At 40.4% G+C, this 119,417-nt stretch overlaps 3 protein-coding genes across 17 annotated transcripts; 1 reads left to right on the top strand and 2 right to left on the bottom strand.

Moving 5' to 3' along the window:
- Window positions 1–3,284: 3,284 nt before the first annotated feature.
- Window positions 3,285–6,700, bottom strand: ZBTB2 (zinc finger and BTB domain containing 2). The gene is made up of 2 exons (XM_035538956.1): window positions 6,528–6,700; window positions 3,285–4,647 (listed from the first exon to the last, which is right to left on the bottom strand). Exons 1-2 carry the CDS (start codon window positions 6,698–6,700, stop codon window positions 3,285–3,287), a joined length of 1,536 nt encoding a protein of 511 aa, XP_035394849.1.
- A 9,404-nt stretch (window positions 6,701–16,104) lies between these two features.
- On the bottom strand, window positions 16,105–37,349 carry RMND1 (required for meiotic nuclear division 1 homolog). 2 transcript variants are annotated; one of them, XM_050709529.1, is made up of 12 exons: window positions 37,270–37,349; window positions 34,999–35,498; window positions 30,131–30,239; window positions 27,149–27,224; window positions 26,918–26,957; window positions 23,334–23,434; window positions 22,270–22,376; window positions 20,120–20,184; window positions 19,143–19,219; window positions 17,847–17,967; window positions 16,961–17,077; window positions 16,105–16,707 (listed from the first exon to the last, which is right to left on the bottom strand). In XM_050709529.1, exons 2-12 carry the CDS (start codon window positions 35,482–35,484, stop codon window positions 16,675–16,677), a joined length of 1,332 nt encoding a protein of 443 aa, XP_050565486.1. In that variant the 5' UTR covers window positions 35,485–35,498; window positions 37,270–37,349; the 3' UTR covers window positions 16,105–16,674. The 2 variants fall into 2 exon arrangements, with proteins under 2 accessions (XP_050565486.1, XP_035394848.1); XM_035538955.2 differs by lacking the exon at window positions 37,270–37,349 and adding an exon at window positions 35,949–36,110.
- On the top strand, window positions 36,886–97,914 carry LOC118244146 (coiled-coil domain-containing protein 170-like). 14 transcript variants are annotated; one of them, XM_035538944.2, is made up of 17 exons: window positions 36,886–36,957; window positions 38,678–38,783; window positions 39,327–39,568; window positions 41,005–41,170; window positions 42,166–42,258; window positions 54,206–54,282; window positions 55,694–55,721; window positions 61,611–61,742; window positions 64,678–64,934; window positions 69,902–70,046; window positions 71,893–72,078; window positions 83,152–83,469; window positions 88,945–89,145; window positions 90,888–91,061; window positions 92,163–92,405; window positions 93,292–93,528; window positions 96,789–97,908. In XM_035538944.2, exons 3-17 carry the CDS (start codon window positions 39,534–39,536, stop codon window positions 96,987–96,989), a joined length of 2,493 nt encoding a protein of 830 aa, XP_035394837.1. In that variant the 5' UTR covers window positions 36,886–36,957; window positions 38,678–38,783; window positions 39,327–39,533; the 3' UTR covers window positions 96,990–97,908. The 14 variants fall into 14 exon arrangements, with proteins under 14 accessions (XP_035394837.1, XP_035394833.1, XP_035394835.1 ...); XM_035538940.2 differs by lacking the exon at window positions 36,886–36,957 and adding an exon at window positions 37,399–37,536 and having other exon boundaries at window positions 96,789–97,914; XM_050709527.1 differs by lacking the exon at window positions 36,886–36,957 and adding an exon at window positions 37,537–37,556.
- Window positions 97,915–119,417: the final 21,503 nt, after the last annotated feature.

Here is a 119,417-nt window from a genome sequence, read left to right as displayed (position 1 = left end):
AGCAGACCGAATGAGTAATGAGCAAGTCGGTCATAAGTTTGTGTGTCAAAAAATTAAAGATAAAACCTGAAGTTATCTCTAACTGTACTAATTCAGGCAGGATTTAACAAAGAAGCTGGGACAAAAATGCAATTGTGCTGTAAATACCCAAATTCTCATTTCAGCTGTTAATAACTTAAAAAGTATATATATGTTTTTAATCAGAATATTGTGATCCTGCCTTTTGTAACGTTCCTAACTCATGAGTAGAGGTATGCTGCCCAAGCAGTGGGAAGCAAGGATTTAAACACCACTCTGGAGCACCACGCAATAAGGAGTATTCGCAATAAACCATTCTAACAGCTGAACAGATAGAAAAATAATCATCTCTTTATTGCGATTTTTTTTTCTCTTTACCAGACAGCGTTGTTTCTTAAGAACAGATAGTAACAGGTGAAAGCTCTCTGCTGAGCCTGCAGCTTCCCGCGGCTTGCAGCAGCAGGGCTGTCACTGCCAGCTTCTTGCCCTGGCAGCTCCCTGCCCCACGTCACCCTTCTTTCTGGCAGGGCCCCGGCTGGTGGGGACACTGCCCACCCTGTCCTCCTCACCCCGCACATTGCCAGCAGCACCGCTGGTTTTGGTGCTCCTCCTCCCTGCTCATTTCTGCCCTTGCACAACCCACGAGCCATCTGAAACCCTCTGCAGAGCTCAAATGGGATTTGACAGAAAAAACAGCCTTTTTTTTTTTTTTTTCAGACTCAGTATTTCCAGACCAGTTCGTTGGGGCCATTTGACATGTAACCAAGCAAACGTCATGTTCTCCAAATGACAGAAAAAGAGAGGCGAGAGCAGGAATAAGCTAAGGACCGGGGGCTGATGAACGTCTCAAAAAATGGTGTGGCCGTGCATCTATTCCTGCTACAACTTGCCCTTGGGGGAGTTGAGCTAAACCCTTGTACTTTGCATAGGAGCTGACCTGGAGCTCTTGAAAGATCATCTGAATATGTATTAACTAACAGCTGAGGTGGCAACACTCAGCAGTAGTAGTCATTTTGGAAATGAACTTGTGACTATCCCATAAACCACAGCTACCTCAAAACCCTGACCATATCCTCAATAAGGAAAGATTTACTTCCCCCCCCCCCCTCCCCGAGAGCATTTCAGAGTAAGTGAGATGAAATAAAGAACACATTTAAAGAAATTACATTGGTAGATAAAGATCCTAAAAAAAGTTTTAAAATGGGCAACACTAAAATAATTCTGTAAGATGTTGTATTTTTACCTCAAAATACTTTTATACCTTGATGTAAAATCAAATGATTTTAGACCTACTAGGCTAATAGAAGACATAATAAACTCAACGCCACTTACAATAAACTTTACAATGATTGTCACATTATAATAAAATACTTGAGATATGAATAGGTAGGGACCCTTTGTGCTAAATTCACTGTTTTAGGCTTTAGTAAGCTATTTGTTCATATGCATGAAGGAAGTTTTAGTCTGATATACAGAATACATTGCTTGGCTTTTAAACCGATTCAGTACGAATTCTTTCAGCAAGATCGAAAGAACCAACAACCTTTCACCTGCAACTCAATAAATCATATCCCATTTAATTCAGTTTTTATTCAATGAAATGATGTATAAAAACTTACAAATCTGAGAACTTAACTATACACAAAAAGATGATATTCAGTTTAAATGCATACACAGAGAAGAGCTGTGGTTTGTGACTTGCCCTCTCCCACCCCTCCCCCCCGAACACCCAGTGTCTCCATTTACGATGGGGCACTTAATTCTGTCCTTTACGCCAGAAGGCTGCCCAGTAATTGCTAGGCGGGCTTCCTTCTTGCTGTCAGTTTAGGTTTTGAGGCTACCAGCAAAAAATCCGGGCACTTTAATATAAAATAATAAGAATCAACAACTTGATTTTTAACACAAAGATGCAGTGCTATCATCAGCAGTAACTAAAACTACAGAATTCATCCTTTCAGTTTTTGCAGACTTTGTCTTGGCTTTGAAAATAAAGGGACTCTCAAAGAGCAGAATTTGCCAGTCGACACTACAGATTCGCTTTAAAACAACCATGATCCCCTGTTTCTAGAATGGCTCTGCACCACTTTTTCTTCATCTTAACTCATGCAATTAGACCAAATGAAACCACGGGCATTCCTTGCCTGAGTAAGGCAATAAATACAGTTTTTCCCTCTCCTTTCATCCAGAATGACTCGAAACTATAGCTAACAACACATGCACGTGCTGCACCGATGATGGTACTGTGCTCACCAGGATGTCACTTCTCCAGTTTCCTTTGCATCTTGGGTGACAACACTTACCTAACAGCTTCTGTTCTACAGGCGAATAAAAATGCACACAGCTGAGGACATTTTAAATTTGATTCAAAATAACCTGTGCAATAACTAGTTTTGTCAAACAACTAAAATACTTTCTGGGCTGAATCTGAGAGCAGACGGCCAGTTGCTTAAAAAGGATGTGTGCATTTATTTACCTGTATCAAATATACACACAAACACTTTCCATATATATATAAATCTTTATACATATACAGTACTTTTATATATATATATATATAAAGATTGCCATCACATTATTATTTCAGCTACTTAAGTCAAAACGTGACTTCGTAACTCCTTTGCTTGAATCAATCATGCTACCTGAAACAGATACCCAAAGGCATACTTGAAGGAAAACGTAAGGCTAAAAGAAACCCAGTACCTGCAGCGATTTTTAACTCAATGAACAATTTTTGCATTCATCGAGAAAAAAGTCTGAGGGTTTCAAGTTATAATCTTAATCAACTTGCATGTGGAGTTCTAGAAAGCATGGTGTTAAATTTGCCAGATTTTCTCAAAATGCCTTTTACCAGGGAAACTATATATATATACTCTTTGCTTACCAAACTGATACTCTGTTTCTCATTACGTTCATCATCGTATCTAAATACACTTTTAAGCAATCTAAATTTTGTTTAAAATCTATTAAATTTGGATTAACTAATACTATCGACTTAGTTAGCTGGATTATTTTTCACATGTTCCTTTGTATTAAAATCAATTATGTTGCGGTTCGACGCGAGAGCTTTTTGTTTGTTTCGGTGGGAGAGGCAACGTCCCATTTCCTAATGTGCCAGTACAGTTCTGGTTGCTGAAGACAAAGGGTGGGAAGGAGGCTGGTGGAAAAGATGGCAGGGGTAAGTGAGGTGGAGGGGTGGGGGGGGGAGGGAGGGTTGATTTAATAAAAATGAGTAAAGAAACTTTAAAAAATTGATATAGGTTTCACATTCAGTCTAACAACACTGCTTCCTGCTCCTTTTTGATGGAGGCTAACACTGCGTTATCAGTCTCTGTGGCTTCTGTGTCCCCACCACCTAGCAGAATGGAGCGATCTTCTTCTAGCGTAAAGACAGAGTTTTGATTTTGGCACGAATGTTTGACTACTTCATTGGGAGTTGAAAATGTTTTGTCACACAAGTTACATTTGTAGGGCTTGTTGGTCTGTACTAGCATGTTGTCCATTTGACTGCCTTCCTCAAAAGTACAGAGTTCCAGAGTCTGTTTGTCCACCATCGTGTACGTGTCCATGCTCTGGTTTAGGCACACATGTCTGGCAGCCTGGTTAGCCCTACAAAAGCTTTTGTCACAAGTGCTGCACTTGAAGGGTTTGCCAGTGTGTATGTACATGTGCTCCCTCCAGTGGCTTTTCTGAATAAATTTGCGCCCACAGATGGAACATTCATATTTCCGTCTTTTTACTTCCCGCTCTTGATCTGCCTGCTCCAAGTTGTCTATGTCTGCAATATCCGAGGGGGGCGGTGTCTCTGATTGCTGCTGCCCATCAATTATTGGAGAGTCTGAGATCTGCTGCAGCTCACTGTCACTAATCATCCCGGCTTCAGGCACTTCCATGGCATCTTTTTCAGCTGTGTTGTTACAGAGAGACAAAGAAATATTACTTTCTCCCTGCTGGCTCGATGTGAAGGGAACTCCTGTGTGGATCTGCAGGTGCTCACGCAAACTACTGCGCAAGTTGAACCGTCGACCGCAGAGGTGGCAGGCATAGTATTTTGGGAAGCTCCCGTTCCTTTTCATAATGCTCGGCTTGACGTGTGCTATTGTGAGCGAAGTAGGCTGTTCATCTGAAGAAGATGCTTCCATGTTGGCCTCTTCTCCTGCAGGTGAATTATTACCGGCAGCGGATACCAATTCCGGGGATAAAGATGATGGCAAGGGGTCAGAAGTGGTCATATTTGTCCGGGTCACTTGTGGCATAGTTGTAGCTAACTGCGAGAGCTGTGAGCCTTCCGAAACCTGCTCTTGGGTCATCCGTGAAGTCTGTGGCCTTGGTTCTCGCCCGAGTTTGTCAGTTGCTGATGTAACCTTAGTGGGATGTCTTATCTGGTGATCTGCAATCTGAATGCCATATAATGAAGATGCTAATGGAAAAACTTGATCCGGGTGAGAAAAAGTTCCCTGACTCGCAAGGCTGGCCTCCTGAATGAGCGGATACGCATGCAGAAACTTTATTCCTTGTTCTAGTCGAACTGGGTCAATGAGTTGTGGTGCCATCTTCCCGGTGTACATCAGATGCAAGAGATAACTGAAGATATCTGGCTGTATGTCAGTCGCTTTCAAACGGACACATTCACTGAAAGGTGAAACAAAATGATCAGTAACAGATAAGGGAAATGTTTTCAACCAGATCTAGATAAAGATAAAGCTGTCCCAAAGCAACATGCACCTTTCTAAACTGCTGTTGGATGATAGACTTGATGTCACAGACATCAATATATTTCATAAATTCTGAAGATACTTCCCCCCCTTTTTTTAATTGGATTCAAACATGTCTGCAGCCAAATTAAGACTTGCTAGCACTGGAGTATAAATTCACAGCCCTTTAAACTCTTCTCAGTTTTTGGCCCTGAAAACACCTAAAACTCATCTGGCACTTACCTGTTTGGCTTCTACGTCTTACTAGTGTTTACAGCAACAGTTCTGCAAACGCGTGGTATCACCTCCTCTAAGCTGCACTATGACCCAGAAACACGCAGGACAGGGTGTGAATTCCCTGAGGACCTGATGAAAAAGGTGTAGCCCGAGCACATCCAACCCGTGAAGGCCAGGCTCTTTATCAAGAGAACAGCAGCTTCTTTCCCTGAACAGGGAGGAAGGAAAGGCAGCACCAGCAGTATGCTCGGTCAGCACTAACAGTCCCTCGGTTAGTGTTCAATTAAGTGAGGCACATTGGTTGCGATGCCCTCTTCAGCCTAACGGGATTGAAACCAACACCAATGGGATTGAAACCAACATCCTCCAGCTGGATCACGCTCTCTGCGTCCATCACCCATTAGGATGCTCTGAGGACTGAAACACCCCCTAGCCCTCCACCTGGATCTCTGTGAAGACGGAAAGGTGAGGTTCACAGAACAAGAAAGAAAGTCAGGAACACCTCGGTTAGGCTGCTTTGCAAAAGGAGAGGATCTGGGATTCTAATTGTTTTTCCAGAGTTATTCGCAGCTCTCACATTAAGCACACGTTAAATAAAAGACAAATCCAGAAGTGGACATGACTGCACTGCTGTCTGAATGCTCTGACCACGGTAGGCTACCAACCTGAGGAGGAAATTATAGCCATTTCTTCCTTTTCTTGATGTGTACCCTTCTTGAGCTCCCTCTGACTGCATCTGAACTCAGCTATATTACTCAAAATAAACTGTGCAGTGCTGTCCTCCAGAGATGACTGTATGCTCCTGACAGAGCATCAAGACTGATACACCTGCTACAGTTCTGTCTCAGAAGTACTTCTCTCCTTGATGTTTATTTACCTTTGGACAAAGACTGTTAGCCAGAGCCAAGAGTTTTGCTCACATAAACTTTTTGATACAGTTCAAATAATTGGGAAAAAGAGAATTCCTCAAAAATCTTTAAAACAGTCTCATAACTTATCTTGTTAATGCCTTCTCTGTTCAGCTGTCCCCTCCCCCCCAAAAAGAAAGAAACAAACGAGCCAACAAAACAGCCCTTCCTGCCCCCAAAACTCAACTCAACCCTTATTTTATATTTATTTATTATTTAACTGATTTAAAGAAAACAATGAAACATACTACCCTATTTTACATGTCCATTTCTCAAAATCTCCTAGTAGATACTTACTGGGTTGCTTATAATGTTATGGCAATGTCAAGAATACTGCCAAGACTGTGTAGAATATAGGGAGTGGAGGAAGGGAAGTGCAACGGTGAAGACAGAAGCCTTTAAATACTCTATTCCAGGCGTCCTATACTTTTTAAGGATGAAGAATATTCACTGAATTAATTAACATTAACATTAACATTAATGTTAATGGACTTCATGTTCAACTTTGACACTTTCAAACTGAGATTCTAGTCTGCAAATATGATCAGATACCATTCACAAAGTCGCAGCAAGAAGCAAAAAGAACATTTCAGGTTTCAAGATGTCGCTAGACCTCCCTACCACAGCTAACTGAACAACATTTTAACAGTCAAGTCAGTCTTTCTGTAGTTACCTGGTTTGATGAACAAAGAGCATCTTGAAGTAGTTGGAGAAAGAAGCAAGGACTGACTTGTGTGCCTTGAAGTAGACATCACCGATTGCAACCGTGCAGTCACACAGGAAACCAAACTCTCTCTGAGCATTTAGTTGCTGCAGCAGAATAAGTCCATGGTTGGCCAAATCCATTTTTTTACACTCTGAAAAGCAAACGACTTTCATGTAAAACTTAACAGTAGATATACAGATGCAACAGTAGATCCCTCTCCACAGTTATTTTCCTCTAATATCTGTATGCCTTGCATCCGTAACACCTCTTAACCCCAAACTACGACAGCAATGACACCTTGCACGCAGGCAAGGACCGCTGTTTCATGACACGCAATGCGATTCACAAAGGTGCAAGTGATTTGCTCTCTCCTGGGAAATTCCTACTTTGTCCCCCAAAGCAGGAATGCCGGGGGGTGATGCGTATGGCTCCATCCATCAATGGGAACCCGTGCAACATCAGGCAAGCACCAGTGAAACGTGGCACCAACCTCAGCCAGCCTAAACCAGGACTTGTGCAGCCTCACCTGCTGCATTCTCCTACAAGCTGCGTGCGGCAGGGCAATTATACTGAGAGTGGCAACCTTCTCTCAAGGGTTTGAGGGCAGCTTTGGAAGCAAGAATTGACAACTTTGGGAAAAAAATAGCCAGGGAAACACATTAGGAGAGTTACATATGGTTGGACGGATGCATATATGGCCGCTACAATCAACAAGTGGATATAAACTTAACCAAAACAAACAGAGCTGTGGGCAGAAGTGACAGCACGCAGTAACTAACGCAGCTCTGTGCACAGCCAGGTGAAACAGCACAGCATGGGTCAACGCAAACACTGGGCACAGGGCACGGAGCATGTGCCCCGAACAGTGGAGATGCTCTACAAACACAAAATAAAGACGTGGTGGAAAATGGATCAACAGCAGCAGAATTACAGAAAGTTTTTTTTCCCTTGTGTTTAAGAGGAAGTTACCAAGATTTTGGGTGAAGTACAAACTGATTGTTTCTTTAATATGTTAGGAATGATTCTTTTTTTATTTTTCTTGTTAGCAAAGAGGACAAAGGTGTATTGCACATAGGGTAGTACGTTTAGAAGTATTTCTGCCTGCTGGAGGGCGAAAGAAGGGCTGCCCCTTCTGGGTAGCGATGATTATTTTCTTGGTTAATACACTTGATAGGGAAAAAAAAATCGGGTTCTAGCTTCCTTCAGGTCCTCCCTCATCGATGCCTGGACAGCTATGTTTAACGACTATGTAAAGTAACGTGCCAGAACCCTGCCTGCCCCCCGCCAGAGGGGCACGCCGGCTCCGTCAGCGGTACCAGAAGCCCCGTTTATCGGCGTTTAACCCCGCGGGGGGCTCCATGCAGACCCTCGCGGGCCGTTTGCGGCCGTTGGGCTCAGCCCCGTCCCGCCGTGACGCTCCGCGGCCGTTGCAGGCGCGGGGCCGAGGGCAAATGGCCCCCGCCCCGCCCGCTCCCTCCCGCTCCCGCCGTGCGCGCGCGCGCTGCGGGGCAGCCTCCGGCGGCCGCGTGGGCGTGGCCTGCGGGCCGCCCTCTCCCCCCCCCCCCCCCCCCCGCTCCCGTCTCCGTGCCGCCCGCGCCCTGTGGCACACAGTGGGCGGCGCGCTCCCATTGGCCGGCGGGGCGGAAGGCCGGGCGGCCGCGCGGCGCTCTCACTGGCTGAGCCCCGCCCCTCTCCTCCACCTCCCCCCCCCCCCCTCCCTTCACTCCCCCCCCCTTCCCGCGCACGCCACGCGCACGGACGGACGGCGACGGCGCGAGACGCAGCGCGCGCGAGACGGGAACCGCCGCGGCAGCCGCCGCCGCTGGGGCCGGGCCCGCCCCTGCCGAGGAGCCGGAGACAGGCGGGGCCGCCCCCTCCCCCCTCCCTCCCTCCCTCCCCTCCCCCGCCCTTCCTTCCCCGCGCCGGATGCCGCCGGCCGGGGGGGGCCGCCCCGCGCGGGGCGGGAGGGCGGGCGCGTGCGAGCGGGCCCCAACCGGCCGGGCCCGGCCCTGCGGCGGGAGGCACCGGCACCCCCCTCCCCCACCTCACCCCCGTTACCCCCCCCCCCTCCCCTCACCCCTCACCCTCCCCTCGGGCACATCCCGGGGCCGTGTCCCGGATGGAGCCGCCCGGCCCGGCCCGGTTCGTCAGGCGGCGGCGCCAGGCGCGGCCCGTTCCCCCTCAGCGCCCCCCCTCCCCCCGCCACCCGCACAGCGCTCGGTAGGGCCCCGCCGCCTCCCCCCCCCCTCCTCATCCCTCCGCCGCCGTCGGTGCGGGCCCGGTGCGGCGGGGCCGGGCCCCACGTGCGGGCGGGCGGCGCTCACCTGCGGGTGCGGGGCGCGGGCGGCCGAGGCGCCTGGTGCCGCCGCCGTGGTCTCGGCGCCCGGCGGCGGCGGCGGCAGCAGCGGCGGCGGCGGCGGCGGCGGCAACAACGGAGTCAGCGCGGCGGCGGCGGCGGCGGCGGCTTTTCCTGTCCGGTTACGTTAGGGTCACATGACCGAGAGCGGAGCACAGAGGCTGCAGCGAGGAGCCCCCGCCGGGGGGGAGGGGAGGCGGCGAGCGCTGTGGCGGCAGCACCAGCAGCGGCAGCAGCAGCCGCCACCCAGCCCCCTCCCGCCCCGCCCTCCTCCCCGCCGGGACCGGCCCCGCCGCCGCCCGCCCCGGCTCGCCGGGCCCCGCCGGGGGTGGCGGGGAGGGAGGGGGGGGGTGCGCACCCCCCCCCCCCCCCCCCAGCTCCGCCTGCGGGACGAGGAGGAGGAGGAGAGGAGGCCGCGCTCCCTCCCCGGTTCGAGTGGCGGCCGCAGGTGCGTCCCCGCCGCCTCACCGGGGCTCGCAGCGCCGGTGGGGGGCGCGCCCGGGGCTTGCACGGGGAGGGAGGGAGCGCGGCGGGGCCTCGCTCCGTCGACGGTGCGCGGGCGGTGCGCGGCCAGCGCCTGCCGGGAGCCCCCCAGGATGGGGAGGCCGAAGGGTTCCCTCCTGCGCCTCGCTGCCGGACGCGGGTCCGACGGGGACGCTTGGCGGGTGGCGGTGAGAAACACGGCGGGGGGCGTTCAGCCAGCAGCGGGAGTGTTGCTCCGTGCCCCTGGACGCGCTCCTGCTGTCGTGAAGTATAGTTTTCTTAAGTGGGAACGGTATCCGCTGCAATGCCAGCCGTCCGAATCGGTCTGGGTCATTGTCACGTTTTATTTATTTATTTAAAGCTGCTTAGCAAGTTCTTGAATTAAGCCAGCTCGTTCAGGGCACTTCTCTGACCGAGCTTGCGGGGCACTAGCTGGAGCTGGGCTGATATCTCCGCAGTCAATACATCAGGTGTCCCGCAAGAGGGACAGGATGGGAAGCACAAACCAAAGCCCAAACCCTTCCAGTTTAGTGTCCTGGCGGCAACTGTGCTGAGAGTGGGCAGAGGAGTTCTGTATCTCGTCTGGTCTGTAAATCAACAGGCGACTGCAGTCATCTGAGGCTATTGTTATTTTTACAGGATCTAAACTGAGCAAGGACTGGGAGAGCCTTACGCGAGCCTGACTCTGCTGTCTGCTGCTGAAGCCGGTGGAGGTCTTGATAGATACAGCTTGAGTGTGTTTGCAGCAGATAGCTCATCAATATTTATTTATTTATCCTTGTTAAGCAGCACCCGAAAACTAACCAGCTAAGTCCTTAAACAAAAATCCCCAATTTTCTTGGAGTACAAAACCAGTGGTGTGTTTGCTGCTGTTGTAGTATTTGGAATAAAGAAGCCGAGCAGCGCTGTATCCTTCGAACCCCCCTCAGATATCTGTGCTGAACTACAGGAGACACGCTTTTAACAGCACTCACGGTTCTGTTGTGCTGAGGGCATGATAAAAGTTTGCGTAAAAGTATTTCACCAGCAGACTGAAAGGCTTTTAGTCTACTTGGCAGGTTTTATCCCCTTAGGTTTCACTTGTATTTCAGCTCTGCAAACTAAATACAAAGTAAAGAGAGTAGGTGGATGTTTGAACTTGTGTTGCTTAGTGGTGGCCGATTTGTCTCATTCTTGGGGAGTATGGTGAGAGTGATACAGTTTTCAATTAAATTTGAGTGGGCTACTTGGGAAAATCATGTTGTTTCTGGCAGGTACCTATCTGATGATTTTGCTTTGCGTCCTGTTTTTTCTCGTCTTTGTTGCCCTTGAGTTTTTCTGTGTCAGAATTCATGTGAGGTTCTCCTCTGTGTTCTCTCTGAAACTGGAAAAATATTAACTTTGTGTTTGTTATAAAAACTCACAATTCAGCTTTAAAGCCCCTTGTTTGGACTGCAATACCTTAATCCAGCAATAACGCGATTCTTAATTAAAAAGCATCCTGTCAGATTCAGAGCCCGCTGGAATTGGTAGAAAGATTTCTGTGCTGAGTTTAATACTGCCTAATGTTACATCTTCAGTGCTGACTGGCACCTGAGATGCGTCATCTGTGTCACAGGGAGCCACAAACGGTTCACCTGTTGCAATGGTTGACACCTGGCTGAAGATGTGAATCTAAAATTTTCAATCTAAAATCAATCTGAATTCTTATGGTATTTTTTTAACATGCAATCAATACAGCTGAAATTATAATTTAAAATGTATCTTTCTCATTAAGTGGTATTATTGTGCTCTCAGTTTTTATACATTGACTCTTTTCTCCAGTTTCTTGAGGTGCTTATTCAGGATTTATTTCCTAGTTCTAAGAGTTTTTGAAAGGAATGTTCAAACTGCTCCAAATATTGCTACACGCTCAAGAGCATTTTTAGTTGTGTTGCTGTTGATGATAGGATCAGTCCCTGTGTCTTTGGTTTTGTTTTGATCTACGCATAACCCAGATTAAAGGCAGAACTTTGGTAGGGTAACATTTTGCATTGTAAATGAGCACACTGCTGATGATTTAAGTGCTAATAGGATGATGAAGATGTTTGCTAATCTGAGGAAAAATGCACTAGAGTAGTAGGAGGAACTTGAGTTAGGTGGCCACAAGTCTGTCAGTGTGTCTCCGGTGGAGTTCAGCTGAAGTTGGTTTGGGGGAGCAGTTTTCTGTTGTTCTAGTCAAAACCTTAACAGCTCTGTTGACATCAGTCGGGTTCAGACTTAAGTTTTTCAGCGAGTCTTCACATTTTGTAGTGTTTTTGGAAAGCAGGAGAGTAGAGTCCCCATTCCGTTGAGCAATTTGCTCGTTCCTTCCTGCAGAGCTCCTTACCCGCTGCCCCAGGGCAGCTTCTGGAGTCGCCAAAGCTGTTGGGGGCTTCCCATCAGTGCGTGTCCTGGGCACTGTTTCCACACGGTTACATCTGTAGTAAAACGTGAGTTTATATCAACACTGTAAATCCATTTTATTAGCACAGCTGATGCTTCTAACGCTTTGGCTTCTGATTTATCTTGGTGACAAGGCTTGGTGGGAAGCGCGACAGCTGCGGCAGCTTCTTGCTGGATGAATAAACGTTGTTCATCTGATAGTCGCCAGTCTCTTCATCCAGGGCTATCAGCCCTCCTAGAATTTGTCACACGCTCGGTCCAAACCTCGCTCATCTTCAGAGCAAGGAAAAGTGGTCCCCAGGAAAAGCCCTCACGTTAGGGCTGTTCTGGTATCCTGATGTTGGTTACGAATGTGGAAACTTCTTGTTTTTACACCTAGTGAGCAAAGCTTTATCGTCGGCTACTGAGTAGCTGCAATTTACAGCAGCAAAACAAACAGAACAAAAACCCTAAATCCTTTTGCTTGTAGAATGCGTGTCCTCAGAGGAAATGGTTTAACTGTAGGTAGAAAACATTTCTTGTTAGGAGTCCCATTTCCATCAGGAGTTGTTGGCGTAACCGAACTGACACAGCTCCTGCCGTGCAGATTAGCCTGCTTCCTGCTGCCTTTGCCTTCATCCCAGATTGGCCTGGTGCATCAGCCCTGCCTGCTTTTAACTGGGAAAGTTGAAAAGGGACCGTGCATTCTTGGCTGGAGTGACATTTTTAGTGCAGCACAACTATAAAGTGACAGTAATATGTGTACTTGCGTATTTTGTTTTCCCTGGGGGGGGGGGAAGACTGAAACTGCAACTGCACAGAGTGCATTTTTCAAGCTTATGCAGTTGAGGTTTCTGTCGAGAGCGGTCGCGATACTAGCATTGACTCAAGTGCAGTTGGCAGAGTGTTAAAAAGTATTTGGGGGTGCAACAGTAATTGGCAGCTACCATCGGTTGGTGCTCCTGTTTCACCTGTCTGGAAAACATATTTCTTGCGTGGAGCTTGAAGACTGGCATATATGGCACCAGCTGGGAGAAAAGGTGATACTGTCAACATGGTGCCTTTGACATCTCAAAGTAGACTTAAGGAAAAAAATGTATCGTTTTGTTTTAAATTTGTTTAGGTTTGGTTGAAAGAATCAGAAATGGGGGGGGGGTGGGACCTTGTGCTGTGGGTGTGAGGAGAGGGGTTTGCTTGCTCTGCTTTCTGAGTGTCTAGGTCTGTTCTGTTCTTGTTCTGTCAAAACCTGTGGAGGACCCCAAACTGTTGGAATTGCTTTGTTTTCTGAGATTCAGCCTCCTGGTTTTATGTGTAGCAGAGAATATGTGCGTGATGCCAAGAAATGCGTCATGGGTGGGCACTGGGGGGATCAGAAGTGGGCTACCTGGTGGAGCATTTGGCTATGGCAAAATAATTGTCTAAGGCTAGCACAGATCTTTGTCTTCCCGCTGATTGTACAGAATTACAGTCTCTCAAGATTATTTCCTCAGCCGGGGCTGTATACTTTTCAAGACTCTTTCTGTTCCCCTTAGCTAGAACGCAGTTAAGCTTTCTTCCCCACCCCTCCACTGGAAGAAAGTGTTTCAGGGTGTGGCTTTTGCTTTTTACATCCCTCTATATTTTATTGTGTTCGAGTACCTCGAACTCTGTACCGTTGTCAGGCTGGTGCCATCACCTGTCTGCAGACAAGGATGAGACTCCCGGCAGAGGTGATCCACTGCCCCGCCGAGGCCGGCAGGACCTCCCGCAGCACTCGCCTCTGGTCCCGAGGGTGGCTGAGAAAAGTAGGTTGGCACACGCGGTACCTCGGTTCCTTTTTGCAATTTCTAAATGGATCCAGGTGTGAAGGGTCTTAAATTGGAAAAAGGTTTGCCACAACCATTATTACTGCCTAGGACAGGCGTCTCTGTCTTTTCTGTCCCTACTGGCTTTAGAAGGCAACTTTGTTACTTCGCTATGAGTAAATAAACTCATTTAGGTGGACACAGTATCTGTTTTTTTTTTTTCTCCCCTTTTGAGCTGAACTTTTAGTGGTTCTTACCATTAAGCTAGGATGGGGAAGGAAAGAGAATCTCACAGCATTTTATTAGTTCTGTTTCAGGCAGATGCTTGAAGTTGGCAAGAAAGTCATCCGTAAGCTCTTATGCGCTGGCTGGACTGAATAAAAGTTATCTTTGCAGAGATGTAGGGAGGTGTCATTTTATATGCTTTCATTTTTATATGTTTTCACGTGCGGGGCTGGTTTGCTGACAAAACAGGGACTGACCCTGGCCAGTAGAGAGAGGTTCCCCTGCAAAAACTGGACTGGACGTCAGGACTCCTGACTGTTGGTGCTCTTAGCAGTTTTACAACCAGCTAGTCTCATGACGACTCTGTCTAACAGATCCATCAAAGAAAAACACTTTCTACAAGTTGTCCTTCATCTCATCTGATGGAAAAAGCAGTTAGAAGCTGTCTGTACAGTTGGGGTTTTTATAAACGATAGTCTAATGAGGTTCCATCTGAACCATTTTTTTGCCATTTGGTCTTAATTTGATTTATGTTAATTTATTAAAAAAATACAATGTAAAGAATTTTAGTTATGATAGGATTGCTCTCTGGTTTTCCTCATGTATACTGTATTTCCATCACTTTTTTTTTCCCTTCGACCCTCACTGGCTAGAATAAACCCATTTTGGTGCTGAATGAGGTAGTGCAGAAGGCTCTCTACAGTTAAACTATGAAGGCGTGTGGTGGATGAGACAGATAAGGCAGATATGTTCTCACAGTTACGGCAGGCTTTATTTGCTTCTGGAACTGGATTCTAATCTCGCTTGTGCCATAAACTCCCTGCTGGCCAGGTCGTGCTGTGAACTTGCACGGGGCCCCTGTCGGCTGTCTGGCTTGAAGCAGAATGAAAGGTTGCTGGCGGGAGGAGTGTCCCAAGTCTTGCCCATCAGGGGTAGCTCTGCTGTATGTTGTGCTCTGAGAGCTCAAGTTAGGTTCTTGGTGCATTCAACTGCCTGGCTTGGTCTTGGGTCTCTGCCTGTAACACAGCAAGGCTGTTCTGTCAGGGGCTGTATAGTTCACCAATAAACAAACCCTGAGGTTTGCAGCTGCCACCAGGTACATTTTGAAAAAGATGGCTACAAAGTTTAACGTACAGTTAGGGCTTAACTGAAGCAGCACACTGAACAGCCATTCCACCCAGTAAAGGGGCTCTGGGTCTGTACAGAATGAGGCATTTCACAGCTGTAGTCATCTATGCAGACAGAAACTGATTTAAAGTTGCAAAAGTAACCACGTTCCTGTTGTTTCAGTGTGTTTGGCTTGATAACTCAGTCTGTGTGTTTGATAGGTGCATTTTGCCTGCCAATTTACATTTTAGCAGTTTAGTTGAAGTACCAAAACCATTAAGTGCGTGAGATGAATGGGAACTTACCTTCTCAGGCTTACTTATTGTATTCAAAGTGGGGGTGAAAAAGTCTGTTTTGATAAAGGAATGAAAAAATGTTTGCTAGAAGAGTGACAATTAAAATTTAACCTAATTCTCCTACTGTAATTATGTAGAAAAATGTACCCAGCACCTCTTCATGGATCTAATGTACTATTTCAGTGCTGAGGAACTGTTCCGCAGTTAATAGTAAACTTTGTCACCAAGCTCTTCTGCTGACTGGTTTGCTTCTGTGAATGGGGCTGACAGCTCAGACAGCCTCAGCAGTTCAGAGAACTTCTTGTTGATCTCCAGGTTTTGATTCTCTGAGGAGAAAAGGCTACTCTTTAAGAGGAGCTGCTGCTGCTTACAATGTCCCCCCCAGCCACTGGTAGCAATCTATGGCAAGATGATGGTTTTATAGTCGGATGTTTTTCCTAGCTCTGTGCAGTTCTATTCTCTTCCCCGTGTACATGCCTGATGTATTCAGAAGTCTAATGCCACACTCAGACTGTTTTCAGGTGAAGAGAGAACTAGCACGTAACCTCTTGCAAATGTAATCTCACTTCTAGCCTGAATCTAGCCATCACAGCTTGTTAATGATGCTTCATGGGCTTTTCAGAATTCCTAGGTTATGTTACTGAGACGTTATATTTCAGCTGACACTGAAGCAAGTCCAGTGGACTAACCTAATCTTGGAAAAAGTGACTACTAGCGGTTGCATAGTAGTTCCTGAAAATTCACGTAGAAAGAAGTTGAATGCTGAAAAAACCCAAACCTCATTCTCACATGTACAACTGACAGTGTTGTGGAGATGGTAATCTAGAGCACTCTAGGAAGAGATTAAAAACCATTGAAACATTTACCTAGAGTAAAATTAAGACACTTTAACCTACACTAATTCATTCTTTGTAATCTGTACTGTTAATAATCAGATAACATAAGGGGGATAGCACAGTTACAGCGAAACTTTGTGAGCTTTAGTTTCTTGTTCTGCTACAGCTTCCTGTGAGCTCAGATAAAGTCCAACTAGTTCCTAAACTGTATGTGCATGCAACTATACAAATACCTTGTAGCGACAGGGAAAGAACATAACATCATTAAAAAAAAAACAAACCACCCCAACCTGCCAGGTGTATTAAAGTCATGCCAGGTAGCTCAGCAAATTAATAAGGTCAGCACTGAAGTGATCCATCCTTTTGTCCCTGTTCAGTAAGGAGCAAAATGCTAGCTCCCTGCATCCAGCCTAACCACTAGAATGTGTCATTTGTATGTCAGCTTTACCTGAGCACATCCACAGATTGACTTCTTTAACACCACTATTACAGCAGTTGGGGATAATGTTCACAGATTTGTTTTTTATTTCAGCAGAATATGTACATATTTATCAAGAGGGACAACTCCACTATTTTCTAGAAGCATTTTCTTGGCCACATGGTCTTTATTGGTTTGTCAGTTTTCTTCCAGAGTTTCATCTGTGGTCAGAAAACTACCCTTGCAAGTTCAAACAAAACCTGTGGAATAACAAACACATTATTAAATCAAATAATACATATTAATCTTCAAAACAACAGTTTACACTGTAAGCCAGATAATCTGGAAAATAACTATAGCTGCAACTCTAAAGTTACTTGCAAAGAACTAAAGACTAATTCCATCGTACAGTACGTTACACAAATAAGGTAATGTTGATTTTCAAATTATGAAGTATATAAATTGCACTTTTTACTGAATTCTTCAGTGTAATAGTGGGGAAAAGGAACCAACCTCTATGGTGATGAGTATTACTATCATCCACTCAAGGCGCAGAGCATGTTTTTCATTCAGGTGATTTCGCATTAGGTCTGTCAACTCCATGCAGTGTTGAAGCTTTTCATTCATTACCTGAAACAGATCCCAAGCATGTGGCAAAGCTGGATTCCACAAATTGTATGACATAGCTAAAGAAACACAATCCACAGCGGGGCTTACTGAATGTAACTGCAGGAAGGTGTTAATGCTTCTGCAAAAGAACTGAAGGGGAAGTCTGTAAGGCAGCATGCACAAGCAAGGGGAGTGTTCATATAAATAACTTGTTTCAATGGGTTTTAGATAGGCATCTGCAGGTATTAAATAGCTACTAGGTGATTTCTTGTCATGAAAACAGATGCAAGAGACGATGACGCAGCTTATGGGAATGCCTCAAAGGTAACTAAGTCAATATTGAAGGTTGCTGTACCACTGGAAAAGGTTCACATGGTTCTTACTCTGAGCAGTAAGCATTATGTTGCCCTGCACTGAGCTGACCTGGATCATCATATCAGTAAGAAGACTGCTTCACATCTCATTTTTTTAAAACTTGTTTTCTTGCACGAGTTTCAGAACAAGAATTAAAGCTCCTCCTCTTATAACTATTTAAAGCCTAATTTAGTGGCTCGGAAATAAGCAATCAATCCATTCAATCAAGTCTAGATGGTTGAAACAAGGTCATTGACCTAAACTAGGTAAAATATGCGAGTGGGTTACAAACACACAGAAAAGGGAAGAGTGTATGCGATCCTACTGTGCTTTATTCACCTTCTACAGTTAAAACAAGACACTTATGAAGCAGTCTGTAGCTCTGCTAAGCCAAAGACGGCTGATTTGGGTATTCTTGCAACAATAAGACACCTACCTTGACTCTGCGATTAATGTTGAGAAACTGGCAAGTTTTGTCATAAAGCTCTTCCAGTTTTTCTCTATCCCAGTAGAAGTCAGGTGTTATTAGCAGGTCGGAACTCAGATTTATGCGGTGTCTAAAAAGAATGGTTACTGCAGTATTTCAAAGTTCTTTGGGTGCATATAGGAGTAAATATTTACATAGTGGATAGAAGAAAAAATATGGAAAGCTTTGCTTGTTAAATAAAATATGAAAACCTCTCCTTTCATAATAAAAATATTAACATAGTTATTGTTTAAAATTGGTAACATCCTCTGAAACTTTTCTGAGAATACTGTAATATGCATCAGTCTTTGCAGTGTTTTTGCCTTATGGCAACATTCCTCGACCAGAAGTTAAAGAAGGTGATGAACTGAGGACGTAGTCCTTCACTATGCTAGTAGCTCGCTGAAGTATGTGAATTAAAGTTACTGGGGAGGTCTGTAACAGCTTGTTTCTATTTCAGAGCTCTGAAGCATGAATGACACTGCATGCTGGGTATGTGACCATAGCTCAGAATCAGGCTCCTGGCTCAGCACTATAAAGGCAAGGAGCTATGATCTCCTGCCCTCAGCCTACTGCTCACATAAATCTTTGGACTTTTAGACCATCATTGTGCATTACAAAAGGGTCTTCCAAGTAGGATGATAAAATCTACTGTTTAAGATAGGGATTGATTTCTTCATTTACCTCTTTCTTCACTTTTTTAAAGTGCATAATATTGCGTATTCGTAATGGCCAAGTTACACTTGAGAAGAAAAAAAAAAAACAAACATTAAATCCTTGCAATGTAGCAGTGGTTTCTGAGTGAATCTAGGGAAAGAACATAACTTGTAGAAGAGGCCAAATCCCTGAAAAACTTTAACTGTAGACCATAGTTAATGGCTCTACTTAACCCCCATGCTTCCTCCTTGTATCCTTTTGCATACTGTACTCCCTGTTATAATTGCAGGTTATGAAACATGCATTGCTGTACCTAGAAAAGGAAAAGGGTGTGGAATTTGGCCATTTACAACATGCTGCCTAATGCCTGCCTATAGTTGAGATACCACAGTGAGAGTGGTGAGGCAGTGGGAAGCACAGTCCTCTGACCATGACAGCACAAACACTGCCTCAAGCCAGAGGGCGGCTGAGGGAATCCCACCAACAGGGCTTATGCCAGACTGTGAACTACTCCAAAGCTTCAAGTGCATCCCAGTCTTTGTACCACACACAAGGTGATTTTTAAGTTCCGTGTAATATAGTGTCTGTGGTGTAACAAAAAAATGTTACCTTAATGCAAAGAGTTCTCCAATTTTCTGCATCACATCTGCATGAGACAGTTTTACCTTCCTTCCTGATTTTAGTATCTGCAAAGTAACAGGTTTTTCACTGCTTGATCAAATAGCATGTACTGTACGTTAAGAAGTCTCACGTTCTCATACAGCCTGAAGTATGTATGAGCTAAAATCTGAATGCATATCATACTTGTTACAACACTTAAGTTTTGTTTGAATGGTGCCTTGCTTATCTAGGTTGATAAGAGTATCACCATTCAGCTGTTCTTCTGGGTTTTCAGCAAGCCACCAAGTAGGCTGTCAGTATCAATACAGGATCCTGGAATGTTTTCTATGAATGGTTTCCCGAACAAGAGATCATTTGTCCTCTCTTACTACTATTGCTATTTTTAAGTCATGACAGTGTTCTTTTACCTTGCTACTTATTTGTCCTTTCTATAGGGTTCTTCCTCACTTAAAACAAACAATGTATTTCCAATTATTTCTTTTATTAAAAATAAAGGAGGATTTGTCTTTTGAAGCCTATGAATCTAATTCTTAAATGCAACACGATATGGACTTTGTATTTTAATTAAGCCTTGTGGAAACACTAGTCTAAGTAACTCACTTGAACTCTTCATTACATTCAGGTTACAGCAGACTACTCTGAGGCCAAAGGTGCAACACACACCATTTGGCCAGGTTTTTAAATGCTGCTTGTCCTGTTACGCATGCATGTCCCACAGCAGCAGGTGACGGTGGCACAACATGGGAAACGTTATTCCAATGCACACCCCCATCCTCGCCCCCCAGCCCTTTAAAGACTGCTCGTTTCTTGTCCCACCCCTTTGCAGGTTTTCTGAGCTTGTGTGTTGATGGCTTTGCCATCAAACGTATTAAGCATGCGGTTGCTTTTTTCTATATCCTCAGCTATATCTGGTCTTTAACATAGCACAGGAAAAGAGGAGGGCAAAGGTACAAACAAGACCTCACCTCAGGAATTGACTGGATTGATTCCACAAAATTGTCCAATAATGATTCCCAGATAGCCAGTTTTACTGCAACACAGAGGTGACAAAGTGGAACGCTGTGAGAAGTAGGTATATATATATGCTTTCAAGTGATCTTAATTTACGTCTACCAACACGCTGTTTTGGGATGCTACAGATAGGTTTGTATCAACATGTAAGATACCACTAGTATTACACGATACATGTTCATACATCTACAGACAAATTTGGGTTTGTATTGAGACAGCTCTGCATGCAGAACCACCTCGAGCTCAGCTCTACTCTCCAATGGACTGGTTCAGATCCTGGAGAACTTTTGCTTCAGCTCAACAAGGTGTGTTTGAGTGCTATGTGCTGCGTACGAAGCCTTTGCAAACTGCATTCCAAGGAGGCGTGCTGGAGATAATTAGCCTTGCAGGAATCAGGCTGACTTCATCTGGTGCCCCTTGAGTCTCCACTTTTTCTACACATTTCTACAGCATTGTGTAGAACTTTTAACTTCCAATTTGTCCAGTGCTTGATGCAGCATGCTCAAACCATGGAGAATTAGCTTGTTTAGACACACCATCACCTGTATTTGTTGAAGCTAAATTCAAGCTTAGGCAATCTTACATTTTGTTTTGGTGAATATATCATTCACTGAAAAGATAATTTATCTTTAGTGGAAGTTGTTCAGCGCAGGCAATGCCAACACAAGTTCTACTCTGTCTCAGCTTGAGCCTTAAAGGATGATTTCTACAGGGAAACGATATAACTCAGGCTCTTTGTTCTTTTATCCTCAGATTCCCAGGCACGAATGAAGTAATAAGGACAGATCAGTTTCAAAAATTAACCCTGTTCACTCAGAAAAATTAAACAGATAAGGTTTATTTCTTAAAATGAATGCTTTTTGGTAGCAATCGTTCGCACCACTTAGTCAGGACACAGAGTAAACTCAATGCTGAGCATCTTTCATGGTCTTTTTTGAGTACAGAAGCCTAATCCAAGTCAGTGAGTTAAATGGCATTTAATTTAGCCCTTGAAAAGAGGCCAACAGGCATTTCAGCTATCGCTGATTATTTGACAGAGGTTGGTTTCTGCTGTGTTGTACATTTGACTTGGACTACGCTTGCATCCTCTATAATCACTGAACATTGCACTGTCTTCCCTTATGGTGTACATGTCTAACACTAATGTAAATTGGTACCAGTTATCTCCTGGGAATAAATCCCTTGCTCCGTTGTATGTGGCAGCACTCTTCCATGCAGTGATTTTATGAATAGCAAAACTGTAGAGAACTAGAGGCTTTTTTCCCCTCAATATTTCAATAGCTCTTTCTTCAACAGCCAAAAACCATTCAGTTATGCTGTGTGCCTTGATCAAGTGGTGGATCACTTCAAAAACACACATTCTGGTTTTTGATATCTGTTTAAAGGTGTTCTTCCTCACATACTACATGAATTTTGTCATTCACCCTAAAAGCAGTAGAGGTAGTAAGATTTTCTTCCTTAAAGGTCTTTTTGAGGATAGCCTTATTGCTGCTAGCTTCTATCCCCACTTCCTACCTCATTCTAGGTCTGAAGCAGCAGCATCACTGCTGAGCCTGACTTCTTTCCAGTGCCTCCTGATGGAAGTACTACCTATAGCACAGCCGTAGCTGATCAGCCTAATCAAACCATTATCTGGGACTCCAGTCCACGCACTTGATACTGGAATGCTTCCCACGCTAAGAATCACTGCTTTACATTACTACCTGCTTTAGCTGGTATCTATTTTTTTCTGGTAATGATTTCAGGATCAATTACCTAAGATTACTGACAGCTTTCTAATTCCAGACTCTACACTTGTTACTATCCTAGAATAATCTCAAAGATGGGCAACAGTATGCCCAGTGGAACATCTGTCTTTTGCAAAGTACATTTCTTAATTTGCTTTGCTCATCCTTAAGAAGATTTACAGTGAGCGAAGTAATTCCAATTTATGGAAAACAAAGCAAAAGCTTTGAAAACTAATCCTCCCACTGAAGCACAATCTTTACACAGTTCACCAAACCAGAGACGTAAGTCTTCTACCTCTCACTGTCCAAGTCCCACTTATAATGACATTTCACAAAATCTGTACCACAGGCGGATATTACAAACAGTATTAACTTACCAGAAAGACAAAGGGCATTTGAAAAGGCAAATTTCTGCAGAACAACTTCATCAATATCCAGCTCAGAATTTAACAAGATTTCTCCCTTATGAAGCTTTGACTGCCCTCTGTTAAAACAGGATTGAAGCATCTTCATTGACTAAGCCACCAGAAAAGGAACATTTAAAGAATAATCAACAATGCAAGTAAGGTTGGTCGTTTTATATAAATCATGATATATCTACATGGCTATCACCCCCATCCTTGCGTTTTACTTATGCTCAAACTAACAACAACCAAACAAATCACTGAAAATTAGTTCTTCAGTCTATGACTATGTCAGGAATCACAAACACCACATCTGGATAGTCCACAGTTTTCAAATGGCCAGGAAAAAAAAAATAAAAGACCCCTTGGCCTCTTACCAGGTTACCTTAAATAAGCTGAGCTGATATGGTTCAGCTTATGTTGTTACAGTGTCCTGTTTAGGAGCACAGGTTTTTTTGGCGCTGTTAGAAAAAATACAGGTAAATTACACAATCATTTACATTGAAAAGTATTTCCATAGGGATAATTTGCTCCACATGATGAAAAAAGTATTTAACAAGGCAAGACAGCTTGCCAGATACGTCCTCCCATAGTATTCAAGTTATACCTTTCCTAGGAAGCAAAGTACGCGCAGAATGCCTCTTTGTATATGAACCTAGAGGGCACTGAAGAAAGCTTACCCAGAGAAGTACTGTACCTTCTTTAAATCAGTTGGCTCAACAATGTGTATTTATTTTTCCTGTGAGGTACACAGGTTCTGTTTAGGATTGTTCTGTTGTTTGGCACGTTCGGTTGTGTAGACACAGACCTTCTTGATTTACAAAATCTAGTGTATAATCAAGTCCTAAAGGCCATTACTTGAAAGTTTAGCAGTTCAACAAAATTTGTGGATTTAGATGTACTGTTTTCTCCTTTCCCTATTTTTACTCATTTGAAACAAGAATAAAAAAGGTGTATTTCTACTAGTTACTTTCACGTGAATTTGTTGTAAATGTCTGTTAGCTTTTATATAAATAGGAGTGGCTGAAGATACTTACTCTCCTATTCTATAGTTCATCTCTTCATTCTCCCAATGGACTAGTGCAACTTCATATGGCTGAATTTCATGCTGTTCTAGCACTCGCATTATATTCTTCATCTAAGAAAAAGACAGTTGGACACAGGAGCAGTTACTACTGTAGTATATTATCACTCTACAAAGAGCTAGCATGTAATAGGCTGATGAAGGCAACTTCCATGCTTATTAAAGTTATTTAAATAAAAATGAATAGGTGTGCTAGTAATTTTTTGTATTCAAATGAAGCAACTATTAGCAGTTTATTTCTGAAGCCACATGGATGAATTTTGTGGCTGTGAACAACTGCAAAGAATCTATTAACACTAAAATGTCATTTAATATCTACATTTGTAAAACAAGGTAGGGATTAACCAGAGCAGCAGTAAAGACAATGCAGAAATATTCAGTATTATAACAATGAGCTGTACAAAACTTCAGCACGTCTGAGTGTGGGAATGAATCTTTAGGATAAAAACATCAGGTGGCTGCTTCTGCCAAAATTACTAGTTTGCTAAAATTAGTAGTTTTGTTTCAACTACCAGAGGTCAGGTCATGTTACAGAAGTCCTTTCACTATAGAAATAAAAAAAAAAATAGTTTCAGCTGCCTACAGTCAGCCCTGTAAGCAGTTGAATGTGCAGTTCCACTTGGAGGAGTAATCTCATTGTCATTTTATTCCCAAACACACTAAAACCTGATGCAGGAATAATGGGCTCTTCTCTCTCACAAAGCTTTTTCCTTTAACTTAGGATCTCTCACTCTTGTTCTTTTCTGTGCATTAAAGCCTCCTATCATATAAATTGTTCTGCAGTTAGAACAAATTCTGAATTAAAAAAACCCTCATCTATAGCATGCACATACAGGTATCTAAAAAGCATCTAACTACACAACAGCTACTAAAAAAAAAACCACAATATACTTTTGGTGCCTAAGTTCTTTAAAGAAATATTTTCTACTTAGTGATACTTAAAATACTCTCTTCAAAACAATGTAGAATAGTTAATCTTTCAGTGCATGTCAATAAATTGTCCCTGAAGCATTTCCTCCAGGTTAAGTACTTTGAAAATCTGTTGGATCACCTGCAAGAAACGTTTTTCTTTGCAGTCCTTGTTTTCTTCATTACTTTCAAGAATTTCAGTGACCCTATCTAAGGCACGACAACATTTTTCACTAAAAAACATACAAAAATACTCTTACATATGCAACTGCTTGTTTCGTACCCCTGAATGTAACACTAGCATGTCTAATGCCTGCCATATATTCCCAATATTGTGGTAAACAAGGGTATGAAAAAAAATATATATATTTTCCCCTCCAGTGAGGAAGTATATGCTGTTAGGCCAGTCAGCTTAGATACACAGCTTCGAGGGACAATTCAGCAATGCAAATCCTGCTAAAACAATGCCAGAGCTAAGAGCCAATCTGTAACATAGCATGCCAGATTTCAAGAGTGCACTCACTTGGATCCAGGCAGCCTAGCTGGCATTGTGGAGCCTATATCAATATAGTAATAGTTATGCTGTTAATACATTAATAGTCTCTTCCAGAGCTACAACCAGGTCAGGCTTCCCAGCACCAGCAGAGAGTAAGATTTAACAAAGCTTTACAGACCATAACTGATTCTGCAGAATTCATGTGTCTTGTATTACGCATATTTCCAAAGTTCTTCCATTGCTCTGAATAATAGGAAATTATGTTTTAGTGGCAGCTTTCTTTTAAAGTAATACGTTAGTTTCCATTGACTGATGTGAGTTTATTCTAGGCCCAGCCTAATTTTACAGAAGGGACTACCTGTGATACAATACATTTAATGAGAAGAGATGTTCTGGATTCACTCAATGCAGACTCTTCCTATTTGAGACAATCGCTTCACAGTTTCCTTTTAACGACACACATGAACTCCACCTAGTTTGGCTTTTTGTCCTTACTACTTCTGGTGAAACTAGTGCACTACCTTGCTGCACAGGTACTTGAGAACAGTATTTTACATCTTTAAGTCCTATTTATGATCAGCATGTAGTTATAATTTGTTCTCTTAAGTGTCCATTTGTTAAAATAGTTTTTCCTCCCACAACAATCATTCTGGAGTACCTTTAAAGAGCAGTTTTGTCCGTTCACATTGTCTCTACACACTGTTTTACTGAATTACTTTCAGTTTCAGTTCTACAGACCAGGTCTTTGTATTGTTTTGGTTCATTAAAACTTATGCATAAAAAATACCCTGTTTGAGCAAGTTGTTTGAAAGTTAAAACTTTGACTATGATTTCAAAAAGCAGAAAAAGGCAGTTTTCCTTTTTTATAAATCAGGCCAACAAAGGACCAACTAAAGTTACTTCTACTGACAAAAAGAACGTGGTGTCAAGTTTTCAAAGGTATTTAAGCATGTAAAAATGTACAAGAAAACGACATTTTTCAGAGTAACCCAGAGGGCAGAGGTGCCCAGTTCATAACTATCAACAGGAGTTAGTCAGCTAGTCTTCAGAAATACCTGTGACTCAGTAGCATAGTTACAGCCACTGCTTCCTAAATGTGCTACAGGCAAGGTTTGAAGGGAAAGCTAGTATATTTTGTAGGCCTGCTGATGTACTGAAACTCCCCCAGACAGACAGGAAATCGGGCACATTTCAGGTCTGAAATGGAAAAAGCAAACTTGAATCCAGAAGTTGTTCACATCTGGAAACAACAGCTCTGTATTTTCATTTACCTCAATTAAAATCCTTCTATGAATGTCTGTGCATCTCAGTATCGTGCTCAGTATGCCAACTACTTTCACAGACCCTGCCTACAGATAAGATCAATGCCTTTTCTTTATATATCTAGCACTCAGCTTTATTTAACCACAGTAAACAAAATGCATAGATATAAAATATTTTAAAAGAGACTATAAATATATTCATAAAAATAAGTATGTCTGGAGCATTCCCCTCCTGGTCAGCAAAGAGCACTGATTTATCACAAGGGATATGCACGTTATTTCGATATCAATATATTTTAACAATTATACCATCCTATAAAAGCTTTCCTTTAGGAAAATTGCTGTTAGAAACACACACAAAAGAAGGAAAAACAATTGTTTACAAATTTGGCATGTTTCAAGTTAACCAAATGTAAGCTTTGGATAGTAAGTTTTGCAGTTTTAAGATCTGACTTAAATGGCACTAGAATGATCCTTTTCTGCTGATTTATTTCCTGTTACGTTAACTCCTGTTAAACAACCATTCACACGTTGATTTTTCTGATCTACTTCTTCAGTACATAAAGCTGCAAGAATTTTCTTTTTGTCAGTCTCACAAGATTAAGGTTTCAGATTTTTGGCCTTAAGTAGAAAATTTCATCCCCTTTGTATGCTACACATCTATTTGCTTATTTTGTGCAGAAAGACAGGTTTCAAAGGTGATACAGCAGCGAGCCACACACTTGAGGGCAGCTGCACTCCTTAGGAGAAGAATCAGTCCTCTTCCTTTCTGGAGAGATGTGAACTCTCAAAACCAAAGCATGCTGGGCTTTGCGGGACTAACAAGACATCTCACTATGAAGCTTTAGCAAACAGTTGTGCTTTACTTACACTTTTCTCTTCCACATTCCAAAACACAACAGCCCCTTCCCTGTGAATTCAAGGAAAAAACTGAGGTGTAATTGCACTGTTTTAAGTATATGATCAATTTTGTATGATCAAGTGCATTATCATTTTTTTTTTGAATCATTCTGATTGAGCTACATGCAATGATCTAGTAAGCTGCACTTTCACAGGATTGCTATTAATAAAATAATGTTTCGGGCATAGTTTTTAACTTACCTGAAGAAAAAAATCATGCCAGCATCATCATCTTTTGCAGATTTCTCAGTACCAATCACCAAAACATTTGCAGCATCTAGTTGGAAACAAATAAGCAAAATAAAAGTTCAAAATGAAGAATTAATTACACTTCTAATCATGACAGCTATAAGCATATGATTCCAGCTCAACAGTTGCATGCTAACACTTTCAATGTCAGTCCCATATTCTATTTTTCTGATTGAAGTGTGACAATATAAAACTAAGCAGCTTTTCTAAAGTGTTGCATGCTAGACAGACTCAGATGCTATGTTAAACTTCACTATAAACTGTAGTTAATGAAATGTAACAGTTTTAAAGAACAAAAGACTTAGACAAAACCCATGCAGGGCATAGTAAATTAACCAGGAACAGAATATAGAAGGCAAAAGTGGACATGAACACAAGTGAACTATGGAAGTTAGCCCACAGTTGCAGAGCAATTACTGCTCAAGTTCTGCTTGCCCAGAAGACCAAAATCTCCCTTTTCTATACAGCGAGGGACTAATTTTGCTGACTTTGCTTTGACAGTCAGAAACCTGAAAGAGCATAGCCCCAAGGCAGCAGAGGAAACATCCATCCATGTTTTCCTCTGGATCTGAAGCATGCTTTTGAAATAAATCTTCCAGTCACCCTCGTTCACCACACTTCGGATTTGCACTGCAGAAGTGTCAGCGTGCGCAAACTGGATTTCTTTTGCATGAAATTAAACTGGAAGATGAGCTCCAGCACTGCACTTAAGGTACTCCAACCATGCTAATGGACATTCATTATATAGGACCAGACTCTTACACCAGCTGGTGCAAGCAGAAGGCCCCAAAGTTTGCTCCGTGTGGGTCCTGGGTGCTCAAAACAGTTCCACTCCCCCGCCCTTCCCCTGTAGCTGCTCCCCTGTACTGCTCTGCCAACGCAGGCGTAGCTTTAGAAGCCCAGCTGTGGGTATGCCAAGGAAAGTTCACTTTCCAGCGTGACTCATTTTACCATTGGTAGCCAGACCAGCAAAACCTCCCACCTCTGTTGTGAGCTGAGACTCCGCAAAGAGAAATTTGCAAGGCCTAACACCTAAGCATTAAAAAGCTCAAGCCCTTTGCATAAATATCACAAAGCAATCACCAGTGCACCAATTTAGGTCTGGGTATGAACTCCATCATTTGCTTTACTGCTGAAGTCACAGAGGCCACGTAGCCTAAGCAGGCAGGAAGAGATGACTGGATATTGGCCATACTTTTGCTAACACACAACTCGAGACCATGCAGTTAGTTGGTCTGTACGAACTCTTCAAAGATCTCTCTTTCACTTGCTATTCCAATTCAGAAACACATGACTCGATGAATCACTGGAGCAAGCTTTGGGTGTGAAGTGGGAGTTTACCACAGAAGAAACATTTGTCTGCGTTTTCTCATTTGCCTTTTCAAATATCACTCTTACTTTATCAATCCCCTCCAGCTAAAACATATACACTGAATGTGAATTTGGTCCCTTATAAATAGTCCCTATATAAATAGTCCCTCTAAAATGTTTTTAAAGGGGCCAAAAAAGAATAAAATTAAGCATAACACTACAAAACAACAAATCCACACAACGTTTTCTAATTTAGATTTCTATGTGCTAGTGCTTCTCAAGATGTAACATTCAGCTTGGTGACTGAGCACTGCTACATCCACGTGTCAACCACCACAAAACGTCACATCTGCTGGCACAATCAAACATCCTTTCATTACTTCCTCCAAACTTCTGGCAGAGTATCTGTTGTAAGGAGTCAAAAACACACCAGGAATAAATGAAAGAACTGGCAAACCCTACACTTTCAGGGTCAAGTACCAGCAACAGCACAATTTGCGTTACAGTAACTCAGTCATGCTGAGGTTTGTACAAAGTTTCTATCCTGAAGCAGTGAAACCAGTGTTGTTTTAATACAAAGGAACTAACTACAAAGGAACACGATGCCTATATTACATAGCACCTTCTCTTTCCATGTTCACCTTTCTGAGAAATATGGCCATTACTAAATCTTGCATTTAAAAAGATCCACTGGATTATTACCACGGCTGGTTTATTAGGTGTTTGAGAGTCAGCCAGGTATTTGATAACCTCTACTGAAACGCCCATAAACAATATTTGTCATTCCTCTTAGCTTTATATAATCTGTTCATTCACAAAAAATAAATAAATCTACTGCCAACATATAAAAATCGCAGCTGTTCTAGGGCATCGGGTTCGTTAAGCTACAAAAAGCTCCATTTGTTTTTCTCCTGGAGTCTCCTGCAGCTATTTCCACGCCATACTTTCCCAAGTCTTCAGAGATACTTTGGATAGAACCAGAACCAATTACTTTGCTGCAGGGACTCATCCGACTAGGGTATATTTGGCCAGTATGAAGTATCGACTGCATTCTCTTTACCAGAATTAAATTTGTATGTGCATCTCTTTTACGTTTCACTTAGTCAGCAAGACTCTCTCTTGTGTGCCTACAGCCCTCAGTGATTTACATTAATAGAAGTCTGGGTATGGAAAGAAGGTGCAACACTTCAAATTACAAAGTTGTTTGGCAGCTGAAGCGCTATGGCATCACATACCGAAACACTGATTAAAATAAACGTTCGTAAAATTTTCAGTTAGCAGATTTCTTGAAAAGTAGTATGGTATTAGAAAATTTCAAAAAATATTTTTATTGAATGCATTTCTAGGACTAATTTTTCAATAATTTAGTGTAACAGTAATTTGAGGAAAAATTATCATACGGTAATAGCAAGCGCTGGTTATACTGCTATTCTGGAAGGCTCATTTATTTATTTTTAAAGTAAATGGAACTTTTAAATAGAGCTACATGTATATTACAAGTACCATGATATATTCCAGGGTATTACCACAATAAGAATATGTTAAGTTATAAAAATTATATACCTCACCTGTATTTCATTTAACGAGATATAATATCGTTTTTAAGATGTTTTAAAAATCTACCTCTAGGCAAACTTGTTATTTCAACATATCCATGTGAAGTCAGGTCATGGCACAGATTACCAAGATGATACTCATCTGCTGTTGCAAAGGCTGTGCACTGCATCAGATTCTGTGCCAAAGGAATAAAGATTTGAGTTAGGGAAAGGCTGGAGCAAGATGTTCATAAGACACGTTCATGTTTGCCTCAAGTTGATCACGAGAGTGACACTTTTCATTTACTCACTCTTTTCTACTAATCATCATTGCTATGCTGTCCGCTTCGTGTACAACTACTAATGAGGTTACTCCCTGCTAAGTGGGGAAGAAAACCTATCCGAGGTTCACAGACGGAGACCAAACCACGTGGCGTGAGTCAGTCACACCGAAAACCTGTGTGACAGAGCCACAAACTGCGCCCTTCTGCCCTGAACGCCAGAGGAATGCTCTAACAGGAGAGCTACAGTTGCTCTCCCGTCCTAAACCCTATGAGGTACTTGGTCGACCACCAAAACCAAAAGCAAGACACCCTCAATACCAGCTTGAAGGCCTGTGAAGACACGTGGAGTTGAACCACCCCAGCCTGCCTATGAAGCACCACAAGCTCCCAGAGCAGCAGACCGGTCCCATCCTGCCCAGGACGGAGCTGGCTGTGCGGGTAGCTCCGGAGACAGCACAGAGCCACAGGTCGGGGCCAGCTGCGGGTGCTGCAGATCAGCGTCCTCTCTCCGAGGGAAACCCTGCACTAACAACACGGCCTCGGCTGAAACCGCGGTCGAGCTGTATGCAACAGCCAGTTTGTCTCAGTATCCCACAGCCGGAAATAAATAAAATGCCGTAGTGGAACAAATAACTGGTACAATGCAAGAACGTGAGGAAAAGGGATGCTGACTTGCAGCAGGACTGACTCATGCATGGCAAAGACATCAGGAAGTCATCTGTGTAAAAGCTTTCCTGATTAATCCGACAGGTCACCATAAACCGATCTACGAATTCTACTCCTCAATTTAAGGGGATTTCTTTGTTCTGATACCCTGTATTTCCCATGGTAACGTTCTTCAGTACACTGCAATGGAAGATATCCAGACAGCACTGCTCACTGCGGATCAGTCACTTTCCAGCTTTTTGTAACTAATACAAAGGGGGATGTAACTAACAACAAACGAACAAAAGAGCTGTTCTCATCTGCAAGCATTTAGACCCACAATACACTTCAAATCCCAATGACTTCCTCGCTGCACTCATACACCGAACTGCAACACCTGAAGAGGTGTTCTGCTCCTGAAGGGGGCCCACCACCAGTGATCAGGAGCGAGGTCACGCACTTAAACTTCATTTTCTTTTTTCATGTTAATGTTCTGTTATCATTTCTAAAATTTTGTTTACACGTCATCTTATTTCAGTGACCACTAACAGAAAATACACTTTAAAAGTAATTCAGTATTCAGACAGCAATTTTGTAGACGTATTTCCATGACTATGCTACGAGGCTGAGTCAACAGTCAAACAGAATTGTATTTTCAGTTTCCTTGCTGCAGTACCTTTGAAAAGTTGCATTATTACCGTATCATCTGTAAAAAAAACATTCTCAGTATCTATTCAGGAAATATACTGTAATCTTCTAGCTAGTAGCAATCCGAAAATCTTAATCCTGCTCTATACTTTCCATACTTGATTTTGTTATTGTTCATTTCAAGGCAGATGCGCTAGAGGACAGACTATCTGCTCCTGTGATTTTAGTTTCCAGGCGAAGACTGTGTAGTTAGCACCAGAAGTTGGCTGCCAAGACTACGTGCCTGAATCAGCAGTTCGAATATGCAGTATTATTGTTCTCTTCTTCTTCTTCTTCTTTTTTTTTTTTTTAATAACAGTGCAGTGTTCGCCCCTTAACTAAACTCTTGTTTGGTGAGGGACATTTGGAATGGGTATAGAGTTTAAGGCACCTAAAATTTGTGCATCCACACAAGTCTAGTCTCCCATGACAGTTGATGGAGACTGAACAGAGAAGTCTGTAGGCTAACGAGTGATTCAGCTAATCCTAACATACAGGTGTTAACTTGTTATCCATAGGTTCTGGCTGGTGAGCTAGGCCAGTAAACCTCCATCCTGTGCTGCCTGTTACACCCTCACTTGCACACTTGCCTGGAACAGCATGGAAGGTCTGTCCTGGTGACACGAACTCCAGCCACTTGCCACCCCCTGCTTCCTGGCTGCACCTGGGGATTCACTCAGGTTCAACTCAGAGCTCCACAGCAACTATCACAGACATCCTAACCACTTCAGCAACTCGTTTTCCGTATCATCATCCCCCCAACAACTGCACAGGAACCGTAATTCTCTGGTTAGTCCACCTCTTCCATTTTAAGTATACAGAAATTTTTAAGAAAGAAAACCTGCAAGATGAACTTAATCCTCGTACCACCACAGGAATCAGTCTTTACCTCCAGGATATGAGCAACCACATCTTCACTTGAATTTCAAGCTTTTTCTACAGTATATGGCTATAGTATTAAAAATCAGCTCAAAGGCTTCTCGTGCCTTCAGACCTTGCAGTATCAGTAACTAACCCGAGTCGTGGCACTAGTCACCGAGGGACTGACTAAACCAGTTACCACTTTAAAGCAACTCTTCCACCTACCCTGAAGAACTGGTCTCGGGACCATTTATCACTGCTGGTGCACGGCATCCCAGCTGCAGGCAGCACATAAAGAGAGAGGAGTGCAGGCAAGGGGTGGGAAGGAGCTTATTCACAGACAATTCGGCAGAAGAAAGGTGTTAATGGCCCTTCCCAACAGAAAAACCTCAGAGATCCTCAGGGTTCATCTAACTGAAAACCTTCAGAGTGGGTCTGGAGCTGCTGTCTCCAGAGGCAGACTATGAAGGAAGGGACACAGCTCCCAGGCAACTCAATTGGAAGTAGGGCCTGTGTTACTGGAGGGTTCTTGGTTCCCCCAACACATGCAGAGGAAGACACGATCAGCTTTTTCATGACAGCAGGATTTAGAGAATAATGACGGCATGTTGAAAAAAAAATAGGGCCTCTCTGTTTGCTGTACTTGTATTAGTCATATTACAGAAAACGGTTGCATCTTTAAGTTAACTCTTTATACTAAGTATCTATAAGGAAGTACAAAAACAGGTAAAAAAAAATGCTTGTTCCAAAATACTATCAGCCTGTGCACAGTCAGGGTGACAGCATGTCAAGTACCCCTGAAAATGCAGCTGTGTATTTGCCAAAACCACAAAGGGTTTATTCAAAAATAGAAAATGCTTTTGTTAGGCCTGAGTTTATGCGATTTCTGGCATACCATTTTACAGTGTGGAAGCTTCCTCGTAATGAAATAATAATAATCTTTCCTATCAGGCAGAATTTTCTCCATCTCTTCACAATGGAAAAAAGTAAAAATAGCAGTGCGTATTACTTGTACACATGTAAATGAAAATGTCAGACAAAAACTGTTAGCATTTCATACTGCCATTCAGAAACCTCAAAAATCTAATAAGAAATGTCACTTCAATCCACCCCGTAAAAAAAGGAAGCAACCTCTACATATAATGTCATAGTACAAATAACAAGCTTAAAACAGTATGTGGTGATTTAGGACTAAAATTCTTCACTTTCTGTTTTCAGAGTAATAGGAAAACTCAAGTGGGAACTAAGTTTTCTACAACGGAACCTTGATGTTACATTAAATCTCACTCCTGTTAATCATACAAAATATTAAACAAGAGCTTGCATGACTAGAAGGCAAGCATTAAGACCTCGCTGCTCACATTCAGCAGATCATGCAATAGGCACATTTTGCAATGCGGAAGCTGCTTCTGAAAGCACAGTGCTGGTCCCAGTCTCATCTATAGCACTATTTTGTTAACAGTACCCTGGAACTCAGCTGTTATTGTAGCTCGAGGAGAACAATAACATTTCTGGCACCAGGATTTTTTCATTGCATATCTTATAGTTGAGTACACTCACAGTCTGCTCTGGCTAGCAGCAAAGGCTTTCGAAGACCTATCTTAGGGATTAACAGCTACAAGCATGCACTGTTCCACTTACTCATCCTATAGATCTGATATTATCCCAAACAGTTTATTGTTGCAGTTACTCTGTAGATCTAGGAGTCTGGTGATCCAGGAATAATGTTCCTCGAGTAATGCAGGCTATGCCTGCACCTCAGTTCTGCCACTGACAGAAAAGAAACAATCTACTTCTCTGAAATACTGTGAGGCTTCTAATACTAAGTGTTGTGATCTCCATCCAGATGTTGCTACACAAGAACTTATTTTATCACTAAGAATAAAATTGAAATAATTTTGCTGTAGTATTAAAGCTATTTCACTATAGCTTGAAATGCTGTGACTGTTTATAAAAAACAAGCAGTGATACTTGAGAATACAGCCTAAATTGAAAGCTTCTGAAACCTAATCTGAATATTTATAAACTCTATTATTTACTTTCATCTTGATTTCTGTTAGAAATAGAATGAAGCCTTAAAACTGGATAGAACTGGGCAAGAAGGATGCCTGGGGAAAGCTGAGTTACACCAAAAGCTGGATTTTTCTCCTGAATATTAAACTAACTTAAAACATTTTAAAGGGATTTAATGTCTTTCCGTTTTAGTAACCAACTCTCTTCCTTCCACTTTTGTCACACATTGCTAGTAGGTCTCTTATTTTGTCTTCAAAATACCAGACACAATAGTTTCTATCAAGTTTGTTCCTGTTTGTAGAGTTCTGACCTCTCTATGTGGCCAGAGTCAGGTAAACAATAAAATCTTCTTCACCAAATAACTATGTTAATTGCATTAAAATTTTAAACTAAACCCAAATCTGAACATAAATTAGGTTGATGAAGTTCCCTTAATATTATATAGAATGCAAATTTTATTCTTTACCTCCATGTCTGACGGTAGTGGCTGGTTAGCTCTGGATGGCTGCTTGGTCCTCGGCGCCTTTGGTGGCCTCTTAACTGGCTGGTTACTGTGTTTTGGAATAATTTTAGAAGCTGCTACAATCGAGTAAAATCTTGGTGATATGTTCCGAAGCTTTTTAAAATGCTCCATATTGAGCCTGTAGTTTTCCATTGCTGCCATACCAAAACGTTTCCAGGGTGGAAAAAACATCTCCCTGCTCTGATAATGCACATTTTTTCCCAAAGCCGATACATTTCCTTGGATCAGTTGCCAATTCTTCACTTGCACACATCGACTTGTCAAACAAGAGGAAGCAGTTTTCAGAGCAAACGAATTCCTTGCTGTCCTGTCAATTTCGTTACGCAGCTTTAGCAGTGGAGGTCCAGTTTTATTAAAGGTTTGGTGTCGGCATATGGTTGTTAAAGAGTGGAAAGATCCAGCCTGAAGGCGCAGAAGTTTCAGTCTCATTGCTTCCCTCAGAACTGTATTTAAAAGACATAAACAAAATCCTCTATCAACCCTTTGGAAAGAAATATTATTATTTTTCCCTTAGCTAAAAGGTGACCCATACTCCTTTTGCATTCATTAGCGCTCCTAAACACATGAAGAGTGATGGCTCTAAAAAGCTTTTTCTCAATGCTATGGAGATACTGTAATTAAGATTAAAGCATGTTAACGAACTGTGTGCTTGCAATACACAGTGGTAGAGTTGGTTGCTATGTCAATATGAAACGAGGTATCTTTTCCCCTCTGTCGCTTGCTCTGTGTAGCGGTCTGTGCTCTCAGTAACCCCACTGATAAAACTACTCATGAGCAAGACTCACCTCAAAGAGGATATTAGACTGCGAGAATCATTTTATACATAACAGAAACAACAACTAGACTGCTGTGTGCTTGTATGGAAATGGCACCTACAGAACACACATACTGACCAACACCAGCTGAAATAACTACACTGCCAACAGCCCAGCATGGATCCAGCTCTGCTTGTCTGTCACGACTGAAGCGAGAGGCATATAAATGAGGTTATGGTCTTGATCCCGCTGTTACATAATGGTGCAGCACGGACTGCAAGGTCTGCCTGCGGATCTACCTGTGCTGACAGAAACACGCATTGTTAGGTTGTTAATCCAGAACAAAATCTAGTTCCTGAGCGTATTTATGCTATGCTGTATGTGTTAATCAAATGAACTTTGCAAGTGTTCACAGACTTGGCACCTACAGGGGCAGGTTTCGCTTGCTGAGGAATCGCAGCGCTGCGTCCCTGCCCCCATCTGCTTCTGTTAGCCAGGAGCGTTCCCCTGGTGACAGAGAATTCATTTTCAGGAAGATATTAACATAAAGAAAAGCCATGAAGCTGCACGGTTTGAAAAAAGAGGGTCAGCTTAAGGATATTTTTCCAAAACCAGCGTAAAGGACCTTTAATAGCACCGACACATTTAGCGTGACGGTTGAAACACCCATTTTCTTGTCAGAACAAGCTCTACGAGGAGGGACACAGAGCTCCTCCGGGCTACCACAGAATAAGTAATTGATGCTGGGCATAGATTTATGTGCTTTTTGCTCGGCACTTTATTGGGATTTGTAAGCCGGTTACGCGCACGCTGGCTGTAACCAGCGCGTTGCTGGCAGCAGGGAGCCAAGGCCCCAGCGAGCCCCGCCGCCATCACCCGGCCCGGCAGCGGCGCCCCGCCGCACTACGACGGAGCCCCGCTCCCATTGGCTGCCCGCCTCAGGGGGGGCGGGACGCAGCCCGCCAGGCAGCCAATCGGACGCCCCCCGTATCAGAACCGGCGGCGAGGCCCCGGCGCCCCCCTGAGGCGGCAGCAGCGCGGCCCCGCCCGGCGGCTGACGGGCGCCTCTGTCGGGGGCGCCCCGCCCAAGGCCGGGCGGGCGCGGGGCGAACGACGGCGGCCGGCCTCTGCTCCTGCAGCCGCCCCGGTGCGCGGGGAGCTGTGTGTGTGTGTGCGTGCGTGCGCTCACCCAGCCACGGGGGGGCAGCCGGGCAGCGAGCCGCGACCTTGCGGCTGCGACGCGGGGTGGGGGGGGTGGGGGGGGCAGGAAACGGCCCCGTCCGCCTTTCTCCCCTTTCCCCGTTGCCTCCCCCACCGACCCGTTCCCGCTCGGCAGCGCGGGGCGGCCGCCGCCAGCAACCGCCCGCCCGCCCGCTCCCTCCCTCCCTCCCTCCACCGCTGCCGCCGCCGCGGCGGGCGGGGAGGGGCGAGGCGGTTCCCGGCGCGCGCCAGCACTGACCTGAGGGGGGGGAGGAGGAGGAGGAGGGGGGGGGGGAGGGGTCGCGCCGCTCTCCGCCGCGCTCGCCGCGGCCCCGCCCACCGCCCGCCGGGCTCCGCCGCCAGGCCCCGCCCGCCGCCGCGCCGAGCGCCGCCGCCGGCCGCCGCCGCCGCGCCAATAACGTCCGGCTGCCGCGCCCGGCTTCCGGGAGGGGGCGGGGAGCGAGGGGCGGGGCAAGATGGCGGCGGTAACGGCCCTACCGGTGCCGCTGTCGGGCAGGTTCAAGGGGTGCGTCCGGGCGCGGCGCGGTGAGAGGAGGGGTGCGGGGGGTGGGGGTCAGAGCGGGGCTCGGCTGCGGCTCCCGGCCCGGGGAGAGGCGGTGAAGGGGCGGCGGGGCCGGGGGATGGCGCCGGGCGGGGCGAGGCGGAGCTGGGGGCGGCCCTCGGAGCGCTCCGGACGGGGCCTTGCGCTGAGGCGCCGGGAGGCGGCGCTGCGGGGCGGGCGAGGCGGTGCCGGGCCGTGCATGGCGGTGCTGGGCCGCCGCTGCGGGGTGCGGCCTGGCGTGCCCTGGGGTCGCTGCTGGGCTGCTGTGTGGGTCTCAGCCCCAACGTCACGGCTCCGGCGTGTACGCCTTAAAATAAAGGGTGTTCTGCAGGAGGTCCTTGTTAACGTCTTTCTCGGTGCCCTTCTCAACAAACAAAAGCACCGTAAAACCCTTCACGTAGAGGGAATGGCCTCAGTTTGTGCCAGGGGAGGTTGAGGTTGGAAATGAGGAGACATTTCTTCTCAGAAAGAGCAGTCAGGCATTGGGACGGGTTGCCCAGGGAGGTGGTGGAGTCACGGTCCCTGGGGGTGTTCAAGGAGAGGCTGGACGTGGTTTAGTGGGTGGCATTGGTGGTAGGGGGATGGTTCGACCAGATGGTCTTGGAGGTCTTTTCCAACCTTAGTTATTCTATAGTTCTCTCTATATAATTACATATATACACCTGTAAGTTCATTTATATCTATCTAAGTAGCTGTAAATCTATTTATATATGAATTCACATGTTGGGGAGCAAGTACTGTGGATTTGTTGTTATAAAATCAGTGCAATGTAGCATACCTAAACCTTACACGTTTCTCTGGGCTCTTAATTTTAAATTTACTTGTCTTTACATCTGGCTAACCACAGTCAGATCATGTGTTTTAGCCTGGACTCGACTACTGGAATTACCTCTGTCAGGGCTAGTCAGTTAATGTTTTTTCCCTGAAAAGATGTTTTTCTTCAAAAGTCAACCAAAGAACCCTACCAATTTGAGTTCTTTTTTTTTTTTTGGTGTTAACTGCTTTAAAAGCACACACACATTTTTAAGACCTTACGTTTATTTAAAAATAGAAGATACTTTATCATTTCTGCTCAGTAATAAAATTTTGATCCTTTCCTTTTTAGATCCTTTGCGTATTTTACAATTAAAGACAGACTGCCCCAGATCCTCACAAGAACTATTGATACTCTGCATAGACATAAAAATGAATTCTTTGAAGAACATGGTGAGGTAAGAGTAAGGTGTCTTTTTGCCCCAAATATTTTTCCCTAACTGCTGAGACCCCTTCTATGATGTGTTTTACTGGTTTCTTTCATTGCTTGGCTTTCTTATTCTTTTTATCTGTTCTTCTTCTTGGCCATCTTTCTTGTAGCTTTTTTCATTAGTTTCATAATTCGTCTTCCTGTCCTACCTTTTTTCTAACCTTTCTGTTCTGCAAGTGTCTCATTTTCTTTCTCTCTCTTTTTATTTTTTTAAACGATGCTATGTCTAATAGACTTACCGTCTTCTGAAGATGACAGTTTCACTTTTCTGTTGCCCTCTAATGACCAAAAGGTCCAATCTATAAAGAAGTCCAATGCGTGATTCACTTTAGGATGATATGCGTAAAATGAGTATCATTTACCCAGATGCGTTTGGTTGAATCAAGCTGATTTTTTGGGAACTTGTATGTAGCAGTTGAAGCTTATCGCTTATTTATGCCTGAAAACCACATCTGCATTTCTAGAGGATTAAATGTTCAGAATAGGAACTTTTGTTCTTCACTTATTTCAGAAGGGTGTTGAAGCAGAGAAGAGAGCTATATCTTTCCTTTCCAAATTACGGAATGAACTGCAAACAGACAAACCAGTGACTCCCTTAGAAGATGAACTGCCTGATGCCACGCTGTGGAACCAATACCTCGACTACCAACGAAATTTATCAAATGGAAATGGAGGACCAAGCTGGTTTCAGTCTCCTTGGTTATACGTAGAGTGTTACATGTATCGACGAATTCATGCAGCATTAGCACAGAAGTAGGTAGTAATAGTTTGGTGTATTACTCTGCAAAATTATTCTTCCCCCTTTTAATTTTAGGAGAAAGGAAGACATCTGGGGACTAAGATTTAAAAAAAAAATAAATTAAGCTTTTCCATATTCCTTTTCCTTTGTTTTGCAGCTCAGATTTAAAATTCTTCTTTCATTGAGTAGATTTTGAAGTTTATTGTTATTTGTTATGATTCAATTTCTGCAACTTAGTCTACATGAAAACTAAAGTTTGACTGTGTAGCTTGCCCTTGCAGACTAATGTAGAGCAGGGTCTCAAAGTGATTTAATGTATCTAAAAGGTTTGTTAGTTTAGAGTTGTCTCTTAAGGCGTACATTCATCTAAAATACATAATAGGAGTGCCACCACCATGTTGGGCATTCTAACTTGTTTGGCTGCTTGAAATCTGAAGTTTTTACTGCAACAGACCCGTTCATTCTACACCATCATCTTAGTTACAGCAGGGTTTGCAGGCCATGCATTGCATCAGACTTCGGGAGCTGATCCTGGTTAAAAATAACTTTGAAGGAAAAGTTTGTTGTGCTGGTACTGTGGAGAGGTGCCAGTACAACGTAATGGGGTAGGAATGAACAGTTTAATTGCCTGCTGCTGCCTAAAATGAAATAAAATGAGATATGTTATGCACAGTGGACTTGTCCGTATTATTACAGAGACGAAAACACAGTAATGGGTTTCCTTGTTTCTGCTGGTATATCAGGCCCTTGGAACTCTTGCAGCAGAAACTTCAAATATGACATGGATGTTTTGGATTGTACTAAAAAACCAGATGCTCTTCATTAGTAAGCTTTAAATTTCTCAGTCTTTATTATTTTGCTGCTCTTAAGCATATGGTTGGATAGAGGTTCAATCATTTGTTAAAACTTGTAACAGCAAATACGATTCTTATTACATAATGAGTTTCTAGTTCTTAGATATTACAAGAGCTGAATTATTTTGTCGTCTTTGTCATGTTAGTTTTCAAAAGTCCTAGTTAAAAGCTTTCATAAGAATGACATCGCATCACTGTAAGAGACTTTGGTATGGGAAATACACTTCAGTAGGCACAAATGCAATTTAGGCCAGCAATTCACTATGCTTGTTCACTTGCATTTTGTAGTTTTAGTCCTTTGTATACAAAGAATGGAGTTCAAAATTGTTACAATAGGGATTGAACACTTATTCGCTCTCAGAATTGCTAAAAATATGAAGGTGTCCTGTATGCTATTTGGTTTAGTAAGGTGCGTTACCAAGCTTTTATTCAGATGTCTAAGAATTCACTGTGACAAGTTAAAGCTGGAAAATCTAACCAGTCTAAAACACAGTCTAAAACCACTGAGCTCTGAGCTTGCGTTTTCATGTGTTTCAAGTGCTGTCTTGGAAAATGTGGACAGTATGTTAATATATTCTTTCTCTGCTTACTTTTAGCCCACCTATCGACAACTTCGATGTATTTAAAGAAGGAAAGGCTCAAAATTTCTTTGAATCCCAAGGGGCTATTATTGCCTTATGCACTTACTTTCAGGAGCTGCTTAAAAACATCAAAGATCTAGATGAGAAGCAACTTCAGGAGGAGTTTTTTAAGTTACTGCAGGTAAACTAGTAGTGCTTAACACAAGACTAAAGTATCCCCTCTCTGTAGCAAATGAAATCTTGAGAGTATAAAGAATCTGAATTTCATTGGGAAATTAAAAAAAAAAAAAAAAAAAAAAGGCTTTTTTGCTTGTAAGGGTGTGATGAAATCCTGACGGCCATACTGTATCACTGCACTGGAAATATTTAAGTTTGATGTTTTCCTTATACTGCTGGTCTTCATTGTGTATTTGAAAACCCGGCTTATTCTCCCTCAGAAAACTATCTCTAAAATAAATTTTATGTTGAGTTCCAGAGGGCCTTTCTGTTGTTTAACTGTAGAATTTTAAAACAGTTAATTTTACTGACACTTTAAAAGCTTTAGACTTTTGGAAATAAGCTAGATGTCACTTTGGGCCAGAAGTGGTTCAAAAGTTTACAACTGCACCATTCTTGGAAAAAAATGCCTTTGGGTAGAATACAGAATATCACAGGGTTACAGTAAGTTCGTTCACTGGCAGCAATGCACATGGACTATGTGACAAAACTTTATAAAAAGCTCATTAGAGTGTACTTAAAATACTTGATATTTTTATAAATGGGTATTAGTTATAGTTCTTACTTGGCTTCATGTAACAAACCAATCACATTTTATTACTCCTTTTTTTGTCTTCCCACTGCTGTTTCCTGGAGTTATAGTGTGGAGAACATATTTTTTAAAGCTTTCTGATCAGTGTGTTTACATTGATCTGACTCTTCCATTTTTGTCAGTTCCGATGCATGTTTCTGGTACCTGCATAAATACAGAGCCTTGTTCGGTTCCTTCCAAGATTTTTTTTTTCTGTGTTGAGATTTTTGCACAAGAAGTTGATTTCTGTTAAAGCTTGGAGGAAAATGTGGAGTCCGTGTCTTCATGTCCCTAAAATAGAAACAAACAAAAATCTTTAAGTACATGCGAAGCTTAGAATGTAGCTACAATGAAACTTACCAAATGTTTTTGTTTCTTCCTCATTCTAGGTGTCATTGTGGGGCAATAAGTGTGACCTTTCTTTTTCAGCTGGTGAGGACAGCTCTCAGAAATCTAGTCCTCTACAGTGCCTGGAAGATATGGTACCTTTTATCTTAGTGAATGATATGGAAAAACTTTGGTCACTACTTATAAATGCCAAAAATAGAAAAACAGATAAATGTAAAGTTAGAGTTGATATAATCCTGGATAATGCTGGATTTGAACTTGTAAGTGATTTTGTGTTGGCGGACTTCCTGCTATCATCAAAGCTAGCTGATGAAGTCCATTTCCGTGGAAAGAGTATTCCATGGTATGTGTCAGATACCACAAAGAATGATTTTAACTGGACTATAAAACAGCTTCAGGCAGCTAATCATATGTGGATGTCTAGATGTGGGATAAACTGGGAGGGCAATTTGAAAAAGGGCGTTTGGGTTTACCACGATCACATGTTTTGGACTTTGCCACATGACTTTTCCAGTATGGCTGAGGTTGCTCCTGATTTGTATGCTGATCTACAGAAGTCAAACTTGCTTCTTTTTAAAGGTGATCTAAACTATAGAAAATTAACAGGGGATAGAAAATGGGAGCACACGGTTCCTTTTCATCAGGCCTTGAACAAGTTTCATCCTGCACCTCTCTGTAGTTTGAGAACACTGAAATCTGACACGCAGGTTGGCCTGAAACCTGGACAAGGTGAAGAGATTCAGGCTTCTGAACCTGAATGGATGATAAGTGGGAAATACGGGGTGGTTCAGTTTGATGCTGCTCTCTGACTCCAGTTCTAATGTTCTGGCAGATAGATTTAGTCAAAGTTTTAACTCTGTTAAAAAGTTTAACTTTCTCTGTTCTATGCTTGGCTTCAGCAATTTTTTGTTCTTGTTTGCACTTTTTCTTCCAAACAATTTGTTGTTGTTGTTCCACAAAAGACTTTGGTGTTCTGTAAAAGGTCACAGTTTACATAAATCACTCTGCATTTCAACATATTTTGTGTTCCTATTGTCCAATGTCAGCAGAAGATATTTAAGGCGAATATTTGGTTGACCATAATTTTTTTCTTCATCTTTGGGTATGAGGGTTTATGCCTACCAAGTGAAAAATCTACTTTGGAAACAGTTTTTTCAACTGTATCTTTGCATGTATTTACTTACTTCAGGATATTTTGTTCTCCATGTGCCATGAATTGCATGAAAGTTAATGTTTTAGCAAGAGCACAAATGAATTATTTTGAATATGGTCATTGCAGGACCATATTTTAAAACTGCTTGAAAGAGTTTACTTCTACTTTTTACATCAATTGTTTTTTATGTGCTGCTTGTGTCAATTGACAAAGTACTTTCATTGTTTTTTAAATGGTTGTCTTTATTTGAAAATAGTTACCAGTACATTAAGAGATGAGTTTTTGGGTGATATCTGGTAAATGTTGACTTTAAATTTGAAAGTTAAATTTTGATTTTTAAAATAGAAGTGGATGTTGCTAGCCATTTTGCCTGTAGGAGGGGATTTACCCCATCTGGTAAGAAGATTAGTAGGAAAAAGGACAGTTTCATTTTAAGAGTGGGGAAGGTTTTATTTATCTAAGAATAATACCAAAAACAACAACAAAACACAGTTACCTTGCTAACTGGATTTTAGATTTAAAAAAACTTGAATTGAAGGTGGCCTGTCTACCACCGGTGTTGGTGGTTCAAGCATTGCTGCCTCTTTCAATTGTGAACATTTTTATTGTCAAATATAGTGCTTTGTATTTTTTTTAAGAAGGATGCCACATTTTTTATGGGGGAAATAAAACCCCAGTTGCACTGAGAAGTACAACATATGCTAAAAATACACGGGCTATACAGGTTGCTGCTAATTAGAGTTATGTCCCATTTTCTTTTCCTCCACCCCAGTCTCAGTTTACCTCACTCAGAAGTTGGGGGAAACTTTGGAATATTTTAGTGATTTTTTCATAGTGAAATGAAAGGGGAAATGCATTATCTGTTTCTAAAGGAAAAATTAAAAATAGATTCTATCGTCTTATTTTTGTTGTTTGAAATAGGGCCTTTTTGGAGGGCTGATATGATGGCAGTAATAACTGCAGGTTTGTTAGAAAATAGCAAAATTTCCCACAGCGTCTGTCTTTCTGTCTATGCTGCTGTCTGGAGCTGCTAAAATGAGCAGGGCTTGCTGCTGGTAACCGAGGTTGTTACGTTACAGAGAACAGGAGTAGACCGTAGGTAGAGAAACTTCACCTTCTATTTTATAGATACAGTGAAATCTTATACAACAAAAAGGAGGACACTGTAGTGTCCTTACTTGGCTACATTCTGGAACTGAAGAAACGTGTGCTCTGACAAAGGAATCAGAATGTCTCTGTGGTGGAAGGTGAACTAAAAGCGACTTATGCACTTATGGTTAACCTAAGACAAGGGTAAGCTTTGGTAGGTCTAAAGCTATTTTAGCCTTTGAAAATGAAGCTGGAATCCCTTCTGGTCAGTGAAATCACTGGCAAGAAATGTCTTGTTTCTCATTCTGACATGCAGAGAATCAGCTGGTGCTATGAGATACTGTGTTCCTATAATAAAGATCAATATAATGGATAAACGCACTCCAGTTGCTGATGACTTTGGTTATTTGCGTTTGTGGTGTTCTTTCTTCTCACATCTGAAAGTATGCTAATATTTTAAAGTTGCAAGGTCAATAGTCAAAAACTAACATGCTAGAAATTTCAGGTGGCAATATGATACTGAAGGTGGGGTTCTAGTTTTGGGACCTGAACTTGGTTATTTCCTTTGTATCTTTGGCTTACTGCTTCTAAAGGATGAATTCACATTCATCCTGAAGCATTTGAATAACTGTAAGTTAGAAATCCAGTCAAGAGAGCTAAAGGTCAGATGGCCTGTCTTTGTCTGGAGAGAGCTCAGGGAGGCTCCAGCTTTGGTGCTTTGATAAATACATAAATGACATGGTGAGTCTGGGCAGTGGAGCCCCAGTTTCTCATCTTTGAAAATGCTGTTAACTTGTTTCAAATGCACTCTGAAGCAACAACTTTGGGTCAAGAGCAGAGAGGTGGATGTTGTGGAATACGTGCAATGAAAACTCCCTGCCTTGTCCAAGGAAGCAAAATAATTAGCAGAAAGAACCTGATTGTCTCAGGACAGCTTATTTGTGAGGTGCTCACTTACTACTGGAGAGGTTTGAAAGTTGTAATGAACAAGAAGAGAAAGGGTTGTTTCACTGTTGAGGCAATGCCTCGAGGAATAGATTTGCCTCTTAGGCAGTCATTACAGATGGTGAGAAACTTGTTCACATTTTTCACTGGATGTTAATCTGTCTCTCTATCCCCAGGTTGCTTTCTGGCTCTTCCTTCTGGGAACTCAGTGCAAGTCAGTGAAAATTAATATTCTAAAGTCATGATAAATAGCCCTACAAAATGCTAAGTCATTTAGGAAATGCATCAGTAGTTTGTCAGTTTTACTGAATCTTCTCATTGCAGACTGTTGCATTAACGTTTGTGGGGAAGTAGGATATTGCTTTCATGATTGTTGTAAGATGTAATTCTTAGATTAGTACTTGATGTCACATAGACTGCAAAATGATTTTTTTTTCAATTAAGTGAGCGCATCTTTTACCCCTCACAAAGAAAAGTTTTGCAATTAATAGTGTGACAACATAATTACATCAAGAATGCACATCCATTAATTCCAGATACATAACTGCTTGGCTTCTATAGCTGTAACTGCAAAGTGTCATTTACAGACAGGATGGAATATGCATCACATGTTTCCATTTGTTGGTTGGCTGTTACAAAAAGTTTACAAAAAGTAAAATTCAGATTTCTCGTAAAGAAAAGAAGCTGGAATGCCAGTGTTATGTTCTCCAATGCTATAAGGTAGTAGCAGGACTGTTACTCTGAGGTGCTGTGCTCTGCTTTTGGGTTAGCTAAAGGTTAGTTGAAAATAGTGTATCCATTTAGGAAGTGCTTTCCTAGGTATTCAGCCTTAACTACTTGTGTAAGTGGAGCTTCATGAAAGGGAAACATGCCTACTGTGTTCAGGTGGAATATACTGTTATTAGGCAGTATAAAGAATATGTTATAATAATAGCATATGTTATAGCATAATTATTTTCTTGATTGTTCAGGAAAGTTGCTTCTGTACATCAGTTACAACTAATTGCCCAAAATGCTTCTACAACATACCTCAGGAGCTACTGATTTGTATACCCAAATGCTTGAGGTTTTCTTTTCATGTGCCATTTGAGTATTTATAGCAAAAATAAAGGCATTTTCAGTAATTCCAAGGACCACCACCGACCAATGTCTTTTGACTTATATATATATATATATATATATATATATATTATTTTTTTTGTTCTACCTCTTGAGAAACTGTATTTGTAAATCAGTCCTTGAGAGGTAATGATGAGTTCCATCTGTGATGAAACAGGGGAAAAGCAGGGTCACTGGCACAGCGAAAACCAGTATAAAAACTTAAAATACATGATAATTTGTTAGGTAAGATATATACAATAATTCTGTATGTATTTGAGGCTGTAAGATGAGTTGTGATAAACTGATCTAGAAAATAAGCTGATGGTATGACTGGAAACTGATTTAAGAATATTGAAATAAATGATATACTTCTGTGCAAAAGTCAAACGTCATACTGTTTCAATGGGTGAAAAAGCCAACTTAAAGTAATTCAGGTCGAAGTTCCTGGTGTTTTTCCTCTGAAGTGGATTTTATATAAATGTCAATAAAGCTTATCGAGGTTTTGAAAGAAATAGATGCAAGAGTACCAAATTTTTCCCTAATGCTGCCATGTCTCAATAAAGTTCTTACCTTGTTACAATACTGATATTCTTGTCAATTTCAAAACCTTAAATTTCAAAACCTTAAGAAGCATTGAGAGTCTGTTGAAATACACGACAGCTTCTTACTAAGCCTAGTGCAGCTGGTGGATCATTTCCCAAACCACTAGGTGCTCCATATGTTCTCAGCAAAAATGGAAATATTTTAGTGTTTAGCTCAGTGTAACTAAAATATTTCAAAGCCACTTTGTTTTACATGCACTACTAATGTTCTATAAACCTTAACTGTTGCTGTTGAAATAGTTTTTAAAGTTCATAGTGTATTTGCATTCATGGTTGAACTACTTAATTCCTTCTTTGATGTGAAGCATATTTATCTCCAGTACTCTGTCAGCATAGGAAAATGTTCACTCTGTTGCCCATAGTGTATGACCATTAAATGTTTTTATTCTAAGAAGTTAAACTGTATATAAAATAAGAATTCCAAAGTGGAATTTTGTACAGAATTGCTAGTTTTCATTAAATGTTTTGTTTGCTTAGAAGCCTTTTGTTTATCTAAAATACAGAGAAAAAGTATAGAATTATTTTCATTTAAGGCAAAAATATAAGTTGAAAATCACCTCTGACTTACCTAAGGAGTTTAAAAATAAAACTGTGAAAATCTGTTGTTTAAAATGTTTATTTTATTTCTTTACAATATGGCAGCAAGCAGAGTGTAGAAGTTCTTCCTACACCATGGGCAGTTTATATTTCTTGGTTGTGAAAATAAATGGAGTACATTTATGTCATAAATATGTATATACAAGTTAATCCAAATTCTGGCTCAGCTTTATAGTTTTGAATTCCAAACATAAATTGTGAGGAGGGGTTTTATTTATATGTCAGGCATTGGAATAGGTTGCCCAGGGAAGTAGTGGAGTCACTATCCCTGGGGGTGTTTAAGGAAAGGTTGGACCTGGTGCTTAGGGACATGGTTTAGTGGGTGGCATTGGTGGTAGGGGGATGGTTGGACCAGATGATCTTAAGGTCTCTTCCAACCTTAGTGATTTTATGATTCTTATTTGAGTTTGCGGTCTTTTATTTTTATCTCTTCCACTTCCATTGGGAAAGATGTCATATTATGATCGTATAAATTAAATAAGCATTCATTGTTTGTATGCTGCTTTTATTACTTTTCAGTAAACTAAATGATCATAATCTTTCAAACTTGTGCTTGAAATGTGAATTTCATTTTTTTTCAACTTTGAAATGTGAATTTTCAAAAAAAAAAAAAAAAGACATTTCCATGCTTGTAGGATTTTTTTCATCTTCCTTGGGATCCTACCTATTTCTTCCAAGTCTTTAATGATGTCAAAGATTTGGAACTGAGCAGACTAAGGTAAGATATAGGGTTTAAGATTAAGGGTTTAAGATAAGGGTTTAATGATCCCACACAATGTCTCCATCAGTGTGGCAGAGTTGTGCAGGTTCACATGGGCTGAGGACAGTTAAGCTCAGTATTTCACAAAAAAAGCACTGCCATTTTGTTTAGGCAGAGGAACAACTAGTCTTTATCAGGTTAGTTAATCTTCAAGTTTGTCCACTGTCAGATTTCCGATAGTAACTGGTATCAGACACAATTGACACACACAGACATATGCCCATAATCCTCTTAGTTTGTGATATTGTCTCCTTTTCCCACGAGTCTGATTTTTCCTTATAGTTGTATTTATATCTTTTTCACCTTAAAGTCTGTAAATGTGTTATGAAATTGCCTCCAGTGAGGCAGTAATCTTCCTTTAATAAAAGTCATACTTTCAAGCATTTGCTCTCTACATCACATTGTCTGCCACTAGTTGTGACTTCTGTGTCAACTGACAGAAGAGAGATGGAAATAAGTCCTGTCTTGATTTCTTGATTATTTTTTGAAGTAGGTAAGTTGAAGATCAGGCATTCCAAGAAAACTTCTGTGCCACAGGATGTAATACTAGTGATCTTGGGTATGTGTGTGTGAGGCGAGGGGGACAGTGCAGCTTGGTGTTGGGACACACTGCGCTTCTGGAATTGATACCTTTGGGAAGGCAAGCATGAACCTTGGCATGTCATGCTCATGACTTTTGTGCCCAGTATTTGTAAAAATGTGACTGTTTCAGTTATTCTAGCTGAATTTGAAGACCATTAGGTCCTAGAGACTAAATTTACCCCGAGTCTCTTTTGGGGAAATAACATTTCATTTTCCTTTTTAATGTTGCTAGCATAATAGTCTCTTCTACCTCAGCGATAGTTGCCTTTACATGAGTGTCTGAAGTGTGTATATGTATTCAAGTCATGTTACCTTCTCAATGTGGTATTGATGTCAATGGCTTGAGGTCAAAACCACTTTTTTTTATACAGTATTAATCAAAAAATGTTTCTTTCAAAACTAAAATATTTTGATTCAATCTTTTAATCAGTTATGTATTTTTAAATGATGATCTGCGAATAGAATTAATAAAACTTTCTGCTTAGAGAGTAGAGCAACTTTAGTAGGTACATGAATTCAAGAGATTCTGTATGGTTATTTTCTCAGGCTGAGGCTCTCCCTGTAATTTCTGTAACACAACATGAAGAATTCCATTCATGTAAATGATTCCTTGAAATTATTTTTAATTAAAAATTCAGAATTAATCTTTCCTAAGTTTTTATGTCCTCACTGTTAAAGAAACATTTGAATCCTTTTGAGAGCTCTACCTGTAGTATTTAGCAAACAAGCCTAAAACATTTTAAAGTGTTATCATGCTGTACTAGGATACCTTTTGTGGTTGAATGTCTTGAAGAGTGGGTACTGTACTCCCTCAAATTACCACACTTTTCCAGTGTTAAATGAAATTTCTGCTTTTTTTCATCCTCTTTCTTGCCCCTCCTGTTACTCTTGCTACAGTTCAGCATTTTTTTTATTTTTTTAAAGCTGAATAATTTTGTAGCCCTACTCTAAGGTGCAGTTTCATAAGTATCACATTTCATAAGTATCACATTTCATAAGTATCACAAAGGGCATAGAAGTAGCTGAAGTTTGGCTCTTGAACCAGCTGTGGCGCTGCAGGATTAGTGATGGGGAAATGCACTCAAGCACGTACTTAGTGTTAGGACAAGGTTTCACAGACATTTAATCATGCGTCTTCACACTGCCCTGGTAGTGGGACAGTTTGGGCTACTGTCAAGATGCTGAACTAGAGATTTTCAATTTAGGAGAAGATGTTAAAACTTACACCAGATATATACTGGTGTTTATGCAAGACAATCAGTACAAATTTAACCTGTCAAAAATATCGAATATTTTGAATTGCAGAATGAGTTCCTGCGGGCTCAGCACTTTGCACCATGTGGCCGTAGCACCTTTGAGCCAGTACAGTGAGTCCTGCACTGCTGGAGCACGGGGCGAGACTGACCCACGGCTGGCTGTGCTTCCTGGCAGTCGCTGACCACAGTGAGGTCCTGCCACTCCTTTGTGCTGGCTGCAGTGTGTACCTGACACTGCGCCGAGCTCTTCCATGCATCCTGTTAGTAAAAGCTGCTCTCTGTTTCACTGAGACAGTAAGGATGAAGTGAAACACATCAGAGGGAGCAGTTGTCATCTTGGCCACTGATGGTCACTGTGGCTTTTCCCAGGTGCTTGCTGAGGTGGAGGCTTAAGGGTCCCTCCACCCTGTGCTGCCCAGACAGAGCCACAGCATGGCTCGGCCCCATGCCACTCTCAGCTCTGTTTCCTCTGCTCTATTCCCAGCTTTATTTTGTTCCAGTTAATCTTTTTTTTTTCCTCCTTTAATCAGTTTAGTGCACATTGCTCCCTCCACATGGCAGATTCCATCTGAGGGATGGCATTGCCTAGCTCTGTGCTTCAAGGGATGTAGCATTTTAAAATATGGTATCTACACTGGCACTCCTAGGCATGGATGGTGGGGAGATTCTCTGTTACTGGCAGAAACAGTGCAATTGCATCAGGTACACAGAGCGGAGGAGAAAAAAGGTAGTGTGGACATGCATGTTTAGGTAACAGCAAACAGTCCTTAGCACAATTTTCCTTTATATTGAGCTTGCAGCCTGAGTGTGGCAGTCTCTAAATAATGAATTGATCACTCACAGGTGTATTCTTAATACACAAAAATAATAATAAAAAAAAAACAGTACTAACCCTAGTTTCTCAATTTTATTCTCTGGGAAACACAAACACATCAGTATTCAAAGAAACAGAAGGAAAGCTGTCATACTTTTTGATTTGAGTATAGAAATCACATAAGATGGCACTGTTCCTTGCAATTGTTGTGACAGGCCTGATTAAGCAGCTCCAAAGTAAGTGATATACACAGCGCCAATATGCCTGCACATCTGAAGGTTTCTTTTCCTTCCTTTTTTTCCCTTCTTCTTTTCCTTCCCTTTTATTAATGTTAGCTGCAATTCCTCTGTTTCCATGTTTATCTATTTTATTTGGAAGGGAGGTAAGGAGGCTTCCCCTGTCTGCTGGAGTTATTTTTGCTGTAATGAAGGCAGCCTGCTCTCCCCATGCTGTGTGGGCTGCTCATTTCCCAGTCTCTTGAAGAAGAGAAGGAAACTCTGCCTGAGCAAGAGCATGGTGTCGTTTGGTCTGTGGGCCTCTACCTTGATTTCTTGAGAAAAAGGGTAATTTTCTCGTATCTGTGAAGTGCTCTTGTTCGGAGTATTTGAAGTGGAAAAAAGCTTCTGTGAACATCCCTTCAAAAAGATGGGTCACTTCCAGGCACTTCCCAAATCAGAGGACATCTTGTGTTGTCCATCTCCCAGTGGTGCGACCAATTGCTGTTGCTGCAGTTCTGGGTATGTGGCTTGGCCCTCTTGTCTGGCAGAAAAGGACCTGGGGGTGCTGGTCAACAGCCAGCTGACCATGTGTCCAGGTGGCCAAGAAGGCCAACGGCATCCTGGCTTGTGTCAGGAGTAGTGCAGCCAGCAGGACCAGGGAGGTGATCGTCCCCCTGTACTCAGCTCTGGTGAGGCTGCACCTCGAGTACTGTGTTCAGCTTTGGGCCCCTCACTACAAGAAGGACATGGAGGCCCTGGAATGTGTCCAGAGAAGGGCTACGAAGCTGGTGAAGGGCCTGAAGCACAAGTCCTGTGAGGAGCGGCTGAGGGAACTGGGGTTGTTTGGTCTGGAGAAGAGGAGGCTCAGGGGAGACCTCATTGCTCTCTACAACCACCTGAAAGGAAGTTGTAGTGAGGCGGGTGTTGGTCTCTTTTCTCAGGGGGCAAGTGATAGCATGTGAGAAAAGGGCCTCAAGTTGTGCGAGGAGAGTTTTAGAGTGGGTATCAGGAAGAATTTCTTCACACGAAGGGGGGTTAACCATTGGAACAGGCTGCCAAGGGAGTTGCCATCCCTGAAGGTATTTAAGAGATGTGTGGATGCAGTGCCTAGGGACGTGGTTTTGTGGTGGGACTCAATAGATCAGATGGATGGTTGGGCTTGATGATCCCAACCGCTTCTTTCCCAACCTCAAACATTATATGCTTCAGTGGAAGTGGCTTTGTGGCGCAGTTTGCTGCTGTCCTGTTTACAGGAAAAAAGAGGTTGTGACTGTAAGGTCAACACGCATGCACCCACTCCCGTTAACTTAATCTTCAGATCTAATGTTTGTGCTGCTGACCGGCTGTTCTCACTACTGCTCCACGGCCAGTGGAAACTAACCCCCGAAGAGGGGCGAGGCGTCATTTACATAAGAATGGCCCCAGGGTATGCGCTGTCTCCATACCCAACGAGCCGGGCCCGCCCGCGTTGCCTTGGGGACGGAGCCAGCGCAGCGGCCGCCATGAGCGGCCCGAGGGCCGGCAGCCGGGAGCCCCGGGCCCCGCGCAGCCCCGGCCGCTCCTCGGCTGCCCAGGTACCGGCTGCCGGCAGGGCCGGGCCGTGCTCCGGGGCTGGGAGCAGCCCCGCCGGCACGTCTGAGCCCTCCGAGGCCGGGCCGTGCTCGGGGCAGTTTTGGAAAAACGCTTTCCCGGTCTCCAGGAGTTTTCTGTTGGCTGTTTCTGCGGAGGGCGACCGACAGTACGGCTGGCTGGAAACCGCTCTCACCAGTTATCTTTTCGATTTTAAATTTATTGTTATTATTTTTTAACAATTTCTGCAGCTGCAGAGCTTTACTTGGTGGTGGGCGTGTGCTTCGATCCCACCTCAGTAAGCTTGAGCCGATCGTTAGAGCTTATCTGTACAAACTCAAGGACAAAATCTCTCCTTGTTAAGTATTGCAGAAGGGAGGGTCTGTCATGTAGCAGGAATTTATGGTTATCTAAGAATTTCTTCTTCGCCTTTCTTACTGCTTTGAAACCGGTTCGCTGGCTTTGATGTGAATTTAGAGGAGACACCCAAGGATAATGCTTGGAAGAATCGAGCTCGTTTCTGCTGAAGATAGAGCAGAAAATTTGTAACAGTTTCTTTTTCTGAAGGGAAAACTATTCGTTAGTGCACGAACAGCTTGGTATGCCCCTCATAGTTGAATGCCAGTTGTGTAATTACGCTACATAACAAAAAATACAGAGGTTCTGTGTGTTGCAAGATTGATTGCCATTATATTAACCATGCTTGTTTTTACCTGATTACAGAGTTTTCGTTAGCACAGCTTAGTTAGGGAACTGATAGCAGCTCCATCCCACTGACCTGGAGTCATCAGGCTGTGAGCAGTTCTGCGGAGGCTCAGGAGAACATTAAGAAAATTGTGTTTATAAATTGTGGCCAGAAACGGCAAATCAGTCTAGAGCAAGTCGGTCTTAACTGTGTTTATACTCACACATTCAAATATATCACAAATATCTGGCTTGTATTGCCTGTAGGTAAAACACAGTAGGCGTTGTAGAAGTGCAAGAGTGTTGGCATTCCGTGGTAGTCTGTTTTCAAATCTTTCTTTTAAACAAATCTCTTACAAAAGTCATATAATGCTATTCAACACCAATGAAGTAAAACCATAGAACAAGTAAGCTGCAAAAATGCCCGCATAAGCACTTAATTTTGTTATATTTTACTCCTAATTCTTGTCTTGGCAATTACCATTTTTATTTTTTTGGCATTAAACACATCAGCTCTTCCTCATTATTCATTTTGGAAAATTAATGATATAAAGTGTTTTGGGGGATCCAAATTCCTTAATTTAGCCCTGCTGCCAAAGGGTGAAGTGGAAAAAAAAAACATTAAATAATATTTATAGTAATTGATGCTTCTACCTCTGCCTTGAGAAGACTGCTGTCTTTTGTCATACTAAATTTATTATTTACATTTAGATGCAAAGTCACCTCTTCCTAACAGAGAGGAAAATGAAAGATGATACTGCTTTAACTGCTGCTTGTAGTAGTAGAGGGTAAGATTAAAATTTTGATTGTTGTGCAACTTTCATCTGGGCCCATTAATCAAGCCTCTTCAGTAGATAAACAACACCAGACAGTGATTTTTATCTTTTAGTAATACCTTTTTAATGATTACTGCAAAGGGAGGAGGATAGGGCTAAGCAATACCCTCCTGAAAGGAATTTAGAAAATCTCTTTGCTAATTATTTGGGCTTTTGGGAATGTGTTACTTATTTTTGTGTGTTTCCAGAACTATGCTAAGGCATAAAAAAGACCCTCCACAGGCATATAACTCCCCCGCCACCCAACCCAACATCTTTAATATTACATGCAACTTTTAAGGTTGATATTCATAAAGCAGTATTAATACAAATATTTTGAGATCTCTGATGGCAGGCAAATTGTGCAAAGCATTACTGAGAAAGAAGTTAAGCTTACCCAAAACATACATACAGGCTGGTTAATTTATGAACTTTTTTTTTTTTTTCCTCTAAGAGACTGGTTCATTGTGGTCTATTTTCATCTGATTTAACAAAATCTGACTTACTGTGTAATAGTGGCTCACCTTTCTTGCATGGGTGTGTTTAGCTGCTGTGGCTATTCTGAAGCTATGTGCGTGCTGGCTGGCTAGCTGCTGTTGCCAAGCTAATTCTGCACTGGCCAAGGGCTATCTGCTTTCCCTTCATTCACTACTGAGTCTCTGAAAACTGCCCACTGCCTGATTTTCATGAAACTTGCAGATATTTACATAAGATCGGCTTTTTATCGTGCAGATTTTATGAAATTTATATATTCTAAAACTTGAAGTTTTTTTTATATATATATTAGGATAGATTCTTTTGCAAAATACAATAAAAGTTGAATGATCCCTGAATGCTGAAGTAGATTTCTTTCCTTTAAAATCAATTTATACAAGAAAGTTTTAAAAGTGGCCTTGTTAGAACATATTTTGATTGTTTTGTCAGAACATTAAGCTAATCAGGTTCTAGATGACAACAAACTTTTAATATTACATTTCTGACTGTAGTTAGAATAGTTACAATCAAAACATGGTGTTTAAGCTCCCTTTTCTGGTTGTTGAGCCCATGCAAAATGATTTCCTATTGTTCTCCATTGTCCTGGGACTAAAATTTCCCTGTGATTTCTGAGATGAATTCTGTATAGAATTTTTTCTATAAAAAACGTTCATCTCAGTATTTTATATTGGATGTCATCTTCATGCTGGTTGCAACAAATAATAATCATCTGTGCTGCTGCGTTAGGAAAATGCATTGAGTTTTCAGAAATTAGAACAATTTTTATGCATATATACACCTGTAAGCATAAAGTTGCGTTAGGAAGAAAAATAGGTTCAGGATTTTGTTTGTTTTCAGAATGCAAACTATTATCAACTGTTTTCAACCTCTATTTTTTTTTTCCATTTAGAAACAAAGGAAGAATGGAGCCAACAAAGGTTCGTGAGTCATTATTTATTTTTGGTCTGCCAATCCATATGTGCCTAAGTGCTTCCCTGCCCTGAGTAGTGTCCATCTGCTATGGGCAAGAGGCAAGGAAAGACTGTACCGGCAGTCACTCAGTGTAGTGGTCAGTGATTACTTTTTGAGGACTTTCTATTTTTGTAGAGATTTAAAAAAAAGTATATATCTTTTGGGAAAGGGGGAGAGGGGGGCAGAGTTAGCAGTGTTTGCCAGGGTCGAAATTAGAAGTGTGGCAGGAAAGGACATTGTTAATAAAGGAAAAGCTGATAAAAGCAGAATGGGAGTGGCTGACTTGAACAGCTGATGGATTTTGAAGTGTATGGGAAGGTATAAATCTAGTGAATATTGTTGATGTTCTGTCAATTCTGAATTAAGTGAAGTTTGCCAATTACAGGCCAGATTCTAAAATGGTAGAAGTAGTTATCTGGTAAAAAATGAAAAAAAACACACCACATAATAACAATGATGACCTTATGTTGTTCATCCTCTGAAGAATGTCTATTGCTAACGAAGCCAAAGGTTTAAGTAAATATTACTCTTAAATATTGTAAATATAGATTTATCTTCTGTTTGGCATTGGAAGTGAAATGAAAGCTTAATTTTCTTGCTGGTAAATGGGAAGAGAGAGAAATTTCATAATGTGAATGGGTGAAACCCAGACTGCTCTAGAGGTCATTGAATTATAATATATGAGGGTTTCTTCTGTGTACTGCCTCTTATTCTTTTAGCACGTTATTCATTTTATTCACATGACTGTAATCAGTATAAACTATGTAGTACTCATGAGACATTACAAATCTGATTTTTTCCAGGGAGTGACAAAATCCCCACATGTACATTGTAAATCTTACTCCTGTAGTAGAGTCATGCCCAGTTAATGGAGTTGTTATATGAATGACTAATGACCAGACTTGTGAATAGCTGCTGGCAAAACGTGGAAAGCTATTTACTTAAATATTAAGACATGTATGTTCCCTCCCCTCCTCCCCCAAATGTTATAATTATAGCAGCTTTCCTAGTGTGGTGTCGCAGTGATTAGCTTCATATTTGCTAAAGCACTTGAGAACTGCTTCTATAAATCTCACTAAAACCATAAATGAGTGAATGGTAATTCCTGTTGACTTTTGCACCTGGCTTATTTTAAATCCTTCTGGATGTGTATCTTTACCTCTTTAAAATACTCACCATTTAAAAGTCTACCTTTGTATAACAAATGTAGGTTTTAGAAATTCCATCTGTAAAGGGCTTTCTTATATTGATTGTTGCTGAGGAACAGGGGCCTTCTTCAGCTGTGATCTGTAATTTTATTATTTCATCAGTTTCAAGATGTGTTCCCTCTTTCTGTAGAGTCAGAAGCAGTTGTCTTTGTCTAGGGAAGAAAAAGAAAATGTACATCAATACCGTAATATAAATATAATAACATATAAATAATGTAAACAGTGTTACTATTTGCTAGCAGTGGCTGTGGTTTTGGAGCCGTGCTGTACTACAGGATGAAACAAAGCTCTCTACCTCAAAGAATTCCGTGTGGTTGTACAATATGAAACAAGTGGAATAAAGCAAAAAGAAGACAAAGTAGCAAAGAGACGGCCCATGCCTTGCCTTACTCCCTTAGAATGATGATAAAGTGTTGAGAAAATTGGCAGCCCTTTTATCTCAGAGGCTGTGCTCTGCTGTACATGACCGTGAGCTGTGCTGCGTGTATCAGTCTGGCTTGATGAGAGTGGCAACTCCTCTGAGAAAGAGCACTGCTGAGTGTCTTTGAGGAGATGAATGTGATTAAACTTGATGGATATAATCCAGTCTCTACTAGGGAACTGAAGAAAGATTAAAGAGTCGACAATATTATAAAAACTAATCCAAAGTAATTTAACTTCTGCCACAGTCCAAACCAGTAGTTTTGCCTTATTCCTCAAGGATTTCTGTATGTGTTTCTTGATAGAGGGTTATTTTACTAGATATTCACCTGTTTAGAAAACTGTGCATTTTTTTCCTGTTTAGACTGGATAGGAGCTGAACTTCTAATTTATCTCAGCCTGGAAACCAGTGCTGATGTAGAATGAAGTAGAAGGGCTACATGTCACACTCTAACTTCAAAATAATATGTGCAAGAGTCTCTATTAACCTCTTGTAAACTCTGGATGCTCCTTTAACATCATGGTTTCTGGCTTAAGGAAACCTTAAAGAACTTGGAACTTTCTTATCAAACCATCAGATGGCTGTCTCCGTGCAACGCGTAGCCAAAGGAAAGGCATCTGAGACACACCCTTCGTGCTCTAAAAGAGGAAGCTGCTGACAGGGAGTTCTTAGGTTCAGCACTGCAACCCCATAAGAGACCCTGAAGCTGAAATAGCTTTTGCTGGCAGTGGTGTGTGTAAGCTCTCACTTAAGACTGCTGTTGTACCTGAGGACTGGAGGAAAGCAAACATGATGCTATTTTTTTTTATTAGGAGGACATTTCATTTATTTGTCTCATTGAGAAAGCTGTGTTGAAAGTGCAGTGTTGAGTAGGCAGGTTTCTGTGATGTTTTAATAAGCTGTGATTTCTAAATGCAAGTTTTTATGCTTTCAGTTTTAGCGTGTGTAGTTTTCAGCTATATACATGCCCTATTACTCAGGTAGTTCCAGTTGCTGCTTATATTAGCCATCTGGCCTTCTCTTTTTGTGTGTTTTGTAGCAGTCAGTCATGAACACTGTTACACACTGCATAGGAAGCTCGTAAATTTATGTCAGCAGAATGTGTGCTTCTCGCATTTTCTGAAAATGTTGTTCCAGAGAATGGGTTTTGGTCAGTTAAAAGACGCATGGGAGCTACTTGGTTCTCCACGTCCTTATTTCCTTTTGATCATCTAGGTTGTGCAACTGTGATCATCAGGAAGCTCAGCTCTTTATTTGGACTCTTCCAAGGTTGCTGTGTAGGTTTTTGTTCCTCCTTCCTTCCCCTCATTTCAGGGGAACAGAGTAAAAAACAAAACAAAAACAAAAAACAAACAAAAAAACAGGGAAAGGAACAGAAAGCTAAGTGTTCTCTTTCTGGGACCTTAGGTAGTTGTCTTTCGCTCAGTCAGCCTTAAGATGTCTTGTGATTCAGTTTGTCTTGCGCTCATGGAGACTGATGAGTGTACGAGAATGGAAACGACAAATTTGTGAGAAAACAGTTCAGGCAAAGAGCTAATGGTGTGTGCTGCTCACTTTTGACGTGTTTTTCTTTTTAAGTCTAAAAGCCCAGGTATGTCCGAAAGGTGAGAGAAGGCAGAAAACTATTTCTGCTCCCAGTTGTTTCAGTAAGGGTTACACATCCAGTTATACAGTCTGCTGAAGAGAGGCACTGTTTAATTTCTTTTTTAATTGGATGTGTGCTAGTCCTTACAGCCCTGATGTTTTTATAGACTGGCACTCAAATAAAAAATAAGGCATTTTATGTGCGTATATGCATACATGTGTGCCACCATGCACTGACCAAACTATAACAATGACATCAGAGGCACCTGATGAATCATTTATGATTTTAATCTCATTTATGTCAGTTTCACCTGCCGTTCAGTGCGTTTGGCTACACTCCTAATGAAATCCCTACAGGCTTTTTTCTGTTGCTCTATTGCTCCTCAGCGTTCATCAGTGCTATTTCTTTAGTGGCCTGCCACAGAAAATTTTGATGCTTTTCTATTCAAATAAACATTTTAATCCATGGATCTTACCAGTACTTACCAGCTTGTTACAGGAGGGTAATGTTCCATTTAGAACTGAAATATATTTCATTACAGAAAAATATTTTTGTTCCAGATAATTGTTCAGGAGTAATTTTTGCATCTAAATAAGGGTACTATGGAGAATGAATTTTAGTTTTCAAGTATGGCAAGCCTATACAAATTGTTTCTTTCTACATGGAGTTAATACTACTTAATTACATAGAATGGCACTGTAGCTCATTTAAAAAATCATGCATGGCTTTCCTAAATAATTTAGCTGTAAATCTGCCTCCCCGAGTTGCTTGAAAAGAGCGTGTTGCAGGCTGGCACCCCCTTTGCTGGCCATCAGGAACAGCATGGAGTGAAGACAACACCTCGTCTGTTGCCACTGGAATACCTAGTTTCGAGGGCAGGCATGAGCTGGTGGAGAGTTGCATTTCGTAACACATACCTAAAAGCATTAGTATTGCAGTTTTGTTTACCTGTGTGGCAGCTGATGGAATAAAATTCTCTTGTTCTGTCCTCTAACACATGTGCTCCCAGTATCACCTAAACGGACTTCAATTCTGAAGATGTTAAATTACATCATTTTGTAGTCGTGGCCGACTGAAAAACTGTTCTGTCTAATGGAACTCCTATCGAGACCTCAGGTCTCAATTTTCATATTGAAAGATTTAAATAACAAAGGCCAAGAAATCCACTGCATTCGTGCTTTACTGTAGAAGAAATGCACAAAAATAAGAAAGCGTATTGAAAAGAGTCTAGAAGGCATGGCTAAAAGAATTGTAGTCTTGAAAGTGGTGTGAAGGAGACTGCTGGAAGCACAAAGCCAGTACTTGTCATCTGTTAGTAGGGTTTGAACAAGGATGAAAGAAAGTCAGTACGGTAATGGTGATTGCTGGGGACAAGAAAGTATCATTCAAAAAGCTGAAATTGTGCCCAAACTTCATAGTAAGAACTCAAAAGGACTTTTAGCCATGGCTGATTAAAAGTAAAAGCATAACTGGGCAAGCCAAAAACTGACTTTGAGAAAGAGATGGAGGCCTGAGTAGGCATGGATTCTTCAACCTGGTACAGAGACAGCGGAGGTGAGATGTGATAGAAAGCTGCAGAATCACACGTGGCACAGAGAAGATTGATAGCCAGTGGTTTTTTTTTTTTTTCTTTTTTTTACTCTTTCAGTGTAAAATTATGGGGGCATTTAGAATAACTGCAGTCTGAAAAACAAAGTTGTTCTTTGTATAAGAGACACTTTAGTACATCATCGCCAAGAAAACATTTTGGATGAAAGTTGACATGGGTTGGAGGAGTGACTGGAGAGTTTTGTAGACAGGGGACTTTTGAGTGTGACTAAGTTCATGGAAACTGCAGAAAGTAACCTGAGCTGAAAATGATTGGAGGCTATGGAATTGCTGAGGGGGAATATCTTATGTACTTGTGCTGTATCTGCTTGGGAACCTGCTAATGGCCACTGTTAATGGAAGGAGGGTACCAAGGGAGCAGGTTAGCCCTTTATAGAGATTCATATGATCTACCTTTATTTTCTCCCTCCTTCTGATATATGAGTTAGATTAATCTGTCTTTATGTAATACAACTGCAAATTCTGTCTTGAAAGTTGCAAGATACCCTCATAAACACTGAGGATTCAGAATTACGCCTTCACAATTTGTCAGCGTGTTGGTAGCAGTCTGTTGTGTGGTGGGAAATGTTGAGTGACAAGAACAATGCCAACTAGAAGCAGCATGCAAAAGAGTCAAATAACTCCGTAGTTGTGATTTTTAGTTGTAGTTGAGATTTTTAATCTCTCATTACTTTTTTTCCCCCCATAATGCTAAATTGAAATACAGATACACAAGGCAACCTAGCATTAGCCTACCCCTTTTTAGAGTTAGAGACCGTGGACTTGTGTAAAGAATAGAAAGGCCTTTCTCCAACAAGCGTGTTGCTCTCCTGGTATACTCTAGCACTGATGCTGATGGCTTAAATTGCAGGTGAAAGTGGTGGCTGATAGAGAAATGATTGTTTACCTTATATTACAATAAGGGTGAGTTACTCTGGAAATAACATGCTTGGAACAGAGGCCCTTTAGTAGTTGAAAGAAACAAAAAAGCACGGAAGCAAAAATGTTTTAAAATGTGATGTCTAATGGCTTTGTTTTCACATTGTCTCTCCAGGAGCCTTATGACCACTTTCTTTTGGATATTCCTGTCACCAGAGAGCAGATGAACCGCTATCGAGCTGCAGCAGAGACTGCTCAAAGTGAACTTGCAGCACTTTCAGTGAAGTATGATTGTGCCCAATCAGAGGTATATTTTAAAATACCTCCAAATACTTCTCCACATCTGAAGATTTTCTACAGTATCTTTCTGCTGAGAATAGAAAGTTTGCAGAAAGTCTAAAAATTCTTGGGTTGGTTACAAACCTTTTGGTTCTTATAATATTCTTTTTTTTTTTTTTTTCTTTTTAGAGCTCCAGTGTGATTTTTACTCTGCTTGATTCTGTGCTCAAGAACTATGAGTTTATATTTTCAAGATTTGAACCACTCTAGCTTTTTATCATCATCATGCAATACTAAATGCAATATTTTGTAATTAAACCTGCAAGTTAATATTTTGAAATTGTGGTTGTGTAAAAGTTCTGACAGATGTCCTGCTGTTGTTGCTAGTAACTTCAGAGATAACTGCCCATCCTCACCCATTTCTCCAATTTATTTGAGTTATGGTTCCCAAAATTTGCATTGCTTGCATCACCAGTGAAGTTGTGTTTGAGCTAGTGAAGTTGATTTTAACTGGAGAACCTATATGCATCCTTTTCTGCTGTCTCTGTTGTCTGGATGGTAGTTTTCAGGAGAGAGGATTTATTAGAGGATAACTTTCAGAGTTTCTGTATTTTCATGCTTAATTTTTGTTAACGTAGGACCAAATAAGGTTGATTTGATACAATGCAGCAATGCAGGTGGTGGTCAGTTTCAAAATGGAGTCAATATTCACCTCTAAGAGCAATGAAAAGGTTCATATGTTTATTTCCATAGTTTTAGGTGTATATATTCATAAGTATACATAGATACATGAAGTTTGATAGAGATGTGAACATTCATCCAACTAGTTCTTTAAACGTCTGTACATGTTACAAATGTGTATTTCTCTTGCACTCTGTAAAGTGCTTCGAGAAACACTTGTATAGCTTCTGAACCTTAAAAAAGAGTCAATGAAATAAAATTTATTTTATTGTAGATAACTGAATATGGGAAACAGCAAGAACATGTAATATTGTAGAAGAATGAATTGTTTATTCAGTATCCAGTCAGAGCTATAGGGATGAGTGTCTATCAGCTGAGCTTGAATTCGACCAGTTGATCCTGAAATTACTGCAGAGATCCTTTACAGTTAATTGCTATCTAGGATCAGTACTCTAAATTTCTTTTTCACAAAGTTGTACAGAATTCCATGTTCTCATAGACAGAATTTTTTTTACTGGAAATCTCGAATGGATTTATTGCCAGCATGACCGACTGATTTATAGAATCTTTCAGCACTGTTCTTGCAAAACAAAAGAATAGTCAAGAAAGCAGCTGTTCATGCTCTTCTTAATAAAGACCTTCATGACCCAGCTGAGGTCAGAGCCCAGTTACGCTGAGCACTCTTAAAATTCATAATATGGGATTATTCTTGTTTTTTTCTGCTATTGGAACTGACCACAAAGGCAATAGACAAAGGAAAAAATATCACGTTTTGCAGATGCTCCGTTGAACCACAGAGAAAATTTTAAGGTTATGAACACTTTAAGCTACCATAACTTGGTTTAACTGCCAAACAAAGCAATCCTGTTGTTCCTTCAGCTGCTCGTTTCCTTTCCCACACTGTCCTATCGCTTGCCTTGGCACAAATGTCTGTGTCTTATGGTGTGCTGGACTGTGGAATGGATCCAGCTGAAGGATAAAGCCTTTCCTTCTGGGTCGTATTTGGGCCGGATCTGTTTCCTGATCTATTTCACCTCATCGCCATAGGAGTATTTCTGCTAGCGCAAAGAAGAGGGTGGAGTATGGACATGAAGCCTATGAGACTGGGAAAGGATGGAGCTGCTTTTCTCAAAATCAGCGCTGGTTTATGTCAGCTCCAAAGGCAGTGGCTGTTCAGTTGGCTCACCAGCCTCCTGGAATTTCACTCTGAGTATCTTAGGTTTGGTCACACCAGAAGCTCCTGGTAGAACCATGAATTTTCTGACCTCCTGTATTGCAGCTTGATGCCTTAAATATTCACTGATGCTTGCCACAAGTTAAAAGCCCTGCTGCTTATTGCTGGAATTGTCAGGAAAGCTGAAATCAAACCTTAGCACTTCTAATAGTAAAAGTTTTGCTTTAAATTATATGTTGCTTTTAACAAAGTAAAATAGTTGAACTGAAATTTTGTGTGTGCCTGGTGCATCTGCCTGAAGCTCAATCTTTTGCAGAAGTCTGTAGCATAAATAATTCAATGGAAAATGGTACTTTAACAAAAAGAGAGAGGGGAAGGTAAAGAAAAATGAATGAACTCCATGAACTGCTGGGAGGCTCTAATATCTCTGGATCAGGTTCTTAACATTTGGCAGTAATCTCCCTCCTCCTCCTCCTTACAAGTCTCTCTTGCCGTTTTTCTGTAAATCCAGCTACATTTCACTGAATCATTTGACCAAAAAATAACTGTTTGCATAAGCTGGAAAGAGGTTACCTTAAAGCACAAATCTCCAGAGACTTCTTTGCCTCTGAATATGCTGCAAATCACCAAAAGGTTCCACCCTCATAAAACAGGATACTTTGCTATTACATCTCCCCACAGCTATACATTATTTGTGGAATTGTGCACCAGAACTGGGAGCAGGGAGGAGGCAGGCAAAAAAAAAGAGGGAATGGTGGTGTTAATTACTGTATTGTAATGCAGCTGCATAAGGGAGGTGAGTTAAGGTTGTGTGTGAGAAGTAACGTGGGTATTTTCTAATTCTGTATTTGTGAGCAAATGTATCTCCCAGGCAGAGAGATTATATTAAGTTGTATTATACAACATAAGTTTTTTTTTCCCTATTATTTTCTTTTAGTAATATAAAATAAAATTGTCTCCCTCCATTCAGTTTCATAGTGATAGAAGACTGTCTTTTCACAAGTCTGTGTTTCTTGTCATGTTATTGAACTTTTAATGCAGGCAAGCATTTCAGTCTGCACGAAATTATTTTTCCTTTTTAATTAATTTTCTCATTTTCTGTTTATAGCTTCTACAACTCAGGTCCAGAATGGTCTCTAAGGAAGCCTTTTTTCAAGAGCTGAAGGCTGAAGCTGAAAGCTACAAGGAAAACAATGCTAGACAGGCATCTCTTCTTCTGTCTTTGCAAACTCGAGTTCGAGAGACAGAGGAAGAGTCCAGTGTGCTTGCCACTTCCAAAAAACAGGCTGAGCTGACAGCTCAGGCAGCATTCAAGGAAAACTGTGAGCTGAAGGAGAAACTTCACGAGCAAAATGCCAAACTTAAGTAAGATTCGTGTTAGATGAGAAACATTTTTTGCTGACAGAAAGCTGCAGTTGTCAACAGAAAAATAAGTTGGTGGGCAGAATTTACAACAGAATTCAGATCTGCAGTTGTGTTTTGTAAAACAATTGTACCTGAGTGTGTGTGGAAGGTATCAAAACTTGTATTTTGGTTTGAGTTGTTAGACCATAAACGGGGTTTTAAGAGTTGTGTCCTTTGGAGAAGAAATCACTATAATGAATCAGCTTGGTGTAACCACAATATTTACATCCCCCCCCCCCCCCCCCCCCCAAAAAAAAAAAAAAAAAGGGGTAAGGAATTGGCTCAGTGGCTGCACCCAGAGAGTAGTAGTCAGTGGTTCTAAGTCCAGGTGGAGACCGATGACAAGCGGTGTCCCTCAGGGGTCTGTCTTGGGACCAGTGCTTTTCAATATCTTCATCAGTGACATAGGTGATGGGATTGCATGCACCCTCAGCAAGTTTGCAGATGACATCAAGCTGAGTGATGCAGTTGGTACAGCAGAAGGAAGGGATGTCATCCAAAGGGACCTGGACAGGCTGGAGAAGTGGGCCCATGTGAACTGCATGAGGTTCAACAAGTCCAAATGCAAGGTGCTGCACCTGCCTGGGTCAGGGCAATCCTGGACATGAGTACAGACTGGGAGAAGAACTCATTGAGAGCAGCCCTGCAAAGAAGGACTTGGGGGGGGTTCTGGTGGACAGAAGGCGAGACATGAGCCAGCAGTGTGTGCTTGCAGTCCAGAAGTCCAACTGCATCCTGGGCTGCATCATCAGAGGAGTGGCCAGCAGGAAAGGAAAGTGATTTTTCCCCTCTACTCTGCCCTCATGAGGCTCCACCTGGAATACTGTATCCAGGTCCGGGGCCCGCAGCTCAAGAAAGATGTGGAGCTGTTAGAGCGGGTCCAGTGGAGGGCTACAAAGATGATCAAGGGGCTGGAGCACCTCTCCTACGAAGAAAGGCTGAGAGAGCTGGGGATGTTCAGCCTGGAGAAGAAAAGGCTCCGGGGAAACCTCATTGTGGCTTTTCAATACTTAAAGGGGTCTTATAAAAAAGATGGAGAGTGACTCTTTACTCAGGTAGATAAGGATAGGACAAGGGGGAATGATCTTAAACTAAGAGATTTATTAAAAAAAAAAAGAGAGATTTATTTTATTTAAACTAAAAAAGATTTATACTAGACATTAGGAGGAAATTCTACACTGTAAGGGTGCTGAGACACAAGAACAGGTTGCCAGAGAAGTTGTGGATGTTCCATCCCTGGAGGTGTTCAAGACCAGGTCAGATGAGGCCCTGATCAACCTGATCTAGTGGGTGGAATCCCTGCCTATGGCAGGGGGCTTGGAGTTAGATGATCTTTGAGGTCCCTTCCAACCCGAGCCATTCTATGATTCTTTCTTAATGGATTTTTCATCATTACAAGGCTAATATCTGTGTCTGTCTTGATATTGTCTAGTTAAAAGCAAGACAAGAGTTACCGGATATCTGTAATTCTCAAATCAGTATTTTGCACGGCTCTTTCAGGCTCTGTGAGTTAGAAGTGGATAATTAAGTTATTTTAGTATCTGGAGAAATCCATTGCAGTGCACTTGTCTGTTATGAGCTGAATTGCTAAAAGAACCTGCCTGGGGAGTGCTAATGTTGATTGATGAGGTTTTTAGATACAATCCCAATATAAGCAAGGGATAGTAAAGCCAAAAAGTGTATTATGCGTCCTAGCAACATAGAAAACATCACAGTCTCCGAGATAATGGTTGTTAAGATTCTTTAAAATGCTACTTTTGAAAAAAAGAAAGAAGGGCCTCCTATCCTGTTTGCTTCACTTGCTAGGAGAAATCTGCCAAAATACCATGCATCAGAGTTAGCCTGTTGTTACAGGGATATGGTAAGTTTTATGTGGTATAAATCTGTGCTGTTCCTCCCACTGTGGTCCTGTCTTTTAGGTAGCTGCTCTGTTTTGCTCATGTTACGTGTGTCAGTACTTCCATTTGTGTTGCTGCATGGTGGTCAGGGACCAGGGATCTGCTCCAAGAGAAAAGTGAGCAAAATAAAAAGCTCAATTTGCAGCTCTGACAATCGCAGATCCAGTTAGCTGTGTACCTGGCTGTACCACTAGACGGTTGGCAAAAGGAAAGGGCAAAGGGAAGTGAGCCTGCTGTTCTGGAAGCAACAACCATGTTGGATTAAACTGATTATGAATCTACGCTACATGCTTTCAAAGCTTTTTCTCATCCTCAGCTGGTGGTTACATGTGCCCCTTAATACTAATCAATGTGTTGACTCGGTAGTGAACTTGCTTAGTCTGACCACCTTAGTGGAACACGGCTGTTCATAATTAGATATCCAAGATTTTAATTGAAAACCACTGATAAAAGGGAAGAGCAAGCCAGTAGGCACGAAACACACATTTGCATTGTATACCAAGGGATACAGTCAAAAATATTTAATGCATTCTGTGATTGGTTTCCAAGATGTACATCTCCCCTATTAAAAATGATACTTTTCTACTCAACATGTCTATTGCCAAAGTATTTTTAGAACCTGAGCTGTGAAGAGCATTTTTTTTCTCCCCTTCTCTTTGCTCATTAGTTCTGAAGAGCTAGCAAAACTGTGAAAGAGCTGTGTTCCACTTTTTGTACCTGAATGCCTATTATCTAAGTGCTGACACCTTTATGGCTGTACTGAAGGTAATTAGGTTATTCATCGGGTTGTCAAGTGTATGCTTTGTTCTTCCAATTGTTTATTTTTAGCAGTGGTCCTGGTTCTGTGGGTGATGCACCTTATTTTCAAAGCCATAGAACAATTTGCATGATTGGCAGTCAATTTAATACAATATTCTAATGTATATATGTGCACGTATGGCATTTCTGGATTTTCATACCTTTTCACTTCTGATGTATCCCTCCTCAGGACAGCAGTTTAGTAACCATCTCACAGCTTAGTTTTGCTGGGGTAACGGAGGAGAATGCCAGTTGCCTGGAGGTGAGAAAGCTGCGAGGTGCTTGTTTTCTGAGGGCCAGAGTGTGCTTTGCAGAAAGCAAAGCTCTCCTGGTTCACAGTGGGTGCTGTGCAGTATTACACAGAGTTCTCTGCATCCTGTGCAGAGCAGTAATTAGTGTTTTCCATTCCTCTTTGTTCTCCTGTCTTCCTCTTTGAAGCACTGACAACAACCTTGCTTTCCTCTCTCCTAAGATTCCATCTTGAAGTTTTCCAGGACTGTCTTACAGCAATCTAGTGGACATTTAATGGACTGCCTTTGCACCCACTGTGCATATTCTATAGGTGTCTCATGCTGCTTTTATGAAAGTGATTATGAAGTGATGCTCTGTGCCTGTTTGATTGCCATCCTAGAGAGGAAGAAATCAAAAATAGAGAAGAATGAGCCCAGAAATGGCTAGCATGCCCACCTTGAAAACTTTGAACAGTGCTGTGCTCTCATAAACAAGTATTTAACAGTTTCAATAAACTAGTTGCCCTAGACAGCTGTTTGGTGATATCTCACATCTCATTTTATTTCAGCATTCAAATCTTTGTGAAGACTTTGCTTTAGAAAGTACTTTCTTGTCTGGAAGCTCAATAGATTTGTCTCTTGCACTGAGTGTATTTTTACCACCGAGTACCATTGTCATGGGTTTTATCGGAGAATGGCTCCAAACTGAGAATTGTCAATGCTGTTTCTGTGCTGTATGGTAATGTTATATCTGATCTCTGCATGCTGTTGGGATTAGCAAGTGCTATGGACAGCTTGTTAGCAGTTCCTTTCTTCAGCATCAGTTGACAGGTGTACTGAGACTGGTGTACCATGAGTATAAACTGCTCCTCCTCCTAATAATGTACTCCAAAATAGATTTGGAGTTGATGTTTGGATTAAATGAATTTTGAAGTTTGTTTGGGGATTATTTTTGTTAGTCACTCTCTTTGTAGTTTTTCAGGAGTGATGCTCAGTGGTAGGGCATCGTGAGCAAGATTTAGACATAATAGCACATTTGCTATCTGTACAGGCTACGGCAATGCATGTTTCCCAGACATGGGAAACTGTTCCTGGCAACGGGAAGGGTGTAAACATATTTAGGCCACTCTGTTGTTTGTTCATTCTTACAGGGAACACTTACAAACTGATACCTGCTGTTAACGTTGCTACCTTTAGCAGTAGGACTGATAGGTGTTTCACATGAGGTATGTATCTGTATGGTAGGCACCTTTTGAAAGCGATGAAACTGATGACAAAAAGCTGCCTTTTCTGCATAATATTGTGGTAATCCCTTGATGCTTTTTTCTTTAATGGATGCCTTTAACCTGAATCCAACCTGCGCTTTTTTTTTTTTAACCTCTTTACCTCTATGCCCTGTGTTCATGGGCAGTGTTACACTGCAGAAGAGTGTGTATGTGCGGCAAAATAGTGTCTCTCCTCTCTGCTTTTGCCTGTGAACTTCCCCTCACAAGCTCTCTGGATGCCCTACGCTTCCATCAGTCAGGAGGGGTTTGTCTTTCCCCTGTTTTTTGAACAGCACTGTCGGTTTCATTAGAGAGGGATGATAAGTGCTTTAATACATTTTTACTGTAATTTGATCACTCTTCCCCCTTTTCCTAAGCTTTTATGTGCAGCCTCCATTTTGAACATCCTGAGGACAGTGCATTGATGCTACCTAGTTCTTGTATGTTATTGAAATTTTGTGCTGAGAATGTGGTTGGGATTGTAGAAGATTCTTTAAAGTGCTAATCAAAAGCAAAGATGAAGACGTGTTCACACATAAGGTGACTAACAAAAGTTGTATATATTAAACAGTATGTAGAGAGAACTACATAACATGTAACTTTCAAAATTCATTTTCCAGTATGCAGAAGCTAGCAATCATCTTGGGATAATATCTTTTGCCTAGAATTCTGTTTCAGAGAACATTTATCCTGATGTGTTTTGTTTGTTTGTTTGTTTGTCTATTTTGTTGAATTAGTAAATATTTGAATGAGTGTGAAGAAAGCAAGGCACAAGCTTTTAAGATCAGCAGAAAGTATGAAGAGCTCCTTTCACAGCTTTCTGAATTCTTGGACACAGACATCAGAGAGAAAGAGAAACCACAGGAACATTTAATGTCAAAGGTGATTGTGTAAGCAAGGGTTTTCTAATATGTGTGGACGAGACTTATTAAAACCTTTTACTGTGTTTTAGGAATATCCGCAGGAGTGACAAAGTTAGCTTAATTCATAAAAACAAAACAAACAACCCCCCCAAAAAACTGGTTTGACAAAGAAAATGAATTAATCCTTCTATGTAGAAAATTAGTAGAAGAATATTTGTTTATAATATATATATATATAAAAAGAGGAATCTTTGTGTTAAATAATGATTTGCAGAGTGGTGTCATTTAAGACAGGTTTTTCATATTGGCCTGATTTTCAAAGGTGTTGAACACTAATTGACTTTAATGAACTCAGTCTTATTTGCGTACATATTTTATCAGCCTATAGTTTCCAAGTACAACCTTGATATGGTTGAAAGCTTTCCTGAAAACATTAGCAATGGGCATCACAAGACGACATGTAAATTCTATCACTTGTATTTAATACTTATCTCAAGCTGGCGTACCATTAAGTAGAAATATCTAAATGGCATTTGCTAAAACAACCTTAACTGTGCCCTGTGTAACTGTTAACTGAGTAATAAAATGCTGTGAATCAATATAGGGTGTATTTGAAACTTAAGCATAAAAATTTATTATCTCACCTCAGAATATTCCTGAGGTACTGAATGCAGAATGTCCACTTAGGAAAGGAAAATTGTTTGTGTACTCTTTCAACCTTTTAGAGGCTGCTGAAGGGCACTTTGTCCTAATTTTGTGTATTCTTCTTATATAGTGTCTAGTCTTCTGCATCCCCACTTTTCTTCACTTGGGAGCACACTCGGTATTTTGGGAATTTCTCTTTTGTTATATTCATACTATAACTGTCCTGGCTATAAGGAAACATTAGTAAAATAAGATGATCTAAGTAGGTGTCACAGTTTTCTTACAGTCCTTGCCCTCATAATATTACAAGCATATTCAAATTTCAACAGATGCACGTAACAAAACTTGGCTAGTTGTCATTGGAGGCAAAGATACTTGCATTAAGCTGCATCTCTTACGTGCTTTAAATTAGGCAAATAAACATTTATTTATTTATTTATTAAAATATACATTGTCTCTTTTTTTTTTCTTTTCTTCCTGACAATTAATAGATGTAGTTGGGAAATCTAGCTTTCACTGAAAATTGTGTGCATTAGGAAAACTTAGCTACCAGTCAGGGTACATTTTTTTCCTAATGCAGTCTTTGAAGTGCCCACACTTATCTACTCCCTTCTTGGAAACAACGTAATGTACCAAAACAGCACCAGAATCTTACTGGAAGTACTCCTTTTTCCAAGGTTCCGGCTGTTCAGCACAGCAGCTCACCAGGTATTTGGCCCTGCTCTTGAATATGCTCATGAAATAGCTGTTACTAACTCAAATCTTCCTTTGCCTAAAAAGTTTCAAGCATAAAATGCAGCTTTCAGTTTGTCGTTCCAAATGAGAGGCATAAATCTTAACAAGCCCAACCAGAGCAGTCTGCTTTTCACATGAAGATAGTTATATGATCTGTTTTCGTTTTGAGACCTGCTTTATGTCAACTGCAGATACTCAAAAGTGCCAGTAGCTCTTCACTTCTTTAGTAGATCATAGACATTGTGTGGGAGTAAATCTGAACCACACTGCACCAAGATGTGGGTTTCTGGTGGGAATATGGTTCTCATTTTAATTGTCTTTCTACTCTTTTAGAAAGGAGTAGTAGAATGCAATTATAAATCTGGCCTAGGGGTCTCGGAAACACCATGTCTGTATTAGGATGATTAGGAGCTGTATACTGGGATGAATAAACATAATTGTTAAGTGTTTAAAAAATGTTTCCACTGTTTGAATTATCTCTCTAGGTCTGTGAAATATGTAAAGAAAATCTGGCACTAAAAGGTCAGGTTGCTGCTCTTCAAGAAACTATCAATGGCCATGAGATGGAGTCCAAGGCTAGCAGAGAAACTATCATGAGGCTTGTTTCAGAAGCAAACAAAGAGCAGAAAAAGGCAGCAGGATACTATCAAGACATGGAAAAACTTAGTAAGGTACATAACTGAATCATGCATATGTTTGTCTAGTTGTCATTTTTAATTTTCATTTCTCAAAATTTCAGATCAATTTTGGATAGGAGTTGCATGAGAAAAAGTACTTCTGAAAGACTTTCACTAATGACAGTCTTTAGTAAAAAACAAAAGGTTATTCTAAGGTTATTCTCAGCTTTTTCAAATCTTAAAATATATTGAAATTAAACAATAACTGTGCAAGGTAGAACTGATTTAGATTTGATGTTTTCTGGTGATGCTTGCAAATTGATATTTTTGCTCCCTTCATATTGTAGCCTTTATTTCTTGCACAAACATGTAATTAAGCAGGAGTTTTGCTAAAGCATTGTAAATGTATAAGTGTGAATATATCTGAGGCACAAGCATGGAACAATGGAAAAAATGCTTGTTTAAATAATATTTATGTGATGTTGCAAGTTTTCTGAGGATACAGTTACTCAGATTCTTCAAAAATTCTAATGAGATTGAAAGGAATTAGTAGAATCCTATTTTATTATTTCTTTTTCTCTTAAGGTCTGGAAATAAAGTGTCTTGGCTTTCAGACACACTAGATTATCTTGTTTCACTGCAAAATAAACCAGTATATCATAAGTACTCAGTTGACTCATACCCGAAATGTTGTAGGCTTTAGGTTGTCTCTTGCAGAAAAGTACAGCTTTACTGTGGAGAACCTGTAGAGGGAAAATGTGCAGCAGGAATGATGGTGAAATGAGAGTTGTAGGTGAAGTCATAAGTCAAGTATTCACCAAATTCACCTAGGTACAATTTGGAAAGAAAAATATATGATTTAAGGATTTAAGTACTCCAAGAGAGCTCGCCATAAGGGTTTGGTATATTGCAAAGAAAGAACAAAGTCAGCTACTGCAGCAGTTTTCCTTACTACTTTGTACTTTGAGTGATAACTGCAAAAAGAAAGCAGTTTACTAAAACCATAACGAAAATTTCTTGCAGGTACTTGGGAAGTGTGGTTAAAGCTGATGGTCAGAACTAAAGAAAATAAGATTAAACTGCCAAATATGTAGCTGAGTTATGTGTAACTGACTTTGTAGAAATTTTAACATAAATATAACCTTGTGCAAGTAAGTTTTCAAAGTTAATATATGTTAATGTTTTCTCCACTCCTCCAGCATTACTTTTTCCCTGAATGATTTATCACAATCATACACTTTAAAGGATAAAGTGTTCTGATTTTGTTGTAGGCAAAATACTTAGCAGATGAGAGAGCTGACAGCATGCTTTTAAGAAGAAAGAATTTGTTGTGGGGAAAATGAATGTTAAGTACCACAAGGGTCATAAATTTTACTTACTGTGGAAAATGCTTCTTAACAACCTGTGTAAAATTTCCTAAGACTCAAATTGGAGTGAGAGTGAACCTGGACTGAAAACTTAACCAGGCCTTTCTGAGAACTTTTTGTCCCTGTTCTTCAAGCATGTGTGTGAATAAGGGGAGAGAGGGTGGTGCGCTTGCCAGGTAAGCCAGAATCAGGAGACATTCTAAACTGAGATGAGGCTTCATTTATGATTTGTTTTGCAAGTTTGCTCTGAGTGCCAAAATATTTCAAAAGTTGAAACACTTGGATGAAAAATATTTTCCTGTTATTGTGTGTATGCCAAATACATAACTTATTTAGCCCATTTTACAGAAATGTCTTGCTGAATTATCAGCATTGCCTTTCAAATGAAGTGTGTGCCATCATGGCTTATTTAGAGGTTGCAGATTCCTCCAGTGCTGTTTCAGTTTAGCTACTTAATTTTGCAGAGATTGAATAAATCTCCTGAGAAGGTTTTGTGTTCACAAAAGTATATAAAGAAATTCAGTATTGAAAAAATAAGTAAAAACACAAAGAATGTTTTTAATCTGCGTATCTAAAGCAGGATATATAGCATCCCTTGTTCCTCTGATGGATGTTTTAGGTTACAAGAAGGGCATCTTCAGTGGTATAAAGTAGGTCTGACTTTGCACAGTTTAAATAAGCACATGAATAGAGTTGTGCATTGTTTCGTGTTCACTTGTGAAGGAAAAAAGCAGAAATCCATACTGTCACAGGTAATAAAGAAGTGTTTCTGTGCTAGCCAATATTTTGGCTATGTTTTGTATTACAAGATGGTGGCCACTTTGCCCCAGTTTTGTCTCTCAAAATTCTTCTTAATTACATAGGGGGCAGAACACAACCTTTCTGTTCAGGAATTCTGTCAGTTTTCTCTGACAAGTCTCAGTCTCAGCCCTGTTCATGCCTCCTCTCTGAACCATTTCCAGTTTTTCTTGCCAAGTGGTTCTTCGCTCCTGCTCCTTGGGATTTTTCTGCGCTCTGTCTCTTGATGAGCTGCCTCTCTTTATGCCCCAGGAAGAGGCAGCTAACTCATGGCCAAGTAAACAGATTATAGACTCTGAAATTCTTGATGAAGAAAATGCAAGCCAGGTTGGTTGCATTCAGACAATATTAGCATGATAAAAAGTTAACATGTGAGAGTTATTCAGAATATTCTTTAGTAAATTTGATGCTCCAGGATTTGTTGATGTCACCTGGTTTCCACTGGAGCAACAGTAGCAAGCAAACAATAATTTTACTAATTCCCCTGTCAGCCTCAGTGCATTACAACTATAGAACAGCAAACAAGAGAAACTAATATAACATCAAAACAAATTTAATTAGCAGTAGGTAGCCACCAACCTTTTTTTTTTTTTTTTGTACTGTTTTACTTTTGTTTCAGAATCCTGAACTTCCCACATTCCAGATTGAATATTGTGAGAAGGTGCTCCTGGAATTCTGTGAACATAACATAAATGTTTTTTCTGACAATGCTGGATATCACATTTGTGTTTCATAGAAAGTAATTTTTAAATGCTGCCCAGATTTCTAGACTGAGAATTGGAACATCTATTCATCCTTTCTGTGTGCCCAGACAGTGATTATTTATTATGATCATCATTAATTACAGTATTATGACATTCTTTGAGAATGTCTGGCAGTCTCTAAAAAAAGAAGTCTCTAGCCAAGTTTCTTTCTAGTATTTAATAAATATCTACACAGTATTTATATAAGGTATAGAAGGTGCATGTATTCTTTCAGATGAATTTGCCTTTCATATAGCATTGACACTGATGAGCCACAAGAATTGGTAAACTATCTTGTTCCTGTTTCTCATTTCCTCTGATGATTCAACCTGGAAATATTTGTGATTCCTCTCAAGTGTTAATTTAAATATCTGTTTTGCAAACGTGTGCACCATGCAGTGTCTTCAAAAAACGTATTTAGAATATTATCAATCAATTTTAATTAATTCATATGTATCTGTATGTACTGCTGATGCAAAATTGATAATAAAATGAATTTTTAATTCATTATTAATGTATTAAATTGTTATTAATTGAATCTAAGTAGTATGCAGTATAAAATTTTTAAATCAATTGATTGTATGAAAACATAGTTAATTAAAAATAGGCTATTATAATTTAAGGAAATTGAGAAATTGAGTAAACAATAAACACTCCTACATCTTTAATATACTCAAATACTTTGATTGTAGGAGATGTGACCAAATGATTTTAGTTTTTGCTTTTCCCAATAGACAATGACTTTCCCAGTTAGAACCTGGATCTTTTTTTATTTTTATTTTTTTTATTTCTATTTGTTGTAAGAAGTCATTAAGAAAATTAATTTTATAGATAGGTTTCAGCAGACATCTCAATTATTTTCAGGTTGAATCATCAAAGAAGGTAGGAGATAAGAGCAATCTAGTTTAAAGTTCTTGTGGTATAGCAGTGGTAAATGGAGACAGCTGGTGTAAGAATTCGTCTGGAAAATACTGGCATTCTCTTTTATAACTTATTATTCCTGTTAATGTAACCTGATTTTTTTTTTTTTTTTGGGGGGGGACGGGACGGGGGGAGGGTATGTAATTGACTTAGTATATTGAGACCCTGCTGCTCATTGAAGTGCCAGTATTAATAATGATGGTGTAAATTCAAATATCCTTCTCTGGTCTGAAGACTCTCTCCAATTATTTAACTTAAATGCTGCACTCCTGGAAGACATTCAAGGCAAAATCCCAGAGTTTCCTCTGGATGGATAACAAGTGCCTCAGTTAGCATATGGCTATAGCAAGAAAGAAAAGGGAGGAGGTGGGCTTGTGGTTGTGGCAGGGGTTGTACAGGGATAGATGCTAGTGAAGGACAGCAGTTATGTAGGAATCTGCTACATTAGGCTGAATAACTGTTGTCTGTGCTGTGAGAGTGGCTAGTGGCTGGTGAGTATGTAAGAATGCAGAAGTACTTTTTGCCCTATATTCTCTCAGCTTCCTGATTCAAGGGTTGCATCTATCTCCATGCTAACAGCTAATGCTACTACAATACAAAACAATATGTATGTTTCGCATAAAATCTCATGAAAGCCCTTTAGAAAATGGTGCTGTCAGCGTTAGTGAATTTTGACCAAAAATAAACAGCAATCCCTGCTGTTCTGTATGTGGAAAGCTATACTGCAAAATACAGGCAAGGCTCTGGACGCTGTGTGACTATCACTGTTAAATCTGTGTGAGTTCTCCAGAAAGAGCCTCAGCTGTTTCATGAGCTTTCAGGTCATGTTTCATGAGCTTTCAGTACCCACCTTCTTATGGCATAGCATTTCTCTTTATGAAACTTTATGCAGTATTTCTCTTGATGCCCCAAGTCCGTCAGTGCTCAAAAGGCATCTGGATAATGCCCTCAATAAAATAAAATGCTCAATAAAATGCTTTAACTTTTGGTTAGCCCTGCAGTAGTCAGGAAGTTGGATCTTTGAAGGGCCCTTCTAACTGAACTATTCCATTTCATTCCATTCATCTAATTGGAAGTGAAATCTTGTCTTTTTTTCTCTGCTAAGTTATTTGCTTTTCCTGTAGCAAGTCTTTATTTCACATTTCCATAAATCCCTGACTGAACTTGCTGTATTTTATACTTCTAGTTATTTTTAAACCTGAGGAAAAAAAAATCTTTACAGTAAGCATAACAGTGTTACTGTTACTAAACGTGTCTTTGAATTTCTTTTCTTTTTTTCTACAAACAGTGGGATCTTGACTCCACAGAAGTCAGTGAATTTTTTGTTACCAATTTAGGGAAAATCATAGATGCACTTAAGAGTCTTTTAGGTGCAAAGATGGTATCATATCATCTATGAAAACAGTTTTCAAATGAGTTACTTCTTTTACATTGTGTCTATGAAAATAATAATTTTGAGATTTTGAAAACATGGCATACAGTGTGCACAACTGAAACAATACATTTTGATAATTTTAATATTACAATAATTTTGATAAATAACTAACTAAGGCACAGCTTTAGAGGCTTGCCTCATGAATAACCTCCTCTGTGAAAAACTTTGCAACAGTTGACTGAATCAAGAGAGAATCCTTTCCTGTAACAACTTTGGTGCAGCTGCCTACCTTTTGCCTTGTAAATACTCCTTCAGGGAAGCACACCAGAGTTTTAGAGAGAGGTAATGAAAGCCAAGAGATTCTATCACTTTAGCCACAGCCGAGATAATTGATGGGGCTGTGTAACGTGGCTGGTGGGCAATAAAGCTGTGTGATGAGGTGGCTGTGGTCTGTGTGAAATGTGGTGAGGAAAGCTCTCAGTTTTAACGTGAGCAGTTTCCTTTCCAGTGAGAAATTGCTTTAGGAGCAGCTACATGTGTAGGAGCAATGAAAGACAGAAATGAGTGGTGTTGGTTCCTGAAAGATTGTTAATTAAAGTTTCACAAGTCTTCAGAGGGCTTTGTGGAAAGAGAAGGCTTCATGCCATCATCTCTTCTGCCGGTATTTTTTGGCAAGACCTCTGCAGAGCTTCTGAAACAACATTGTCAAACTTACAAGCACCTGTTTGACATGATTCTAGCATATAAATGGACAAGCAAATGTGGTTGGATACTTTCTAGTATTGGAAGCCCACATATATTAAAAATTAATGTAAATCAAAATAAATTTGCTCATCAGTTTAAATTCAAGCAAAGCCATTCCTAAAGCCAAAAATGTACTACTCAATACAAAAAGAAAATTTCTGCCTTGTTTGTTTTCCTTGTTTTTTTTTCCTTTAGAAGTTAAGATGAAAGCTGGTGCTGGAGATAAACATCAATATTATTGTAATCTCATATGCAAAGCCACAGTAATGGCTTTTAAATAGGGTGTGGAACACTTCTGTGTGGCATACTTCTGTGGTGTCATACATGCAAAATAATAAGAGAAAAATGATCTTTCTTAGCCTGTTTTAATCTATTGCATTAAATGAAAGCAAAGATTTCCATTTTTGCTGTTTATAACCATATAAGTTAGGTAAATGAGCAATTAAATTTGTGTTTATTTAAAACCATAACAAAAAGCTGTAGCACTTTCGGAATGTGAACCTATTGTGTCTTCTCTAAATCTGCTTCATTTGTGGTGATGTGTTTTATTGCTTATTTTTCTTTAGGAAAGGAGAACTATAGGAAGCAATTCATAGATTTGGAAAATTGAATTTGAAGTCCTCAATCAATTTGGAATAGATAGTGTTGAGTGAAGTTCTAAACCAGCCTTGGGACCATAAGTAATGACTGATTTGTCTAGCATCCCCTTTCTTAAAAAGATTATTTGATGAAATGACAGACCAACAAACCTTCTCTGTGCACAGTTGAAACCTTGAGAAATAAGAAAAAATACTATATATTAGGGACATACATATTTATATATATATATATATATATTTAAAAATCATGCACTGTAGATATAACTAGAATTCTTTGAAGGAGTCAGTTAACATGAGTTGATAGATATAATATGATGCATAAAGGCAGGACTGAATAGTTATATAGATACAAAGCAATTTTAATAAAAAGCAATTACAAAATAGTGGGCTCTGAGTTTATTGTAGTTACTCTAGAGTGAGATATTGGAGTATGATAATTCTCAAACAAATTCAGGTCAACAGCAGTAGGAAAAATAGAATATTATTAATTATTGGGAGATAACAGAAAATATTATTTTGTTACTGCTGGGATCCGTGGTGTATCTACTTCTTGAACACTGAAATTCTGACATCCCTTAAAAATGTGCTAAAACTGAAAGAAATTCAGAGAAGGGCAACAAATATGAAAACAAATATACACTGATTTCTCTATAAAGAAAGACTAAAAGGACTTGGACTCTTCAGGTTTGAGATGAGACATCTCGGCAGTAACGTGAGAGAGACCCACAAAACTATGAGCGCCAAGGAGAGAGAAGCTAAAGAATAGTTGTTTACTCTCTTTTCTAATAAAACAAGATTTCATTAAATGAAGTTAGAAGACAGTAAATTCAAAACAAACAGGAAGATACACTTTGGGTAATTAAAATTGAACTATGACCATGGGATACTGTAGATTCTGGAAATTATCATGGTTAAAAAAGTTACTGCACATAAAAATGGAAGAAGAAATCACTGAGTACCGTAAAATAGAAAAGGCCATTTCTACATCTGAAAGTCTCTGAGCTGCAATTATTTTGAGGTGGGAGAGTATTCCGAGCAAGTAATTTATGCTTCCTTGGCTCTTACAACCTTTTTGAGATGGTTGGTACTGCCTACTGTCAGAGGCTGGCTGTTGGAATACATAAACCTTTGGTCTGAGCTGCAGTAGCTCTTCTCATGCTACTCTCTGCTATTTTTCACTGCATGTGAATTAATTGCATCTTTGGAGAGAGATCAGTAGATTGAGGGTATGTATTAATATATATTATTAGTTAAAAGATCTTACACTGTCTTGTTTTGCCTCTTTCATACATATGCCTCTTTAATGCAATCACATCTCCCTGACTTTGTTTTCCAGTGTTAAATACAGCTTTTTAGCCTTTACTGATAAAATAGTCTCTTTCTTTCTACGTTTAAAAGACAGAAGTAATTTTCTCTGCCAGTTACAGCTTTTGATGTGAATACAGCTGACCTAATATTGAATACATTAGTTCTCAGGAGGCCTCACTGGCATCTTATGCAGTGGTCTGGATACTCTTCCATCTTCTCTAATCTCAGGCAGAGTGCCAGCAGGTGAGTGGGTGTGTACTCCATCCAGGGGTGAGTGGGTAGCTGCAAGCACAGCACTGTGCTGTATGAACTCTTTTGCTTAGGTCTCAGATAGTTTAAGAGTCTCTGCTCCCACTTTCTACATCAGCCCATAAGTGGTCCGCTTCATGTCTGCTGCATCTCTCGTGTCTAACAGTCAGTCACTTGACACAGAATACCCTGGGTAAATCTATTTTACTTGAACGAGAATTTCTATAGTTCTTGTTTTCAAAAGCTGTTATGTCAGTGTTGGGCACCTATTTTTAACCCTACAAGCTGTGTACCAAAACCCTCATATGATTCAGAGTCACAGAACAGTGGCCATGGGCACTGAGGAGCTGAAGAAAAACCACAAGCTGTTACAGCTCCATTCATTCCATCTTCTAGGAACATAACTGTTTTATCCCCCTGCATGAAGCCATCGGGCTTTTGGGGTTTTGCCTCTAGTTGGGCTATAACTTTTACATGTCACAGTGCCCAAGCTTCCAGGTACTGTTTTAAGTTCATGCTGACCCTGCTGAAGCTAGTTACTTTAAATATTCTTCTCCATTGAGGAGAGGCTTTAAGGAAGATTGTTCAGAATTTTAATGCTTTGAATTTTACTACTTTTCATTCTGTAAATTGCTTGTATGACTGCTTTGTTTTTTAAAGGTTTAGGCATCAACAGGCTTGCAGTTACTTATTTTATACCTTGATCTTTTGATTCAACTGTGTGTTTGCAGATGTTCACAATTAGAAATGAGATTGTAATTAGGTAAGCTCCTTGAGACTGGAAAACTACTTTTGCTCTGTCTTTCTGAAAGAAAAAATTCTGACTGCAGAAAACTGTAACTGAAATAAACCAGCCATTATTCTTTGCTGCAATTACTATAGTGTAATTCTTAACACAGGTGGGAATTTTCTATTAATAGGACTTATTTAGAATTAAAAAAAAAAAAAAGATAAAAAAGACAAGGAGTCATGCCAACATTTGTTTCCAAGAGTTCTACAATTACTGTAGAAAGTTCAAGTAACAAATAATTACCTAAATGACAAGGTTTGTTTCGGTTTGTTTTCATCTGTGTGTCTGCATGTTTGCAATTTTGAAGCTATTTAAAAATTTTAGTATTTTTAGTATGTTATATTTATGTTATTTCCAAGGGTGCTTCCCAAACTCCTGTCCCATCCTCACTGCTGATTTATATAACTATTTCCAGATGTACTGCTTGTATGCCAATACATGTATGTATGTATAAGCATGTATGCCAATAATACAAACAGCTTATTGTGCCACACAGCAAGCACAGGTGGACCCTGAGAGACCCCCAAGTAGCCAACATGTTGAAAGCTGCTCCTGGAACAATTTTTAAATTCTGAGGAAGACCATCTCAGTTGACATCAACCCACTTACTGAGCTTCTGCTAAAAACCTGGAACTTCTAGAGAAATTCAGTCACTCTCTGTAAATATGCCATCCTCTTGCTTAATTTTTTGCCTTGTGTGAAGTAATATTATTTCTGGCTGGTTCCTGTCAATCAGATAATACCATAAGGAATGAAGACTTTTTGTCTTTTCTGTTCTTTGAGTTGATTTGACTGCTATTTTTCTTCTTGCATATGAGTATATAAACACTTTTAATTCTAGTAATGTGGGGATAGGAAAGAGGTTTGCAAGCTGACTGAATGAGAGCTAATTTTTTTCTTTTGTTTAAATGGGTTATTTTTCTTCCATATTTCATCATTTGCTTTTGTGCTGTGGGTCAGGATACACGGTTCTGCCTCCCTGTTGGGTCAATATTTTATATACAACTGATATACATGTACACTGGTTATTTTTGTCCCTTGAAAACTGAGCCTTGATTTATCAGAAGATAAAGGGAAAATCATTTTTAAAAGCTCTGGGCTTAGTAGGAAAAGCCTATGGGTGTCAGAGGCTAAATGAGAACCATGACAAAATGCCAAAGATCCAAGGATGACTCTGAGCAGTAAATCCTACGGGCTATTCACCAGTTAGGCTTGTCCTACAGTATCCTGTGTCCCTTGGTACCAAGGGTAACGTTATCTTTGAATGTATTACTTCTGAAATGCAAGGAGTAGTAGACAGGAACTGACTCCTTCAAAATTTAAAAAAAAAAAAAAAAGGTAAAAAAAAAATTAAAAATTTAAAAAATTACAAGGGTGCTAGATAGAACCACCATCCCATTCATCCTTCCCCAGTGATGTTTCTGCACTCTGACAGAGCTCTGCTGAGCAGCAGATGAGGGCAGCTGTAGGCTCTGTGGAAGGACACTTAACTCTGCATTGACCTCCTCTTCCTCAGGCAGATTTGTGCTTATTATGAGTGATTTTGTTTTCTTCAGAAGATGCAATAATGCAGAATAATTATTTTTTTTAATTTTTTGTTCTGAGTGTTGTACTATCTATTGTTTCTTCACCTTAGTGCATCTTTTGAAAAAGCATTTCTTATTTGAGATTAAATCGATATTTGATCACTTGCATCTTCCTTTAGGCTGTCTTAACTTTTTCTTATTGATTTTAACCCCCTCATACATCTGTGTAAGAATAATCTCAGAATTTTTTGTCATGTTCATGTAAGTTATTCTCAGAGATAACATCTAATTCTACTCTACATTCAAAAACTTCATGTGTATTCATGCTTTCCCTCCTAGGTGTAGTACTTTAGCTTTGTTTTCATTAGGTTTTGTTCACCATTGGTTTTCTAAGTCATTTTATCTGAATGAAAATATAATCTTGCAATAGATTTACAATCCAAAATTGTTTTTGTTTACATGCAATTTTCCAGGTTACTGCAAGAAGTTAAGCTATCTATAGAGTGATTACAGCAGGCTTTGGGCTTTCATTAATTTCAGTGGGAGTTTTCTCACGAAGCCTTGATGTTGTTGGGCCCTTGTGAGCAATATGGGTCTGTATTTCTCTAGGTGCAATACCTGCTTCTGAGTAACTCCCTGCTTTGTGCGTATGGGGAGGGGTTCTAATGAATTTTAAAACTTTGGTTTAGTCTTTTGTATGTTCTTAGGATCTTGACAGTGCTAGAATAGCAAGACAGAGTTTGGAGATGGACATCAGAAACCTCCAAGATAAACTCACTGCTAACCAGAGAGGTTGGGAAGCTTCGAAGCAAGAACTTCACACTCTGAAGAAATCTTTGAGTGAGCTGGATGGAAGTTTGAAGAGCAACAAAGAAGAGGCCAGGACTGCTCAAGGTTCTTTGGTGGCTTTCAAAGAGCAAATCGCTTCCCTTCTCAGTAGTGGATCGGCAACCGTTAAACCCTCTGAGAAAGCTATTTTGGAGAGGATTCAGGAAATAAACTGCAAAGAGGAGAGTAAAGAGATAGTAAGTCAGCAGCTACCGCACTTGCACGGCACATGTATTTATTCTCTTTGACTAAGTTTTTTTATTTGATTTATCTTTTTGACTGTTGATTCCTTCTGCTTAGGTTTTGAAATTACAGAAAACTTTAATTTTGTTGACTGCTAATTTGAGATACTAAGCCAAAAACACTTATGTTTTATTAAGTAGAAATAGGTCAGAAATTAAATAAACAATAAGTGCTGTTAGCAGGAAAAGTCTCTTAGTTACGACATTGAAACTTGTTTTCAGAGCTGCTTTGCAGACATGAGAAGTGGCTGCATGGTCACCATGATTTAGCTGAACATGTGAGCAAGCACGGATTTGCTGTTACAATAGTGACTTAATGGACTGACCTGTTTTTCAAGGCAGGTGTAACCAATGTTGCCCCAGGCAACTTCTTTCCCTCCAATTCTCAAAGTCTGCTACTAGGAAAGAGTATTTTTTTTACTTACAGGTAAGTATTTTTGAAACCATAACTGTTCACCATCGTAGAAAAAAAGTAATAGTAAGGCAGCTGGGTATTCTAATGCTTTGGCTAGAGGAATTTGGGCTGATAGCATTTGCAAAGGAAAGGTATGTGCAGAAGAGAGAGCTCAGGGGAGAGGCAGGCCAGAATGCAGTGTAACCAATGTCAGAATCCCATCCTGACTGCTGGTCGCTGTACTCAGGCTTCTCACTCTTTCTGTATGAGAGTATATTAATGTTGTCAACACACCGTTGTCCGGGAGGGCTATTATTTAATTAGAAGTCACACACTAAATGAAAAGCTGTTTTCACTGAGTCACTGGAAATCAGCTTCTGTGACCTCGCCAGATTTTTAGATTCTAGCATCTCCTGCTGATGTAATAGTTTCTTATGTTAGAAGAAATAGTATGGTTTTGTATTCTGTCCAAGGCTGCAAATAGCTCTTGAAAATACTTCTGTGCATTTAGATCAAATACTCTGTTAAAAAATGCAACTCCCCTATACATTAGAGTCAGTGTGCCAAATTTCAATGAAAACACTCAAGCTTTGTGAATATAACGAACATTTGAAAATGATCCTCCGAAGTGGAAGTGTGGCAGTAACTGATTAATATAGAAGCTCTTTTCGGTTTTGCTATAATATGTTATGGATTTATTGTGTCCATTATCAAAATGCCTTCAAGCTGAAATCTAATGAGAGCTTTATATACATGTGTGATTGTACTGCTTGGTGTTTTGGCATACAGTATGCTCACTTGGGATGCTGATTATGTTGAGATCTGCTGAGAAAGGGAAATTTAAGTTGACTGGTAGTCATTGACTAGTAGGTTTTGCTCCCAGGAATGCTTTCGAGGAACCTGCTTCATGAGTAAGATTCATTAGTAAGATTCAGCTGCAGCTAAGTCTGTTTGTGTAGTGTGTTGAACAGCTGTTCATCTCTTTGTGGTACGCTACAGTGCAGGCACGGTACATGCTACTTATTTAAATTCTTCTTGTTCTTGATTTGATTCCTTCACTCTGTTAACATTGCGTGCTGGGTTGCCCACTTGCAGACTTACTAGTCTTGTTGACTGCTAGTTTGGGGGAGGATTCAAACTGTCTTTTTTTTTTTTTTTTTTTCAGATACAGGCTTTTTCTACCTGCTAGAGAGGCATATGACTAGATCTCCAAGTGACAATGTTGTTTAGAGATGTTCTGCAACAGAGAAATACTGTAAAATATACAAATAATTAGCTATTCTTTTTCTAAACAGCTGTGTTTATTCTTATTTTAGAGGTAAAGAAACGGATGCTCAGAAAAGCAGGTAGTTTTCCATAGCAGTGTGAGACTTCATTTATTTTAGTGCTGTGCTCTGACCTCTGTGTCCTCCAGAAAGGCCTGTGGACTCTTGCAGTGAAAAAATAACTCAATTTGTTGGTTGTCTGAGGATGTTTTTCAATGTTATTGCTATCACAATTAAATATATGTGCTTTATTACTAAGACAGAGCAGGTACTGACTCTAATCTGCCACCACCTAAATCTGTGTTTCGGAAATTCGATGCTGGTACAGTTGCCTTCTTTTGTTGGTATATTTTTACATAGTAGAGGAGCTATTTTGGGTATGCCTAGTGTAGCATTCTGCCTCTGCTAGCAAATACAGCAATTGCCTGCTGTACTTATAGAAATACTCCCCCAGAATGCTAGTGTCTTCTCAAACAATCTGTGGCTCCAGAAATTCCTGAACCATAAATGTTAGCTTTGAAGTTTAGTACTTCTTGGTGAATTTAGTCACTGTAATGGAGTAACAAGGTTTTGTGGATCATTGTATTTACTAGGTATGTTAAGTGATGGAGCTTTAATGTCTTGCTGCTATGACTCAAAGGTTTGGGAAAATTTATGTGCACTGCCCCAAGGTGAATTATGTTATTAAAGCAGTGTTGACATCTATTCTCAGAAGAGTTTCTGTATGAAGATTAGGGGCTTTGAAATAACTGAGCTAAAATGTCAATGTTCTGCACTTATGAATCCATCTCTAGTAGAACGTAGATTGTGTCATCAAAAAAGCTGTTTTACAGTGACCTGCTTTTCTTTCTGCATGTCAGAATTAAATATTTTTTAAGGCTTCACTTGTAAGGAATATGTCTTGGTCTTGACCTTCTTGATCAGATTCCCATTGCATCTCTGGGTGAATTCCTTTGCAGAACTTGGGTATAACATTCTTGTGTTAGGGTATGCATGCTTTACCATCAGTCATTTAAGCAAAGGATTTTTTTTTCAGATAGAATTTCTCATATACCTTTCAGTAAACTGTCTAACTTGAAGTAAAAGCTAGTCAACGTTATACCCATCTACAAAAAGGGCATGAGAGAAGACCCAGGAAACTTGTTAGTCTAACCTCAGTCCCTGGAAAAGTTATGGAGAAGACTATGCCGGGGTTTATTGAAAGTCAGTTAAAAAAATAGTAATAATATCAGGCATAGGCAACATGGGTTCATGAAGGGAAGGTCTTGCCTTAGTAATTTGATTTTCTTCAATTATAAGGCCACCTGTTTCATGGATGAAGAGAAGATAGATGTAGTCTTCCTGGATTTCAGTAAGGCCTTTGATACCCAACAGCAAACTTCTGGACGAATTGTCCAACTGTGAGATAAACAGGTTCACACTATGGTGGGTGATGAACTGGCTCAGTGGTAGAGCTCAAAGGGTCGTAGTGAAGGGGGTTCAACTGGCAGGCCAGTCACCAGCGGTGTTCCCCAGGGCTCAGTTCTAGGGCCAGTCCTGTTCAACATTTCTATCAGTGATCTGGATGCAGGAGTGGAGTGCATCCTCAGCAAGTTCGTTAAATGGGGAGGTGCTGTTGACCTCCTGGAGGGATGAGAGGTCTTGCAGAGGGATCTACATAGATTGGAGCATGGGGCCATCAGCAACGGCATAGAGTTCAACAAAGGAAAATTCTGGGTGCTGCACCTGGGATGCAATAATGCTGGTACAGGTACAGACTGGGAGACAAGGGGCTGGAGAGCAACTCAGCGGAAAGGGACCCGGGTGTCCCGGTTGACAGCATACCCCATATGAGCCAGGAACGTGCTCTGGCAGCCAGGAGGGCAAACTGTATTTTGGAGTGCATTAAAGACAGCATAGCCAACCGGTCAGAAGAGGTGATTCTCCTATATTTAGCATTGATGCAGCCTCAATATTGCATGCAGTTCTGGGCTCCACAGTTATAAAAAATACAAAATATAACAATGTCCAGTGATAGGTATTCTGCTGCAGGATTAAGATGCTGCTTTGAATCACTGTCCTGATGATAATTTCATCAGTTATAAGATGTACATTGTCTGGGTATGTTTGGACAGCTCTTAGGTGTTCTTGTCATTTATTATTTATGACATACCAGAAGAGTTCATAAGGAGCTCATAAGGAATTCATAAGGAGTCCAAGGCAAGCAATTGTTATCAGTTCACACGGAGCCCAGCCCTGCTGCGAGGTCTGCGGGTTCAGATCCTTTGCAGATCTGTTGTAGAAAAATTTATATAGCTGAAGCTTTTTCCCTTGACTACTTACCCATCTGACCTGAGGTAGGAACAACTGATCTGATTATAGATTGTCTGAACTTATATGCCCATCTGTGCATACAAATCAGTGGTAGTTTAAGATATCATCTTATCAAACCAGAACAGTGCAGCTTTTTGACCATCAAGATAATACTAAGATGATGAGAATGTCTAGTTATGTTGGAAAAGAGAACAAATGATCACTATTATGATATGAAGGACCTTGTAGCTACATCCTGCATGCTGCTTTTTGTGCTCAGCTGGAGTCAGCATACGACTGTCTTGGTGACCGCTGGGTTATTGAAGGAAATGGCCTTGTGACTGCATAGGCACAGCCCACTTTCTGGTCTGGTGCTGGGCCAGCTGCTACCACAGGCTCTTGTCATGCTTCGCACAGGAGAAAAATAAAATTCAGACATTTTACAGAGGATTACTTAGTTCCAGTGGGGATGAACCCAGCTCAAGGTAAGAGCTGCCTCTGAGCATTTGGAATTTCTTGTAATGCAAGAAATAAAAGGCACCCTTTTGAAAGGATCTGGTAGTCACATTAAAAAAAAAAGGCAGAAAGTGTTTGTTTGTTTTTAATACACTGCCTGATTAAGCTGCACAAGGGATTGGCACAGGAGGTTACGGAGGTCAGAACTACAGGACCAAAACCAGAGCCTTCATCAATCATTGGGTACAGGCACGGGTAATAAGGGTGCAACTCTGTTTTAGGAAATCCCTAAAATTATGGTTGTTCCTAAGCCAGGGGTGAAGGTTACTTCTGGATGCCTTTGAAGATAAAGTAACAGATTGATTATTTTGTGGTCTCATCTTCTATGATGTGACTCCTCACGTGGTTATGGTCTCTGGAAGCCTGCAGGACCCCATTCGGCTGGGCTATGAGCGGAGACCCTCTGCAGCATGATGGAGGGGTTCCGTGTTCACAGACAGCAACACATCTCTCGGCACAAGCTACTGAAAGCTGTTTCTCCTACCGAGTGATATATGACGCAGAAAAACATAAAATGTGTGTTAGGGTTCTCACAGTTTTATTGCAGTTTAGAATTTACTGCAGTTCAGTATTTTCTACCTCTGTACAAGCAGCATTAATTTCTCAGTGGTTTTTTTTAGGCAGTTAGGGTGCAAACTATTGTTTTTATTTAATTGTAATCTAAACCTTTCTGTGCCATTAAAATTACATTTGTTTTGTTTTAAAATATATTAGCTCCTTTTATTTGATTGACAAATCTTAAGTATTATTTCTGCTGTTCACTATTGGGAATCTTACATGTCATCACTGTCATTTGCTCTGGGTGGTTGCAACAGAGTTTACTCTTTTTTTTTCTTTTAATTTCATATTTTTGAGAGGTATTTTATCCTCTTCTTAATAATTTGATAATAGATGTCTCATATCTTTCTAAAATTTCCATACTCACCTAACTCTATATGTTTTGTTGGCTTGCTTGCTCCCTAGATGGTATCTCAGTTTGAAACCCAAATAGCTAAATTGACTGAAAGTTTGGAGAATCAAACCAGATTGTATCAAGAAGCTCTGGAGAGAAACAGAAAAGCTGAAAAACAGTCGGAGACCTTCCAGGATCAACTGAAACATTTGGAAGAGGAATTGCTCTCTATAGATATGATGCAAGATGGTTTGAAGCTTGAGAAACAAAAAGTATTTGCATGTGTTATTTTATTTTCATAAAAATCAGCAAAGCCAGAGATGCAGCTAACTGTATTACATTGATCAGCTTGAGTATTGCTCAGTACTGCAAATAATGTGAATTAGCAAAATAAGGCATTGTGTGGGGGGTAGTAACATCTTCTTTAACTGACAATTTTAGTTGGAAGAAGTGGATAAGTTTTCAAGTTCAAAGTCCATTTAATGTGAGGAAAAAAAAAAGATTTAAAAAAAAGTCTCTGTATATATATCAGAAATCCTTTAAGGATTCTTTGATTTCAAAGCTTTTCCATCTTTTTGTAATATATCATCTGGTCCACAGTCTCCCAAAATCTTCCAGTCTTCGATTCTTTTATATCCGTAGACCATCTTAACTACCAGGATTGCTTTATTAATTGAATGAATAAATGCAGTTATCTTGGTACACGTTTGCATACTAAGAGTTTGAAAAATGGCATAGTACAAGAGCTAAACCAGCCAGCTAAGAAAGACAAAGTGCATGGTTCATTGTAGCATGTTACCAGGCCAAGATCAGTGCTTAGTGAGTTGAATTTGCAAAGAATCAATAGTTTGATGCTGATTTGCATTAGTCTATGATACAATAACTTTTTCTGAATGAAGCATCCGCTGTCTTAGGAGCAAACCAGAAAACTGAGGTGTTCTTTCACCCTGTGTTCTCTGTGAAGAACATGTCAGTAGTTCCTTAATTTCTCTCCAGATTTTGCTGCAATAGATTGTCTACATTCCCTCCCACCTCCCCGTTGATGAACGACTTCAGTGCTTTCTTCTCCTGGTGTTGTTTTTAACTTTTTGAGACACAAACATGAAACACAGAGATTCTTGCTGTGTTTTTTCATCTTCATCTTAAGCAACAGTTATGGAACTGTTTTTTTTTTTTTTTTTTAACTATTTCTTTGCAAAGATTATGACCTGCAATAGAAGTAAGGGAAAACAAAGGCAAATGTGGTTCTTAGGGAGGAGAGCTTTGGTTTTTGTAAGAGAAACTAATTGTGACCAGCAAATGAATGCAATTTTTAAAGGGCTAGCAGGTAGGAGAAAACAAGGAAAAAAAACAGATTAAGTATTTGGTAAATATATGTATTCACAGCAGTAAGCCAGGTGAAGGTGCAATTAAAGTAATCCTTAAAACAATTTGTAAACCAGTAACTGTTATCTCTAAAACTTACTGCTTCAAAGAAGGGCAAAAGTCTGACTGTGCTAACACTCTTTTGTTTTCTCAGACCACGTGGGATCTCACCCGTGGTATCCCCAGTATCAGTTTTATCTGTGTTAGTCAGTCAGAGCTCAGAGCAGTGGGCATGCACTTCCACTAAATGGAATGTAGCTGTCCTTTCTTCCTCCTCCCCGACAGTGTGTGGTCATGTAGAGCAGCAGAGATGCAGGCAGGAACTGGAGTCAGAAGCAGACACACATACCTAGTACTTTTCTTGCTGCAGAGGAGCACAAGACAATCTCATCTAGTCTTGCTAAGAAAATAAATACAGTAGGTCCAGGAGTTTATGAACAAAAATATTGGCTGAAAAAGGACAACTGGAGAATTTGAAATTTTATCAGGAATGTGTATGAAAAATATATCCTTCCATTACCTTGTAAGATAGTCTGTTGGCTCCGTGTAGTTGGTTGTCAGTGTAGGGGGAATTGCTTCTAAATTATACATCAGGACTTTTAATGAAATTTTATTATTCTTTTTCACATTTTCCCACATCGTATCTTAGTATCTGATATTTCTGGAGCAACTTAATGAGAAGATGAGGCTGGATAGTGTAGCAGCAGAGGTTGGATTTGATATGACTGTGAATGCAATTCTAGCCCGGGTAGAACAGTTGGTCAAACTGGAAGGTGATGCAGTGATTGAAAACAAGACCATGGCATATAGCCTAAGAAGAAAGGTAAGCAAAAATGAATACTGTTACTGTTTGTTTCCAAGATAAGATGCTGCTATGGCTATATGTGTGTGGTAGCTTGTTAGAGGTGGCAGATTGGAGCTTCGTTTCGTATATGTATAAGAAATATCAAAGATGTCCATTACAATAAGAGAATCATTAACAGAAGATAAACATATAGAGCTGTGAAAGCACATTGCATATTAAAGCAACTAAAAGTACATACTTCTATAAACTACTGTTGAAATTTAAAACTAAAAGGATCTACTGGGAAGGGGAGTGTCTTATACAAGCTTCTCTAGAAGCTAGTAGAACATCGGTTGTACTTCACCAAGTATTTAAACGTTTCAACAAGAACAGTGCTCCTTTTGGAACCTTGATTATCTGTGCAAATGTAGTCAGACACCCCTCAGTCGTTCTGTTGTGACAGAGTGAAATCTTCTCTTATTAGGCTAATCAGAATGGTTTAGAGCTTAGGATGAGGTCTGTTTAAGGTTTAAAACCATACTGTATTCTTTTTTCTGTAAGCAACTACCTCTCTGAGGTAATGTTAACACTCCTCAGATGTTCCAGAGTACAGTTTGGCAGTTCAGCTCAGGTAAGCTGAAAACAAGTAGTCTCCTGAGCACCAAAGTTGCAAAACTAGGCTGCTGACCTTTGTGTAGGAGCAGTGGATGAGTGCTTTCTTATTTCTGTGTGATGACTGTGCCCCTTGCACATTAGGCTTAATAAACTGGTTAAACATGGAAATATCTTAAACTACCACATTGGAACCACAGTCTGCCTAATGAATGTCTCTTCTGTCTCACATTTGACAAGTGCCTTATATTTGAGACAATTTCACGTTTGATGCACGAGTATTTATGTTCAAATAAGGTGTGGTCTACGTGTAAATACATTGAAAAAGGTAATGCACAGGCTTAGGGATGGAGAAGCACAAAGAACTGGTAATATAAGAGGTATGAAATTAAAGTATATATGTATATACTGCTTTACAGAGTTTTGAAGAGGATTAGGAGTTCAGGTTAAATAAATTTATACAATAATCTGTGTAGTACCATTGTCTTTTACATATATATTTAAATATCCTTGTATTCATAAAACCAGTTGAAGACTCAGAAAGAAAAACTTGAAAGCAAAGAGTTGCACGTGAACCTTCTGCAGCAGAAAATAACCCAGCTGGAAGAAGAGAAGCAAGTAAGGACAGCCTTAGCTGTGGAGAGGGATGAGGCCAATCTCACTGTCAGAAAGTTGCACAAGGTCGTAGAGAGGTTACAGAAGCAGCTTGACCTGGCCAGGGAAACAAATACTGATCTCAAAGCCAAGCTGTCTGAAACCAATGAACTTAAGGTAAGTTAAAAGATTAGATTTGTGCTTCTTCCCCTTTTTCTATTCCAGCTGGATACTGCTGGAGTTCATTTACAATAAATACATCCATGGAGTACTGTTTGAATTTGTGTAGAAAAATATAAAATTACAATGTGTTGCATATTTAGAAATTCGTCTTGATATGTTAAATAGCATCTGTAAGCACCATGTAAATCTTCAGTTTAGTGTAAGAAAATTATTATACATGCATCCCTTTCTTTTCTGTCAGTATAATTGTAATCCTGTTTTCCCATACATTGCTCACAGCAAATCTCATCTGATAAGTATGTGGAGTGGAAGAATTTTTTTGTGTAAAACATGCAAGATGCTAAATTTTCATTATTCCTGTGTTTTATTACCTTGCAGCAGTAATAAATTACCTGCTTTAACTCAGGTGGAAACAAGTAATTTGCAGTTGCTGATAGGTTGCCACCACTGGAAGTGAGAAAGGTTTATTTTAAGCAACTTTGTGTCTTATGGCTCATGAACTGAAATAGATGACTTGCAACTGAAGGATTTTCACCAGCCAAAACATTTGGCAACTTTTTTTTTTTTTTTTTGTATTATTTTCCCAGTGGCTAGCAGGGATTGAACTCTCATTGTGGGCTCTTTTCTGTCCAGTTACCTCTTCTTGCAAACCCCATAAAGAATTAGCAGTCTTTGAAACAACAGTCTTTCTGGTAAATGAGTTGACACTGGCCAGTCTGCTTTGATAACTTTACAGTTCACACATACATGCGGTTTCCTCAAGAATTTGTAAGAAAATACATCAGAGTGCTTAGTCCTGATTAGCCATCATTATTATTTGTTCATATTAGATGAAAACGTGTGACAAATTTAATATTGCTTTATGAATTGGTTATTGCAGATCCAGACTTTGGAGCAGAACAGAACAATAGAAGAACTTAATAAGTCTCAAGGCAAATTGGAAAGAATGAAAGAAAAGGTTGAGAAACAACTAAATTCTGTCAAATCTGAACTTCATTTAAAGGAGCTTAAAGCTACTGAGGATAAAGAAAAAGCCAAAAATATGCTAGAAGCAGTTTCCAGTGAAATGAAGGTGCTTAAAACAACCCTTGCAGAATTAACAAGAAGAGAAAGACAGGTAGGTGTACAGGTATTGTACAGGTATTCAAGAAGTGCTAGTGTCATTTAGAATGAAAGAATGTGTTGTAGGTGGAACAGTTATCTGGCTGTGGTAAAACCTTGTGTAAATAAAGCAAGGAAATGTTATCTAGTGTGGCAGATGTGAAGAAGAGTCAAAACTCTTCTTCAGGTTATACATGCAGGAGAATGAAAAATAAATGCATTGTTTTCTTTGTGCATTGCAAAATATTCATTTTACATCACATTTTGGAGAAGAATAAAAATGCTTTAAAATCATAGTATCCTTTTAAAGTGTGTTTTTCCATGTCTCTTGGGTATAAAACCTGCTTACCTAGTAAATTCAAAGACTGTTGGGAAAGGAAAAAAAAAACAATTTTGAAGACAGCTATTTTAGATTGATTTGTGACATACAAGTTTTTCAAAGTGAGAAAAAATTTTTGTGGTTACTCATCCATAAGAAACCAACGTGTGTGTTAGGGTGGGAGGGTGCAGGAAATTTAAATGAGAGGCACACTAGTAAGTATGTTCCATTCTAATTTCAGAAAATTATGAAGTATGTATTTAATTGCCCCAGCATATCAAGTTTTATAACAACATTATAGATAGCATCATTGTTAAAAGCCTATGGGATACTTGATTAAAGTTAGGAATGTGCCATGTTAAGATTCAAATTCAAATCGCTTAGAACTTTGTCAGTCTTTCTAGCTAAAATTTTTACATTAGATGTTGGTCTCAGCAACAGTGCTAGATTATATTTAAGAATGCTATTTCCTAAGATGAGTCTAGAAAAATACTGATTTACTAACATAGGAAAAAAATGGGGATCTTTCTTTCTGGAAAGCTTTAGCCCTCTTTTGTTTTATAATGAACATTGGAAATTTGGCAGGAATATCTAATTTCTTCATATGTCTCATGGGGAAACTAAGCATCTTGCACATAGAAAATGGCTTGAATTATATTCAGAAAATTATACTATGGAGTCATACATTGAGTACTTGTTAAAACCACACATGTTGAATTTTTACTGAATGCTTTGTATATGCTGAATACTGAATGTGTTTAAAATGCCAAAGCTTTTCAAACACTTGAAGTATTCTTTGGCCAAATGTGAAGAACGTGGGAAAGGTGAGGTAAGTGGGCTACACAGTGCAGAATGCTCAAGCGCAGCAAAGTACTAGTCTCAAACTTTCAGGGTCAATGAAGCAAAAGCATCATCTTATAATTCACCAGTACCCACAATCACCAGGAATGTTTCAGATACTTACAGGTAGAACCACACTGCTGAATGGGGAGCAAAGCTGTTTGTAAAACCTGTGCCTGATACTTGTGCAGTACTGTTGAGCAGTAATGCCATTTTGCTAATATGAGAACTACCAGCAATATATGTAACATACTCACCTGCCTCCTAGCAGTTTTCTTAGCTAAAATCTCTCCTTGAGATAAACCTACTGTTGCTAAATCAGACAATTCATTCTAAACTCTATTACTAATTAACACTTGAGTTTGTTCTGGACTTCCCCGGAACCATTAAACAAGGAAAACACCTTCCTCACCCCCAATTTGGTATAGTTCTTCACCTGCTTTGGACTCAGTTGTTATTCCATCTCAAGGATGCTAAACAGGGCCAAACCTCTCTTTTGTTCTGTAAAAGGTAGTGAATGCAGAGCTAAATATTTCTTTCAGTGTGCATGCACATATTTAACATGAATATAAATGCAGTGTGTCTGAGTGTATGTTAAGAAAACTACTAGAAACCCAAATTGCTGTTATCTGATGGAATTGATGATGTGGCTAGGTTGACTGCTTCTGAATACATTTGGGTGATTTTTTTCAGGTGTCCTCTGCTTTTCAGGGATATAACCACATTTAATTTTATGTAACATTGTAGTTTTGCATGGATATCTTCTATGCTGTGAAAACTAAAAGTATGCAGAACTGAACTAATGCCAACTGGTTAAGACAATGGTCATTCTTGTGTTCACAAAGAATGGCACAGAATACACATGTGAAGTAAAAAAATAATATTGGATCAGAGTAAATTAGAATTAACTGACATTTAGGGTTTAACACAGTGTTTCATGTTGTTCTTTGTGTGTTAGACTTGTCTAAAGTCTGGCAGATGATACTAAGTTAAGAGGAGCTCTTGATTCCCTTGAGGATAGAGAGGCCTTTCAGAGACCTGGATAGACTGGAGGGCTGGACAATACCACCTGTATGAAGTTTAACATGAGCAAATATCGGACTGTGCACCTGGGATGGGGCAAACTCTAGTCTGTACGGACTGGGGAATGAGAGGCTGGAGAGCAGCCCCACAGAAAGGAATCTGGGGGTTCTGGTCAGCATCAAGTTGAACATAACCCAGCAGCGTGCCCTGGCAGCCAAAAGGATCAGCCATGTCCTGGGATGCACCAGGCACAGCGTGGCTGGCTGGCTGAGGGAAGTGACTGTACCACTCTGCTCCATGCTGTTGCGTCCTCACCTTGAGTGCCATGTGTTGTTTTGGGCACCATAATATGAGAAGGACATAAAGCTATCATAGGCCTCCATTGGAGGCTCTCTAAAGTTGGTGAAGGGTCTAGAGGGCAAGATGTGTGAGGAGTGGCTGAGGTTGTTGGGTTTGTTCAGCCCAGAGAAGAGGAGGCTGACGGGAGGCCTCATGGCGGCCTGTAGCTCCCTCACGAGGGGAGCGGAGGGGCAGGCGCTGAGCTCTGCTCTCTGGGGACAGCGACAGGACCCGAGGGAACAGCATGGAGCTGGGACAGGGGAGAGTAAGGTTGCGTGGTCCAAGAGAAACTGATGAGTAAAGAAGAGCTGTGGCAGGCAGAGATCAGGGACTTGAGGTCAGGGCCAGTGCCTTAGTACATGCTGTGGCGTGTGACTGCCAAAATTTTCAGTTGTCTCTGTTGTTTACTAGGTCAAGTACAACTCCTCTTCCCATCTTTTCTGTAGTTTTCACTGTTTAATCAGCAGAGAAGATATGCCTGTGATGGATATTAAAGAATATTGAAATTGTGAGTGTTCTTTGTTGAAGATTGTTAGCACCTCAGCTGTTTAATTTTTTTGTTTGAAGTATGCCTCAAAGGTCCATTTCCATCCTCTTCAGCTCTCTGTGTTGAGCAACAGCAGAAATTCCTGTATTTTGTCCTGCTAATACAAATGCTTGTGTTTGTATGTATGCATATATGTATATGTTTTTCCGGGCATTTCCTTTGCTTTGTAGTTAATATATTAGCAATTCCTTTCTGTTTGTTGTTGCAGCTGGCAGACTTCCGAGAGGTGGTCTCACGGATGCTGGGCCTCGATATTGCCAGCCTTGCTCTGCCTGACTACGAGATCATTACATGTCTTGAGGGGTTGATTCACTGTCATCAGCACCATTTTATTACCTGTGTCTGTCTCAAAGATGTGGCAAGGACACAAGATGAACATACAATTTCTTCATTGAAACACACATTTTGAGGAAACCTAAGTAAAATTTTCTTTTGTTCTTCCCTATCTGCTAGATACGCATAAAAAATAGATCCTTATTTCTGTTCCTTGGTCTACAGATACCTACTTGGACTAATTTTTAGTGTTTCAGTAGAGACTCTGAGCCTAATGGATAGTATATAGCCAACAACCTGGACACAACAAACATAAAATCTCTGGGCTGCATAATATTTCAGTCATGAAAATGGTAGGCAATATGTGAACAATGAACATTCCTCCAGTTTCAGTGCAGAGGCACTGAAGGCATGAGCCACCTGAGATCAGTTCACCATTTTGGCAAGTACTTATCTGCTTCAGTGATGTTTCTTGTGCTTTACCTCTGGATGACAGTGATGAAATGAATTGGGGATTGTCCAGCTTCTATTTCTCTTGCAAAATGGGACCCATCTGTGCATTTTTGTACATAAAACTTCAACTTAAGACTGGAAATCAGTTAGAGGGCTATCGGTTTTGGAATGAGGTATTTTTTTCTTCCATTGTTTTCTGTAGACTACTCTTGTGTCAAAACAAAAAATTATGCTTTTTCAGTGAAGACTCTCTCACAGGCTCCAGTCATGTGCCTGGCATAGATATATAGTAAAATTAGATGTAGTAAAATTGCACGTTGTTCTTGTCATGACGCCTTGAAAGTATTTCTTCTAGCTGCTGCGTTCTTTGGGCAATTAATCCATTGGCCAAATAAGCAGCAGTTCTTCTGGGTCAATAAGGTATTAGAAAATCCTCATCCACTACAGAAAATAGTTGAATTACTGAAGTATTGATTTTCAGAAAAACAATGGTGATATATCTAGAATTATCTTTTAATCATGAAAGCTGCCTAATGCCCTTTCTGATTGTTAAACTTCATGATTTTTAAAATATTTTGGAACAATAAATCTGTTTTAATAGCACACTCAAAATTGATTGTGTTTTTTTGTTTTCTCTTCCCATTATATATTTTATGTGTATCTGTAGAACAGTAAAGATGACTTAGCTATTTATGTATGACTATTGTGGACCTTCTACAGTATCGCAGCAAATGATAACCCACTCACTAAAACTGAGCACTATTTTAAGAAAAAAATAGACTTTTAGAAGAAAATACAGTAATTTTGGTATATGGCTATGGACTTAGAGCATTCCAGGTTGTTTTTATTATTGTATTTCTGCAAAATCATTTTGCAGTGACTTGGCTTAAAAAAAAAAAGGGAAACACACAATCTTTTGCAAAATCAGTGTTTTTAGGAGACACAATAAATCATATATTTTTATGCTCCTGTGGCTGCTTGAATTAAAATCAAATTTATTTCTTGTTTTTGGATGAGATATTGTTTCTTTCCAGTACAGTTTAATAAATGGTGTAATGGAAAGATCTAATATTAACTTACATAGACTTTAACTTAGGAAAGCACTACACTTTCAAAGTAAAATAACAAATTGAAATGTAAATATTTTTTAGGTGTGATATGTTGGTTGGGAATTTAGAGAGTGGAAAAGTGTGTAGGAATTTGATAATTTTTGGAAAAAAACAACCAAGTAGTTTCAGTGTGTGTGTCGCTGGTTCTTTAGGCATTTCTTTTCTGCTAGGGTTGTGTAAATAAGCAACAAAACCTGGTTTCTTCATATACATTAATAAATACTATACAAAGCATATTTTACTACATTGTACGAATTTAATAAACTGTGTTAAGAAATTAGTTTTAGTCAGCCCAGATAATAGTCATAACTTTAATAGACTCTGAGCATGCCAATCATAAATAAGTATTCATATTTGGCCATAATTTATGGTTAAGTCAGATGATTTCCTGCAAAGACACTTAAAGTCTGCTGCCATGCCATGTGTTCCTGTATCCTGTCCCCCCATGACCACAGCTGTGGCACCAGCTGTGATGTTCCAGCAAAACCACCAGCAAAGTTCGCTTAATTACTTCAGAGGAGGCAGATTTTGACACTGGGGAAAAAAAAAAAAAAAAAAGCTTGCTTACTATTTTGTGTGTTACGCCAGCAGAAAGTAGAATAAGGGCTTTTTAATGCCTTTTTTTTTTTTTTTTCCTCCAAATAATAGCTGAACCAACTCCAATGAAGGCAATAAATCAGATTGGTAGTTAAAAAAAAGGCAAAACTCAACAAACGTTGCCATTGCAGATAGTGAAGTGAAACAATTTACATGCCATAAATATTTTACTAATAAAATCACAGTGCAGGTAGAAACGAGTGAATATGATTTATATTTAAATATTTTATAAGTATTAAAATGTATGCAACTAAACTTTTGCTTATATAATGTATTGTCAGTAATCTGTTCTTCAAAATTTATATTGAGGAATTAAAGCAGTAGAGTCATGATTCCTCAAAGAAATAAGTGCGAGAGCACTTAAATGTGTTGCTGAATTAGCATTAGGAAGACTAAAGATAGATTATATTAAATTACTTTAACTTATGTTGCTCTAGAGTTTATTATTCCTGTATAAAGCTGTTTGTTTGCTTCTTCCACCTTTTAGTGATGTGAATGATGTGTGCATTATTCACGTTCTCCTGGGGTTGTTCAGTTACTGAGTCCATTATGATGGTGCAGGGGAGGGTGACTAGAGATGACTCTAAATCGTAATAGATTTTCAATTAAAAAGCAAAAACAAAAACAGGTGGGGAATCAGGGACCTTGCTAGAGAAAAAGACTCCTGGACTCAGTGTCCTCTTGGACTCATACGAAATAGAAGTCTTTTTTAAAACTATAGGTTTCTATTGAATTAAAAAAAAAGAGGAAAGGAACAAAGTGAATTGAAATTCACTGTGAATTTAGAGAAGGATCTCTGATATTATTGAATCACAGAAAACCAAGTAACAATTTAAAATTAGTTAATTGTGTGGAACATACGAAAATTGGGTGTTTGCCAGAATAGAAATTGGAAGGAATGGTCAAACATAATCATTTTCAAATGGAGGATTTCAGATGACTTTGTTCTTCTGTCAAAATAAGCAAGAATACTGTATGGCAGCGTTTCCTTGTCTGGAAGAAAAGAAGGATGAGTTATAAAACTGTATCCATAATTATTCAGGAATAACTGAGTCAGAAATAAAGACCTACAAAAAACAACTAAAAAATTGTTTTTTGCCTGAACAAAAAACAAAACAAAAAAAACAAAATTGTTTTCGCCTGAACAAAAAAAAAAATGCTTTTCTGATAAGTTTGAAATCAGCTAATGAGCCAAGAAACAAAGAGGAGCACTTCTTTTGAAATGGCAATAAATAAAACTGTTGATGTGTTTTTTCTTATGCTTTTGATTACTCTGTAATTACTTACACTTTTGGTAAGTAGGAGAAATAAGGAAAAGAAAGTTGCAGTGTGAGCAAATGGAGACCAAGCCGCTCTCTTCCACGCGGCCCAGTTTAGAGAAACCAATTGTCAGAGGACTTTGGTACTTCTGGGGGTGGGACTAGAGAGCGTGGAGTCTAACCGCTAAGCGTGCAGGCAGGGACCAGAATGGGATTAGGTCCATAGATATGTGCAAGCAGGGAGGTGTTTTTATTAAGCGACGAGGCGTGAATTAATTCCAGAAGCTAAGCTCTGTTTCCCCTTTGGAAATGATGGAGCTGCCTGCATGGATGAGTGCATGTCCCCAGCTGCTGTGGGCTCACCCTGCGGACAGCCTGGTCCTGGCCGGGGGTCTGTCTGGGTGCGACATTTGCCTCGCCCCGGCTCCCAGCTCCCTCTTCAACCACAGCCCTGCGCAGCGGGGAGGCTGCACTGCGCCTCCGACCGCAAAACAAACATGCGGTGGCATCTGTTGGATGCTGGGAGACTTGTCTGGTGTTCATATGGAGGCAGCGACATGCCAGCAGAGCTGACTCAGCCCTTTCCCCTCCTGGCCATGTTTCTTTGCTGAGGAAGAGAGTGACTGCAGCGGCTCTTGGGGCTGGGGCAGAGGGAAGCCTTGCAAACAGGACTGCAAATCTGGGCAGGTCCAAAAGATGCTTCTGGTCCCGACAGTGTCTGCAGCCCTCGGACTGTTGCCGGGCTGCTCTTGGACTCAGGCTGGCACAGTGAATGAGAAAGAAGCACTGATACAAATATTTCAACGTATTTTCTATGTGTATCCCTCATACTGCAGTGACAGTATAAAAGTGTGCAACTTAAAAGCAGCAGTATAGATTGACATGGGCAGCTGCTCCGGCTGAATCCTGCCTTTACGGGTGTCTGAGGTCTCACAGTTATCCTGACAGGTGCCTCAAAGGACGATCAGAAATTCAGTACCAACAGACCTTTCTTTGGAGTAATTCACTGTTGTTTTGTTGTTTGCTTGCTTGCTTTTTTGTTTGCTTGCTTATTTATTTGTCTTTTGTTCTCGGCCTCTGTCCTCAATTAAATTCGCTTTTCTTTCTCACCCTGCTCTGTCACAGATCGATAATCTGCAGCGAAATGCCTGTGGCCAGCCCTGTTCTTCATCCAGCTGGCTTCCAGCATCAGTCTGGTTGCGCAGGGCTGCTTGAGCAATCCCTTCACCCTTGCTCTGCTGTTCAGTTCCTTGCTCTGCCACTTTCTGTCCCTCAGCAGACAGCAGTGCTTCGTACTCCCTTTAGGTGGCTTTCTGGAGCTGCTGGGGTGTAAGTCTGCTTTTGAGTGGGGAGCCAAAGGGGCAGAAAGGTTTTGGTCAACTTAAAGAGATCCTGGGAACTTGCAAGGTTATGTCAGGCGTGTGTCCACAAGGGGACAGGCATGGACTGCTGCTCCATAGTAGGGAGGAGGAGCTGCAGAAAGGAGAGATACAATGATAAAATGATGGCAGCAAGACAATCTGGTGGAGATGCTTGGGAAGGAGACTGCAATCTTTTTTATTACAGAAGTAGCGTGGCCATCAGCGTTGGTGAAGGAACCCTACAGGTTGAGACTTAAAAGTCCCTTAAAGCTTACCTTGGAGATTGGCCCAAACCAGGCTGCGCAGAAAAGTGCTAGATTAGTCCTGAGGTTATCGCAGTCTCACCAATGCATCACCTTTTTGATAGTGTTTGGTGTTGTATGTTTTTAGAATAATACTTACATGGTGTCACCGTTGTGTGACACCATTAGATAGGCCTGGCTGCCTTGGAGAAGATGAATTGAGAACAGTTGAACAGGGGATAGACAATGGTGTTGGGGAGTGTCCAGCAGGAGTGAAGAGAAGTAGTGAGGTTGATGCAAACCTCCAGGCAGCTATATCTAGGTTGTGGAAGCAAGAGGGGACAGAGGAAGGGGATTTGAGATGCATCTCAGTCAAGGAGCTGAAATAGATTGACTTCAAGTAGCTAAAAATATACTTGAAGATGAATTCCCTTTTTGCTGTGAGAAACTATTCATCACAGCAGTTCAAGCTAGCAGGCTGTGGAGAGCACAGGAATAAAAAAAGAAAAAATATTTGAAAAAGCAACTAGTAAACAGAGATGGATTTAGAGCAATGACCCAAGCAGAAATTGAAGTCATGGGTTCAGAGTTGCCTGGTGATAAATCCTCATTGTAAGGCTTTATAAACTTCTCCTGACTTGTGGATGGGCTTTGGGATAGAAACACAAGGAGCTAGCTGCCCTGGGAAACCTGTCCTTGATGCAGAGAGAAAAAGGGAAGCTGGAGCAGGAGGAAGGGCTGGCAACCTGCCTGAGGACTGCAGCCCAAATGGAGTTTGAGTCAAGGCAGGTAAGCATCCTGTCAGTCTTGTGAAGCTGTAGGAGTGACAAGGGCAGCACTGCTGCTTAGAGCTGTCCCTTTCATGCATAAAATGCCTGGCCTGCAAGGACAGAGATCCCATATTCCTCCAGCTGGGATGACCAGTTTTCGTTTTACTTTTATTATTATTATTATTATTATTATTAATTATTATTATTATTATTTTATTCTTAAGCAGTGTGCTTTCAAATGCTGAGAATATATTGCTTTATAATGTTTTTATGGCCTCTAAATCAGAGACTGTATTCCTCCAGAAATGTACCCTCTGTGATTTTCCTAAGAAGCTCCTGACTGGTTTGAAGGTTCAGTTTACATCCTTGTCTATAGCAACGTTATCATTGCCTGCAACACAATTTGGTGCTCCCGTTTACAAAACTTTGCTTTTATTTACAGTATGAGCAAAGTCTCTGATGCTAGCTGACAATATTTACTCATTTGAAAAGTCAAGCCGAAATGGCTGTCATTCCTCAGAACAAGACAAATGGAAAAAAAAAAAACACACCATGATTTTGCTTATATCTATAAATAAAAATCTGTCAGTTTGGGGCAGTTCAGAGCAGAGTAAAAACTGACCTTTATAATGAGCATTCCTCGCTGATGAAGAGCAGGAGGAAGCAAAGTTGCACAGTCTGGAAAACACCACATGACAGAGTGTTTCCTTGTGCAAGGACTCTTGCTTTGTGTGCATCACTGCGGTTGCTACCAGAGCCTCTGAGCAGCATGGTGTGCCAGCGGGATCAGGGCTAGCAAGTGCCCTTTGCTTCCTCACCCACTGCTCACTGTGTCCGTCTCAAGTCCATTCTGCTTGCACGAACATCAGTGGTCCCATTGTTTCTCTCCATGGACAGACTTGCTGTGCAGTCTTCTGGATGATCTTCCAGTGGATTTACACATTCTTCATAGTGGAAGGGCTTTAATATCTGGCATTTGGAGGTGCAGAGCACCCAGAATGGCTGTTGAAGATCAATAGGAGTTATGAGGGGGAATGTTTTCTGAAACTCAGGCTCTACCTTCACGGACACAAACTGAGCTTGAAAAGTGTATATAGCCCAAACTAAAGCAATAAAATAATCTGCTTCTTGCCTTGGGCAGACTTCACTGTTACTGTCAAAATAAATTAAAAAACCAGTGGTTTGAAAATGGTCTCCATGCAAAGATGAAAAATTTAACTTTCTTAGATACAGGAATTCCTAGGATGGAAATAATTCTCTTTCTCTCACCCAGTGCTTTTCAGCTTCTTGCTTACTATGACACTTGTTCTTTTGTTTTGGAAAAGTGGGGAATCAATGGGGAATGCCTCCCATGTCTCACTGCCAGAGGTCTTGGTCTGCCACCCGTGAGCTCTCAGAAGCCAGCTAGGTGCCGTTTCACCCTGTGGTGGCAGGACTCTGGGTTTGACACCCCCTGCAAGGCTGCTGGCACCTGCCTGCCCTCAGCTGCTTGGCCCATGTGTAGGATACATTTTGTTATGAACTTTGGCCCTTATTTCTGTCACAGTTAAATTTCAAAAGTCCATTTGTAAGCCACTACTTTTGTCCGAGAAAAATATGTGTTTCTTATAACATGAGCATGTTCCTTTCTGTTTGATGGTACAAGGCTCTGGTTCTGGAAAGGTTAAGTACTGAAGTTTGTATTCTCTGTTTAATAGGAAGGTAATTACAGTTGCCCAACCACGTTGATAAAGTTCTTTAACAGTTTTGTAGATGAAATATTGGAGTATTATAAAATTATATTTGGTTACCGATAGGACTCCCTATAATTTGTTGATTTCTTTTTTCTTTAGAAAAAATCTGTGGAAATTTCCTTCTGTTATTTGCTTCTAGTTTTGCTTTTAGCTTACAATAAACAGTAATGACATTTATTTCTAAGCTAGGCTGGAGAACCTGCTGGAAGAATGACCGAAAATGGAAACTGTTGTACTGTACTCCCTTGGTCAGCACCTATCCTGTGGACCACAAGTTCAGGTCGAGTACCAAGTCCTTTGCCCATGTATAAATGGGATTAGCATTGTAAGGAAAAGTGTCAGAACACAAAAATATTATGAACAGAAAATGCATGCTATGCTATCCACCAGATAATTGTAATATTGACCATGATAACAAAGTGAAAACGCTGACTTATTTCTAATAAACACATTGCTTAGTAAATGTTTTAATACTAAGTTGCTAATAACTACAAATATAATTAGACTATGTTAAATTGCAGTAGAATAAATAATTGTAATTTACATAAATGTATTAATAATAAGACTGTTCTCTGACGTAGTACTTTCTGCGACAGGATCTCAAAGTGCTTGGCAAGGGGTGCTGGCCCATTGCTTCTGTCCTTACAGATGGAGAAACTGCAGCAACATGAAGAGACCTGCAGAAAACCACATCAAGGTGCAAGGTGATTGCTGCCTCCTCTGAGTGCTGCCCTGGTGCTGAGCTGTGCATCCGTGCTGCATCTAGTAGGCATGATACTCCCTTGCTTTTTCTGGGCTCCTTGTTCAGCCATATTCCCTGATGTGAAACTGTTACAGAGCACAAATCTTCCCACAATATAACAAAATCACAGATTTAAGAACTGGTACCCAACCTTGGGAGGGAATGGGAAGAAATCCCAGGATGTAAGACATAAGGATGTAGGGAGCTGGGCAGAGACAGTAGGGTTGTGTCTTGCACCTGGGATGTGGCTGTGCTGCTCCCCAGGGAGAGCTGCCACAGGGCATGTGTGGCTTGCGGGACGTCCTTGCTGGTGAAACCTGCTTGTCACAGGCAGCAGGAGGTGAGGAATATGTGGTTAGAAGCAGTCAAAATACCAAAATCCCAGTTCTCCCAATTACCTCTGGATATGTTTGGTTTTTGTCTCTCCTGGAAGCGTAAGGCAGTTTTCCAGCTAGGACTGTTGGTTTTCACACTTCCGAATGGAAAACAACTGTAATTTTTTATATATGTGAGCTCTGAAAATGATGCAAAAGGCCCAACATGTTCAATTGAAAGAAGACTTTACATTTTCACCCTAAACTATATCTATTAAAAACCAACCAACCAAACAAAAAAACAAATAATGTTGTAAAATGTGGAAGAATCCACAATGAGGAGGTAAGTGAAGACTGTTCTTCTGACAAGCCCTGTGGGATGGGCGAGAACAGTTGGTGCTGATGGTTTAGATGTGTACAATGGAAAAGGAATTCCAAATGGGGAATGGGACCAGACTGCAAAAAGATGAAGTGATGCTGGTGTGGAAAACCACCCGAAATACAGAAGTCTCTGCATGGATGTGATGTAGTGGAGTAGGATATGACAGGACTATCTGTGGGAAAGATGTGTGCATGCATGAATAGAACCTAAGTTTTTTTTTTTTTTTTTTTCCATCCACAAATACATAATTATGTTTTAGAAATTTGTCCAAGGCTGGTAATATTTTCAATATTTTAAGTAGCAACAGCAATATTTTACCATATTGTTTCTATCCTCAGCGTTGCAGTTAGCAGCTGGAGTTCAGTATTTATTTATGGTTATTTTTAAAGTCTTACACATAACAGAGTAACACTTCAGCTTTTCAAAGAGCTACAAAACAAGCTGTCAAATTGTAAATGAAGGAAATTATATTCTAGCAGTAAGTTAAGTAGTTTGGCTATTGTGGGATTTCTTATTTAACTGCTTTTAAGTGTTCTTTCCTCTGCTCAGAATTCTAGATAGTCCAAAATAAGTGACATACAAAATCCCTGAAATTTTCAAGTGTAATTTCTTTAACATATTATATTGTATGTGTACATGTATGTTGTATCCTCTTACTAAATACTAGCAGGAAACTAAAATGGATACTTACTGCAGATGTCATATTTTAGTGGACATGGTAGTGTGAAAAGCTATTGTGAAACAGCTAATAATGTAAGAAATGGTCAAAGAAGATGAATACCACTACATAAGACAAAGTAGGAGCTGGCTGTGAAGGAAAAGCCTCAGAGCTCTTTTTGCCTGATACGTATGGAAATTTTCAACCTCTAGTAGATGAGCTAACAGATACAAAGTCAGTGTGATGCTATTAATTAGGAAGTAAGAAGCAGCCATCACTGACAAAAGGCAAAAATTCAGAACAACTGCTAGGCAAATACTGGCTGGATAAGTGAAGAACAGCCAAAAGAAAAAGGTTCAATAGCTGCCGGTGCTCTTGTTATCATGCAGAGGGACTTGCGGGCTGCACATCACAGCCTTGTGTTGGTACTCCTGAGGATGCTCCATCGGTGCTTCAAAAGGCTGCTGAATTAATACTATCAGTTGGTTGCGATGACAGAACCTCAGGACCAACATCTCTTACATACCGTAGCTAGAGAATTGGTGGAAGAGCTGGCCAAGCTGCTTTCCATCATTTATCAGCAGTCCTGGCTATCAGGGGAGGTCCCAGTTAACTGGCGGCTAGCAAACGTGACGCCCATCTACAAGGGCCGGAGGGTAGACCCGGGGAACTATAGGCCTGTTAGTTCGACCTCAGTGCCAGGGAAGTTCATGGAGCAGATTATCTTGAGTGTCATCACGTGGCACTTGCAGGGCAATCAGGCGATCAGGCCCAGTCAGCATGGGTTTATGAAAGGCAGGTCCTGCTTGATGAACCTGATCTCCTTCTGTGACAAAGTGACGCGCTTAGTGGATGAGGGAAAGGCTGTGGATGTGGTCTACCTTGACTTCAGTAAGACTTTTGACACTGTTTCCCACAGCATTCTCCTCAAGAAACTGGCTGCTCATGGCTTGGACTGGTGTATGTTTCATTGGGTTAAGAACTGGCTGGATAGCCTGGCCCAAAGAGTCGTGGTGAACAGAGTTAAATCCAGTTGGAGGCTGGTCACTAGTGGAGTCCCCCAGGGCTCAGTACTGGGCCCAGTTCTCTTTAATATCTTTATTCACTATCTGGATGAGGGGATTGAGTGCACCCTCAGTAAGTTTGCAGATGACACCAAGTTAGGTGCGTGTGTCGATCTGCTCGAGGGCAGGAAGGCTCTGCAGGAGGATCTGGATAGGCTGGAGCGATGGGCTGAGGCCAACTGTATGAGGTTCAACAAGGCCAAGTGCCGGGTCCTGCAGCTGGGGCACAACAACCCCAAGCAGCGCTACAGGCTGGGAGATGAGTGGTTGGAAAGCTGCCTGGCGGAGGAGGACTTGGGAGTACTGGTTGATAGTTGGCTGAATATGAGCCAGCAGTGTGCTCAGGTGGCCAAGAAGGCCACAGCATCCTGGCTTGTATAAGAAATAGTGTGGCCAGCAGAACTAGGGAAGTGACTTTCCCTCTGTACTTGGCTCTGGTGAGGCTGCACCTCGAGTACTGTGTTCAGTTTTGGGCCCCTCACTACGAGAAGGACTTCAAGGCCCTGGAGCGAGTCCAGAGAAGGGCAATGAAGCTGGTGAGGGTTCTGGAGAACAAGTCTTCTGTGATTTTTATGCTGCCATTTGGCTGCCAGATGAGTGTCTTCTGCAAAGAAACGCATCCAGCACCGTCAGCCAGCAGAGGCTGGCCACTTTGCTCGTGTACCTCTGGGAAGATCCAAATCCTGAGGAGGTGAAGGCATTCAACTCCAGACCTGCAAGGCTGCCAGGGTTCCGGCATTTGTCATGTTATGACCTGGTAAGTTTAACATGAAGAAAACATCAAACTTTGCTATGTATCAGTGTAGACAGAGCTCAGTTATGGAGTCTCATTTCTTGTGCCAAGAAAATTTGGACATTAATAAAAACAGTCAACTTACTAACGGAGTAAAAGTTTTCTTTCAGTAGCCCACACTCTTTAGACCCTGCTAGAAATGGTCTGAAGCACTAAGGTCTACTTATAGCTTTGGTATAAAATTTGTAAACATAATTATTGATTTAAATTGACTTTACATTTATTGTTAGTAATTTAAATAAACAAGAAGGTAAAGAAACTTGATTCTAGCAACAACAACAACAAAACAACACCAAAAAGATATTGAACTGAAATAAGGTGATATACTTCTGGGGCCAAGAAATGCAAAATTACTTTTAACCAACTGTCAATCAGCCAATCTGATAAAGGTCAGCTATTGAAAACCCAGTCAGTCAGTACACAAACCAAGTGACCTGGGCAATCATGAGTTCATTTGCTGTTTTGGAAGGAAAAAATGTTATTTTTATAGATGCATCTGTTGCACATCTTTTTTGAAAATCTTCAATGAAATTTTATGGTGGAAATATTAATATCAACTTTCCTAGCAGTACTTGTTCATCAGGGGTTCTTTGGGTATCCTGACAGCCAAGAACTTGGTTTTAAATAAAATGGTATCTTTTAGTCTTTGTAAGATGTTATTTGCTTTTACTTTAGCCAGACAACTCTTCCCACCAGTTAAACTGGCTGAATGCAGCTGACAGAGAAGAAAAAAGAGGAATATGGAGACTACTCCTAAAAAAGACAACAATTTCACGTAGACATTTACCTTTCAGATTGGAGAATGAATCTTTAACTGCTTTTTTGTGTACCTTAATTTGAAAAGATCTTAAACTCTCTGTAGTGAGATGGCCTAGAAAACGTGTATGTGGCCTGCCATAGCAGAGCAACCCGATATTCTCTAGCATCCAGTGCTGACATATGGACATGGCCAATGCTGGGGGCTGCAGAAGGAGGACAGCTGTAGAATAACTTCCAGCTAACAAATGTAACTGCATGTGATACCGTCAGCTGGACGCATGCTTAACTTCAGGAGTTAGCCTAAATGTTTACTTTGCTATGCTGTTGTAAATCTCTCCACGCCATCTCTGCACGGAGGGAGTGTTTTGGATTTCCATGAGTGTTGCAGCACTCGTCATCTCAGGGAGCAAATAATATCTCAAGATGTGCATAGCTCTTCTTTTTTATAAGAGATAAGAAACCCACAAGTCCTCGTAAAATTATCACAGAAACTATATGTTCTTTCTTGATAGGTGAATTATATATTTTTTCTTTTAATATTAATTTTTCTTTTATAAAGTATCAGAGATGTACGTTTCTTATCTGAAAGAGTGAAGCTGCTTCCCCTGCTAAACTTGTGGTGTCTTTTGCTGCGTCTTTCATCCTCTTGCATTCCACAGGTCCGGCATCTATTATCTGTTCTAGCTTCTTTTTTAAGAATGATGGCTTTTGCATCCTTGGTCATGAAAGCAGAACCCACTGGCTTGATTTTACAAAGATCTGAAAGGACTAAAGACTTCTCTGTCTTTAACAAAAGATAATATGATTGTTTAACTGAACTGGAAATTTTATGTGTGGATTCACAGAATAAATTAAATTACTGCAGTGCAAAAGCACTGCACAAAAAAAATAAAATAAAAAATCAGTAATAATGCTGAATATATTTGCCTGCGTGATTTCTGTAAATAAATATGATTAAAGAATTAGCAGATGTTTTCAGTAATTGCTCAGATGGTGTCAGTTGTAGCAGGTTGAAGATACAAGTTTATTGCTATTTGTTAAATCCTGATTTTTTGCTTGGTTTGTTTTCTACTTGTGTTGCCATATGAAGCTGGAGACAGAAATATTTTTGGTTTATATGTCTATTTGTGAGCAGAATCCTTCATGATGTCAGCACTGCTGTAAAAGAGGTGTTAATACCTATAGGCTACAGGGCAAGCGAGATAGTATTTTCCCTAGTTTATACAGTGACACTGTGCTGCTACTCATACATATGTGAGTATATATGCATATAACAGCATGTTGTACATATTCGTGTGATGCTGAGTTCACGGTGTATGGGAAGCTATGATTTTACCTAAGGAGATGCCTCTTCTCTAAATTGGTTTGACAGGAGTGAGGCTGGGAGCGTTCTGGGGCCCGAAGCCCTAAGTTTTAGCCAATCCCATTAATCTCTTCCTTCTTACCTTCCTGGAGCGCACACAGGACTTTTGTTCAGCAGCTTTCTCTACCCCAGTTCTGCAGTGTCCTTGAGGCCTTTGCAGTTTTGTTCCACCCTTCTTCCTTTCTTTCCCATCTTTTCCTTTAACGCCACCAAAGGGATGTGGGGAGAGAAGCTGAGTGTTGGCACCCTCAAGTCCTGCAAGGACACTCCACAGCCTGCCGTGAAGGGAGGCCTTTGGTTGCACTGATCCCTCTTTAAGAATCTGGCTCCTGGGACTAATGCATCTTCTCAATTGCAGTCGTACCTCTCTCAGCAATCTGCGAGGCTCAGGAGTGTGTGACCTCCCCAGAAAATTCTGCAGTGAGTTAGGACAAGTAACTACAGTGCAGAAGCTCCTAAGGATACTTTTTTTTTTAGCCTTATGAATTTCTTCTGAGTGTGCCTGTGCCTGTAATAGTGACAGTGGCTAATGGAGAAAGGGAAGAGAAATGAGCAATTTTGGCCCAGCTTTAGACAGTATTACTGGCTGCTTCGTGGCTTTGGTCCATGGCTTCGTGGGTTGTCTACAAGCCCTGAACTTTGCTCTGTTTTTCTGTTTCATTATCTTTATCTTTTGTGCATACACCCTGAGCACAGTTTTAAAGTGTGTTTTCCATAGCTGCCCTATACTTCAGTATAGTTAGGTATGTCAGTCTTAAGTCACAGTGCAGTTAGAGAGGAGGAAGAACAATGTAAAAAAGGCTAGAAATAAGAAACATGAAATATCTATCACTGTGCTGCGTTTATCTTTGTCCTGCCTACTTGGAGAAGCCGTACGTGAAAACGTTGAGCAGGGAGATTGGTTATCAGCTGTCACACCTGAAAATGATGCAGAAAAAAAAAACAGCTTGGGAAAAATTAAATACTTTAACAAATATAACTGTGTCAGCTGTGACTTGGGGTAAGTGATGAAAACACACTTTGAGACAAAGTTCATGACAGTGAGGAAACTAACAAGTCCTGATGGTACGTCTCCTAAGAAACTGAGTTTTTAAAGCAGCTTTAGGAGTAATTAGACAGCATTGAGAAATCTGAGGGGCTAAAAATGTTTGAGGAAAAGAAGGCAATAGCTTTTAATCCATTTTGATTCTACGAAATTGCATAAATTGGATGAAATATATGAAATACTTGAAAATAGTTGGAGCTGCCAAAATATCCAGCTTTAAAAAAATTGGCCTGTGCTTTCTTGCTTTTTTTTCATTGTGTCTATAGCTACTACATATGGTCAAGAAAAGTATTTTTTCTCTGTCTTTCTGTATATCTAATGCAAAAGCCTCAATTTGTGCACATCTAAGTGGTTTTTGTTAACTTCTATTAGGTTATGTGTTGTGACACCAGCCAAAGCAGAGGCCACCACTGATAGCTGCCTTTAGAGAAACCTTTTTTCATCTTTGTTCTGCATCACCTGATGTGCACTCAAATCTCAATTCTGCCTGTTATAGAAGTGAATCTAGATGATGCTTTCTTAACTCACTGTGACAGCGAGAAATTGTTGAAGGATCTTGAGACTGTGAGGAACTTGAGTCCACACTGTTACCTGAGCCTCAGAGCACCTGCTAGCTCCAGGTTATCAGGTTTGGGATGCTTTAGGATGGAAGGAGTATGCTGTTTGTGGAAAGATTTAGCAGAGGAAGAAATTCAGCTACAGATTTGTAACAGTAATCTTGTCATGGTGAGTGAGTCTAAACAATTTTCAGAAAACAGTTAAAAAACTGAGGAAGATACTCTTTAATTTTTCCTCCTCATACCCCTCCGAACCTACTCTGCATTGAGCTGATATCAGATAATGTTATTACGATATGGTATAGCTATCTCTTGTTCTTTATCCTCTTCACAGATCTAAATCTACAGAAATTTTTTCATTTCATTTCATTTCATTTCATTTCATTTCATTTCATTTCATTTCATTTCATGTAAGGAATTAAGTGTGACTTTAAAAAACTTTGTTAAAGGAAAATTTACTAGGTCTTTTGGGCCAGTAGCAATGTCTTGATAACAAAAATGCTTATCAGTGTGTTAGTGCAATAGAGATGCTTCTGTCAATTTTCTGAAAACTAGTAATTGTAGCTTTTATCCCACATTAAAACATTTCCCCTCCACAGTATAGGTTTTTTTTTTTTTTTGAAAAAAATAAAGGATTTAGTGCCTCCCTTGTCATGAATTCATTTGACTTTTGTCATAAGTAAGTGTCTGTTGCTCAAGAGGAGCAAAATTAAGCTAGCAGACAGCACAGAAGGAAGAAGCAAATTCGATTTTAAAAGCCCACATCAAGTCTGGGAATCACGTGTGTACTGTGCAATACAGGTGTTGTGATCTGCTTCTTAGCAAGTGTCTTTTAAAATCAGACCGTGCTCCTTCAGACTGCTTAAATAAGACTCGTACTGCTTTCCTCCTTTGCAGGCCTCCTCCTCCTTAGAAGCAAACCTAAGCTGCTCCCGGAAGCAGGAGGCCGACATGGAAGCACCATGTGACGGAGGGAAGGGCTCTGCTGGCACAGCTCACCCCTGCTAGGGGATCTTGGCAGAACCCTCCCCCCCAATTTCTTCATGTCAGGATGGCAGGGAGCAGCAGTAAAATATGTCTTCCAGGGGCATAGTAACTCTCTTAAGCTGTTTCAGTTCGCCTCAGCCAGCCGCTGTATGTTCACTGTCAGTATATGGCTAGCTCTCAGTAATATTTTTGTTTAACTCAAATAACGCTTAAAAAAAACCCCAAACAACCCTTGTACGAAACTGTGTCTACACATGCAGATTTATAGCACTGGAAATAAAAATCATCATCTAGACTTCATTAAGATTTTCCTGGCAAATAATTAATGCTGAGAGCATGTTTTGATCAAGCATCTCACATAAAAGCAATGGTAAGAGAGTTAAAAGCAGCCTGTGTTATAGAAACAGGTCTTCGTAGTCTCTTAAAGTTTCTGCTAGTTTTTCCAGCCCTCAGCAAATGGTGGTGCTAGCACCTTATTTTTCATTCCCTGTGTTTCCTCATTTCATGGTCATATCAGCCTCTTGGTGACTGCCAATGAGCAGATCCCATCATAGCTGAAAATTCAGGAACATGTGCAAAGAAGCCACCCAAATGGGCAAGAAATTTGAATATTCTCTCTCCTGTTTTTTTGCTTTAAAATGAGAAGACTGCAGGTATGAATCTGTCAAAGTAGGTAATCTGTTTTTGTTTGCTGTTGTTTCTGTTTTGTTGTTTCTGATTCATATCTGTTGTGACTTAATTGCATGTCTATATTTATATGTACAGTGGGTTGATGTACGTTTCTCTGTGCTGCACCTATTATGCATTTGTGTTCTAGACTATGAGCACAGGACTCTGTCTGAGCCTGATTTTGCCAAAATTGGCTTCTGGAGCAGTAATCAGTAGGATGTAGAGTGCCTTTCTCCCAGAGCAGCAGTGACAGCTTCTCTACTGTACTCCAAGCAAAATATATTGTATTCATCTCCCTGTGAAGTTCCATGTTGCAGAAATACCCATTGGCATCATAGCAGTCTTACAGACTGTGCACTGGGTTGGGGAAGTACATAGGAGACAACCTTCCCTTTGGTAATACATAATAACTGTTGCATAGATTTGAAGTGTGTTTATTGAGTATATCAGTGCCGGTTCAAGAAAATAACTATTAGCTACAGGTTTTAGGTTTGAAGAAATTTCCAGAAATTGCGGATGACTTAGACCATTTAATGTAGCGGCAAACGTACAACCGCTGTTAATTTCGCCCACTGAAAATCACAAGCTGGAAAAGCCGTTACGAGTTGTTTTGTGAGGTTAGTGTTTTATCATCAGCTCGAAATTGTGCTTCTGGCTGTTAGTCACCAGGCTGCCAAAATTCAAGTGGCTTGAAGTGTGGGAGCTACTGGATCTGCAGGGTAATAACGGGAAGGAGGTTATTTTACGGCTGATCTCCCTGCATATGTAGTCTGTTTCCCTGTGATAAAGCGGTTCTATCAGCCCCACCTATGATTAAAGTTGCCTGACACTTCCCACTATGGTCTTCGTTTTCAGATGCTTATATTGTAGTCAAACTATAACTGTCTGAGTTGAAATCTGACTTCTCCTTATGCTGGTCTGCATGACCCACGCAGGTCTTCTAGCAAAATTATATCCCAAATACTTCATTTTAAAAATTAATTGGAAGTAGTCTGCCCCCAACTATATGTATATATTTTGAAATGCAAATAGTTTTGCAGGGATAATCTCTTCTTTGGGGGACTCCAAATGTAGCTGTGGGACCGTTGATCTGCAGGTCATAGTTTCATGATCGCACAAGTGGAGGGAGAGCTAGTGTAGGCTTTGTGTTAGTATAGAAAACGTGGACCCTAACGGAGTTTTGCACATATACTGTGTGTGCTGGCGAAGGTATTTTCAAGTTCTGCTCAGCCCTCACTAAAGGAAAGCTTTCTTGCATGACTCTGTCTGTGCTTTGAGTGGAGGCTTGACACCTGGAAAAGAAATGGCCATTGGCTAAATGGTGACCTATCTCTGAAATCAACCCAAATCTGGCAAAATCGTAAGCTGTTTAAATAAAACATAGTTTAAAAATGCTCATATTTGCTGGATGTTTTCAGCTTTATTCCCTAACGTTTATCTCTGCGTGCCCAGGCTGGGACAGTGCAGGGCTGAGCAGATCTCTGCTGTAACTGAAGATCCTGGAGCGCTGCTGGCTTCACTGGCTCATTGGTATGGGGTTCCTTCTCTGCATTATCTATGCATTATTTAGGAGGAAGCTACGTAAAGTTGAAAAGAATAACGGAGGAGAGCCTGACCTTGGGCCAGGGATCAAGGCAATAGAATGAGAGATTGGATCTATTTGTAGAAGACCATGAAATACAGGGACTGGAGGCGTATGTGGGAGTGGAAACTAGACATCGGGTTTACTTTTCTGGGTAAGAAGTCAGGATGGGCTGGACAAAGAGGTTAGGATGACGAAAGGAGTTAAGGGGTAGATAGCCCAAGGAAAAGTGAGGAGTTATATTTTAAGGCTTGTACAGAATAAATAGGTCTGGTAGGGGAAAAGGATGGGCTGTGCAGCCTAAACAGGTGCTTCCTGCAGGAGGAACTGGAAAGGTGGAAAAGATGTTTCCCTCTAGTGCCTATAAGGAGGTCAGAAAGCTGGGGAGTAAAGACCAAAACTAGGTAAGAAAGGCAAAGTTGGAAGAATTACCTGTGAGGAAGTACCAGCATAAGAGAGGCTGCAAAATAGTGGGTGGCATCCCTCCCTATGGCAGGGGGGATGGAACTAGGTGATGTTTAAGGTCCCTTCCAACCTGAGCCATTCTGTGATTCTATGAAGAGAAGTGACAGCAGAGGTTTTTGTGATGGACCTTAGTTCTTCACAGTAACTGAGACTGTCAGAAGGCAGCACATAATTGAATTTATGAGAAAGGAAGAATGTTTGTTTTTCAAACCAAGAAACTTGCACACAACGTCTACTTTAAATACTTTAGGAGTTTTGCAGTATCAATAACTCAGTGACTAGATTCCAGAGATAAAACATCTTGTGCAGCTTTAATTTTGGACTTGTCTACAGCCTGAAAATATTTCTCATTGCCTAACACATACGCAAAACAGGGGAATTGAATAGTCTGTGAAAGCTCAAGCTTCTTTCAACATTATTGTAAGGTCAAAAGCAAACTATTTTAATAAATATATCATGCTGGGTGATAATTTTACTAGGGAATTACCAAGTACAACACCTGTATTATCTATATTTATAACAGACAGAGAGGGGTGAAAGTGACAAAAAGCCTCTTGTTCTGACCTGAACAGTATGCCAGATATTAGAACAAATTCTGAAAGTAATGATTTAAAAAACTGAGCTAATCAGTTGGAACCAAGAGAAAAAAAGAAATTCATGTTAAGACATATGCAGTGAAGTGGCAATGCAGATGTACAAATGGAAACAATAAGGACAACTGTTTTAAGCTTTGGCGTGCCTTTACCTTTGAGTGCCTGACTTTGTGACCTTAAAAATGTTCTTTTAATTCTTCTCTTGGAGGAAAGGGGTTGGTTTTCTCCACAAGAGAGTCTAGCAATGATATAGTAAGCATGCAGAGTGGGTGACAGTGGACCAGCACCTAAGCATGAATTGGGCAGTCGCTAGACTGTCACTGTACACACTACTTAAGTTTAAGAGCTGTGTTATAGCTACTGGGTGAGTTTGAATTATTATCATGATGTCTGATTTTTTTTTTTTGTATTTTTTTTTCTTACAGTATCAGCAGGTGTATATATAGTTTTATTTTACTTCTTGAATCTGCTTGGAAGAATGAATCACTTAGTGTATCTAACTTTTTACAAATGTTTACCTAGACTTCTATTCCTATTTTTTGTTACGGGGTGTTTTGCATCTGTTTCTATTAGAAAATTTTGCCTGCTTAATCAGCAGATGAGCTCCCTGGTAGAGCAAAACTCTCACATATTATAATATTCTTTACCTCAGACTGGCAGCTTGCACCCTAAGGAGAAGGTTAATGCTTATAAATTAAAGCAGTCTAACTTAGGTGCCTGTTAGAAATTGTATCTTTTTGTCTGCTCAATGGATTGGGTTTACTCTGTAGTTTAAGACCTACCTCTTTTCATTAATTATATAGGAAGCTGAAATGAGACAGGAATATCAAGAATAAAGTAGCATCACCAAATTAAAGAGCAGCAGTGTGCTATTTTCCTGTAGTCATCTGTTAGTGTCTAGTGAGACAAAGACTTTTTCACACTTACTGTCTCTGAGTTGTCATGAGAAGGCCTTAACGATGAACCTTGCTTTCATTAGATGCAGCAGCCCATGCTTATATCCTTCTGCCTGTGAAATCAGAGCAAATTCTGCCACAAACAAATGGAAGGTGTGTGATTTTATAATTTGTGAAGAAGCAGAATGGTTACGATTTTGGAGATTATGCTAAAGCTTGAGTTCCCATTAAGTCATAGTAATTGTAATGGTAAACAGTAAGAAGCCAAAAATATGTTTTAATTGGAACAAAAATGCAGTTAAGCCTATTCCTAAGAACAAATTCTGTTTGCATTGTGCTGAGAGCCCCTTGATACTGTTAGCAATTTGGAAATTTTGAATTCAGAATAAGAGCATCAATTATGTTATTTTCCCACTTTGTATTCCTTAAACAGACTGAATCAGCAAAAACTGAATAGGCAAGATTTGATTTTTTCAAACCAAGTAACATTCAAATAAAACCATATGACTAGGAACAATAGCTCTTGTGTCCTATTCCTGTTATTTGCAGGGCCATATATTGGTCCTTTGGCTAGCTACCAGAACTCATAAAATGCTTTTAGGCAGCTGTATCCCATTAAAGCCACATGTTACATCAATAGGAAACCATAGGAGTGCAGAGCTGACAGGGATTTTAGATCACTTATCTGCATAGACTGAGGAAGGATCAAACATGCCACCCTGGAAGATATTAAAAGCCCTCCGGGGAGGAGATTCCAGATCTCTTTAGATAGACTATTTTGGCATTTTCTTCCTCTGACCATTAGAAAGCTTTTTGTAATGTGTAATTCATCTCACAAATTTTGCTTCTCATGGTGGCCGTGGTAAACTATTGATTACTGCCCTCTTTATAGCACTGTTACCTGTTGTAAGATCATTATCATGTTTGTCCCCAGCCTCCACTTCTTCAGAGAAAAGAAACCCAATCAGTACAGCCTTCTTTATCTTTTCATCACCTCTTCTGTTTAAATCCTCTAATACTGTTACAGTCCTTTGGATTCCGATTTGTTTGCATTTTTCTTGAAATTAGGTGAAATTAATTCTCTGTGCAAGAATCCATCTGTGCCAAATGCAGCAAATTAATGGCTCCTATGAATACATGGGATGCTTTTACTGCCTAGCCAAATATTCTCTGTATTGTGTTTGTGCATTTGATTCGATTGTATCTATAACTTATACCTTCATGGCTTGGTTTCTTTTAATCTAAAATGAATATAGAATGTAGAAACGAATATCTTCCCCTTGGCAGTGTTCTAAATAAAAGGCACTGCAGAACAAACAAGTCTGACTATTAAAAATCATCTTTTGTTAACAGTTCTTTTGTAAAAACACAGAATTAAGCACCTGGGAGGAACTTTGTTAGCAGTGTCTCTTAAGAGTCACAGATTTGTCAGTGTTGTTCATGCTCTGAGGTAAAATGGGGAATGGTTAAGTAGGCTAGGACTCTTTGAAAATAGATGATTTGGGGAGTATTTGATAGAAATCTGCAAAGTTGTGAGTTGTGTTTCTGTTCATCATGACTTTCAGTACACTGAAGCTAGTAGAAGCCAGGTTCAAAACAAGCAGAAGGAGATGTTTTTCTTGCAGTAGATTTTGGAAATTCATGTCAAAGAATATTATTGATAATTCACGTGCGATAGTTTACATAAATGTGGATAAATACACGGAAAAGAGTTCACTCAGTGTTAGTAAATGGATAAACCAGATCAATTTCAGGGAATGCACTGAGAGAAGAGCTGGAGGGTAGTAATGTATTCAGGAGTGTCATACCTGCTTGTTCCCTGAGCATCTGCTTCCGACCAGTGCTGGCGATCAGACACAAAAAGAAATGGATGAACTCTCTGAACCAATGGACTAATTCTAATGCTGTCCCGCTACCAAAAACCAAAGCAGTTTCCCAACAGCATTACATTTTTGCCAAAAGTTTGAAAGTTGAAAGGGCTTTTTTTTTTTTTTTTTTCCACACATGTAGGCCCTAATGTGTTCTCCCAAACTTTGTCTGCAAAATACAGATGGAATAGCAAAGAGAGGCTAGCTAGGTAAAGTAGATTAAGCATGAATTAGAAAATTCAGAAAGATTCAAATTTGAAAAGAAAATTTAAATGAATGTTTTCCTCTTTGCTGGTTAATGTA

The sequence above is a fragment of the Cygnus atratus genome, chromosome 3 (genome assembly GCF_013377495.2).
Source record: "Cygnus atratus isolate AKBS03 ecotype Queensland, Australia chromosome 3, CAtr_DNAZoo_HiC_assembly, whole genome shotgun sequence".
NCBI classification, from domain to species: domain Eukaryota; kingdom Metazoa; phylum Chordata; class Aves; order Anseriformes; family Anatidae; genus Cygnus; species Cygnus atratus.
This window is presented reverse-complemented; position numbering and strand designations above follow the sequence as displayed.

Bases quoted from the DNA above. Each gene is read 5' to 3' on its own strand.
- LOC118244146 (XM_035538940.2), top strand. From the start codon at position 37,487: ATGGCGGCGGTAACGGCCCTACCGGTGCCGCTGTCGGGCAGGTTCAAG. The intron at 54,283-55,693 runs GTAAGATTAAAA...TTTTCCATTTAG, and splicing joins GCTGCTTGTAGTAGTAGAGG to AAACAAAGGAAGAATGGAGC. The intron at 83,470-88,944 runs GTAAGTCAGCAG...CTTGCTCCCTAG, and splicing joins AAGAGGAGAGTAAAGAGATA to ATGGTATCTCAGTTTGAAAC.
- ZBTB2 (XM_035538956.1), bottom strand. From the start codon at position 6,700: ATGGATTTGGCCAACCATGGACTTATTCTGCTGCAGCAACTAAATGCT. The intron at 4,648-6,527 runs GTAACTACAGAA...TTCACCTTTCAG, and splicing joins CTCTTTGTTCATCAAACCAG to TGAATGTGTCCGTTTGAAAG.
- RMND1 (XM_050709529.1), bottom strand. From the start codon at position 35,484: ATGAGACTGAAACTTCTGCGCCTTCAGGCTGGATCTTTCCACTCTTTA. The intron at 27,225-30,130 runs GTAGATTTTTAA...GTTTCCAACTAG, and splicing joins AATAACAAGTTTGCCTAGAG to ATGCTGCAAATGTTTTGGTG. The intron at 16,708-16,960 runs GTTGGTTCCTTT...GTTATTCCACAG, and splicing joins TAATACTCATCACCATAGAG to GTTTTGTTTGAACTTGCAAG.